Raw genomic sequence first — 144179 nt, 5'->3', positions numbered from 1 at the left:
GGGAATTCGGGAATGTATGTCCGGGCGGATTGCCTCTGCCAGGACGGCGGTGGCTACCGCCAGCCTGGCGGAGGCAATCCGCCCGACATCATAATGGGCCCCTATGTTTTCTCCCTTGTCTGCTTCTTTTATGACCAGTGTGAATTTTTAGATAGATTTCTGAGTGCCTGATGTTCTTGTGTAGTGAGATTGTATTTGTAACTTCTGTGAGTATCCCTAAGCTGATCCTCCAAGTTATGTAGATCCTGTGTAACTGCCCTATAGAAGGCATCAATCATGTTATCTGATTGAAAATTTGGGACATAGGTAGATTTAACCACAAGACCACTGTCGATACCCAAGTCTGTTTCCACCTTCAAATCTTTCAATGTAGCAAACATAGTCAAGGAGCTGTCATTTATCGACAAAAGTACATGCGTGTTATAGACCTCACCGATCGTTTCATTACTAGATGGTACAAGAGTATTCACAGGTACGTTAGGAGTCGGATTTTCTTCAAAATTATTTTTTAATTTTGCTTTTCTCACAAATTTAAATACATCCACATGTGTTCACAAAATCTGGTCTTGCAGTAGGGCAGAAACTAAGGCTCCTATAAGCACTCTCTTGTCATTTTCAGTATGATCAAAATACAATAGATTTACAATATTGACATTATTTGTACAAACAGTTTCAGAATCTACAGTATTCGATTTCATCTTAGATAGCTGGCTCAGTTCCTTGAATTGCGGGCCACTGACCTGGTATTTGTGGCTCCCTGTCTGACACCTGTTCCACTTCCACCCTCTTCTTGTTTTTTTGGGGCGTCCTGCTTGTTTGTGTTTCTGGAGCCCAAGCGGAAACGGTTCATTTCCTCTAAAAAAGAGGAAGAAGTGGCTGGGTCCTGGTTGCCAGCTAAAGTCAAAGATTCTGTTTCTGTTGTAATACGGCTCTCACTTTGAGCACTGGAGAGATCAGATACACTGGTGGATGCTATCATTGTAGGTGGATTGGTTGTCACATCTTTTACAGGTTGTTTGGGCCTGACTTCACCAAATTTCTTTGCAAAAGTAAACACTCTCCCATTTCTATAGTCAGTCTCATCGCATTTAAACTTCCTAATTTTTTTATCCTTAATATACAACGGATACCCACTGAGAATTTCCTTAAGTATTGCATAATTTTTCTCACTTGGTTCAGGCATATGCAAGTTTTTTATTTCTAGTTCCAGTGTCGCATTGTCACTCAACAACTTATCTCGTTTCCGTTTCGCATGACGGATTAATAAATACATAATTTTATAAGAGGAAGTTAAAATCAATTCCTCCCATTCTTGCGAAAGATCTCGGTCTAAATCCTCAAAAGAGGGAAATATTATAACCATTAATCCTCTGGGATTTTCTCGAATGTCAAGGTATCTTTTTAGGGTGGTGGCGTCCCACCATCTGGACAATTCTTGTTTCTTGAGTCATTCTAGTTTGTTACATTTCTGTTTTAGGCCTTACTGTTCACTGCTTTTTTATTGTACGATAGGTTTGTTAGTTATTCCAGTAAGTAGTTCAGAGAAGATTTTATCCCTCTCATCATCATAGCTGGCCATCTCAAGGTCAGACCAATGTAAACACTTAAAACATTTTTGGAACCAGATAGGGAAGGATCTGTAGTAAGTATTGAAATGTAAGAGAAGTTTGCTTGCAATGCAAGGAACTGAGTGCTGACTACCACATAAAATTTGCTATTTCATAGGATGGTAGTGATGGTTTAGACAAGTCGCACATCAAATTCTCCCAAAAGTACAGAAATAATATGTTCCCAAGTAAGGGATATGCAAATATTACGGTGCCACTCAAGGTAAAGGGGACATCCTACTACCACGGATGTCAAATCAACCGGCAAAAATACCTGTTGTTCATTATCTCACAAAGATAGGTTATACCTCGGCACTTTAGAATTTATGTTCATGCAATTTTGCACTTAAATCAATACATATATATCTGATGGCCAAAGTAGCCATATAGCAGAAGTTTTACTCAAACATTGAATAATCCGTTATACTCATTACTCCAAAGAGACAAAAAAAATCTTGTGATTCAGACACTTGTCTTGTTCTATTTAATTTTATGTTTCAATTTCAGAAGATTTTTTTGTTTGGGACATCGAATAACTCTGGGCATTTCGCTCCAAGAGATTCAACAAACAGTACATAGGGTGTTAGGAATGCAAATGGTACATCAGACACAAAATTCACATTTAAATGCACAATTTGCTAGCCATTGTAGCACTACAGAAAGACAAGAAATAACGGCCACATTGGGAATCCAAGTCCTAGGGCCTTCCAGGTCGTGACGTTCAAAGAACAGCCAATGACAACCGACACGTGTTTTGTTACTTGTAATGTAACTTTCTCAAGGCTGCAGAGACATACAAATAACATGTAGTGCGCATCATACATTAATTCCATTGAGTGCAGTACAAGAGATTTCTTTGGTGATGTTCCATCTATCAAGATATGAGACAAGGAAAAAATAACATGCAGTGATGTTCTCTTAGAGTACCAAGGAAGGGAGAACTGATATAAAGAGAAGGCATGAACTCATCAAAAAGTATCACCCATTGTGAAATTATTGCCAATCAAGAAGAGTGTTCACAAGAGGAGCAGAAAGAAATGTATTCAAAACCTGTGCGTAAGTGAGCATGCTGGCAAGGTAAAGCAAGTTATATGAGAGAAGGATATAAAATATCTACCTCGCTCTTGTGTGAAATGTCAAAATTAATACGATAAAGGACCACGTAAAAGATTTCCTGTCTGGGTAGAGGTTGCCATAAATTAGGATATGAGAGAGAGAAAATGATGAGAATAACATTTATCTATATGTTCGTATTGTGTGATTCTTCAGGTGATTTGTAAGTTCTAACAAAATAGTCATAGTCAGTACCTAATAATCTGTGACTTGTAAGTATAACCCCTTCAAAAATATTGGGTTTCATGGATTATGAGGTGTAGTTTGAGGCGGTCCGTCGCAAATACCTAAGAAAAATATTGCCAAGAAAGAGATTCTGGTCATAAACTGATGAAGCCACACATAATAAGTGGCCATATTTTTTGTTCTGAACCTATTTTATTATTATTAAAGTTATCAATAATCATGTCTAGAGTATATTGTTTATCTTAGTTCACCATATTGGTATATTTAAGGGATCACATCAAAGGTAAGTATAATATCTTCTACACATGGTTTTGAGCATCTGAAGACTCCCTAGGATTCTGAATGTAAAAGAAATATGAAAGGAAGTGTGTACCTGACAAGAATATTTCAGGTCTCGCTACGTTGGATTTTTAACCCCAGTATGGGTTATTTCTAGTGATCATTCATCTCTGTCAAAAGGAAAATATGTATGCAAGAATGAAAGGCAAAAATATTTCCGGATAAGGTGTGCTCATGGTTCAAACAGCATGGATTTAAAAAAGTGCGGCTGTTTCCGATTATAAAGGAGGTACCCCAGAGCATACACCAACTCCAAGTCAGCGGCACGTGTGGCAATTTTTCCTCTGCGCATTTCATCTGTGAGCCCCCCGCCAGGACCTAGGCACGCAGCATGGCGACCGTTCCCCCAGTTGAGCCTTTTGTACTTGACGGTCTGCCGTTGGTGCAGGGAGCCAAGTGGAAGGATTGGTTGGAGCGTCTCAAGACGTACTTCGCAGCGGTGGGCCTGAAGACGGAGTGCCAACAGCCCATGTTGCTGCACCTGGGTGGTCCAGCGATTCACAAGTTAGGTAATTCAGTAGTGGAGGCTGGTCTACCCCACACATATGCTACACTAAAAGCTGCACTGACCGAGCAATTCGAACCTCTGGTCAACCCAGATTATGAACGCTTTCTTCTACGCCAAGCAGTGCAGCTCCCCGAGGAGTTGGTGGATACATTCTACACCCGCCCAAAGGAACTGCTAAGCATGTGCATGTTGCCAGATGCAAACAACGAAATGAGGCCACAATTCATTCAGAGGTACTCGTCCATCAAGCTGCAAGAGAACATACTCCAAACCCCAGGAATTTCCATGACCAACATTTTGACGATGGGCCAGTCCAAAGACTGTCAAAGGTGCGCGCTGCGCACATGGAAGCAGCATTTCAACGACAGGTGAAGACTGAACCTGTGAATGCGGTGATGTCCGAGTCTTCTATGAAGCCTTCCACAAAGAAGCCAGAGTGCAGCAAGCTACCACCAACAACCAGGACTTGCTATATGTGTGGGGGAGTCTACTCTCATCAGGGTCCGTGCCCTGCTCAAGGGAAAAGATGCTCGGTGTGCCGCAGGCTAAATCACCTGGGAAAAGCATGCAGCTGGGCGAAGACAACAGTGAGGCCGACATGTCAAAGTCATGGATGCCCCGTAGATGGGAGAGGAAGAAGATGACATGGACGGCGATGATGTGCAGGGAGCGGTCCACTCCATTCACGCACTGCAACCAAACTGAGGCCCCAAGCGGCGAATCCCGAAACGCAGCATAAGGGTTGCCGGACATCCGATACAGGCGCTTATCAATACAGGAGCCTCTATAAACATCATGGCACAATCCATGCTAAGGACTCTCCCAATACAGTCGACCCTTCAGCCAACTTCCACACAAGTATTTGCTTATGGCTCCATGACGCCTTTTCCTTTGGCAGGCGTATTCACCACCAACATCTCCCATGAGTCAAGGTCCACCGAGCCAAGGTCTATGTCACCCAGGAAGGGTCTGGGATGTTGCTGAGCTGCCACATGGTGGAGCACCTACAGCTAGTAGCCTTTGCATCGCTGTGCACCAGGAAGATGTGGAATCCCTGGTGGAAGAATTCAAGTCCCTGTTCGAATGCATAGTATGCCTCAGGGATCACATGCTTCTGCTCCACGTGGATCAGTCGATCCAGACAGTTGCTCTCAAACACCAAAAAGTGGCTTTTCATCTATGGCCAAAAGTTGAGGAGGAGCTAAGGAAGCTAGAAGCAGCTGATCTCATCGAGCGTGTGGATGATCAGACTCCCTGAGTGTCTCTCATCATGACAGCCCAAAAGCCTAAGCAACCAGGCAAAGTCAGAATCTGCAGGGATATGCACCTGCCGAATCACGCGATAAAGAGGGAACGTCATCTAACCCCTACAGTGGATGACATAGTTGGGGAAGTAAGTGGCTTGCAGTGGTTTTCAAAGAGGGACTCATGGGCGGGCTATCACCAGCTTCTGCTAGACCCCTGAGTCGAGAGCCATAACAACAATCTCCATACATGTGGGCCTACGCAGATACAAGCGTCTCAGTTTTGGAGTCTCCAGTGCAGCAGAAGTCTTTCAAGGCACCAGTAGAGGAGTGCTCTCAGGCCCAAGAGGGGTCATAAATGCAAGTGACAACATTTTGGTACATTCACCCACCTTAGAGGAACACATGGACCACCTCTGGGACATCATACACAAGAACGGATGGCTGGGTGATAGTTGCGCTGAGCGGTGAAAAAAATCTATAGATACAATATGGCAAGCTCAAAGGATAAGGTGATGGCCATCCACCAACAACAAAACTGGTGATGATAATTCAATGCCATACATAATACAAAACCGAGATATGTCCTGAGCTAAGAACAACTCATAAAGTTTGTCAAATCAAGTCGAGTAGTCTTCATCTCTTCATTTATTGAAATAGAGATCTTCACAAACAGTCTAGCCGCCAACACGTGTTTCGTCTATTGTGGTATCGACCACAGACTTCTTCAGGGCTATAGCTAGGCTACCAATCAATTGTCCTCAAGAAGAAAGTATCGACAAGATAAGTCGTCTCAAGAAGAAAATATCGACAAGATAAGTACGTCTCATCAGGATTATAGAGTATGAGGGTTCCTGGTTGAGTGTATCAGGAATTTTCTTAAAAGGACTCCAGAGTCATGGAAGTACCCCAAAACACCCAAAAAACTAGGACCGAGTCAAGTCCGGAATGAAAGGCAGAGATCGGCCTTTCATTCCGGACTTGAGATGAAGACTACTCGACTTGATTTGACAAACTTTATGTGTTGTTCTTAGCTCAGGATATATCTCCGTTTTGCACCTCTGGGACATCTTCTACAGATTGCAAGATAGCAATATATATATATCCTTCATCGTGAGAAGTGTGCATTCCTCCAAAAGGAAGTAGCTTTCTGTAGATACCACTTCTCCCAGCATGGAGTGTTGCCTGATCCAGCATAAGTCTGTGACATCCAGACCGCACCAGCCCCCACCACTGTGACTGGTGTGAGGAGTTTACTGGATAAGGAGACATACTGTGGCCGTTTCATCCGAAACCTGACAGACCTAACTGCGCCATTGCAAGAACTCACGAAGAAAACCACACTTGGGAGTGGGGTCCTGTGCAGGAAAAAGCTTTTCTGGACACCAAACGTGCCCTCTTGGCAGAGACCACTTTAGTCTACTTCAACCCGGCACGCAAGTCAGAGCTGTCAGTCGATACGAGCCCCATTGAACTTTGGGCAGTACTGTCACAAAAGCAACCGGACAGGAGTGGGCCCCGGTAGCCTATGCAAGCTGTGCCCTGACCGACACTTAGCAGCGGTATTAACACATCAGAAAAGAGGCAATAGCGATCCACTGAGGCTACCGCCACTTCCATCTGTACCTGTATGGTCAACCATTTATCATCATTATGTGAAACAACAAGGACCCCCTGATACCTTTCAATTTCCTGGGTCAGGGCAAATTGCAAGTGTGAGTAAATTACCCAGGCAAATTTATAAACCAACTAACACATATAAAGTGGTTTAAACCACATACAGAAAAAATATTCCACTACTGCTTGTACATATATAGAATTCAAATTTAATATTCATTAGAATAGTATCACAATTGATAAAATCGGCATAATTATGCACACAAGATATAAAAAATTATTTTGCATTATAGCATATGCATGACTACAAAATATACAATGATTCATAGATATAAAAAACTGTTGGATGGTTCACTGTCTCCTGTCTATGCGTTTCGACACTTTAACGTGCCTTCTTCAGGACTGTACCATCGTGCTGTAAAACATATTTAAAAAAGGATTTTAACGATACTATAATTCTATGTACAACACAGCTAGTATTCTGCATGTTAATTCTTGTGTTAGATTTTGGTTTTCAACAAACATTTAGATAATACCGCTTATATACCTTATTTACTATCTATTCTATATTATGGTTGCCATATATATTATACTATGTGAGACATTGATAGCAGATATTAGTTGTATTGCATGATGAAAATGAGAACATATTCTTCAGTTACACATTGATATACATTAATAGCAAATACAGATCTTCAGATGTAAACTTATTATGATTGAATCTCATTTGTCTTAGTGGGCGGTTTTACTATATCACCTAATACCCTAGATAAATGCCTTGGATAAATGCAATATTATGAAAATATGAACTATCTTTATACCTCTTTCAGTTTGGTGCAAGGATCAATCAAACTATAGCTTAATATATAATTAAACCCCTCTACATATACTACTGTAAAATAAGGACCCTAATGTGGTCAAAGGCTATATGATAAAAATAAGAAAATGCTCTATACCTCTTATAAATGGGAGTAATGGCTAATCCAATCAGGTAAAATATAGTCAAGTATGTAATAAGATCCCCTCATAGAAATCTTATTAACATGAGCCCACCATAAATAACATCTTGATGGATTAAAGAGAAAACTGGTTAAGTAAAATAAAGCTCATTATGTAAGAAGATCCCTTCTCATAAATCCTACATAACAAAAGCCCACCCTAGACAACACAGCAGCAGATAAAACTAACCAAGCAGAATAAAGCTCACTATGTAATAAAATCCCTTCATATAAACCCCTATAAAGTAAGACCCTATATAAAATTAATGGTAAATAATTTCTTTTTAATAGAGGTATGCGTATTCACATTCTTAAGCATGCCCGTTCTATGAGTGTTAGCCACCTAGCTATCTTTCCCTCATTTTTTTGTCATGCTCATCGGTAATGTGACAATAAATGATGTCCAGACACTCTCGTACCGTTTTAATGCGGACGCGTGGTGAAATGGAACCATGTCACCTTTAAATGCACGGCATAGTCAGGTGAACCAATCAGCTGCCGGTATATATAAACGAATCAGAAAACGCCTATTAATCTTTATGCCGAAATACCGGAACCGCTGAAACGCCGCCTCAGGAGGTCCGTTCTGAAAAACAAAATTAAGGTAAATACCCAGGCCACTGCTCGTTTTTAAATAACTTTAAGCTTCCGCTAGCATACATGGGTTGATCACGTTAAAATGGGAACATTGTGCGTTTCTTGTCGTTTCAGCCGCGCTTATAACATATCCTCATATAGCGCAAAACGAGCTACCGAAAACAACGAATATTGAGCGGTGACAGCGTCCAAGTTCCCTCGTTGTTTGAATAATATTATCAGAGGTAAAAACACCAACTGCTATGTATAAAATGTGAGTAGCCGTTTTTAGTCTAAATGATAGCTACATGTGAATGCGACAATTTTCACTCAGTCGTGTCTATGCTAAATGGGAATTAACGTGAGTTGCACATATTTTGTTGTTTGGTTCAGAGAGCTGAATACAACGCTGGTAACAACTTTTGATGCACTTACCCGCATATTAGACTCTGGGTAAATAATTAAACTCCCCTTGAATAGTACAAACTTTTTAAACATGGAGTAAAGACAACTTATAATAAAAATGGTCTTTTCCCATAGATGATGTACCTCTAATATGGACTGAAAAACATTAATTATGGCACCTATGGACAATGAAAACTGAAGAATGTGTGTTTTAATGCGGTAAGCCAACATCAGGATGACCTTTAAGAAATACATAGGCAAAGAGCGATCAGGGAATCAGCACTGCATAGCTATATCGAGACAAAAACCAAATAACTAAATGCCTGAGCATAGTATGTTAACAAGCAGTCATTTTGAACACATAATTAGCTACAATGTTCTCATATTGCAGATTTTATTATCCTTGAAAACCAATCCCATACCATCCCTCTACGGCAACCCTTTACGGCTTTGAACATTGTTCGGTTTAAGCCAGAGATGATTATCCTGTTTTACCCTAATAATAGGTAAGCGTAACTAAAACTTGAGATATGAATAGATGGTACATAGGGTTCGTATCAGAATTGGATTAAATATGAAAAAAGCCCACCCAAAATGAGATAATATGTAAATTAGGAACTTAAGACACAGAAATATATGTTTAGGACAACTGATAAGATGATCTGAGAACAAGTAAAAAATCTTGGTTGAATGACTTTCTTTAGGAAGCCTATTAGTTAATATGTACATATTCGCTTTTCTGTGCTATTACCTTCGTTGCTAACCAGGCCTCTAATCCTGGGCTTGTAATCTTCAATTCTTTCTTTGACCTTTATCTTTTCTACAACCTGTTGGTACTAGGGTATTAGGTGATATAATAAAACCGCCCACTGAGACAAATGAGATTCAATCATAATAAGTTTACATCTGAAGATCTGTATTTGCTATTAATGTATATCAATGTGTAACTGAAGAATATGTTCTCATTTTCATCATGTAATACAACTAATATCTGCTATCAATGTATAAATGAATGTCATGTTTCTCATTTTTTCCGTCTCACATAGTATATTATATATGGCAACCATAATATAGAATAGATAGTAAATAAGGTATATAAGCGGTATTATCTAAATGTTTGTTGAAAACCAAAATCTAACACAAGAATTAACATGCAGAATACTAGCTGTGTTGTACATAGAATTATAGTATAGTTAAAATCCTTTTTTAAATATTTTTTACAGCACGATTGTACAGTCCTGAAGAAGGCACTTTAAAGTGTCGAAACGCATAGACAGGAGACAGTGAACCATCCAACAAATTTTTATATCTCTGAATCATTGTATATTTTGTAGTCATGCATATGCTATAATGCAAAATAATTTTTTATATCTTGTGTGCATAATTATGCCAATTTTATCAATTGTGATACTATTCTAATGAATATTAAATTTGAATTCTATATATGTACAAGCAGTAGTGGAATATTTTTTCTGTATGTGGTTTAAACCACTTTATATGTATTAGTTGGTTTATAAATTTGCCTGGGTAATTTACTCACACTTGCAACCATTTACCATCTACATGGACCACAAACCGCTGATCCCACTTTTCATGGAGTCTCGTCAAAACCTTCACAGAGGATTGAAAAATGGATCCTGCAGCTACAGGAATACCCGCTCAATGTGGTCTGTTGCCCAGGAACACACAATCCTGCCGATTTCCTGTTCAGGCATGCAAGGCCGGTGACCAAGGAGGAGGAAAATGAAGCGGACAAGGTTGAATTATACGTCAAGCTGGTGGTTGAACATTCTCTGACCCTTCCCATCTCGCTGGAAGATATCATGGAAGCAACCAAAGTGGATGAGTGCTCAAAGATAGCGACCTCGGTAGTCGTGTCAGGAAAATGGCACCTCCTACTTGAAAATTTGACATGCAGAACTGAGGAAGCACAAACAGCACTCAAGGCCCTGCATAATGTCCGCACAGAGTTGGCCATTTCCCTGCCTGATCATTCCCAGAACACTGCAGCAATGGGTGGTGGATTTGGCTCACATCGCCCACCAAGGAATAGTCGAAACCAAGTTACGATTGCGTTGTAAGGTGTGGTTTACCAATTTGGACAGCGCCGTAGAGCAGACAGTCCGGTCTTGCTCCCTATGTCAAGCTGTTGGCCCAGCTGAACCACCTGTACTGATTGTGACAGAAGATATACCCCCTCACCCCAGGCACAGAGCAAGTGCCAACTTCGGGAGTCTACCTGATGGGAGACACATGCTCGTTGACAGCGATGATTTTTCAAAGTATCCGTAGGTCGAGATTCTGGAATCTATCACAGCGAGCAACACAATACCACGGATCGAGAAGATAATAGCCACCCATGGACTTATTCGAGAGCTACGCACTGATAATGGCCCACCTTTCTCTAGTCACAAGTTCACTAACTACCTCCAATCCTGAGGTGTTCGGCACCACCAGAACACACCCCGGTAGCCCCAAGCGAATAGGTAAGCGGAACGCTTTATGCGCGCACTTAATAAGGTCCTAAGGATAGCTGTTGCCCGAGAACAGAACATGGAATGCAACCTGTACACTTTTCTGAAATAAAATCGTTTGACACCTCACTCCACAACCATGGTCAGCCTGGGGTCTCTGTGCATCCACTGGATGGTGGAGGATGTCATCCCTCATGTGACTCCATCATCTAGCCTACACGATCAAGTTGCCAAATGACTTCAGCAGTGACGGGCCAAGAATGATCAAATGTCCAGGCGATGGCATGCCAAGAGTCGGTCGTTGGCAGCAGGTGACCTGGTGTTGGTGAGAAAACGACATCCACGAGGGAAGTTCTCACTCCCATTTGAACTGGACCCCTGGGTCATCAAAGCAATAAAAGGTACAATGGGTACTGCCAGGAAAGGTGGTGAAACAATCAAAAGAAATATAAGAAGTATCAATATCCTGCATCATCCAGTGTGGGGGCGCCTGATTTGGGTGATGTCGAATCTACTGTCGATTTCGGTGTAGAAGACACCTGGCTGCCCAACCGACAGGACCTACCTCTACCTAGTGCCTCCAGTGACAGCTCCTCAAGAAGGCTCAGAGCAGAAGACCCCAGAGAGGGGAGTGAACGTCAAGGAGGATGGAGGTATCATCTCCGGGCCAATCCTGCGGTGTCATCTCAACTGAGAGGTTTCGTATTGGACTAAATGTTTGAAATGGGCAGCTTATCTCTATCTCTCTCTCTCTCTCTTGCGCTCTCTCTCTCAATCTCTCTCTCTCTCTCTTTTTTATTTTTTTTGCCCATCCAACCAGTTTGTTTTTCCACATTGCTGTCTGTAAATTTATGATAAAGGAGGAATGTTATGTTGAGTGACCACCCCACAAAGGGGTGTCCAACACACTAGCCCTGTGTTTCCATGCCAGATGGTACTTCCCCCAGCGGAAGTGTGTTAGCGAATAAAGTGGGTTGTGACCGGACATCCAAGTCATCCAAAGATTACCAGCAAAGTAACAGGTGTATGTGCCTCCTTACCTCCTGCTGCTCTCTCCACATACCCACACTTCTGTGCCCGCTAACTCCATTCAGAGCACACAACAGTCATTACAGACCTAATGTTACCAGCCAGAAGATTAAGCTCATACAATTGCACTGCTAATGTGTTGTAAGTGTGGACCACCAGTTCCATTTGCAAGGCAAAGAAGGTGGAAGGAAATGCTCCCCTCTGTCAGGCCACATCTGCTAATCCCACATCCCACTACCTACCTTTCACCAGCCCCACATTCTTATTTACCACTTGCTTGAAACAAGTGGTAAATGTAAGCATTGATGCCTGTGGAGCTGGGAATTCTGTGGTCAATTCTGCCTGGAAAAGCAATGGGGCATATTAGCAAGAAACTCCAAAAATTATTGCTGTTTTAGTGGCAGGAAACTTCCGCTAAAACGGCGATAATGGGCTTGCTAATATGCGTTGTAGAATTCCAATAGAAGCCCAGGTTAGATGTCCTGCACATCTAAACTGTGCATTTTTTTGTTTTCCCAATAATTTTGGCGTCGTTTGACGATTCTTCGCAAAATTATCAAAACTCGTGGGGCGATCCAGTCAGCTCCTGTCTTGAAAGTTTCGGGGTGATTTGCATTGTAGGGGCCAAGAAAAAAGGGGGGTCCCAAAACACGTTTTCCCCATGTTAATTTCCATAGGAAACTTTAGACAAAGCTATAGCCCGAGTTACACCAAATTTGGCAAAAAGGTAGGTCTTTGTCCAGAAAGCAACCTTTTTTTAAATGGTGTAAATCCGTTCAGTAGTTCCTGAGAAATTAGAAAAAGAATGGGTTCGATATCTGTCCTCCATAGAAAATGTTAGACAAAGCTACAGCCCCAACTGCTGAACTGAATTACCCCAAATTTAACAAAAAGGTAGCTCTTGGTTCAGAAACAGCCCTTTTTTTAAAGGGTGTAAATCCGTTCAGTAGTTCCTGAGAAAATAGAAAAATAAAGTTTTGATATCTATGGCCGCGGTGGGTTCACGAAGCCTCCCGGACGTGAGCTTCACTCTAATTGGCTGCCAACACTCCAAACCAGGAGAACCGAGTCCCAAGAAAATAGAAGAGAGGTTAAAAAACAATAAAAGTGGAAAGGGTGGAAACACCCGGACCCTCTAGGCCTGCTCAGAGTTCCCACAAGTCCCCCAGGGCAACAAAAAGCATTTTTTTAAATAATTTCGGTGGAAATCGCAATGGGGTAACAAATCCCACCGAAATTATTAGAAAAAAATGAAGTGCGGGCTCCTGCACTTTGTTTTCAAAACCCCCCGGGTGGGCCAGTCCCGGGGGCACTGCCAATTAATTAGCGGTGTCCCCAGGGGACCCTGCAGCCCCGGCGAACACCACCTCCCCGGGGCTGTGAAAAAATGCATGGGGGGTACCAATCACCCCACCGCCACCTCCCTGGGGCTTTCAAAATAAACCACATGGGGCATGCACCCACCCCGCAGCCCCGGGGACCGCCACCTCCCCTGGGCTCAGTTTTAAATATTTAAAAGATGTGTGGGGGCTCGAGCCCCCCACACACCCTGGAGACCACCATCTCCCCGGGGCACTCTATATTTAAATGTAGGGGTCCGTAGAAGACCCCCAGCCCCAGGGACCACCACCTCCCCAGGGCTATTTTGACAAAGGGAGTGCGGCCCCCCTCCTGGAGCCCTTGATGGCCCAGGTGACCGCCACCCTCAGGGCCTGCTTCTGCAGTGTCCCGGGGTGCCCACCCCTGGGTCACTGCTGTTTGTTATGGCAGGGCGGGGCCGTGGGGCTCCGGCCCTGTCATAGCAAACACTGGTTTGGATTTTGGAAGCGAGAGCAGGTTTCCTGCTCTCGCTTCCAAAATCCAAAGGAGATTACTTTTCCAAAAGGGGAGCTACATGTAAGCAGCTCCCAGTGTGGAAAAGCAATGCTGGGTCCCGCAGGAGGCAGAGAGCTGGCGGGACCGTGGGGGCATTGGAGCTCCCCTCTCGGTCCCCAACTGTCACGTTGTCAGTAGCGCAAAACCATATACAGCCACTAACCTCAGAAGTCTGCCAGCAGGAACAATGGAATGGAGAGGAGCCCCCCTCCTCCCCTAGGCGCAACCCCCCAGAGAGTGTACCAACATTGCTACGCGAGGAAGCACTCCAGGGAAAAGGGAAGTGGATAAAATAATAAACACTGCTGTCTAGATGGGAGTTTCTTGATTCTACACCTGGTCTTAGGATTCAGTACAGCGGCAGAACACACCCCTCATATAAAAGGCTGTATAGTGAAGAATGACAAGAAACCATGTGTTAAACTGAGGAATCTACGAGGAATGCTCATACGTGTATTGTACTCCCCAAGTAATAATCCCTTACACAACAGCCTAGTAGAGACCTCAGGATGGCGGACCTCTATCCAAGCATAAATACACACATGTTTGTTTGTGAATGAGACCTCTAAGCATGTAGGCTCTACAACAGAACAAGATACAAGAAAAGGTAATTAGGCAAACACTCAATGTCTCGTTTCCGGCGGTTTTCAATACTGCCACGGAACCTCTCTTACCAAATCGTGAGCCCAGTCGCTGTTACACTCACAGCGAGTCCTTGAACATGTACAATGCCCCAGAAACTCAATTTGGAAGTCACTGTGTTCATTCACTGGGGAGCGGAAGGAGCCCAGAAGCAGTTACTATCACAGCTTGAGGGCTCCCTTTTTGCCAAGCGTGAATCCGGCAGAAAACCAAAGTAAGTAGAAAAAGAAAAAAAGAGTCTCTGGCGTAAGGGAAGGGCTCCGGCCCTGCAGTCCCCTATGCATGCTCCTGAATACTTGGGGGAATCCTGACGGCAGTTTAACGGCTCCAGTCCATGGCTGCGGAAATCGACGTCAGGAAACAAGCGGGACCGCAAGGCAGGGAAAGTCGAGGAAACACAGGAAGTCCAGCGGGGAACACTATCTGCTACTCAGAAATCGCTGGAAATGCAGGCGAAATTGTGAAGCTCCAACCCTAGGAAGGGGAGGGGCTTTATAGAAGCAAACCGGACGGCATTTCCGGATCCGGTTTCCTGTCAAGCATCCCAAGGGCTTCTGGGAGTTGTAGTCTCTTGTGCGCTGTTTGCCCTCTGCTGGTGCCCCACTCCTACAGAGCAGAAAAGGGGATATAGGGGGAGTTATCCTGTAACCCCCATATGCCGGTTCCTGCATTGTGATCGCATCACCAACGGAAAGGGCTGGCCCCGGGGAATGGAGGCTCCAGATCCAAAAGTGGCTCAAGAGGGGGCCATGCGGCACCCCTCCTGTTTAATTAAAAAAAAAGAATGGCCGGGCCCCGGGGGATAGTGTCCTCGGGTCGAAATCGGCCTGGGGGGGCCACGTGGCCCTCCTCCCTCAAAGAAATAAATAATTGGGCATGCCCCAGAAATCGGGTCCCCGGTGCCCCCCTCCCCGATGAAAAATAAAATGTAATTAAAATAGTAAAATAAAGGGACAGCCCCGGGGGATGGGGTCCCCGGGGCCAATAATGGCCTCAGGAGGAGAGCCACGCAGCAATTAAATATGTAGCCATGGCCCGGGGATGGGGTCCCCGGGGCCGAAATTGGCCTTGGGAGGGCGGCCGCATGGTCCCCTTCCCGTTTTTTAAAATTAATATGTCTAAAAAAAGAGCTGGCCCTGGGGAATGGGGTACTCAAGGCCCCAAATAATCTAAAAGAAGGGGGACCACACAGCCCCCCTTGAAGAAAAAAAGCCGGCATTGTGTGGGAGGGCCTGCCCCCTCCCTGCTGCACTCAGCAAACACACCCCCTGCCACGTTGTAAGTTGGGGAATTCATTCTCCTAGAATACTGAGGGTCCCTCCATTATGAGTCACAGAGCTGTGTTGCACAGAGGTATTCTGAGGCCATGCCCCTTTTTACTCCTCTCTGCACGCAGCTCTGTGGGGCCTACTGGAGGTACCTAGTGGCTAGTTGTTCCTCAGGGACCCTCTCAGGACTCAAGGGGAATTCATCCCCCAATTTACAACGCACCAGGGGGCGTGTTTGCACAGTGGTGCAGAGAGGGGGCGGGGTCTGACATAGCAAGTGTGCAAACACGCCCCCTGGTAGATTGTAAATTGGTGGATTAATTCCCCTTTAATATTGGGGGTCCCTGGGGGCCAACTAGCCCGCCAGGTACCTCCAGTATGCACCACAATGCTGCGTTGCAGAGAGGTGATCTGAGGCCACAACCCTTTTTACACCTCTCTGCAACACAGCCCTGTGGTGCTTACTGGAGATACCACACACATCCACTCATTCACCCATACAGTCACTCCTACATGCAGTCACTCATAAATACTACACTATCCAAAGCACTCATACACCTATACAGACACTCACAGACCGCCACTCATCCATAGAGTTACTCACACAACTAGTCAGTCATGCAAAGAATCAATCACACTCCCATTTACTCACCTATACAGTTATACACACACCCCCTCACTTATTCATACAGATACTAACTCATACTTACTCTCTTATATAATCACTGATACAAGTACACACTCATCCATACAGCCCCTCTCACAATCACTGACTCTCACGTATAGTCATTTAAATACTCCAACTCTCACATATACAGCCTTTTACATATGTAGTTCCTTGGACATGTACCACTGAGACATCCATTCACTCACCAACACATCTATACCCACACTCACCCACCCATACTGCTGTTTCCACATGCACTCTTGAACCCATACATCCAGTGAATCAACCACTCACACATCTATGCACAGAATCACACACCTCCTACCCACCCACACACAGACACTAAGGGGCCGATTATGATGGCGGACGGACCTGAGTCCGTCCGCCACCATAGAGTAGGAGGGACCGTCCGCAGGGGTTGCGGAGGTCCCTCCGTGCAAATTAGGATGTGACCGCCACCCTGGCGGTCACATCCTGTATTTTTATCATTGCAGAGGGTGCTGCTTGAAGCAGCACCCGCCGCAATCATAAAAATGTAAGTTGTGCTTTTGCATGCACAAAGCAGCAGGCACTTCGCGGTGCCTGCCGCTTTGTGCAGGCAAATGCAGGGGGGTACCATAGGTACCCCCCATGTGCACCCCTCACCCCCCCTTCACCCCTGGGGGCCCGCAACGGGCCCCCAAACACAAATCCGTATGCCTTTACACGGCGGAAATGCCGCCGTGTAAAGGCATCTTTCCGCAGACATCCTAATATGGCTGGCGTTGTCTGATAGACACCGCCAGCCATGTTAAAGCTTTTCCGCCACGGTTGGAAGGCGACCGCGGCGGAAAAGCTGCGGACTGAAAAACGATCCCCCAGCCATCCTAATCTGGCGGGGGGTCTTTTTCAGTCCGCAGCGGTTTTCCCGCATCCTCCGGGTTGGCGGTGGCTTCCGCCGGCCCAGAGGATGCGGGAAAACCGCAATCGTAATCAGGCCCTAAATGTCCCATACAAATAATCATGCAACCAATCAATAACCCATATAGACACTCATGCAGCTACTGACCAACCCATGCAGCTGCTTACACAACAGACAGACTGATAAAGACATTCACACAGTTTAGTCACTAACCCATGCATTCAGTAAGACACATTTAGTCACTCACTTATACAGTCAGTATTGCACCTACTAAATCCTCCATCCTGACACTTTTACACCCACTCATTCTTCAATACACCTTGACATATATATAAAACATATTTAAACTTTACAGAAACACACAGTCACTGGATGATGTCATCAGTGATGTCATTTGAGATGTCATCAGTGATGTCATCAGTGATGTCACTGACCATTTCATGAATGATGTAATATGTGACGTCATCAGCAGTGCATTGCGGGAGCGCAAGTTATAGTTAGCTGAACTAACTATAACAGAAGAATTTTTCTGGTTTTGTACGTGTGAAATGTCCAACTAACTATAACGTGCCTGAAGCCTATGGTTTTTTATATGCTAATTTCTAACTATAATGTCCCTGAAACCTATGTTTTTTCAGTGGATATATATATTTATATATTCACACACACACAGACATGGGCTCACATCCAAACACTCAAATGGCAAATTTTCAATCTTGCTGCATCAAATTAATTCTTCCAACTTGATTCCCTGCTTCTCTGTACCACTACCAGACTACGAGATGGAGCTGGTGAGGGCATGCAACAGCTCTGACAAAAAGACCACAGCACTCACAAGCCTCCACCATTACAGGCCCATACAAATGCATCAGTAGAGTACCTGACCGTGCAGGGTCTGTAAAACATTGCCTGTAATCCCACGGTTTCAGTAAGCAAAATAGTGTTTGACCGAAAAGTGCAGTCCCTGTGCTTTCAGTCACACTGCATGGGTGATGATGAAATATGGCCTTAACAGAGCATTAAGTGCTCCCAACCCTAAAAAGAGTGCTGTACGTGTGGGCTGTTTTCCCACTACATGTGCACTGTTTATGTTGATCCCTGCTACCACTCCCAGGGATTAGGTCTTTGCTGTGCACAGAAGGCAGCAATTTACAGTTTCATTCCCTCTAACGGATGCCAATGGCTTCTTATGTCTGAAGGTATGACCCCATGCCCGGATAACTGAGCCACTATTGAAGTCTTTACCCATTCGGATGAGGTGGAAGGTGCAAACTGTGATTTCCTTTTTAAGCAAAGCCAGCATTTATTCTTGTTTCCTCACTTGCACCGACCTTCACCCCTTCTACGTGATCATTGTTTTTACTTCCTTTCTCTTATTCTCTGTCTACCATACCTTTGTCTCTCTTCTTTCCCTAATTCATACTCCATGCATCTTCATCCCAATCTATTTCTGTGTTTTATGTATCTCCTTTATCTCATTCTAGCAGCCCGCCCCAGCGTTGCCCGGGGCAGAAGGGGGCTGGGGGCATCATTTCAGGCTTGCGTGCAATCCCGCCCCGGCCCCCGCCCGCCACGACATTTCCACTCCACCCCGCGCTTCACTCAGCCGCACACGTTCCGCCTCCTCCCAGCCCTTCACTGAGCCGCACACGTTCCGCCTTCTCCCAGCGCTCCCGCGCTTCACCTACCTTAGCCCGACTTCACCGCTCCTCGTTCCGCCTCCTCCCATCAGCCCGACTTCACCGCTCCTCGTTCCGCCTCCTCCCATCAGCCCGACTTCACCACTCCTCGTTCCGCCTCCTCCCATCGCTTCTCTGAGCTGCACACGTTCCGCTCCTCCCCGCGCTTCATGTATCTCAGCCTGACTTTACCGCTGCTGTCCGCTGCTCCTCCCCGCGCTAGATGATGTCAGCACGCACGTCCACGTTGTTAGCGCACACGACCAGCGCTACTTCTTAGGGACTACTTTTTTTTTATTGTTTATTTTTAAATAACGTTTTTTTTTTTTTTTTATAGCCTATGTCCATCTACAGGACCCCCCCTTTCCAACGCTGTATTGGGTGTTGTGGTTGGTGGTGTACTTTTCGAGTTTACCTGGCTCAAAGGACACAGTTCTCTCTTTATAATAGTAGTATAGATGTTCTCTCATCTTAGTTTATCTCTCCTGCCTTCCTCTACTGACTATAAGGTTGCCACCTTTCCCAAAGAAAAATACAAGTCATCTACTAAAGTTTTAAAATTGTACTAACTCCCAAACCTTATTCTTAAGTAGAACTTTGTTTGAAGAAGTCTGCATTAATTTTTAACATGCACTTTCTCTCTTTGTTTACTTTAATTTTCAGTTAAAGGTCATTAGGCCAGCTTTAGAACATATTTTAAAGTGTTTCCTTCTATCAAACCTTTATTTGCTTAAAGTATAAGGGGGTAAAATACCGGCTTTAGATTACTTTTGCAAATGTTTGTACCATAGAGACATTGAAATACAGGTTATGCCAATATAATACCAACCAGGTGACAATCCCTACTGGCTACAGCTCCCCAATCTGATCCCACCCCCCCTCCTGCATTCCATCAGTTACTGGGCTCTCTGTACTGCCTATGACCTGACAGAGCAGAGGTTAAGACAAAAGAATGAGATGTGCAGAACCACAAGACCAGGAATAAAACAACCCGACCCCTAGTCCTTGTGCCCGCGTAGGAAACTCTCTTAGGAGGAGACAATTTAGGCTCATCCTTCATTCATGTGTATAATGTGGCTCTTATTTAGGGCTCAGCCACATTTTACTAACATTTCTTCCTAGAAAAATGGAATTTCCTTACACAGTATTCATGGAACAAGGCCAGTGTATTTAAAGGACAGTTTGAGATTGGTTAGCATTTCACAATAAAAGGACTCACACAGTTTGAGTAGGTGTCGACTGTACAGTGTCTATGGACCCAAATACAGGCATCACAAGTGTACCATTAAAAGTTGTTTCTTTATACAAAAGGCTGTTCTATTGGATTTATCAGTGCTTGTTTTGTAAGGACATAATGCAACTTAATTCGAAACACAGAAATAAGCATTGAAGATAAAGGAATTGGGGTCGTGGGCTGCCTAATATCTCTAAAATGATATATTTGATTTAGTGCAACCATATAGAGTTAAGCTTGATTTTTCATTGATAAGTTGAAACATATACGCTTCAAAAAATCAGGCTTTCATAGTTGCTTTACAGTTTTCCAAGGGAGGAATGTTCAAAATATTATTTAACTTTGTATTCATCAGCAATCTCTTAGGCAGCTGTCTGCAGATATGATGGTTTTGGCCATATAACTTTAAGTCATACAAGCAACCCTAGGCAGATGGCATGGCCAGATCAGCTGCCACATATGACGCACCAACATTTCATCTCATACAACACTGACACAGCACAGAAGCATAAGCATAAGGCACCTAATGCTGTAAATGCCATCATGCTTACCAAATATTTTAACTATCAGAGATCAGAAAATAACTGCGTGGCAGGCTACAGAAAGCTATGTTGGGCTCACTGTTCTTCAAATGAGATGTTGCTTTTATACACCATGCCATCATATACCAGTACATATCACGACATATAGTAACTCAATTATTTGTCAATAGTCTCCCCTGCTCCAAGTCAAACTTGTTTTCTTCATTGTTCTTACTTAATAAGGTGTGCCTGCACCATGGAGTCTCATTGTTTTTTAATAGATATTGAAAACAAAATTGATCCCACTAAATAGATTTTATAAATAGGGCTACAACTTCCCATCCTGATCCCCCACAACCCAACTCCTACCTTCCATCCATTACTGGGCTCCCTGTACTGCTGATGACCTGCCAGAGCAGTTGTTAAGCAAAATAATGAGGTGTGCAGGACCTCAAGACCTGGAATAAAACAATCTATGTACTGTTTTGTCTACAAATGTAGAGTTAAATCACAAATCACAAATCTTGATCAGATTAAAAGAAGCGAGACCGGGCTTTAAGGAAACAAATAAAGAATATTTGGACTTATGGCAATGAAGATTCCACTTCCCTGATGGTACTTGTCACTTTAAAGAAGCGAATGTTTATTGTCAGGGAAGAATTTGAGTAAAGGATGGCTTTTAATTTATTTTCTTAAGGTAAATAGAGATGGATCCAGGGTCAAGTGAGGTAGTAGATTGATTCTTTGCTCACACTTTCTGAAACAGAGTGTTTGGTTTCATGTTTCCTGCTTTTTAGGTCTTGCTGCAGAAGGCATTAGTTGTGTGTTTGCAAGACCTATTGTTTCTATTGGGCTTTGGGTCAGCCACATGCTCATGATTGGATGGCTTTGTTGTCTGTTTCAGTTGTCTGCTCCTGATTCAGAGGCTTTCCTCCTTAGTCTTGTATTTGTCCCGCATGGGCGCCTACTGGCCTCCAAGTGCCCTGACTGAAGTACTTATAGCCTGTCATGTCATATCTAAGAGGATACTTACTTTATTCAAGAATCAGGACTCAATGAGAGTATTTTGATTTCCTAGATCTCTGCCAACGCAATGCAAGTTTGCCAGATGTGTGTGAATGCATTTTGATGCACAGGTAAATGTATAATTGGGAAAAAAGCATTGACAAAGACAGTAACTCTACCTTTTTGAGCACAGGCCCATTGGCCATTTCAAGTATGAGTTAGATAATACTGCAGGTGTTTCTGGTGTTGCCAGTGAAGGCTGAGTTGTCAGATAAGTAAGCAGTTATAGTTCTGAGAGTGCACAAAACAATTGCGACGGACAAAGAAATGTATATTTTCAATTTATCTTCTCAGTCTCAAAAGGCCAACATGTGTTTTCACGTAAAAAATCACTTCATCAGGGCCCATATTTCATATTCGCATGATTTTTTTGGGAACAAAACACAAAATAATATGACTGAATGAATATACTGTCGGGGAATGGATGACGACCAACTGACTATGGTGCCTTACTCCCCTTGACACTACCACCCTGTGGCAACAATAAAGGGTGCCGCTAGGATATAAATTACATCACAATTGTGGACCCTAGTGTTGCAACCCCATTGAAACATCACACCACAGGCTCTTGTGGACAGGCAGGCTTGGTTTTTCGATCTCAAACCCGCTTGTCTCTTGGTTTTTTTAGTTCCTAGGACTGGTGCTTGTTCTTTGTTTATGTATTTATTTCACTATATATAATTGCAATTCAATTGGACCATTATATATTCTAATGTTTTTGTTGGTGTGTTCAATCAAATCTGCTTAATTCACTGTTGCAATTTTGTAAGTGTGTATGTTTGTAGATACTGTATATATGAACCTTTTGATCTGACAGTGGTTCTGTTTGTGCCTGTTTTTCTTAAATAGTGTGTGTAAATTATGTGAAAAAGAAAATAAATTTGTTTGGAATACAAATCCAGTGGTCACACGGTACATATAGGCTGTGTGATTGGGGAATGGTTTTGTGAATAATCCTGTCCAGCCACCTTGTTCTGTTTTTTCCTCCTTTTTACTCCCCTACTGACACATTGGCTGATGTACTGTCCCTCCGTACACAGGTGGAGGAGCCCATTAACCCCATGCATGCTATCCAGATTCCCCCCCTGTGCTAGCCCCCAATGCAAACCGGCGTGGTCATGACGGAATGGTTCCGTCATGAGCACAGCTCAACCGATGCTCATGACGGAACCGTTCCATCATAAGCATCGAAAGGGTTAAGAGAGACTACAGCAATCCACAGGAGGAGCCCCGAGGGGAGTGGCAGATGACACTTTCTTCAACGGGCCTATCACAGGAGGGCCCGGACCAAAGAAGGATCCCGGATGCAGTGACGGCCGCGGAAGTGAAGGCAAAGACAGCTGGAGAGATGCGGGAGATGCTGAAGCTGACAAGGTTTCCCTATTCCTGGGAGGAGAAGAGAGATGTGTCCGGAGGCGCAGTCCCCGATGAGGATGAGACACCAGGAGGCCTACAGGACCGCAAATCACCCTGCCACTTTCCAGGAGGAGGTTGGCTACACAAGGTACAAGCCAGGCTCCAGGGGCTTGCTAGGACCGGGCAAGGAATGGGATCGCTGTAGAGGGAGGACACGCTAAAAACTCACTTGGTATCTGTATCTGGGTGTTACTACCCTCACACTCCCTACACTGAACAAGGAAGCATTATCTTCCGTCAGAATGACCCTGGTTTTTCTTTTTTTCTTCTTTTGGTTCCAAACCCACCGGGCAATGCAGAGGGCCAGTACTTCACCCAATCGAGGGACCTTGGAAAAACAGGAGAACCTTAACCAAGCGGAGGACCATTTCAATATACTAAATAACATTTAAATGAACATTTGTAACATAATTTCTTTTCAGTTATTACTACAACAAGGTCAATCACAGCACTCAAATTTAGCCAAAGAAATCGGACAATGTCTTCCGTAATGAAAAAAACAAGATAAAATGAGTTTAAAAAAGCCCAAGGCACAAGCAAAAACAATCAATAATTGAAAATATAGACCACAACCAGTTCATTAACGCAAAAAGGGGCTAAACAGTCAGGAGCACTTTGTGCAGATGATTGATGCAGGAGAAATGATGTTCACAGAATACTCCCAGAAATAGGGCAGGGCAGAGTTCGCGGAGTTCCACTTCCGCAGAGTGAAAGGAAAACTCTCTGAACTTCCATCATGTTTGGTGGATGGAATACTCTGTGACAAACATGCCTAACAAAATCTATATATCCAGTTACTTTCCTTGTACTACCGTGCATTTTTTCCCACTGTCTACTTACTGCAGCCAGGATATCTATTAATCGCATGTTATACATGACATGTGTGACATATTATTAATTGTCAACTTCTTTGGTGTCAAGGTAGAATTGAAAGGCATTTAGAAAAGAGAAGGGCCATTGGAATCAAAGATACCTTTTAGTCCATTGTAGCTGCCCCAGCTGCAGACTGTAGAGAGCCACACTAAGGGGCATATTCTCAAGGACTTATCACCGATTTATCAGCACTTTAGCACCGCAAAAGTGGCGATAGATTTATCGCCCCATTCACAAGCTGATGCAAACTGCCGATATCAACAGTTTTCCAGCGATAGCTGCTGCAAAAAACATTGCCACAGATGAGAGCGACAACTAACGCTAATCATATGCAGAGTAGGCATTCCCATGCAAAAACACCCGAAAACACCACTTCACGATTTTCTCAACGACCAGCCAGATGTGCGATGAAATCCAAAAACTGGCGATAAGGCGTGTTAGCAGCAGGGATTTAACACCTGCCTTTTACTGGTGTTATGCAGGACGACAACCAGCAGTCTGAAAGTGAGCCCAGCCCAGAACCACATCTGAAGACCAACACTTGTCATGGAGCTACTGATCATGCAGCTCGGAGAGCCAAGAGGGCCACAACACCTACTGCTACCACCCCCAGGACCCCCCGGACCACCCCCCGGACTACCACCTAGGCAGCGCAGAACAAGAGAGCGGACATTCCTAAAATGCACCTGCCTCAGAGACTCAACGCCAGAGGATGCCAGTGCCCACTACAGGCTCAAAAGGACAACCTTCCTCCGCATCCTGACCCACATTGCCCACAGGCTGACGGAACCAACACAGCGGAGAACCAAAATCCCTCCGCACACAAAGCTGCTGGCTGTGCTGCACCTGTTGTCCTCTGGTACCTACCAACCAACAACTGCCAGAGTCAGAGGAGTCTCACAGCCAGCCCTAAAATACTTCCTCAGACATGTCTTGGATCCATGTCCACCAAAGAAACGGCGGGTCCCTGGATCCGCACCACACGCTAGTTCAAATTCGTAGCGTTCCTCAGCAACCAACCCCAATGATAGCTGTTTCTTGACGCCTCTATGCTCCAGATCCAAGATTGTAGTCCCTGAAATGGTGGGTGCACAAGGTCATGAAATCCACAAGTCAAAGTAGTGTAAAAACAGTTCTTTAATACAAATACATAAACCAACAATCCAAAAAGCTCTGCTAACTTGTTCCATTCCCAATGGGGAACTTCATCAGGGCAACGTGTGGATTCAATTACTTGCATATGCTGCGGGAACTCCACAATACAATTCCTTATTCCGAAAGTCAGTATTCAGAAACCTGTTGGATAAATGGTGACAATGGTCAAGCATCCGTATAGTCACAAACGTAATCTGGCACAGTGTATTGCACTTGGACAAACCGGAATGCTTACGGGTATGATTCATCCTGCATAAAAAGACCGTAATGGAAGTTTGTGTGGTCATAACCTTTGTAGGAAAGAAAAGGAAGGTTACGACTACACAAACTTCTGTTACGGTCTAATTATGCAGGATTTACCATACCTTTCATCATCAAGGTTTGTATCAGATACCCCTGCACCTTCACTTCCCCAACAGTGCGCAGGAACAGCTGAAGACCAAGCAAGAGAACTATGCAATAGCTGCCTTCCTGCACATGTTGGGGGCATGAAACAGCAGTTTCAATGCGGGCAATACAACGCGGGTAGGTTACAACGCAGACTTTACATCGTCCGCATTGTTACCACGCATGGCATTACTTCGCAAGTCGTTTTAACGACTTGCGCTAGATGGCGCGCAACACCAGGGAATGTGTTAGATTTAAATCCAACACATTCCTTGCTGTTGCGCTGACTGGAGTAGGAATAGTAATTTATACTATTTCTAAGTCCAGCGTGCCATCTAGTGCAAGTCCTAGAAACGACTTGCGATGTAAATCCATGTGTGGTAACAACGCGGTCGTTAAAAAGACTGCGTTTTTACCTACCGAGTGGTAACACCACGCTTTGTAAAGAGACATATTTGTTGGGGGCAAGTGACTGCACACATGGACTACTTGTGCCCCCTGCCGACACTGCACACAATCACTGCAACAGAAACTACACACATTTGCAGACAAAATTGGACCACGGGGGCCTGTTCACCAATGTCGTCGCAAACTTCCCAGGCAGTGTGCATGATTCCTACATCTTCCGCAAGTCCATCACCAACCAGCGCTTTGAGGATGGCACCTATGGAAATGTACTGCTCATCGGTAAGTACCAACTGAACACACCAAACACCTCAACTCCACAATCTTACAACTCACAACTGTGGGAATGCACACGTTGCAAAATCACATACAACATGCCAATGAACATGCACAACTACCAGACATGACAACACAAGTAACTGTGGTAACCTTGGCCAGCCATGTAGACAAACCATCCACGGCATTGCATCTCTGACACACAATTGCAGTATGTGAGGAGAGGTGGGAACCAAGTATATGCGAAGGAGGCAAGTGACCCGACAATGAGAATGTACATAATGCCAAGTGTAAGGGTGATGTGCTAGACAGCCTTTGGTATGCAGAGCACAGACATGTCAATGTGGACATATACTGCTGGTGTTTGTAGTGTGTAGACAGTGGATGCAAACAGGTCACCTCAGGCAGTGTGGAAGACCTTGGACATGTAGCTTTGTCGTCCCCCCTGTAAGCGTGAGTGGAGTGGCCTTGGCCGGCGTATGTCATGAATAAATAGCCCAGAGCTCTTGACGTGGTTCAGTTCTGGGATGGCCACCAAAGTAACTGCTGCTTGTATCTCTGTGTCGGCCTGATGTAAATAATTAATTTACTCTCTTAATTTCTATGCAGGTAAGTACTTAATCAATAATAACTCAATCGGAAAGAAGGAAAACAGAGTCCGTGGTGTAAGAGTTTCTAAGGGTTTTATTCCTCATAAAGGAATCAGGATATCATGTTCTGACCACCACACAGGATGTCAGAAGGGATAGATGAGCGCGCCGTCGTTTATTGACAATACATAGCTTATATACTTGATTTTCATCATAATGTTCAATGTAAGAGGCGTAACAGCTGAGAGAAGACAAGATAACAGTATACACGTGGTGCTAGTACATCATCAAGAGGCGTAAACTAGGCGTGTGTGCTAGAAACGTCACTGATAGGTGACGCAAGTGGGTGGCACCAAGGGGTGGTGCTAACAGAATGTTGCAATGTCAGCGGAAATCGGAAGCTTGGATGCGCGCGCAGCTGCATGACGTGTGATAGACGGGGTGCAGGGGACTTGACATTTACACTGACGGAAAGAGACAGAAGTCTGGCATGTCAGATCAACTTGTGCTTCTATCATATCTGATATCTGATGTTTAGGAACTAAGCTATCTGGGCAGAAAGGTCTCTAGAGCAGAAGCTATTCTATACTTGCTGTGAGTGCGTGTATAAGCGCCTGAGTGTCTGTATGAGAAGCGTGGGGGCATGGGGCCTTCCATGGAAGCATGGCAACAGAGGCTATGAATTACTTGCATAAAGACAGGTCGGCCCTTTAGCCCTGTAGCTGAGGAAGGATGTTTACTGAAGCTAGCAGGCCGGAATGTATCTTCGGGGAGGAAAACAGATAACTCGAAGGTTATAGTCAATCTTGGCAGGCAGCAGGCTGAGCTGAGCACGGAGGGCCGCGCTAGAAGTAAGTCAGAGTTCACGGGTACGGGGGCTGCTTGGGCAGAGGCCCTCGCAGTCAGAAGCCAGAAAAGAGGCTCGGTGGCAGAGATTCAGGGCCTACTTTCAGCCAGGCTGAAAAACGTAGGAGTACACTTCAAAAAGACGTTGGCATAGCATACTTAGGAACGGACCATCAAACCCATTCATGGTGGGTCTGAAAGAGGACAAGTTAACGTTGGACGCAAATGTATTTGCGTCTTCATAGCTGGTACAGGAGGGAAGTTACATGCACTTTTAACTCGTACATGGAGTCGGTGGGGTACTCGCTAGGGAACACAACATGACCATAAAATTTATATTACCTCATTCCCTCCTTGTTCCCTACGGACCCTTCATGATATGTCGATCCTCATAAATCGATCAGTTTGTTCTTGTAACATTATATGTTCGTCTTTCTTTCTTTGACTGTTTGAGAGGCAACTGGAATGCTCAATGCAGGATGTGGCACACAGTCCACATATCGCTGGCCCACACTGCAGGCACAGGCAACAACTGAATACTATAACAAGGCCAATGCCTAGGAACGATAAGATCTTCCATCCCCAAGCTGTCAACGTAGTCCAGAACCAACCGGACCAAGTCCAGGTGCCTGGATTCTGATGTATCTGATTTGCAATTTTATGTAAACGGGTGATAGCTTGATAGACAGATGGTGCGTTTTGTGGAATGAAAACACAGCAACTTGACCCGATGACCTTACAAGCTCCACCTCTATCTGCCAAGATGACGTCAATCACAAGACGATTTTGAAGGACAACAGTCCGTATAGCAGACTGCTCCTCTGTTAAGTTACCTAGAGCGGAGGCAGTTTCGTTCACTACTTCTTCGAGTGTTCTCGTTAATCTGCGTATTAATTTACTGTTTTGGACAGGTCCTAGGAAGAAAAAGAATCCTTTATTGAAATCAGTGTACTGTTCCCATGCTGTTTCTGTGTAGTCGACAAGGGGAATATCTCTTTTGGGTCTATTCGGTGCTAGATTCGTATTTCTATGGTAATCAGGAGGAGCTAGGAAAACAGGTGGCAGAAGGAAGGCAATGTAACAGGTACCATCCCAATCTGGAGGCAAACGTATGTATGCGGTATGACCACAAACAAAGTAGGAATGACTGATAGCTTTAAAGGACGATTTACCATGGTCACTGAACTCGACCACAGTAGTGCATTTACTATGACCTACGTGTACTGAACCTTTCTTGCTAACACATAATTCACCTGTGACTGGTAGTACTAACATATGGGGCAGAACTGGAGCAGTTTCAGATTCAACAGTGAGGATCATAAGGCTAATTGTGTAATTACCTAATCCATATACTTCATTTTCTAGATCAGTTCCTATTCGAGTGGGAAGTCCTTCTTGATCAGGATAACAGACGTTGAGCAGGACTAAGTTCAAGTTTCCCCAAACCCAGCCCCCATCGAAAACAGCAATATCAGGATCTAAAGAATTAATTATTTTAAACCATGCTCCACAGGAGCCATTGTGAGTGAATGGGTACGGAAAGAGAGGCAGAGCTCCCTTGTAATTCTGGTAGGGAGGGAGTCGGCCACATATCCAACAGTCTGTAGCATTATTTGTCTGATGGGAATGGTGTAACATACTAATGAATGTATTGTTGCGCAGCGCAAGTCTGTAAGAGAGTTCATGTGCAGGAAGTTCACTAAAAGTGTGTTCAGCAGAGACATTGTAAGCAGATTGTTCACGCCTGAAAATAGGCCAGTACATAGGAAGCAGAATGCTGGCAATAATAATTAGAATACTCAGAATAAACATGATTATTAGTGTCACTATGCAGTGACTACGAAGTGATTTGCAATATGTTCTTCTCTTTTCCTCTCTCTCTCTAACTCGATCTAGGGGATACATGTCAGAAACTATTTAACCGATTCACCTAAGGGAGGACTTAAACAATTAAACTGTCTGACTTGCTAGATCGAAGCTTCATTCGGTAAAGTTCTTGAGGAGTCTTTTCTCTTTTAGGCACAGTAACGTCTTGTGCTTCAACACAGTCTTTGGTGGGGGTGGACGAGTCAGAGTCCTGTTTCAGTCCGTTTTTTAGTTCATTGCATAGTTTGATGTGACTCGTGTGGACCCACCCCTTTCTCCCCTCGATTTTCACGGCGGTCCTAGTGGTAAGCAGAACGGTCTTTGGAGACTTCCAGCGGGGCTCCAGCGGACTTTTCCGGTCGAAATTCCGGACGACTACCAGGTCACCTGGGCGGACCTCATTCGCCTTTACATCGGTGTTGTCAGGGAAGGCTGCGGCAACCTGTGAACGACATGATTGGAGTGCAGACATCAAGGAGGCAAGGTAATCTGTCAACATGTTACAATCAATATCAGTGATCTTTTTCGGAACGGGCGTCCCCCACATATTCGGCGGTCTGCCAAAGACCACTTCGTACGGGGATAGCCCTGATCTCGAGTGGGCGACCATCCTCATATAGAATAGTGCCACGGGCAGGGCGACTATCCAGTCGACCCCTTTTTCCTGACAGATCTTGGCAAGACGGATTTTTAGTGTCTGATTATGCCTTTCTACAAGGCCAGCTGCTTCGGGATGTCGGACACAGTGGAACCTCCACTGATATCCTAGCAAGAGGGAAACTTGTTTCATCAGCTCGGACGAGAACGGCTGTCCGTTATCTGAATACACGACACGGGGCAAACCGTACCGTGGGAAGAATTCACGAACCAACTGTCTGGCAGTGGTCGGAGCAGTGTAGTCTGGGACTGGGTATGCTTCGGTCCAGCGGGACAGAGCACAAACGATTACAAGAACATACTTAAATCCTCTACAGCTATTCATCTGGATATAATCCATCTGGAGGACTTCAAAAGGGTGATCGGGAGGATGGAATCCACCTTGCTCAACAGGGACGCTTTTACCTGGATTGAACTGACAACAGATCATGCAAGTACGCACTTTCTGTTTTGCTGCTGCTCGTAAGTGTTTGTTGTACCAGAGATTCTGTAAACTGTCTAACATGGCTTTCTCTCCAAGATGGGCAGGACTATGTGCTGTATTTATCATGACTTGAACCATTGAGTCGGGGAGAAACCATATAGATTTTCCCTTCGTCACCCAACCTTGATCTGTCTGAATCCCTCCTAGTTCAGTCCATTTCTTTATCTCCTCTGGAGTAGCATGTGTCTGGATATCAATTACATCTAGGGCGGGATCTCTAACTGCCATACACTGGGTCTGGACTATTGTCTTTGTCACATCAGTAGTCTGGGTGTAAGTCAGTGCTGTATGTTTTGCTGTCTGGTCTGCCAGGTCGTTACCCTGGGAAACAGAATCTGTGACTTTAGTATGTGCCTTACACTTCATGACTGATATGCCCGAGGGCAAATGTATTGCTTCTAACAGTGCTTGAATGAGGGGGCCATGTTGTATCTTGGCCCCATGGGAAGTCAGAAAACCTCGTTCTTGCCAGAGGACTCCGAAGTCGTGTACAACTCCGAAGGCATAGCGGGAATCTGTGTATATGTTAACATTTCTGTTCTTGGCTAGAATACAGGCTCGGGTCAGAGCGATGAGCTCTGCTGCTTGAGCAGACAGGGTGTCAATACGATGTGTTTCTTTAATTTCAGTTTCAGTGGTTACGGCGTACGCGGCCACTAATTCTCCTGTACTTGTTCTCATGCATGAACCGTCCACATAAAGTGTCAGGTCTGGATTTGTCAATGGGACATCTGTTAAGTCTCGTCTAGGCTTAGTTACTGCATTAATTATTTCTATACAATCATGCGGAGCTGGATCTGTCATAACTGTAGGTAACAGTGTTGCGGGGTTCAGGATGCTGCAACGTCTGATTTCTATGTGTGGCTGGAATAGTGTTAATTCATAACCTGTCAGTCGTGCTATAGTTAAGTGTTGAGTCTGGGTTCTGTTTAACAAAACCTCTACAGAATGTGGTACTTGAACTGTTAACTGATGACCTAAAACAATTGAATCACTTTGTCTTATTGCTAACGCTGTTGCTGCTACTGACTTTAAGCACGCAGGGAGTGCTTGAGCTACTGAATCCAATGTACTAGAAAAATAAGCACAAGGCTTATGTGAACCTGCTTGGTCTTGAGTGAGGACAGACAACGCTGTGCCATCACGTTCTGTAACAAAAAGTGTAAACGGTTTGCTGTAACATGGTGTCGCTAAAACTGGTGCTTGGCATAAAACTTTCTTTAATTCTTCAAAAGCTTGTGTGTGTTCCTGAGTCCAAGGGAGGACAGTCGAAGTCGCTGCCTCCTGTGTCGTTAACTGGATGAGTGGTTTAGCTAGAAATGCATACTGGGGAATCCATTGTCTGCAGTACGAGGTGAGGCCTATGAAGGCCCGCACTTCCTTTTGTGTCTTGGGTTGCGGCATGTTCACAATTAACTGAATGCGATCGGGAGTGAGCTGTCTCCCCACTTTGGACAGCAAGTGACCCAAGTACACAACTTGCTGAACACAGAATTGTAGCTTCGAAGGAGACACCTTGTGTCCCTTGTCAGCCAGGAAATGTAAAACTGTCAGTGATGCTATTTCACATTCGGGCTCACTTCGTGCGGTGATCAGCAGATCATCGACGTATTGTAGTAAAGCGGTGTTAACTGGCATTTGAATACAATCTAGTTGTCTTTTCAGTGCTTGACTATAGATGCTGGGGCTTTCTGTGAATCCTTGAGGTGCGCGCGAAAATTTGAAACTGCGTCCATTTAAACAGAATCCGAAGAGATATTGGCTCTCTGGATCAATAGGCACGCTGAAGAAGGCGTTCTTGAGATCAATTACAGTAAAGAACGTTGCTTCTGAATCAATAGCAGTCAATAGAGATGATATATCGGGGACCACAGGATACTGTGGGATAATGCATTTATTCAATTCTCGAAGATCAATCACCAGCCGATATACTGGCGGTGCATTGGGATCAGTACGTTTAAGAATCGGAATGATGGGTGAGTTACAGATATTGGAGTCGGTCTCGACGACCACTCCTTGGGCAATGAGCTCTTCAATGATTTTCAGTAAAGCCGCTACAGCATCGGGTGGTAACTTGTATTGTCTGATTCTGGGTAATACAACACCTGCCTTGAGGGTAACGCGGTATGGTGTAATGTGCATACATCCTACATCAGTTGGGCCTTTTGCCCACAAGTAATCAGGTACATTTTTCAATCTGACGTCAAACTCACGAAGGACGTAATGACCCTTGAAATCCCGCAGAAAGAGTCTAACTCCCTCCGGGGAGCAGCATATTATAGCCCCTAGAGCCTTCAGTGTTTTAATTCCTAACAGATTTTCCGGACATGATTTTGTTAGTAACAGGTCTGTAACGCGTGATAATGGACCCACAGCCAGGGGAACTGGTTCTGAGACTTCATTTACAATAGGTTGTCCTGAAAAACCAAGGGAAACATTTTGTGAGCCTGAGAGGGGTGCCCCTGGAACTTCGTCATGACTTATTGTAGTGCGACTTGCCCCTGTGTCAATTAAAAACTTTCTATCTTTCCCCAATACTTGACTGTGTACATAAGGACCTTCTTGATCTACAGGAATCTCGATAAGAGGCAAGCCACCTTCCCTCTCTAGGCTGTTTCATGTATATCGGGAATATTCGGGGTAAGCAGACTGGGCATACTGGTACATCTGTTGTGAGACTTGCTGAGTTGCAGCAATGGGCTGTGGCTGTGGTACTGCTACGGTCTGTGCTGTCTGTGCGGATGCATGCATGGGCTGTGTATTCTGTGTAGACTGATGCTGGTTATGGTCTTGTCTAGGCGGATGCGGTCTCTCTTTAGTTTTACCTGTCGCTATGTTATGTTTCAGAACTGCACATTCGTGTACGTAGTGACCTGGCTGCTTGCAATAATTGCATGTCCCTTTAACAGGAGCTGCAGCGTGACTTGTCTGGGTCGTACCTTTCCTGTGACTGTCGGATGGGACCGTCTGGGCTACTAACATTTTCATTTTCGTGTCTTTCATGCGCTTCTGTTCCTGATCTTGTTCTTCCCTAATTCTATTCTGGTGATATTGTAACATTTGTAACATCTGGGATGGCGTATTTGCTTGCCATGTACTCTCGACTTTATACACTCTATTTTTAACTAACGGTAGGGAATTCTCGACTAACTTTGATACAAAAAGATGTGGGTACGACTCGCTACTTGGCTGGAGGCCACTATTGATAATAAAACATTTCTCGAATCTTGAATAAAAGTCGCTAGTATCTTCATCATGTTTCTGTTTACAGGACGAGATTGCGTCCCAATCCTCCTTTCTAGTTGTCAATAATCTGGGCAGGACCTGTACTATTAAACCTGGTAATGCTTTAGTTTTGTCCCCAAGGCCTAACCCTGGAACCCGTTTCTTTTCTTCATCCTCTATTTCTGCCCAGGCAATCTTTGCGTCTCCCACCTCCCAGTCCTTTTCCTTTAATTTCTCGAATATACCCGTAGGCAATAATACTTTCAACATTTTCATGATATCATCATATGTGTAGTCCCCCATCAGTAACATGTCTTTGAGCTCTCTATGAAAACCTGCAGGGTCTTTATCATGGCACGGTACTAATTTCTTCATTTCTAACAGTTCTAATTTAGTTAGAGGCGTGTGTACATACACGCGTTTCAAAATTTTATCCTCACCCATAACAGGGTGCACTTCTCGCAAGGGGTTCTGACTTTCAATACCACCCCCGCACTGCATATGGTACATTTTCCTTTCTGGAGGTGGGGCGGGAACATATTCAGGACTTACAAAGGTGTCATATCTGCGTCGTTGTTCTAGAATTATTTGAACTAATTTAGTGCTTAGGCCTCTCCATCTATCCATCAGTAGTGCTTCTAGTGTCTCATGTAAGGGACCTGGATCGGAATAATGTTTTCTGTACTTAATGAGAAGGTGCTGAATCATATATATACCTGCTAATTTCTGTTCGTCGGGGGAGAGGTTCAGAAATGTCTGTGCTACGGTGTCATCATTATATATGTCTGCATTTTCGGCCCATGATACCGCTGATCGGGCTAATTCTTGTTCATCCATAGAATTGAGTACATGGTACCCAACTCGATCTCGAAGCCGTTTATCAGTTTCCTGGAACTGATGTTCAGCAGAATTCGGATTCGTTAAGGCAGAGAAGAAAACTCTCTTGCTTTCTGGACGGATACCCTTCCTAAGATAAGTTCCCTTACCTACATATGCTATAGTGCTTGTAGTCGGTTCTAGTTCTTCAGATTCTTCTTCCTCCTCGGAGGGAGCCTTTTCTTTCTCTTTCTCGTGTACTGCTATCACTGCTTTCTTAATCTTTTTATACATGGCCTCTATGCAATTTTGTCTGTCATGTTTTCCATCGGCTATATTTTGACCCCACTTGTTCAATGCATCCAATTCACTCTGCTCTGTTCCGGGCCTGTCTCGTTCTCTTATTAGACAATTTATGAAAAATCGTAGTATCAGTGCTTGCATGGTAACTTTCTGTTTCTCCAGGGCATCCTTAATACTGTCGGGGTCCTTTCCCGTTTGAACGAACTCATATATTCTATCTAGGTGCTCCTTCATTCCTGCATAACATAACAAACTATCAGTAGCAGATCTTAACCGTAAAGACGCTAATACCATTAAGTCGTCCTGTCCAGGTTCTGGATCGTATCTACAAACTGACATATTTTCTTTTAGTGCATCAAGACGGGATGAATTAGAAGAACGGGGGGATCTGTACGTAAGAGGACTCTGCAGACCTCTGAGATTTAATCTGTGAGTCGGTGGCGGGGTCTGGAGACCCGCGGTCGCACCTCCTGAAGCGGAAACTTGGGCATTATCTCTGTGTGTAGTCAGTATCTGAATTTGTCTTTTAGTAGGATCTGATTGAAGTGGTTTCGGTAGATCAGTTTTAGGTGAGGGAAGTGGCGGAGCTGGCGGAACGGGACTAGTCTTTTTCGGTGTCGGCTGAGAGTGATCTTGGGGGGCAGTACCACCCCCGGCCCTGTCAGTAGGCAGGGCACGAACAGGCAGATTGGTGTAAGCTGGCGCTACATCTTCGAGATATGAATTTAGGAATATGTCTTTAGTAGTCTTATGCATTACTTTAGTTGGAACTAATGGTGACGGCAAATTTTTCGGTATTTCTGAAATGGCGTCAGGGGTACCATCGGCCAAAAGATACATGTTGTTCACTTTGCCATTTAGGATACGATCTATTTGTTCTACTTTTACTCGAATTCCCTCAGTAACTAATTCGTTTTCTTGGGCCTTTTCTGATTCTTTAAGCCTGTCTTCTCTACGGAGTGCTCTATCAGCACGCTTACGTGATTCCTTACGCCAAAATTCTATGGCGTCTTTCTGAGATTGTCTAGCTTTCTTTTTCCGTAATATTTCTTCTACCTTTATGATGCACTCGGCATCCCATGTTCCGTTAACTGGCCATCGGTATCTTTCCTCTAGGTGCTTGGTATAATCTGTCCATAACTCTAGATACAAGATGGCGTCTATGCCATGCTTATTATACATGAAATTACCTGGAGTGTCCCTAGGGGGGATTGGAATCTCTTCCTCTAACATCCCTTTCCTAGTTCCTATCTGCTTTAATTTGTTAAAAAACGGCATTGTGCCTACTTGATACTGAAATGCTTGATCCTTAATACTTAATTTCGCCTGTAACTATTTAAACAAAAAAACACTATAATACACAAGAACAATCACATTCATACCACGACATTAATCACATGAAACATTTAAAGACATAGCTAACTTCCCCCTACTCTGAATGTACCGCTCAACGATACAGATACACTGCTGTAACAGTGCAGAAATTCGGAATACTTTATATACTGCTAAACAGTACAGATACACTGCCTAAAAACAGTGCAGACCGGACTTGCGTACCCAAACCCGTCTAGATACGACCCAGCAATGGTACTCACCGGGAAGCACGGAAAACAGAAGGCCTCGGAAACTTGACTGGACTCGACTCGGAACTTCGGAAAACTTCGGAAAACTTCGGAAAACTTCGGAAAACTTCGGAAAACTGGTGGGCCTCTTCACACCTCGGACCTTGCTTCCTTCGGCTGGGCTCTGGTCGGGATCCTCCGCACTCCTCACCGCCTCGTCTGGGCACTGATCGCAGTCTTCGTCACCTCCGTGTGTCAGAGGGGGATGCAGGAAATCCTGCCAGTACACGTGTTGTCCGTCTAACTGATGGCAGGGGACACGGATTGCAACGCACCTTCCGGCGCGTGAGGTGGGGGAGGGGTCCCTATTCGGGCGCCAAAATGATGTAAATAATTAATTTACTCTCTTAATTTCTATGCAGGTAAGTACTTAATCAATAATAACTCAATCGGAAAGAAGGAAAACAGAGTCCGTGGTGTAAGAGTTTCTAAGGGTTTTATTCCTCATAAAGGAATCAGGATATCATGTTCTGACCACCACACAGGATGTCAGAAGGGATAGATGAGCGCGCCGTCGTTTATTGACAATACATAGCTTATATACTTGATTTTCATCATAATGTTCAATGTAAGAGGCGTAACAGCTGAGAGAAGACAAGATAACAGTATACACGTGGTGCTAGTACATCATCAAGAGGCGTAAACTAGGCGTGTGTGCTAGAAACGTCACTGATAGGTGACGCAAGTGGGTGGCACCAAGGGGTGGTGCTAACAGAATGTTGCAATGTCAGCGGAAATCGGAAGCTTGGATGCGCGCGCAGCTGCATGACGTGTGATAGACGGGGTGCAGGGGACTTGACATTTACACTGACGGAAAGAGACAGAAGTCTGGCATGTCAGATCAACTTGTGCTTCTATCATATCTGATATCTGATGTTTAGGAACTAAGCTATCTGGGCAGAAAGGTCTCTAGAGCAGAAGCTATTCTATACTTGCTGTGAGTGCGTGTATAAGCGCCTGAGTGTCTGTATGAGAAGCGTGGGGGCATGGGGCCTTCCATGGAAGCATGGCAACAGAGGCTATGAATTACTTGCATAAAGACAGGTCGGCCCTTTAGCCCTGTAGCTGAGGAAGGATGTTTACTGAAGCTAGCAGGCCGGAATGTATCTTCGGGGAGGAAAACAGATAACTCGAAGGTTATAGTCAATCTTGGCAGGCAGCAGGCTGAGCTGAGCACGGAGGGCCGCGCTAGAAGTAAGTCAGAGTTCACGGGTACGGGGGCTGCTTGGGCAGAGGCCCTCGCAGTCAGAAGCCAGAAAAGAGGCTCGGTGGCAGAGATTCAGGGCCTACTTTCAGCCAGGCTGAAAAACGTAGGAGTACACTTCAAAAAGACGTTGGCATAGCATACTTAGGAACGGACCATCAAACCCATTCATGGTGGGTCTGAAAGAGGACAAGTTAACGTTGGACGCAAATGTATTTGCGTCTTCATAGCTGGTACAGGAGGGAAGTTACATGCACTTTTAACTCGTACATGGAGTCGGTGGGGTACTCGCTAGGGAACACAACATGACCATAAAATTTATATTACCTCAGGCCATATCCTGTCTATAGACCAGCACACACTTGGCCAACCACCTTCAATGGCCAGATTTACTCTGGAGGCGTGGCTACATCCCCAGCCAACCTGCGCACATCTCGTCATCACATGCAGGGTCATGTCTGCCAGGGCGGCACCCCCACCCAGCCACGAGGCCGCCGCTGTGACCGGTGGTACCAGCATGATCCTGTGCACCTGCTGTACCCCAAGCCTGGTCCTCAGACCCGTCTGCCAACCAGCGATGACTTGCCCCCCCTGCGCACCCAGGCCTCAATGCTCACCTTCTGCCACCGGCGTGTCTCCAAGAGGGCCCACCATGTGCCGGTGCAACCTCCTCAGCTGATCGCTGGATTCAGCGCCACAGGCCCCCAGCGCACCCTGCGGCACTGCACCGTGGAGTCATGTGTGTGTTGACTGCTGCCTTTGGATTACACTGCGGTCCATCAGGGCACTCAATTCAAATCAAATATTGATTGGCATGATGGCGGATTGAGGCCTAAGCATCATCGCAGGCTGCACACCCGCTCAGCTCTTCAGGGGCCCCTACAGCAGTGCAACGCAAGTCATCATCTCGTGGCGGTAGGCCCGTGCCAGCCCCAGATCACCGGGTGCCACCAACTCTGTGCAATGCATGTCATCGTCCCGTGGCAGTAGGCCTGTGCCGGCCGCAGTGCATCAGGTGCCACCAACTCCGTGCAATGCAAGTCATCGTCCCATGGCGGTAGGCCCGTGCTGGCCGCAGTGCATCGGGTGCCACCAACTCTGTGCAACACAAGTCATCATCCCGTGGCGGTAGGCCCGTGCCAGTCACAACCCAGTGCGACACAGGTCAAGGACCCTTTATGATTGAGTCTCGTGGTGTGGATGCCATCATGTCACCTCCGGCAGTGGGGAATGTGATGTGGTAGGCCCCTTTTATTGGCAAGGGCACATGTCCTGTGAAGCCTGTGCTGGATGGGTGTGGTGTGGGTGTAACCCAGCCCTCAGGGAATGGCTGTGGCATGCTGACAACTAGACCAGCGACCAGCACATCACTACCGGGAAGACCTGGGACATTTAGCTTTGTCGTCCCCTCTGTAAGCATAAGCGGGGTGGGCTGGGCTTGCGTATGCCAGTCTAGCGTAGGGGTGTGAACAATGAGCCTGGGGCTCTGGGCGTGGTTCAGTTCTTTGCTGGACAAGTAAATAACTAATGCGTGTGTCTCTGTTGTGGTGTTGAGGCCACCAGTACCGCAATCGGCAATGTTGCACCCTGTGACTCAAGTCCCACAATATGAGCAACATGGACATAAGGGGGAATTACTGACCTTACATAAAGCCATACTTTCATACTTGAATGATCATAGACATGACCCATCTATATGAATTTGAATGTTTTATTCACATTCAGTGGAGTGTTGAAGCTGCAGAAATACAGGGCCATGTAAACCCCACTTCACATTCTTGGCCCGTGGAGGGCCAGCCAGAGTCCTTTAGGGAATGACAAGTTCATCGGAAGAGGAAGAGTTCAGCCTGCAGTCCGATTCCTGTGTCATTGGTAAGTCCATGTTGTTGTCCAAGGTGAGTGTCGCAGAGTGTATCGGTGGACAGTGGAAGACACAGAGGGCAGAACCAAGCTGAAACAGGCCATATGGCAGAGATTAATGCTACTGCGTCCTTCTTACGACTGAGTCAGAATCATTTCCATCTTCATTCGCTGATGTATCATGTGCCTCACATGTGGGTTGTGTTGTTTTGTCTGCATCACTGTGTGGCAGTGGCACATCAGGGGCCAGAGGTGGAATGTCTGCCGCACTGTGTGGCACTGACATTTCAGGGGGTGGAGATGTGGAGGGAGTGGTAGCAGTAGCATTCATCCGCGCCAGGCCTTGTGGCAGAAATGCCATGATGAGGGTCTACAGGGAATGGAAGAACCCAGCTACCTCTCGCTGGTGTGCAGCCGTGGCAGCCGTTCTTTCCGTCTGCATACGCTCCATGTTCTCCATGATCCTCCGCATGTGTCCCTACTCCCGGCTGACATCGCTGGATCCACTCTAACTAGATAGTTGTTCTTGTCTCAGGGTCAGGACTCCAGCGATGTCAGCCATGGATCATTGGAGAGCATGGAGCAGACTGTGGGTGTCCATTAGGGACTGCGAGTGGTCCCTGATATGACTAAGACACCAACGTATGGCATCTAGTTTGCCTGCCATGAGGTCGAACCCCACCCGCACCTTATCAGCTATCTTCTCCTGGCACCCCAACACACGGCGTTGAAAGGCCATGTGTTGTTCGTGGGGGTCCTCAGAGACAGCCATGGTGGTGGGTGCTTCCTGCTGTGTGATCTGTGCAGGGGGTGAGGTCTCCTCGATGCAGCTAGGCTGCCCTTCTCCTGTAGGTGGGGTGCCGAAGCTGTCCATGAGCTCTTGGAGGGCGTCGTTGTCAAAGGTTGTGTCCTCTGTTCTGTTGTGAATGTATTGCAGTTTGTACCACATTGTTGTCAATGTTGATGTACTCTGAATGTTATGTGTGTGTGTTGCATTTTGGGAGAGTCACCCCTGCAGCTTGGATTTTGCTGCCCTTTATCCCTTTCAGGCGGTGTGCCTTTGACTTCTGTGCTTATACAGTGCTGAGATGTTGCATACTTGGGTACATTGGGCTCTTGGTGGGAGTTGGGAGTCTGGGGCATGGTTTGTCCGCAGATGTGTTGTTTTAGGATGTGGTCCACACTCTTCCACCTCAGTGTCGTGGCGTGTAACATGTCATGATATATTGACTGCAGCCTTGCTATTCGTCATGCAGTGTCACTTGCATTGTCAGTGTAGCTCACAGACACGCCGCTTTGCTGTGTTTGGCACATATGCATGGGTTGATTGTGAAATTGGTGATATGTGGGAAGGGCCCCATCTGGGCACATTGTCGACGGGGGCCTACTTGCTGTTTCTAGGTGTGCTGCAGTGTGCCAGAGTCATTATGGGTGTACACTGTGCTATACTTAATTATGCATGTGTGCCATTCTGCCCATCTTCCCCCGTCCCCCCAGTCCCTGGTTGTTACTCACCCTGTTGCTGTTGTGTCACATCATGTTGAGCAGTGTCCGGTCCCCTCACTCCTGCCACTGTCTCCACACTGATGACTGTGGACACCATTTCCTATATCTCATCCAGCATCTCCTGCGGCGCTGGACTCCCACCTCCAGTCTGCATTGCTGCCTTCTGGTTGTTGCTGAGTTTCTGCTTGGTTTTGTGCTTCACATCATTCCAGCACCTCTTGACTTCTCCCATTGTCCTCCTCAGCACTCCAACTGCATTCACCATGTCCACAATGGACAGCCATATTCCTTTTTTTGTTGCCAATGGCACATTGGCGGTGACGAACAGTAGTTGATGGTGTTCTATCACCTCCCTAATCAGGATCCTGTTTTCCCGCGGACTAAACCGCGTCTTCCTCTTCTTCTTCTCCTTGCCCTTCCTTGACCCTGAGGTCCCAGGCTGGTCCTCCGTTGGGCTTGTGGGGTTCTGGTTGTCCTCTGTACTTGCTCCGGCTACCTCACTGTGCTCTGCATTTGTTTTGGTTTTGTTTGTTTGTTTTTTCCTGCTTTTATAGTGATTTTTCCTGCCTAACGTTTGTGAATTGCAGGCCTGGCGCAGCTTATCGCTGATTTTTTTATCGTGGTTGGGCACATCACAACTTTTTTCATGTTCAGGTTTAAATTTTTATAACCATCCTGGTGATTTTATGGTGGACATTTGACGCGTTATCGGGAGACTATCGCATGTTACCGGAGTGTTGTGAATAAGACGTTAACACGGAGTTATTTTCCCGCGATAGACGGCGATATGCAAATTTGTGTTAACCTATTTTGGCGATGATTATTGCATGTTCTTGAGAGTATCCCCCATCGTATACCCGATGCGCTAGCTGGCACATTTCCAGTCATTTAGCACAAAAAGATTAGAATACTTGTACTCCATAGTGGATGATGCCTTACTCATTAAACAGAGTTTTTTATTTTCTTTTTTCCAGACAAAGTGTCTGTGTGGTTTACTTTTTTAGGAAATCCTTAACAATGAAAAATAAATCACTCTCTTTTTGTAATCTTATGCTGCCTTCTTTCAGCCAGTCAGTGCTTTTATGTGAGGCATGTGTTGTTACAATCATGTCCCAGTGACTAACTTTCCTAATCACATCAAAAATTCTAATGTGTTTGCAAGGAGCATTCTTTACAATTTCTCTTTTTTATTTGTTTTCATGCTATAGCTACTCCTGCTGGTCCACCCCTAACATCATCAAACCAGCGGGAGATCGTGGGCCAGCATCAGAGACTGGAGGCTACCAGAGAACACTAGGAGGGCATGGAACATGCCCCTGCTCCTGGGCCCAGTTCTACCAGCCAACTGCCTGCGCTTCTAGTCTCCAGACCACACCAGTGTCACAGGCAGCTTGGAGCTGCCCATGGCTGTCCCTGTGCAGTCCCCCTTTCAGAGCGGCTCCACCATTGCCACTTGTTGCCCGAGCTGTCATATTTGGGCCGCAGAATAGCATGCCTCAAGGCCCACATCCAAAATCTGGAGACCTTCTTAGAGAATGCCAGCTTATAGCTCTTTTTAAAATGTATGGATTTGGTGGGAGAGAGTTGTGGGTGGAGAGGGTGGGAATTTGGGCAGGGCATTTTTGGACAATTTGGACATGATTTATATTTATTATGTACATTCGTTGGGGATGGGGAAAGAATGTGGGAGAGGGGTGGGCCTGTTGTGGGTGGTGAGGGTGGGGTTTGTTTTATATATATGTTAGAAAAGGGGAAATCTTTTATAATCCACTTTATTTCTGAAGTTTTTCTGAGTATTTTACTTCAACTTTGCACTGATGCCTTTAAGCGCAGCCTGTCTTTACCATTCTTAAAATTGATGCCAGTTAGGAGAGTATGCTGCCATTCCCTATGTTGGCTACAGAACCATAGATAAACAATAAAGTTATCTTATTTGCAGTACAAGTTAGTTACATACTGAGTAAAGTAGTTCACTGCACCTCATGGATCTCTATGGCTGGCGGCCATCTGTCAATGTTCCAGCGCCTTTTCAGAGGATTTCTCAAGGTGCCTTCTTTATGATAGTAGTAGTGCAATAACAGTACAGGCATCATGGCGAGGTCCCACTCCCACCTAGGTGATCTCCAACTGCAGAATTATTCAAAAGGATCACAGGCAGCTAAAGTGAAAGAAAGAAAAACAGAGAGTTATTAGGTTATGCATATACATTTATATTACAGCTTTGGAAAGACTGAGGGCAGACTTCTACCACCATGACACTTCCAAAGAAAGAATAGCACATATTATAACAAAAAACTAGCAATTGTAAATTATTCTGACCAATAGTGAGCATGGAATTTGAGAACCAAAGTTATGAAATCCTCAAGTCAGGGAAAATGTACTCAAAGTCTTTAATCTGAGGTCAACAAGGTTCAGCATTTTATCTACGAATAACAAAGGCCTGAAATGTTGATGTTAAGGAATGATGTTCATCGTAGTTAAGTAAGTGAGGCTGGTGTGGGCTCTCAGGTATTAGACGATCCCACAGTGAGTTGGTGTCGGTTTTAAGTACATCTGCATCACCAAGTGTGTGATATAGTTGGTGTATATTAAGACATGCCTCCAAAAAATTCACACAGCCTAGGGGAAAAGGGTAAGGGGTTTGGTGAATGGATGAGAAAGGGAATTTAGGGAAAGGAGTGTCAAAGACAAACACAACACAAGAACTATATTTATGAGGGCAATGAGCAGCACATCATCATCCTCACTCTGTTGTGAAAGGAAACAATGGAATGAGTATAATACAGTGCAGTTAAATTGCCCCAGATACCCAAGTTTTCAGATATCTAACTATTCTGTCTTCTAGTTTTGAAAAAATCCAATTATGAAGGAGTGAATTGAACCCACCAGTACTAAATATATGATTGCTAAAGGAAAAAAGATAGTATATTGTCAAATTATATGGTGCATCTGCATTCTCCTCTGGAATGTCTGTCATTCTTGGGTACCTGTCTGTACCGGTCCGGTAGGTAAGCAGGAGTGCTGAGCTCAGCTTTCACCTTTTGTTTATGCAGGAGAGGAGCAGGCTTGCGGATTTTAAAACCGAAAATGTACTGTAGAGTCAATGAGAAGGACAAGAGGAAGCTAAGCTTCATGAGAAGTGTACCAAGAAGATTCAGAGACAGAGCAAACAACAACATGGCGCATAGTTTAACTTTTGCCACCAGTGAAACATACACACTTATCAGCATTTTTCAAATCAATACACCTCTCCCCATTCAACATAGCTGATTACTAGGTCTCAGAGCCATGGTTTTCCTTTGAAGTTGATAACTTCCTTCTTCTAGCGGTTGATGAGGTAGTCCTGCCCTGAGTCCTTCCATCCTCCTCCTGACTCAGAGTAAATGCATCCCAGTTCAGACCCGAGCAACTGCTGTTGAAGAACAAGTAAAGAAACAGAATTGCAGTATTTTGAATAGGTTTGTATTTATTAACTACAGTGACAGGTTTGGTCTCAGAAGAACCAGCAAAAAGGAGTGGACCCTGCAAGTAAATATCACTATGCGTGACAGGCCCTACCACTTTCAGGAAAAATGATCAGGCCCCAAACATTGTACGTCATCTAAATCAAGTTTACAAATTAGTTGAACACCATTCTTCACTGTCCGCCATCATATGAATCATCAATCTTCACTCACAATCACTCAATAATATATCACTCATTGGTGCAATAGTTCTCTGTTCCAATCCAAGCACGGTGGTAGGTACACAATTGTATCTCCTCTTTGATGCAAGTAACACATTAGAATTTAGCAGACTTGCAAATCAAATGATCTTCTTGGACAGCCCTTCTAGGTGATGAAGAAAAAATGAATAGGAACGGACCATATAGGTACATTTTCCCTAAGTAAGTTTGGGCCAGTCACATTCAGGAAAAAGGATCATCCATCATGCATCAAACATTGCAATTCATCAAAATCAAGTTTAGTATTAATTGAACACCTTCCCTCACTGTCTGCCACCATATAGATGATCATTCACCATCACTCACTCATTTTTGCAACAGTTGTGGTTACCTCTTTCAATCCAAAAACAGGTAGGTCAGGTAGTAGGCACATAATTATTCCTTTGACACGAGAAACACATTGGCATTTAGTGTTGGCACTCTTGTAAATCAACAATCTTCTGGGGTAGCCTTGCTAAGTGATGCAATAAAAGGATAGGCATGCGAGGGAGGCAGGCATTGTTGCTAATGTTATGAAGGAATTGTAGAGGCTTCTTCAATGCACACTGGTAAAACTGCAGCTCTCTAATGAAGGGTTTTTAGTGGCCAGGGAGAGATAGGCGCTCTGCTAATTAACACTTGTGTTTGGATGAAAAAATGTATAAGTATGGTGCAGCCAGGTGAGGGGATAAGACCTATAACCCCTCAGTTTTTGTGTGGGAAAATCCCTCACAATTACAAACTAAAGCAAAATCCTAGGCACACATAAAAGTAGTCAAACAGTATGTAAGTTATTACAGGAATTACAACACAATTGCCACAATTTCGAAACAAATCTTCTGATGAGTCGGATATTGCTCAGTCTTTAATTTTCTTGTTCATAGAGCCAACGACAAGAGGGAAACCAACCCACTCGTGTTTCGTCGCATATGGAAAATATTTCCACAAATCACTCAGGGCTGGGAAGGATACAAGGGGTATGGATGATACATGTGTCATGGCAAACACGTAAAACAAAAGACCGCTGCTTTCGGTCTCAAAAAGAACAGCTTAAATGAGTGCAGATTCTTCTGCAGGTGATTAGTATGTTGCTGACTGTGTCTTCTTTTTTGATGAAGTCTTGCACCACTAGATTGGTGCAATGCACCAAAGACAGGATTATGAAATGGCCACAGACTTTACTATGTTACTGTCATTATGCGTCGTAACAAATTAAAAAATTCGGATACCTCTGGGTCACAGCCTTTCAGATTCCTGTCTGTTAAATGTGTCCAATATGTTTGCAGCTGAATGTGATTTCTTTATGGAGAACATGACTAATGTTTCATGCTACTGAATGCTCTTAAAACTTTCTTCAGGGCCAGACCAGTAGATAGCCTTTGCTTTACCCCCATGAAAGAGAGTGATGCACAAGTAATCAGTCACCTGACAGCAGGCCCACATGCATGTCGTCAGGTGGATAATCTGAACAACACTTTGCTTCAAATCTTGTCCAACCAATTTCAGCACATCGTGTTGCAGTGCTGGAACAACAACTCTGGCAAAATAGGTCTGACTTGGAACGTTCCATTTAGGACAGATGGCTGCCACAAATTCTAAGAATACCACTCTTTCCACAGAAGAAAAAGGGAGGAGGTCCAGCACTAACATTTTTGCCAGCTTACCATTGTACAAATGTGCCGTTGTGTGGCTGCGATCGTAGGGCCCCTCCTGCCTAAACATGCCCATAATAGTAGCCTGTATGTTCTTCTTTTCTGAGGCCATTGACAAAGGTGACATTCAAGACGTAGGTCGTGGTAGACTCTGTATGCATCATGGTGGGGCAGTCACTGTATGCTGTGGTGTCTCTATCGGACTCTGTGTCTGTTTGTGCTATTGTGAAGTCGCTAAGGCAGGTGATTCTGCTGGTGCAGTGCTGGGGACAGGGCTGCTTTGTGTGACAGATGGAACCCTCTTCTACCTCATCACCTCCCACCTTGATTGGAATTAATGTTCCCTGGTTTTCCTTACCTTCACTACCACAACCACTTTCAGCATTTTTTTAAGGAGCTCCTCCCATCGATTGCATGATGTTTTTTCATACGTATCATTTGGCCTCCAGTACCATAATGTTAACCAGTCTTATCTTGATGAAAATGTGGGTGGTATATGGCGAAGATTGCAATGTGCTCCCACTGTGTGCTAACCATAAAAAAAGTCCCAAACTGGGGAGAAATACTGTTTTACTGGGCCACTGCCAATGCCTGAAGAAGAACTGGAGGTAGGTGAGTGTGTCGTTGATTGCCTCTCTGCAGTGCATAATTCTAATCAGGTAGGAGTTGGTGCCGGTTTAACCCCTTTGCAGCGGGGGTAATTCCCCCACGGTGCATGGGGGCTGGGGCGCGCACAGCGCCCCGTGCTCATGACAAGCTCAGCTCGTCATGAGGCACAGTGCTCGTGTGCTCATGACGAGCTGAGCTTGTCATGACCACATCCATTCCTGTGAAACGCTCAGCACAGCAGGGGAATTATCCACGCGTGTGAGCGTTCCACGGCTCATGACGAGCTGAGCTCGTCATGAGCATGGATGAAGTTAAGCTGGGGCTTTACAATAATGGGAGCTGGCAATCTATCTGTGCCACATCCATTGGAAGAGGTTGAATAGCAATGTGGAATACTCTGTGTCACCTTCCACAATGACTAGCTCGTTGTCATCCTTCTCATCATCCCCTCCCATAATTCTAAGGATTTCAGAAACTTTTTTTACCCTTGCCTCTCGTGGCATCTCCCTGACTCTGCCAGGGTCAACTCCATGTCCCTTTCATTATCATCGGAAGTGGTGCTTGGAGAAGATGGTGGAGTAGTATAGTACCCTTCCATTTCCTCACTGGAGATCTGTTAACAGTGATTCTAAAAGAGGAGGCTCCTGCTCAAGAGGAAGCTCGACTTCCTGTTCTGCTCCAAAAAGATGTACTATTGCTGGGTGTGCCTGCTGTCCTCTTTGCTCTGTTGTCTGAAACAACTGGGTACTACTTTGCAAAAAGGACAAATCCAATTCAACGCCAATGCTCATCGGCTTCGTCATGATTGCAGAGTCTACCTCACTAATAGACATGGTCTTAGGATTAGTTGGGGAGGTGCTGTTGATGCAGAAGCGGTGCTCCCAGGCTGGTCCTTGGAGACTGGTCTGGCAGGCACACAGCTCCTGAAAAAGGTTGCAGTCAGCACACCACTGGAGGAAATCTGATCCTTCTCACTGCCCATGTTCTTGGGAGCAACTTTCTTTGAGGCCATATTAAAACTCTCAGTGGCACAAATCTGCACAAGCAGTAGAGATTGGAGGAGTGATGTCACTGTTAAGCATGGGCGAATTTTGCAAATCTGGCATTCGCGTATTTTGCGAATTTGCAAACTCGCAATCCGCAAAATCCGCAAATTCTCGCGAATTTGCAGATTTTTTTTTTGATCGCAAGGGTTTTTAACAGTTCGCGAGGATTTGGTACCAGTTCGCAATTGCGAACTTACTTGTCGGCTCGCAACAGTCGCGACTATGTTGTTTCTACGTCTGGTTCATCATCACAGGTTCCCAGCACCCTCTGTTTCACCCATGCCACCCTCTGTTACATCAATGCCACCCTCTGGTTCATCATCACTGTAGATTATGGGGGGAAAAGCAAGCACACCTGCCCTGCTTCAACTGACATGAATTAATTTGGGGTTAGTTTATTAATGTGTCACTGTTTTAAAATTCCAGGTCTGGCACCTGCTTCCTTATCAGTAATTTGCTTTCTGTTGCAGTGCAATTTTTTTTTCCAGGACCTTTGTGGCCTACTTGTAGCTATTCTATGAGCCTGCTGTGAGGGTCAGAGCAGGGTCATACAATTGTTGCAACTAGCAACTGAACTCTGGAGGGGCCCCAGTCAGGAAGCACTACAGGGAATGGTTACTAATGATGAGTTTTAACTCTTGCACCTGCTGAGTGCTTTCAGTTTTGCAAAACTCGTTTTTTTGCAATTTTGCGGGATTCGCGGGGCGCGAACTTGCGCGAGATCGGATTCGGAAGCCGCGAATTTGTGCGAATATGTGATTTGTTTTTTGCGGCGTGTTAGTTCGCGAGGTTTTGTGCGTTTTAGCGAGCCGCTTGTAGCGCAAGGCGTGAAGTTACCCTCGCGGTTGTTCAACGGCGCAGCCATCTTGTTTGCCTGACGTATTTCCGTTTCCGGGCGCGAAGTGTAATCTCGCGAAGTGTGCGGCTCGCTAGTACAATTTTGCGTGTGTTCGCAAGGAAAATCTCGCGCGAACTTACCCGCGCGGTCCTGAACGGGCGCGGCCATCTTGTTTCTCATTCATTGCTATGGTTCTGGGCATGCTTTTTCTATCCTCTCTAAATCTCTGCCATCCTTTGCTTGTTTGAAGTTTTTTTTGATCTATTTTACTTGTTATCTATCCCTCTATTTTTCTAGCCCTATATTTTTGTGTTTTCTGCTACTTTTGGTTAATTTTAAACTACTTTTTTAAACTCTTTTCTTTTCTTCTCTTCCCTATTCTATTTTCTTTATTATTTAGCTTCCTTTCCGCCCAGACCATGGTGAAGGGAGCCGGGAAGCATCCCGAGAAGGGGAAGGGTCCCGCACCCCGTGCCCGGCTCCCGTGCGGGCGTTTGAGGGGGGAGACAGTCGAACCCCAGGAGATCTTCAGCCCGGAGGAGGTGGCCGCACTCATTTTTTATGTTCAGCGCCGCCTCCCCAGGACCATCACGGCAGGCGGCAGGATCGGTACCGGGTACCGGATCCGGGAGCGCCGGAAGCGGTGGGAGAAGGTGTGCCGGGCCATGTACCACCACTCTCGGGTCCGGCACACCTACAACCAGGCCACCCACCGCTGGACGGATATCCTGGACCGTGAACGCGACCTGCTCGACCTGCTTGGCCTTGAGATCCCCGGGCTTGGTGAGTAGTAGTAGCTATTTCTTTACTACTCTGTTTTCTCCTGCTTTGTGTGTTATTATCTTGCAAATTTTTGTTTTTTACCAAGAGCAATAATGCAGCTGATTACATTGTAGGTAAATTATATTTCAAAATCTTCTGTGCATTTCAGGTCCACTGCTCTCCTCAGTTGTGTTGCTACTATGCTTATTTGTTTTCGATTTTGTGATCATTTAATTGGCCTGTGAAATTATGTATGAGTGTACTTTAAAGAACTGCGTAATGCTAGACACTAAGGAGCAGATTTATGAGGCTGTTGCGCCTCTTTGCGCCTCAATTGCGTCACTTTATTTGACGCAACTGCGGTGCAAACAATGCACCCTTATTACAACGTGACGCATCTAGGAGATGCGTCACGTTGTAAAGCACTGCGCCATAAGGAGGTGTTCCTGCGCAGGGAGGTGGGGCATTTCTGCGCAGGAACACCTCCTGAAAGTGGCTGAGTGAAATCTATGAGATTTCACTCAGTCACATTCAGGGCAATGCTGCGTCAAAACCCTGCGCCTGCTTGAAGCAGGGGTAGGTCTTGACGCAGCCTTGTGTAGATGGGGCACCCCCGAACCTTGGTGGAGCTGCGTCGCGCTTGCGACGCAACTCCAGCAATGCACCACATTTCCGGCACAGATGCGTCACGCATCTGTGCCGTTTTTGCACCATGGTGCGCCGCATTATAAATGTGGCGCACCATGGGTGGCGGTGCTGTGGTGCACTGTGGCGCACGTTAACCGGCGCATCCCTGGGGATGCGCCAGTTAATATAAATCTGCCCCTAAGGTTCAGATTTTTAATTACTGGTGCATCCCTGCAAAGTAGCAGGGATGCGCCAGTAATTGTGCGCCATGCCACCACCACCCATGGTGCGCCGTATATACAATGCGGCGCACCATGGGCCCAAAACGTCACCAAAGTGTTACGCATCTGTGCCGTAAAGGTGGCGCATTGCTGGAGTTGCGTCGCAACGATGGCGCAGCTCCATCAATGCTCTGGGGTGCCCTATCTCCCCAATGCTGCGTCAAGCCGTACGTCTGCTTCAAGCAGGCGCAGGGTTTGAGTCACGCATCATTGTCGTTAAACTGAGTGATTGAAATCTTGTAGATTTCCCTCAGCCACTTTTAGGATGCATTCCTGCGCAGGAACGCCCTCCCTTGCGCCGGAACGCCCCCTGATGGCGCAGGGCTTTACAACGTGATGCATCTCCCATATGCGTCACGTTGTTCATATACGCCGCACCATTGCGCCTCTTTTGTTCTGCCGCTGCATCACAAAAGTCACGCAACAATGGAGCAAAAGAGCCGCAAGGGGCTTCTAAATCAGCCCCTAAAGACTCAAGTCCAGTCCTTCCTTTGTACACATGGCGATAAGAAGAAATAGTGGTGGTGGATTGATAGTTTGAGTATTTTAATGACTGGTTAATGTAGTAGGAAACTTTAGTGTTGTCGCTGATCTGCAATCACGATGGACTTTGTCTGTCACTTTGCGTGCTGCGGACTGCTGCCTGCCAATCCTAGGCAAACCTTTTTAGTACTTTGTTTAGTGAGTTACATAAGAAGTTTCCAATTTGACGGTCCGCAAATCAAGCAATACTAATAACGTAGTAGACCACATGAGATCGGTCAATATATCCAGTGGAATAGTTGTCTATTTGCTATTTCGCCAAAATATTTTGTTATTGTTCTTCTGAAATGTTTGATTTGGTTGACAAATATCATCCATGATTTCTGGTCTTTCTTTCTTTCATGTTGTACATCAGCTCCCCCCAGGGGCAAGAGGAGGACACAGGAGGAGGAGGAGGGTACTGTTCAGGATGCAGGCCAGGATCGGGCAGGCAAGGGCTCCTTTGCTGGCCCCAGTAAGTTTTAATTTTAATATAGAGTACTTATTTTTTCCTAGCGTTCCTCAATTGATTTTTTCTAAATTGTCTTTGATCTTCTTGTAGACTGGATCAAAATTCTTATCCTGCCTCGACTATGACTCCCTGTTGTATTACTAGATTATTCTTATTAGTCTGTCTGTGTAGCTAACTAAGATTGCACATTTGGCAATTCCATTGGACTCCATTCTAGTCAGCAATAGCTCTATGCACTGAGTGCAGTCCTCTGGGATTGTCCATAATGTCTTTTCAAGTCTTCTAAATGTTTATGCTTTGACAATTGCCAACAATAAAAAGGTGAATGACCACCAAGAAAGAATAAGATACTAGTTTACTTTTGGTTTGGATAGTAGGACAATCCATTCTACTACTGTTGCAGGGACAAATCTGCACAAACAGAACTATGGACACTAAATAATGCATTGCTTAGCTTATCAATTATAATAGGTGCTGTTAGACTTTCCACATACCTCAGTGATATCAGACTTTGAAGAACCCCCGTTCTCCTTACTCACTAGATAGTGTGGCAGAGTCATTTAGCTCCCAAAGTCACCGATGATTGATCCCCAATGATGTCAGAGGCACGGACTCATGCTTGCAAAAATTCCAAAATCTTTAGCTCATCCACTCTAGTCTGGAGGACCAAAAACCACAGAGTCTATTTAAGTTTAAAAGCTTTATTAAAAGTAAACACATTTATTAAAATCAAGTTTGTCATAAAAGTAAACGTTTAACTGAAAATGGAAAAGTGCTTAGCGCTGACGATTAATTGGACACATTTCTTGTGGTCGAGCCGAGCTCTCACCTGGTTTGAACTTGATCCTGCTCGTGTTCTTAGAAGTCAAGCTTCTGTCTGTTAGGAGAAAAAGTGGTGGGTGTTAAAAATAAAAAGCAAGCATTCATCAGTTGTGCCAAAAAAGTGCAGCAAGACAACAGCCTCCCCTGGAAAAAGGGACATTTTTACTTTAGAGTACACCGTCACAAATTATTACATTGTATGTATTCTGGTTTTTTCACATTTCTTTCTTCCTCCTAGACCAAATATTATATAGTAGTGAGTGGTGTATTCTAACATTCTTCAATGTACTTTGTAGGTGGAACATCTGGAGGCGGGGCCAGCGCGGAGGTGGTGGTGGTATTGGACGAGGGGACCAACTCTGGGGAGGATGCGGTGCAAGTGCCGGACAATCCTGTGAGGGATAACACGGTGGTGGCGGTCAGAGGTAAGCTATATATTCATTACTTATTGAGATTGAAGACTGCAGAGTTTGCTTTCTGCACGGGTGTATTATAAATCAACCAGGTAGTAGCCTCCTCTAAATGTACTTCGACTTAGCTGTGAAGTTTTTGGCGAGAAGAATCCCAATCCGATCTGAGATGAACTTGATGGATGGGATGAACAAAAAGCAAAAGAAGGGTGTAAGTAAGTGTGGAAGGACAAGAAATGTAATGATGACTGGCAAAGAAGAATGATATGTGTTTGCTTGGTCCCCGAGGTGGCTGGGAAGGAAAGAATATGGTATGGTGCATGGCTGGGTGAATGATGAAGCAAGGATGGGTGGAAGGAGAACAGCCTGGGTGGGTGAAACAGAAACTGTATGTGTGCATATACTTTGAATGGATGGATGCCTGGATCATGGTACTATCTGACTCTTAGATAGCATATGTGTATCTAGAGAGAGTAGACGGTCACTGGATAAACTAAGTGTTACTTTGAAGAGCATGTAACACCGCACCCGCACGTCCGTTCCAGTGTAGGAAAGGCAAGGAAAAGAAGTTGTAATTTTGTCTAAATACTACCATGAATAGTAGCAGTAGTTTGTATTGCAACTGCAAGCACAGCATATATCCGTTTATTACGGTGGACACTCCCTACCTCTCTTAATAACTTTAGTTTAGTAGTAGTACGTCATTCATGTGTGGGTGTATCACTGTTCACTCAATAATAAGCAAAGCACCTAAAGTCATCCCATATGTCATCAAATACATCCCATGTGAAGTGATAGATAATCAGATTATTTAGCTTCTTCATTTTCCTTTTCTAGTACTCATTTGCACTGTAGGGTGAAAGCTAAATTAATTAAGCAGTAGCCCTTTTAACAGAGTATTCTCAGTGCCACCCGTAATAGAGAAGTAAGAGCTTCACCACCTGCATGTACTGGACCGGTACAGTAACGCAAGTCTGTCTCACTCATCATGGTGTGCGTCTGTTTTTCTCGGGTGCAAGTTCACTGCGCTGGCATTAGGCCGCCTTGCATAAGATAACGTACCAATTTTCCTAAACAAGAGATAAGAAGAAGAATAAGACTGGTGTACTGTCATAGTCGACTGTAATGGAAGTCCATAGTGCTCGTAGAATTTGTTCCTTAAACTCCCACTAATGTTAGAGCAAGGATGAAGAAGTCGGAGGTTACATAGATACTGTCCTCAATAGTTATGTACTGTGCTTTCAATTTGCTACTTGTACTGTGACACAACTTTCTGCTCAATCATTTTGTGTTAATCTTAAGGCGCATTGGTTACATACTATGTCTTTCTTTCTTCATATAGTTGCTCCTTCCAAATCCAACAGACCATCAAGGAGGAAGGAGCTGGCTCGAATGGCCCGGCAACGGAGGCTGGATGCCACTGTCGCCGAATATCGGCGGCTGGTGGCCCTGGAGGAGGAGGACACGCAGTCAACCGGCACAACATCCACAGGTACAGCTGCATCCTCCTCCGTGCCCCCACGGGCTGCCAGCCAGCGCAGTGCTCCAGCGGTACGGAGCCGGGCTACCAAAGCCAACCGCCACCGCCAAACAGCAAAGACAGCAGCTGCCCCCACAGGATTTGCAAGGCACGCCAGCTCCGCTTATGCCTCAGAGTGTCCTATCTGGAGCAGGAGGTCCTAAGCTATAAGAACTTGGTGGAGGGCCTCCGCTTCGACCATGCCACCCTCCGCAAGGAGCATGATGCCCTGGCCGCTAAAGTCCACAGCACCCTGCCGTAGTGTCCCTTGCCCCTTTCTTAGAGACTTTTGGGGGGTGGGAATTGGGAGTTGGTTTTTTTTGGGACTTTTGAAGGACAATCGTTGGGGTTAGGGAGGGTCTTGCGGGAGATTATTTTGTTAGGGCTATAAAAATATACTTTTTTAAACTTTATCTGACCATACCTGTTTTTTACTGCTTTTGAGTCTGGTGGGTGGGGGTTTAACAGTAAGTTTGTTTTCCTGAATAGTCCTAGGACTTTAGTAGTACTACCGTCAATCTCTCGTCTCTCCTAATACTCCATTATACTACCTCCAACCAAACGCTTATCTTACCTGTAATTTGTGTTTGAAAGTAGGGCTAGGTCCAGGGCTGGCTCCACGGGAAATGGCGATTAAGGTTGGCAATCCAGGGTGGATAAAATTTCCTCCTCATTGTGGTGGTACTAGTGGTGTGACACAGTGGCAGTTGCATGCCTATGGAAAAAAAGAAAATGAAACCTGGTTTGTCCTTACTGTAGCATTACAACGGTACAATAGATAATATAGCAGGTGACAGTACACTAGAACAGTGCCACAATGTAGCCTAACAAATTTCTTTGACATTGGCTACTACTACAAGAAATAGTACTGAAGCTGAGTAAGTCTAGAATATATCCTCGGATTCCTTCACCAGCCTGTTGCTATGACCGTATCCTCCCCAGCAAGTGTGTGGAATTATTGATGTCATTTAGTCACACATCAAGCAAAACCACACATCCCGGGGGAAGAGGGTTAGGGTTTGTAAAATGGATGGGAATGGGGGTTTCTTTTTGGGTAGTTTTTGTTGAGAGAAAAAAAAAAGCACAGCATGAACAAACAATAATTGAAGATAAAGAAATTTTTGGGTACAAAGCTAACCATAAATCGTTTACGTGACATAAAGGAAGTGCATGCACTACTGAATGCATTGTTACTGAAAAGTAAGTAGTACTTTCGACAACCGTGAATGACAGAATGCGACAATACAGGGCTACATTAAATTAGGTTTAAAAAATAGCCGAAGTAAAACCTATAGAATGGCTGTAGGGATCAATTTAGAAGCAGAGAGAGATCCAAGAAATGCAGTCACACACACTCATAGAAGAAAGGAATGGATACTGTATCTGTATTGTTGTAGTTGTCCTGTTGAATTTGGTAAGTAAGTTGCATGCAGCAAACAATTCCTCTTATTAGCGGCACTCCTCCATTCCAGCTGACGCTTCGTCCATCAATGTTGGTGACCAGAAGACACCATGTCCACTGCCTGCCTGGCGGATGCTGAATTGCGGCTCGCTAATGTGAAGCCTGACTCCATCCTTTTTTCCCCATTGCACAGACTGAAACCCGGCCTGTAATTATTGAACGAAAAACAGGAAGTGATATAATATTACAACACCACTGATAAATAAATATAAGGTATGCACGCTGTGTAGTGCAAAAAGTCACACTTTGATTTTTCTAATAGACAGTACAATATTTTTGAAAGTGCGTACTCTGTCTGAGTCACCTTTTGAAGGATAAATAAGTATGGGCAAATTAATTTAGCGGATCTTTCCCCTCAAGCTAGGTGTACTGCAAACTGTGTTTTAGAACAAAATTAGACCTTCCCAGCAGTGCTCCCACCCAGACCCTTACTAAAGCCAGTCGCAAAAATGTAGAAGACCCCCAATCAGATCTCAAAAAACGAGGCCTAGCAGAAAACTGGTGATAAAACATACTTTGAAAGTAAAAGTAGGCCCAAATACCCCCTTACCCACCGTGGATTATATTCAAACCATTTGCAAGCAAGCAAAAGTATCCATAGCCAGCATCGATCCAAGACTCGAAAACCCCCCCACCCAAACACATGCAATAGAAATACTGCTAACCCTAACAAGCCCTAAGTTAAGAATTGTGGCAAAGGCTTTCTTTAACTATGTGAAATCCCCCCTTTCCCACCATGGATTTTCTTCAAATGACTTGCAACCAAAATTACACATTCTCATGAGTGCTCTAAGACCCCAGAACTCAGTTGCAAAAATCTAGAACACCCCGAAACACATGCAATCCTGCTGCTAGGGCTAACCCTAACGAACCCTAAGTTACAAAAAGTGCCAAAAGGCTTTTCCTTATGGATTTTGTCCCAACCACTTCTATCCGGTATTAGACCTTCCCAGGAATGCCCCAAGACCCGCCAACCCACCCGCCAAAAAGCACAACACCCCCAAACAGCCAAAAAGGAAAATCTCATACTAACAATATTTCTCGGCCTTCGGTCCAAACGCGCTGTGCAGCTAGGCTATAACTCCAGTTTTCCACCACGGATTTCCTGAAAAGCAAATGCAATCAAAATTATACTGTCCCAGCAGTGCTCCCAGACCCCAAAACTCACCCACAAACACCCGGAACCACCCCAAAGAGCACCTCAAAGCCAAGCAAGTCAGCAAAAACACAAAAAAAATACCGCCTCCGATTTGGTCCAAACCACTTTTATCCGGTATTAGAGCTTCCCAGCAATGGCCCCAGAGCCGTCAACCCAGGAGAAAACGAGTAGAGGACCCCCAAACAGCCAAAAAGCAAATGTACAAAAATGGGGACTTCGTCATTTTTTTGCCAATTTCCCAAATCAATCCGCGCGCGCTCTGCAGCTAGGCCCTAACTCCCCTCTGCCAATGTGGATTTGCTTCAAACCTCTTGCAAACTAAAGTATCCATAGCCAGCAGTGCTCCTAGACCCCGAAACCCACCCACAAACACCAGGAAGCCCCCCGAACAGGCCCCCGAAAACGCTACATTGAGCAAAATGTCAGAAATAGCACAAAAAAAATCAGCGTGGATTTTGTCCCAACCACTTCTATCCGGTATTAGACCTTCCGAGGAATGCCCCAAGACCCGCCAACCCACCCGCCAAAAAGCCCAACACCCCCAAACAGTCCAAAAGGAAAATCTCATACTTAAAATATTTCTCGGCCTTCGGTCCAAATGCGCTGTGCAGCTAGGCCATAACTCCAGTTTTCCAACACGGATTTCCTGAAAAGCAAATGCAATCAAGATTAGAGTGTCCCAGCAGTGCTCCCAGACCCCAAAATTCACCCACAAACACCCGGAACCCCCCCAAAGAGCACCTCAAAGGCAAGCAAGTCAGCAAAAACACAAAAATATTTCCGCCTCCGATTTGGTCTAAACCACTTTGATCCGGTATTAGAGCTTCCCAGCAATGGCCCCAGAGCGTCAACCCAGGAGAAAACGAGTAGAAGACCCCCAAACAGCCAAAAAGCAAAAGTACAAAAATGGGGACTTAGTCATTTTTTTGCCAATTTCCCAAATCACTCCGCGGGCGCTCTGGAGCTAGGCCCTAACTCCCCTCTGCCACCATGGATTTGCTTCAAACCTCTTGCAAACTAAAGTATCCATAGCCAGCAGTGCTCCCAGACTGCGAAACCCACCCACAAACACCAGGAAGCCCCCCAAACAGGCCCCCGAAAACGCTACATTGAGCAAAATGTCAGAAATAGCAAGAAAAAAATCAGCGTGGATTTTGTCCCAACCACTTCTATCCGGTATTAGACCTTCCCAGGAATGCCCCAAGACCCGCCAACCCACCCGCCAAAAAGCACAACACCCCCAAACAGCCCAAATGGAAAATCTCATACTTACAATATTTCTCGGCCTTCGGTCCAAACGCGCTGTGCAGCTAGGCCATAACTCCAGTTTTCCACCACGGATTTCCTGAAAAGCAAATGCAATCAAGATTAGAGTGTCCCAGCAGTGCTCCCAGACCCCAAAACTCACCCACAAACACCCGGAATCCCCCCAAAGAGCACCTCAAAGGCAAGCAAGTCAGCAAAAACACAAAAAAAATTCCGCCTCAGATTTGGTCCAAACCACTTTAATCCGGTATTAGAGCTTCCGAGCAATGGCCCCAGAGCCGTCAACTCACCCGCAAAGAAGTAGAACACCCCCACAAGTGCTGAGCCTTTCTTCATTGGGCGTAAACCAGCCCTCTGCTTTGATGGAAATAGGAGTCTGGAGGAGGAGGATAGAGGAGCATGTTTTTCTGAACTTGTGAGCATGAGGAATGCAGACTGCGGCACCTTCAAATCAATAAGCAAACAAGTGAAGACAGTTCTGCTGATGGGCTTGTTTTTGTGATTAGGTGATTAAAGTTTGAATTATATTACCTGTGCACAACAAAGAAAGAAAGACACACAGGAATAAAAGTGAATAAGGACAAAAAGAAAGTTATTGATTCATTGTCTCATTTTCAGGGCTCTGTGTCAGGGTCCAGGAATAAGAATAAGGCTTCGTCATCATACTCTGCGAATTCAGGCAGGGTGAGCTCAGTGTCACCTGACAGAGAAGAAATTCCCTCATCTACGTTGCTGTCCACCTCGTCTTCATCCGGCGTGCTTTCTCGTACTCTGTAATCTGGTGGTATGAGGTTCTGATTCATCTTGGTCATTGTTAACCTCTCCACATTTTTGGGCGAGAGGCGGCTCCGTTTGGAAGTTACAATGCCACCAGCAGCACTGAAAACACGTTCAGAAGACACGCTTGCGAGTGGGCAAGACAAGTAGTTTAAAGCCAGGTTGGAGAGCTGTGGCCACAATTCTTTTTTCCCATGCCAACACGCCAATGGGTCAGCATTAACATAGACCTCTGTTGAGTCATTCAGATAGTCCTTCACCATCGACTAAAGGTCCTCCTCCAAGGTTCCTCCACTTTGCTTGGCTGTTGCTGTGACCTTTTGAGAACCAAACCCAAGCAGAGCTAGCCAATCCTCTTCAGCCTCCAATGTTACTGTTGTGTCTGGTGCAGATGATCCGGTTGCCGGTGTCTTTAACGGCTGAGAGGTCACTTGTGCCACAGCCACAGGTTCAGAAGTGGATTGTTTTGACTGGGGATGGCCTGCTGATGCTGATGTACAGCCTTTTCCTTCAATTTTCTGCCATTCTCTTTCAAACCTCTTGGCTGACAAGGCTAGCCAATGTTTGTACTTTGTAACATCTTCATCAGCAAAAGGAAAGAATGCTCGGCCTGCCAGCGCCTTTTTGTAGCGTGGATCCAGAATAGTAGCACAAATGTAATGCTGGTTTGAGTGGATCATTTTAAGACGTTCATCACCTTGTAGGCGGTCTAATAATTTCTCCGCCAAAACAAAAGGGTCTTGTTTTTTTTCATCTTTTTGAAACACAGAACACACCTCCTTCAGTTGGTGCTCCAGCATGTACAACAATGGGATAGCTTTTCCCAAATTACAGTCCTCCTTGCTGACTGCACGCGTGAAGACCTCAAAAGGACGAAGCATGAGTGTCAGGCTTTTAACTATGTCCCATTGCGCCGCACCCATCCTCAGGTCCTTCTGAGCTGTACCCTGTTTTAAGAAATAGTGATCGAGTACCGTATACTGCTCATACAGACGCTCAAGCATATAGAAGGTTGAGTTCCAACGTGTTGCCACCTCCTGGATGAGTGCTTTCACTGGCATTCGACGTTCATGTAGCAGGCTCCTCAGATGCTTCCGGGCCTTAAAAGAATGGCTGAAATGGTTGCACATTTTTCGGCAGGTGTCCACTACCTCGTACGCTGGACTGTCTTTATCACTCAAGAATTTTTTGACAACCAGGTTCATACAGTGCGCCAAACACGGCACTCTGAAATAGTCACCCAGCTCCATGGCCTTAACTACATTGGCGCCATTATCCTTGGAAACATAACCAATCTGGCGTTTTTTGGGGGACAGCCAGTCAAGGACCTTTGTGTTAAACTCATCCAAAATGTTTTCTGCTGTGTGACGTTTCTCCAAACCAAACATGGCTAGTGTTGCATATTTCCGAGCAGCTTTAAAAACTAGGTCCGGGTCAACACCTGCGTTTAGCTTTGCCTTAACCCCTGAAAAAGAGACCCAGTGTGCAGTGATGCACATGTAATCAGCGCCTGCGCCACTGGTCCACATGTCTGTTGTCAGATGTATAGTGTGAACAGCACTCTTCTGCAAAGCTGCCCCAATCACCTCCAGCACATCTTCATGTAGTGCTGGAACCGCAACTCTGGCAAAATAGAACCAGCTAGGAACCTTCCATTTAGGGCAGAGCACTGCCACTAATTCTAGAAAACCAACCCCTTCTACAAAAGAAAAAGGGAGAAGGTCCAGAGCTAGCATTTTAGCCAGCTTAGTGTTATACAGACGCGTCAGTGGGTAGTTGCGTTCATATTGCGCTTCTGTAAACAACATCTTTTTAATGTTGCCCTGGACCAAGCATTTACGGGATGATGATGATGATATCTTCGACCCAGTTACGCTCGCTGATGAACTTTTTCGCATTGGTGTCTCACTCTCTCCCACACTCTTAGTGTGGCTCACATGGGGTGTGCTGCTGACAGGGGTACTGGGTGTAAGTGAAGTGTTTGACACGTTTTCTTCCTCCTCGTCATCATCAGATGAAACAGCATTACGTGCAATTCGGGCTTCCTTGATCGCCTGTAGGTACGCAAACCATTTGACAGCGTGCTTTCTTTCAAGATGACCTCTCTGGCCTCCGGTACCATAGTTGGAACCAAACTTACCACGACTAACTGCCAACTTACAAATGCTACAAATGGCGAGGTTTTCCTTTTTTGGGCAAACACTAAAGAAGTCCCAAACTACGGACTTGAAATGTCTTTGGGGGCCGAAGGAGGCGGCGATACTGGTGCTGGTGGTCCTGCTGCTAATGCCAGATGAAGTGGAGGATGTGGATTGCCGAACTTCAGTATGTTTTGCACTTTCACCACCACTAATTGAGGTCGAGGTGGATGGAGGTCCCTTCTGGCGAGTAAGAAATATGGAAGCGGTAGGTGTTGGTGTACTAGTTAACTCCAATGATTGTGGTGTTTCTTCCATTGCCTCCTCGTCTACAACATCATCACGCTCAGCAGCTTCTCGGGCTAGGGTCAAAATGTCTTTTTGCTGCATGCCCGCTGGGGCTGCAGTGACCTTTATGATGACTGCGTCGTCGTTGTGAGAGTCTTCATCAGCAGGAGTATCCGCCACTTCTTGTTAAGCCTCATCACACTCCATAACTATGAGTCTTTCGACAACCTTCCTTTTACGCTTAACTACCTTTGTCAGATCATGGTGTGCCTCACTCTCAGACGGCAGTGATGGTGATTCCCAATTTAGATCCGTATCATCAGAAGGAGGTGGGCTTGAAGAAGATGTAGACCTCACCCTTGATCTCTTCCTTGCTAGGGGTGTGGAAGACAATGAATGATCATCAGGAGGAGTGGCTTCCTCAAATGATACCTCGCCTTGATTATCGATTTCCTGATGTGCCCCTACTTCGGGAGGAACTATTGTGGGCACTTGTGACCCTCCATGCACCTCTGCTTGCGCAACTCCTTGCGCTGCCTCTCCTTCCACATGTACTTGGGCTTGTACTTGCACATGTGGCTGTTATTGCGGCTGTGGTTGTTCAACACTCGTCAGATGAGTTACAACAACCTGTGTTGATTGAGGGACATTGCTGCTACTTTCTTGCGATGAGCCAACATCACTGGTCGATGGTGATTGAACAACTACACTAAGTGCCACTGCAGCACTAAAGGGCTTGGACTTAAGTTGGCGTGGTGGTGGTGGTGGCACTGAGCCCAATGGAGCGGGGGTGCTGCTCCCAGCTTGGTCCCCAGCAGTTCCCGCTGCTGCTGCAGGCGTACTTTTTTTTTTACTCCCAAAAAACGTGGCGGGCGACACACCAGTCTCCTTGGTAACTTGCTTCTTCTGCTCCTTACAGGCAACTTTCTTGCTAGAGGAGCTACGGGGAACTTTTTTTTCTGGCCATCTTCTTCAGAGCAAGTCAGAACAGTAGGCCGCAGTTGCACGAGTTGCAGAGTTGTCTGTGGCCAGACGTGACGTCGCGTGACGTTATGCTGCACACACACACCGCTGCAGGACTTCTTCCTGGCACTGGTGGTTCTCTTGAGTCTTGTGAACCTAAAAGCAATGGAAGACAGAGGAACATCAGTTCAGTTATACACCCCAAAAAAATCAAAAAATCACAGAAAAATCTGCACAATGCCATCCAGGCCCTCCATGATGTTTAAATTCAAGACACCCCACAGAAAGACTAGGCACATGCACCACTCACTACCCCTGCTGACAAAGGCCACAACAACAGGCCAAAAAAACGAAAATCACAGAAAAATCAGCACAATCCCAAGCCCTCCATGATGTTTAAATTCAAGACACCCCACAGAAAGACTAGGCCTATGCACCACTCAGTACCCCTGGGCATAAAGGTTGAAAGCTAGGCAAAATGGTTGCAGACCGAAGAACACTGCCTGTATTCAAAATGGCCCCCTCCCTCCCAGCACATGGCCAGGGCCTGTAGCAGCACTCAAAATGGCCCCCGACCACATGGCCTGTCCCCATGAACACCCCAAAAAATCGAAAAACACAGAAAAATCAGCACAATCCAATGCCATTGAAGCCCTCCATGATGTTTAAATTCAAGACACCCCACAGAAAGACTAGGCACATGCACCACTCACTACCCCTGCTGACAAAGGCCACAACAACAGGCCAAAAAAACGAAAATCACAGAAAAATCAGCACAATCCCAAGCCCTCCATGATGTTTAAATTCAATCACCCCACAGAAAGACTAGGCCTATGCACCACTCAGTACCCCTGGGCATAAAGGTTGAAAGCTAGGCAAAATGGTTGCAGACCGAAGAACACTGCCTGTATTCAAAATGGCCCCCTCCCTCCCAGCACATGGCCAGGGCCTGTAGCAGCACTCAAAATGGCCCCCACCCACATGGCCTGTCCCCATGAACACCCCAAAAAATCGCAAAAACACAGAAAAATCAGCACAATCCAATGCCATCCAGGCCCTCCATGATGTTTAAATTCAAGACATCCCACAGAAAGACTAGGCACATGCACCACTCACTACCCCTGCTGACAAAGGCCACAACAACAGGCCAAAAAAACTAAAATCATAGAAAAATCAGCACAATCTCAAGCCCTCCATGATGTTTAAATTCAAGACACCCCACAGAAAGACTAGGCCTATGCACCACTCAGTACCCCTGGGCATAAAGGTTGAAAGCTAGGCAAAATGGTTGCAGACCGAAGAACATTGCCTGTATTCAAAATGGCCCCCTCCCTCCCAGCACATGGACAGGGCCTGTAGCAGCACTCAAAATGGCCCCCACCCACATGGCCTGTCCCCATGAACACCCTAAAAAATCGCAAAAACACAGAAAAATCAGCACAATCCAATGCCATCCAGGCCTTCCATGATGTTTAAATTCAAGACACCCCACAGAAAGACTAGGCACATGCACCACTCACTACCCCTGCTGACAAAGGCCGAAACTACAGGCCAAAAAACGAAAATCACAGAAAAATCAGCACAATCCTAAGCCCTCCATGATGTTTAAATTCAAGACACCCCACAGAAAGACTAGGCCTATGCACCACTCAGTACCCCTGGGCATAAAGGTTGAAAGCTAGGCAAAATGGTTGCAGACCGAAGAACACTGCCTGTATTCAAAATGGCCCCCTCCCTCCCAGCACATGGCCAGGGCCTGTAGCAGCACTCAAAATGGCCCCCGCTCACATGGCCTGTCCCCATTAACACCCCAAAAAATCAAAAAACACAGAAAAATCAGCACAATCCAATGCCATCCAGGCCCTCCATGATGTTTAAATTCAAGACACCCCACAGAAAGACTAGGCACATGCACCAATCACTACCCCTGCTGACAAAGGCCACAACAACCGGCCAAAAAAACAAAAATCACAGAAAAATCAGCACAATCCCAAGCCCTCCATGATGTTTAAATTCAAGACACCCCACAGAAAGACTAGGCCTATGCACCACTCAGTACCCCTGGGCATAAAGGTTGAAAGCTAAGCAAAATGGCTGCAGACCGAAGAACACTGCCTGTATTCAAAATGGCCCCCTCCCTTCCAGCACATGGCCAGGGCCTGTAGCAGCACTCAAAATGGCCCCCACCCACATGGCCTGTCCCCATGAACACCCCAAAAAATCGAAAAACACAGAAAAATCAGCACAATCCAATGCCATCCAGGCCCTCCATGATGTTTAAATTCAAGACACCCCACAGAAAGACTAGGCACATGCACCACTCACTACCCCTGCTGACGAAGGCCACTACAACAGGCCAAAAAAACGAAAATCACAGAAAAATCAGCACAATCCCAAGCCCTCCATGATGTTTAAATTCAAGACACCCCACAGAAAGACTAGGCACATGCACCACTCACTACCCCTGCTGACAAAGGCCACAACAACAGGCCAAAAAAACGAAAATCACAGAAAAATCAGCACAATCCCAAGCCCTCCATGATGTTTAAATTCAAGACACCCCACAGAAAGACTAGGCCTATGCACCACTCAGTACCCCTGGGCATAAGGGTTGAAAGCTAGGCAAAATGGCTGCAGACCGAAGAACACTGCCTGTATTCAAAATGGCCCCCTCCCTCCCAGCACATGGCCAGGGCCTGTAGCAGCACTCAAAATGGCCCCCACCCACATGGCCTGTCCCCATGAACACCCCAAAAAATCGAAAAACACAGAAAAATCAGCACAATCCAATGCCATCCAGGCCCTCCATGATGTTTAAATTCAAGACAGCCCACAGAAAGACTAGGCACATGCACCACTCACTACCCCTGCTGACAAAGGCCACAACAACAGGCCAAAAAAACGAAAATCACAGAAAAATCAGCACAATCCCAAGCCCTCCATGATGTTTAAATTCAAGACACCCCACAGAAAGACTAGGCCTATGCACCACTCAGTACCCCTGGGCATAAAGGTTGAAAGCTAGGCAAAATGGTTGCAGACCGAAGAACACTGCCTGTATTCAAAATGGCCCCCTCCCTCCCAGCACATGGCCAGGGCCTGTAGCAGCACTCAAAATGGCCCCCACCCACATGGCCTGTCCCCATGAACACCCCAAAAAATCGAAAAACACAGAAAAATCAGCACAATCCAATGCCATCCAGGCCCTCCATGATGTTTAAATTCAAGACACCCCACAGAAAGACTAGGCACATGCACCACTCACTACCCCTGCTGACAAAGGCCACAACAGGCCAAAAAAACGAAAATCACAGAAAAATCAGCACAATCCCAAGCCCTCCATGATGTTTAAATTCAAGACACCCCACAGAAAGACGAGGCACATGCACCACTCACTACCCCTGCTGACAAAGGCCACAACAACAGGCCAAAAAACGAAAATCACAGAAAAATCAGCACAATCCCAAGCCCTCCTTGATGTTTAAATTCAAGACACCCCAAAGAAAGACTAGGCCTATGCACCACTCAGTACCCCTGGGCATAAAGGTTGAAAGCTTGGCAAAATGGTTGCAGACCGAAGAACACTGCCTGTATTCAAAATGGCCCCCTCCCTCCCAGCACATGGCCAGGGCCTGTAGCAGCACTCAAAATGGCCCCCACCCACATGGCCTGTCCCCATGAACACCCCAAAAAATCGAAAAACACAGAAAAATCAGCACAATCCAATGCCATCCAGGCCCTCCATGATGTTTAAATTCAAGACACCCCACAGAAAGACTAGGCACATGCACCACTCACTACCCCTGCTGACGAAGGCCACTACAACAGGCCAAAAAAACGAAAATCACAGAAAAATCAGCACAATCCCAAGACCTCCATGATGTTTAAATTCAAGACACCCCACAGAAAGACTAGGCACATGCACCACTCACTACCCCTGCTGACAAAGGCCACAAAAACAGGCCAAAAAAACGAAAATCACAGAAAAATCAGCACAATCCCAAGCCCTCCATGATGTTTAAATTCAAGACACCCCACAGAAAGACTAGGCCTATGCACCACTCAGTACCCCTGGGCATAAGGGTTGAAAGCTAGGCAAAATGGCTGCAGACCGAAGAACACTGCCTGTATTCAAAATGGCCCCCTCTCTCCCAGCACATGGCCAGGGCCTGGAGCAGCACTCAAAATGGCCCCCACCCACATGGCCTGTCCCCATGAACACCCCAAAAAATCGAAAAAAACACAGAAAAATCAGCACAATCCAATGCCATCCAGGCCCTCCATGATGTTTAAATTCAAGACAGCCCACAGAAAGACTAGGCCTATGCACCACTCAGTACCCCTGGGCATAAAGGTTGAAAGCTAGGCAAAATGGTTGCAGACCGAAGAACACTGCCTGTATTCAAAATGGCCCCCTCCCTCCCAGCACATGGCCAGGGCCTGTAGCAGCACTCAAAATGGCCCCCACCCACATGGCCTGTCCCCATGAACACCCCAAAAAATCGAAAAACACAGAAAAATCAGCACAATCCAATGCCATCCAGGCCCTCCATGATGTTTAAATTCAAGACACCCCACAGAAAGACTAGGCACATGCACCACTCACTACCCCTGCTGACAAAGGCCACAACAGGCCAAAAAAACGAAAATCACCGAAAAATCAGCACAATCCCAAGCCCTCCATGATGTTTAAATTCAAGACACCCCACAGAAAGACGAGGCACATGCACCACTCACTACCCCTGCTGACAAAGGCCACAACTACAGGCCAAAAAACGAAAATCACAGAAAAATCAGCACAATCCCAAGCCCTCCTTGATGTTTAAATTCAAGACACCCCAAAGAAAGACTAGGCCTATGCACCACTCAGTACCCCTGGGCATAAAGGTTGAAAGCTTGGCAAAATGGTTGCAGACCGAAGAACACTGCCTGTATTCAAAATGGCCCCCTCCCTCCCAGCACATGGCCAGGGCCTGTAGCAGCACTCAAAATGGCCCCCACCCACATGGCCTGTCCCCATGAACACCCCAAAAAATCGAAAAAAACAGAAAAGTCAGCACAATCCAATGCCATCCAGGCCCTCCATGATGTTTAAATTCAAGACAGCCCACAGAAAGACTAGGCACATGCACCACTCACTACCCCTGCTGACAAAGGCCACAACAACAGGCCAAAAAAACGAAAATCACAGAAAAATCAGCACAATCCCAAGACCTCCATGATGTTTAAATTCAAGACACCCCACAGCAAGACTAGGCCTATGCACCACTCAGTACCCCTGGGCATAAAGGTTGAAAGCTAGGCAAAATGGTTGCAGACCGAAGAACACTGCCTGTATTCAAAATAGCCCCCTCCCTCCCAGCACATGGCCAGGGCCTGTAGCAGCACTCAAAATGGCCCCCACCCACATGGCCTGTCCCCATGAACACCCCAAAAAATCGAAAAACACAGAAAAATCAGCACAATCCAATGCCATCCAGGCCCTCCATGATGTTTAAATTCAAGACACCCCACAGAAAGACTACGCACATGCACCAATCACTACCCCTGCTGACAAAGGCCACAACAACAGGCCAAAAAAACGAAAATCACAGAAAAATCAGCACAATCCTAAGCCCTCCATGATGTTTAAATTCAAGACACCCCACAGAAAGACTAGGCCTATGCACCACTCAGTACCCCTGGGCATAAAGGTTGAAAGCTAGGCAAAATGGTTGCAGACCGAAGAACACTGCCTCTATTCAAAATGGCCCCCTCTCTCCCAGCACATGGCCAGGGCCTGGAGCAGCACTCAAAATGGCCCCCACCCACATGGCCTGTCCCCATGAACACCCCAAAAAATCGAAAAAAACACAGAAAAATCAGCACAATCCAATGCCATCCAGGCCCTCCATGATGTTTAAATTCAAGACAGCCCACAGAAAGACTAGGCCTATGCACCACTCAGTACCCCTGGGCATAAAGGTTGAAAGCTAGGCAAAATGGTTGCAGACCGAAGAACACTGCCTCTATTCAAAATGGCCCCCTCCCTCCCAGCACATGGCCAGGGCCTGTAGCAGCACTCAAAATGGCCCCCACCCACATGGCCTGTCCCCATAAACACCCCCAAAAATCGAAAAACACGGAAAAATCAGCACAATCCAATGCCATCCAGGCCCTCCATGATGTTTAAATTCAAGACACCCCACAGAAAGACTAGGCACATGCACCACTCACTACCCCTGCTGACAAAGGCCACAACAACAGGCCAAAAAAACGAAAATCACAGAAAAATCAGCACAATCCCAAGCCCTCCATGATGTTTAAATTCAAGACACCCCACAGAAAGACTAGGCCTATGCACCACTCAGTACCCCTGGGCATAAAGGTTGAAAGCTAGGCAAAATGGTTGCAGACCGAAGAACACTGTCTGTATTCAAAATGGCCCCCTCCCTCCCAGCACATGGCCGGGGACTGTAGCAGCACTCAAAATGGCCCCCACCCACATGGCCTGTCCCCATGAACACCCCAAAAAATCGCAAAAACACAGAAAAATCAGCACAATCCAATGCCATCCAGGCCCTCCATGATGTTTAAATTCAAGACACCCCACAGAAAGACTATGCACATGCACCACTCACTACCCCTGCTGACAAAGGCCACAACAACAGGCCAAAAAAACGAAAATCACAGAAAAATCAGCACAATCCCAAGCCCTCCATGATGTTTAAATTCAAGACACCCCACAGAAAGACTAGGCCTATGCACCACTCAGTACCCCTGGGCATAAAGGTTGAAAGCTAGGCAAAATGGCTGCAGACCGAAGAACACTGCCTGTATTCAAAATGCCCCCCTCCCTCCCAGCACATGGCCAGGGCCTGTAGCAGCACTCAAAATGGCCCCCACCCACATGGCCTGTCCCCATGAACACCCCAAAAAATCGAAAAACACAGAAAAATCAGCACAATCCAATGCCATCCAGGCCCTCCATGATGTTTAAATTCAAGACACCCCACAGAAAGACTAGGCACATGCACCACTCACTACCCCTGCTGACAAAGGCCACAACAACAGGCCAAAAAAATGAAAATCACAGAAAAATCAGCACAATCCCAAGCCCTCCATGATGTTTAAATTCAAGACACCCCACAGAAAGACTAGGCCTATGCACCACTCAGTACCCCTGGGCATAAAGGTTGAAAGCTAGGCAAAAGGGTTGCAGACCGAAGAACACTGCCTGTATTCAAAATGACCCCCTCCCTCCCAGCACATGGCCAGGGCCTGTAGCAGCACTCAAAATGTCCCCCACCCACATGGCCTGTCCCCATGAACACCCCAAAAAATCGAAAAACACAGAAAAATCAGCACAATCCAATGCCATCCAGACCCTCCATGATATTTAAATTCAAGATACCCCACAGAAAGACTAGGCACATGCACCACTCACCACCCCTGCTGACAAAGGCCACAACAACAGGCCAAAAAAACGAAAATCACAGAAAAATCAGCACAATCCCAAACCATCCAGGCCCTCCATGATGTTTAAATTCAAGACACCCCACAGAAAGACTCAGTCCACCCACCACTGTGTACCCCTGGGCAAAAGGCCCCAAAACAGCCAAAAAATCGAAAATCCCAAAATTGTAGTTGCAGCAACTGTAATGCCCCAAACTAACTTGTGAAATTTCTAATCCAAAAGTGATCCAAAGAAAGTTAAAAAAATTCCTCAAATCCAAATATCCAGCAGCATCCACAAAAAGTAATCCTTCCAGCTCCAGATCCAAATGAAAAGTGACCAGGACATGGACAAAGCACTGGGAGGAGCCTGCTGGACAGGAACAGGAAGTTGGAGACTGTGGGGCACTTCCTCCCCCTCCCCCCAAGATGGACTCCTTGCAAAAAAAAGTGCAGGCAAATGTCAACTTGAGGAGTTGTTCTGATAAAAATCATCATTTTCAGAAGGTTTATGCTGCTTGCTGGTTGATTTCTTGTGCAGAATTGCAAATTTTGTATTTTCGTGAGTGCGAGATTGTTGCTGCCCGCCGCATTTACGGGTACGCGATTGCGAACTCTCGCGATACGTGATCACGGCGTACTCACGTTGACAAACTCTCGCTGTGCAAAGTGGCGAGCGCGATGACGTAATCGCGGTCGCCAAACTCCCGCGGGAGCTCGCAGCAAGATCCAAAATGGCGCAGCACTCGCAAAATATCGAGAAAAACAACTCGGCAAACGCTGAATGACTTCAAGTGAACGCCGCGCGCCGCAAAATTGTATCACCAAGAAAAAAAAATCAGCCGCGTGCAAATTTGCGGATTTTCGGTAAATTAGCGAGCGTTTGCGGATTGCTTATTTACCGAAAATCCGCAAAATCCGCGAGCGGAACGGATTTTCCGCCCATGCTTAGTCACTGTACAGGCCTTCAGTTTTGCAGTACTATGGGTGATGCCTCTTCTTTTCTTGCACACCTAAAAGCAATCAAGCAAAAAAAAAGTAAGTGAAACGTGGCATTGTTGCAGTTTGAATTAGTACAGACAATGGTAATATTAGTGTGGTTTGTTACTTTGGTAATAATAAATCATCCACTTTAAAGTCAAACACTAACACCATTCCATACCATTTACTTTCAAAACAGGATAGCACAGCATACAGACAGAGCTCTCTCTTTTTTGTCCCCATATTCTGAAGGAGATGCCTGTTGCACTCAGGGAGCTGCATGGGTAAATGGAATAATAACCTTTAATAAAATGAAGGTTAGAATGCGCCTATGGCATGCAATGTGATCCAGGTGGAAATGAAATAATCCTTTACAAAAAATAATGATGCTGATTTATCTGCAGTGCAATGCAGCCAGAATGCTCAGGAGAAAATGCAATTATACTCAAAAAAACAGAATGCTGTTGTGCAGCAGTGCGCCTATGGTAGATGAATGGATGGACCAACTGAGGCAAAATGCAAAAAAAAAAAAATTAAATACATTTTACAAACATTTTAAAAAAATAAGAAATCGAAGTAAAAAATGAAAATGAAAAATAGATCAATAATTGTTGATGTTTGTATGGGGGGATGAAAAGAAACCTATTGTGAGGCAAAGAGGTGCAAAATAAAAATAATGCAAAAAATGCATGTTTTATATAAGCACTGTTCATTAAAATCATATTCTTAATATATATATACTACAATGATCCTCAATCATATAGCAAAGACACACTAGGTGGATGCACAAAATGACTGCCACCTACTTGGTTAAACAACAGCAGCAAGCAAAGAGGCATGGGAAACAAAGAACAGATTAAAGCCTATGGCAAAGGCACACTGAGTGAATGCACAACAGTACTGCCAGTCACATGGTCAATTAACAACTAGTGAGTAAGGAGACACGGGGAACAAAGGACACATGCAAGCCTATTGTAAATACTCACAGGCTGGGTGCACAAAATGGCTGCCAGTCATATGGCCAAACAACGACATTGAGCAAGGAGGCATGAGGAACAAAGAGAAGACATTCAGGCTTGTAGACACATAACGCACACAATGTCCCCTGGCCACATGGCATGTAGAACAAAGACAAATGGCGGCCAATGGCAAGCATACTCACCGTCCAGACAAGGGAGTCATGGTAAAACTGAAGAAAATACTTGCAATAATTCAGCAATACCAAAAATTAAAAATAACTGAGCTATAAAAACTTTACAACAACACACATTCTTCCAATACATCAAATATTAAAAGTGAAATACATAAAAAACACCACATTTTTAATTTAGTTCAATGCCATCCCAGCCCTAAATGATGTTTTTAAAACAACAATACCACAGAAACAGTTGTTTCATGCACCATGACTAGTATTGGCCTCGGCCTACTGACTGGATGGCCCCTTGGCAGATTAGGTCACATAGTAAAATAAATAAATATTGCAAATTTAACAAACATGGAGAAAATGTTCTGAACTGCTCAACATTGTTCCTTTACAAAAGTAGAAAAATTAAGAGCACATCTATAAAAAGACCCCAACTGAAACTGCAGGCCAACCAACACAATAAATTTGAAGATTTTGCAAACGTACAAATAAATACTGGTGCATGCCCTCTATCAAACAAACAACACTTGTACATTATAGTTTTTTTTAACTTACTTGTGAAATCTCCAGTGACAAGTTCTTAAATCCAATGGTATATATGCAGCAGACAAAGAGAGTAATCCTTCCAGCTCCAAATTCAATTAAAAAGTGACCAGGAGATGGACAAAGCACTGGGAGAAGCTTACTGGACCAGAAGAAGAAGTTGAAGTCTCTATGCAGACAATACATGGCTCATGAATGTCCAGGAAAGGCTATATTGAATCCTTCTCTTAGCCATTTCTTTAAAGATTATTTTTATTAACACCAGGTTTCAAATAGGGCTCAATTCCTGATATTATTGTTGTCTGTTGTTGCTTGTGGTCTCCACAAAGAACCCCATTTTTGTTTGGGTACTATGAGCAAACATAGTCCTTTGTAGACTTTGGGCAATATTTATACATTTTTCATGCAACGCAGTAAGACACCTCACTGTGCTACATGAAAGGAAGAGGGCAGGAATGCACCAAATCTTTTAAAATATGGTACATTCTTTTCCTCTCCTTGCACTGGTGCAGTCGTGGCTGCCTAGCACTAACGTAGGCACCCTTGCACCAGAGAGTGAAGTGGGCGGGATCAGAGGGACATGACATGCCTATATTTTTTTGATTTATTAGAAATCATTCTCCTACTTTTTGAAAAAAAAGACAACAGTCCTAGGACAGTTAATTCTAATAGTTTAAATGCTTCAGCTTAAGTGTCATTCAGTGAGTCATCTGTACTGTGAAACCAAAGCCGGGCAGACAGCTAAACAAACCTTCCTGCCAGGCTGCCTGCTTGCCTGAAAGAAATGCATTTGTGAGTAATGAGTTAATCCAAAAATATAAAGGGTAATATGAAAATGTAAAGGATGCTTGGGAGCCGGCATTGATTAAATCACTTGAAGCTTTGTGATGACAAAGATTCATTCATTTGAGTGGCCATGCAAAGCGTTCACAACTGTGCTGTGAAGTGCTTGCATTTAATTGTAATTATATTTATATAGCGTGAACTAACTCTGATGAGGTGTTGAAGGGGCATTTATGTAAAAGAATTGCATTACGTACAGCATGGGTATTACTAAAATCTATATTTTGGAAGCACCATTTTAACTGCAGCAGTCTATTTTATACTGTGTGTAATGCAAGTTTAAAATAATGACTTACATATTCACAGTGATGTCTGTCACAGGCTGTGACCTTGTAGCACTAAAAATACACAAGTCACTATTCTGTGGCTCTCTGGTTACACACAGACCTTTGTAGTACATTAACTAATAAAGGTTTCATGGTGTACTATAGTGCATTTCCCACTGAGGGAAAACGTTTTAAAACCTATATTTAATGTAAAGTACGCATTATTTTATATGTAGCTACCTGAAGGTGAAAGATCAAAAAAACTTACAGAATATTTAGTATTTTTAGCGACACCTTTGATGCCCCCACTGACCCCGCCCCATTGCATGCAGCATCACAGTTTATCATACCCTTTTTATTGCTTTGTAAGCGCTGGTTTGAACCACGTGTAAGGGTGCCACCATTGCAGGCAAGATTGTTTTTGTGCAGAAAGGGAAAAAATCCTGCACAAAACATTGAAGCTTTTTCTACACTCTACGTTGCTGCAGAATGCTTGATTTGTCGGCGGCTTTTGACACCGTCCCCCATGAGGGTCTCCTCGACAGACTTTATGAGATCGGTCTGAGGGGGACAGAGCTCAGCTGGTTTAGATCTTTTTTGGCTGGCCGCCGACAAACGGTCTGCGCCCCCCTTGCTCTGCCGTGGTGCCGCCACTGGCGGTCGGAGTCCCGCAGGGCTCGGTGTTGAGCCCGACTCTCTTCAACATCTTTATGACCCCTTTGGCGGCACTGGCAGAGTCTTTTGGGGCCCAGATCATATCCTATGCCGATGATATCCAGCTCCTCTTTACGTGTGGGAAGGGAGCAGATTTTGACGGAGAGAGTATCCGTGGGTGCCTTGGGGCTGTTTTTAATTGGTTCCAGCTAAACAGCCTCAAGTGCAACTCAAATAAATCTGAGGTACTCTTCTTCGGTTGTCGGTCTGATCCAGATTGGCAGGAATGGTGGCCTGTCAGCATGTTCCCTCTAGCAGGTTCTTCCCAGCTAGCCAAGAATCTGGGGGTGAAGATAGATAACGGCCTGACGTTGAGATCCCAGATTCTGGGCCTTATGGGAACATGCTTTGGCCTCCTCAGTATGCTCCACAAGTTTCTTCCTCTGCTCCCGGCAGATCACAGGAAGATCACGGTTCAGGCCTTAATTGGCTCGAGATTGGACTATGCCAATGTCCTTTATCTCGGCCTGCCGGAGTATCTTTTGCATCGGCTTCAGGTGGTCCAGAACTCGGCGGCTCTGGCCATTTTTGGCCTCCACGGGCGAACTAGAACATCTGGCCTCCTGCAGTCACTCCACTGGCTACCTATCCGGAAGCGGATAGTTTTTAATGCCTTGACGTTGGCTCATACGGCTCTCTACGCATCTGGAGCAAAATATCTTCAAAAGAGGCTAGCTTTCTACCATCCGGCCCGATCCCTGAGATCCGAGTCTTTGTTCCTGGCCGTGGTTCCTCGGGTAAAAAAGGCCCACATTGGGGTCCGGTCTTTTAATCTGTTGGCTCCACAGCTGTGGAACACTCTGCCCGTGTCACTGCGCAGCACTTCCAACCTGCTAGCTTTTAGGAAGGGCCTTAAAACTTGGCTTTTTGCTCTCTAGATTTGCTCTTTTTTTGATATCTGGTTTCTTTTTCTTTTGCCCCGTTGTGTTCTCTGTTACAGGTTAAAAATAAAAGCACCGGGACACTCCTTGGAGTAGCCGAGCGCTATAAAAGACACAAAAAAAAAAATGCAGCATACTTGTTAAGAGGAAAAAATTATAAATATATTTCTCCTCGTTATGTCTTTCCTGGGAAGGTCAAGCATTTTGATGCATTCCCAGGTGTACTACTCATGGTAAATCTGGGAATGTGCCAAAATCCATGAGTGAATGCGCCAGATCACTCACACTCCACCCATTTAACGCCTCCCAGGAGTAACACAATGCAGAGGCTTGCACTGCCTTGCATTACTTGAGATTTACCGAGACACGCAAGGTGGCCAAGCGTTGTTTGGTAAATTGCATTCTGTGTTTTGCATCACCCTGCGTTTCCTTGATTGGTGCAAGGGCGACACAAGCCTTTGATAAATTTGTTGCAATGTTTGTGACCCACATATTTAGATCTCACTTTTGTATGAGTTTATGATTGCTTGCTATTCACAAAGCTATTTCACGAGTAGTATTTTTATGAGTGAGGAATATCCGCAAGTAAAAAGATAGCACAGTCTATCTTTTTATGTGCAAAGACTCCACACTTGTCCCCCCAAGAATAATAAGGGACAGATGGGGTGGTTAAAGCTTTACAAATACAACAACCACAATTTGGAACTCATTACCAACCTCTCTCAAAAAGGAAACAGAGTTGCTAAAATTCACAAAGGGTCTAAAAACATGGCCATTTGGGCACAACACCTAATCCATCTAGCTGCATTCACCTGCCTTCATGGTTTAGGACCTAGACACCCTAGGGTATTGTGTGCTTTATAAATACTTAATCATCATCAAATATACTGCTCATAACATACCTTTGTGAATAGCAGACTATCATAAACTTACCCAAAAAGTGAATGTTTACCTTTGTGATTCAGGCTCATAGTGTAAATTCTTATTTCTCCTGAGGCTGACCTTCACAAGTGACTAACCGTGTCGAAAAATTATCTCAGCCCTGAACACGCTATTTGGTCCAGTTGAACTCCTTTTTAATATTCTCCTTCCAGATGTGGAGGCTAAAGTAAGAAAATCAAAAACATCACTAAATCAAAATCGCAACTTTAACCAATATCATTTGTTCGTAATCCATATTCTACAAACACAAAATCCCCAACAATATTCCTCTTGCATAAACCTTTAACATGATGCTTTTTCATGAAGAAGGTTTGGGTGGCTTGTTTTCTGACAATTTCTTCTCTTTGGTTCAGGCAGATAAATCTTGGATTCTCACTTTACTACTTGCTGAGTCTTTAATAATATTATTGTACCTGAGGTAATAAAAATAATAAAGGCATGCATGAACATAGAACTGTGAATGGACAATATCTTATACTCGTGATCCTATTGCCTGTGAGACATATCCAATGAATGGAGTGCATTTTGAAGGCTATTGCTGCAACACTGCAGTTAAGTCATCTCAAACCTAAGCAGCAGTTCTACACTTATCATCCCATAGTGAGGTCTTTCATTTATGCCCCTACTGTCTTGAAATCTCAAAGATGTTTTGCAATAGATTCTCCTCTCACGCTATTTACTGATATGATGAATGAAATAGGATTTAGATGTTACATGGATACATAAAGTATTGGAGAATCCATCCAAATTAATGTTGGAAGTGCTAAAGACTAACATGTCCTAGCAAACATCCAATAATCAATATATTAAAAATGTAACACATTTCCAGGGCCAAATCACAAGAGGATAAGCTAAATGTGTATTGCCTGATAGAGAACCAACTTGATTGAGTTCAAAGAACATGTTTTGGTTGATCGCATTACTGTCACATAATCCCAACTACCTTATTCTAAAATAGTATTTGACTAAGTCGTTTCTGGACACTATAAAACATTTTCCTGCCTCATATCATAGTGGGGAAAGTCATGGTAGAGTAAATGATGAAAAGCACCAAATTATTGATTTCAAAGACGTTTCTGTCACAGTTTTACAAGCTATACAAATATTTTTTATTTGCTTTATACAGCTATTCACACAGTCTCAATTGATTAAACTACAGAAAGAAGAAAACTGAAATACATGGGTGCACTCAGCTATGCTTGAATATGACGCTGCTTTAGCAAATACCATCCACCCTGAGGCTGCGGTGACCCATACCTCATCATCTTGTATGGCATTCAGTCTAAACAAAAACAATTTGGGGACCCACACTACACAGACTAGCATTTTATACTAGCATGTATTCTCAAATTGGCAACATCTTTTCACAAAGCAATCTATACATATTTGCGTGGAAGCGGCAGACACCAAATGTTACTTTTTCACAGAGTGATATAAGTCAATAATACGTCACTAAGAATCTTCGGACTGTGAAAATATTGAAAAGCAAGGATAAATACCTACATTTTCGCCTGCTGGTAAAAATCCTACAGATTAGAAACCCAATTAGTTGTTAAATCATTTCGCATACTAGTAGTTTGAGCACCTAATGTAGTATTTATTAAAATCCAGTTAATTATTAAACGTTTGAAATGTATCATTTAAATATAGTGTTGTGATGCAAAATGTGCGTAGCCAAATCACATCTATTTGTGCTTTATCACAAGCAAAATCTTTATTAATATTACAAACTGTATTGCATGTTCAGATAACAATGTAGTTAATATAATTTAGCAGTATAAAATTAAATATTAAAAATGTTCTTAACATGGCCTACTACGATGTACAGTGTATTGCACCACAGGACAGCCATCACGTTTCATGACAACTGCTTCATTATGAAGGCTGTAACACAAATAATACAGAAAAAAAATCAAACAGCATAAACGACAATACAATATACATATAAACTAGGATACGGAGAGATGTATATAAATTGCATGTCATTGAAATGCATGATGTCCACTCTGTTTCAAAAATTGTTTTTTTCATGAGATAGTATTACGCATAGTGCTGCTATTTACTAAATCAAAGTTGTCAATGAAATTATAAAAATTGGGAATAGCGAAGTTCTTGAAAGAGTAGCGAAGTGGACTAATTTGAGAAAGGCAATTATTACCAAATAGGTTCTAGTTATAGAATTTTTTCCTTCCTGTTCAAAATGTGAGAGTATATCAATATAATATCATTTATCACTTTTTATAAATATCCAGTCAAATTGATGTAAAATAAATCTTGATTTATTGACAGCACGAATAACATCCATCAGATAACTCAGTTCAGCCTGTACTGAACTACAACAGCAACAGTCCTAGCTTGCAGTCATTAATATTTAGAACATACTTGAAAACAAACATGTCTCATGCACTGGCATGCGACCACAGCATTACATTTAAAGAGATATGCAATGGATGAGAATGTAACACATCTCTCTTATTACAGATAAAAATTAAAAAAAACAAATAAATCAATTAACATATCTTTTAGGCATATTGATGACACATTTGGTATCTTTAACTCTATGAGCAATGGAATCATATTCAATCAAATCACTTTGCTTATTAGATAGATTTCTCTCACTATGTATAGCAGTACACTTTGCTACTTTCTTAATGTTCCAAAATTTGCCATCTTGTGTCATAACACAATTGGAAAATACTTTCCTTATCTGGATAGGATCACTAAATTTATTAGACCCTTTGGTTAATAAACCTGGTCTAAGAATTCTCACCCACTCTCCTACATGAATTTCTTGAGATTTTGTTTTCCATTTCCTGTCATACCACACCTTAGTTTTAAACTGCTTATTTTCCACACGTCTGGCCACATCATCCATATCATCTTTATAGACTAAGAACTGATTGCATTTCTCCTTTAACCACCATGGTAACATCCTTGATGCTGGATTACGACCTTTGAACAACTTAAAAGGACTCACCTCAGTAGTAGTGTGGGGTGTTATACGGTAAGTCCATAACCGTTCCCTCAAAGCACTTATCCAATTTACTCCAAACTTAACTGATTCAACCACAAAATTCTTCAAAACTCGACTAAACCTTTCAACCTGGCTATTTTCATGTGGTTCGTATAACGAAGTCATCCTGTGAACAATGTTACACTCCTTGAGAAATTTGGCCATTTCAATAGAGGTCAATTGAACACCATTGTTAGAAACCATTACGGATGAACATCCTTCTCTAGTAAAAATTTCTTTAAAAAAATAATGGCAGCTTCAGTGGTGGCCTTAGGGACAAGTTTTATTTCAGGCCACTTGGAATGTTAATCTACTAATACTAAAGCATACTGTGAGGACTCTGGTAGCATATTGAAAGGACCCGATATATCAAACACAATTTTTTGCCACGGCTCTGAAGGCCATTTAACTATTTTTAGTGGTGGAGTATGTACCTTTAACATTCTTTCCTTACACACACACTCTTGACACTCTCTAACTGTCCTATCAATGAATCTGTCAATACCTGGCCACCCCAAAAAAATCTAACTAACCGTTTCATAGACAAAATACCAGGATGTGTGTCATGTGCAACCTGTAAAATGATCTCCTGCATGCTCTCTGGAGGTATGCATTTGCCTGACTTGAAAATGAAACTACTGTCAAATTCCAATTCATCTGAGACTTTGTAAAATGGCATTGATTCCGATTTGATATTGTTTTTATTTTGCCAACCATTCTGAATATAATTTACCAATTCTTCCCACTTGAAATCTTTTTTTACACATTCTTGCCAATTTGATTCAGTAATGCTTTTAAATTTTTCCTGTAACACATCCTGGGTAGCTAACACAAAATCACATTCATTAACTACACTGACATCATCCACTTTGCACGGTAAACGTGACAAACAATCAGCTGTGACATTCTTTTTGCCAGGTACATATACCGTGACAAAATTATACTCCTGTAACCTAGATGTTAGTCTCGCGATTCTGGCCGTGGAGTTCCAACCACCTCCAACCGATAAAATATTTACTAAGGGTTTGTGATCCGTCCTTAATGTAAACTTAGATCCCCACACATAAAGTCTAAATTGCTCAATCGCCCAAACGCACTCTAATAATTCTTTTTCTATTACAGAATATTTACGCTCACATTCATTTAATGTTCTCGAAGCAAATGCCACATTCCATTCTTCACTGCCTTCTCTTTGTGACAAAACTCCACCCAAACCATACAGGCTTGCATCAACTGTGATGATACATTCTTTGTTAAATCTAAAAGGTTTTAGAGTGGGAGCTTTAACTATATCTCTTTTAATTTCATCAAATGCTTGTTGTTGTATATCAGACCATGTATATTCCACACCCTGCCTTAACAACATTCTTAACGGTTCCATCTTATTAGCAAAATTCACTACAAACTTGTTGTAGTACTCGCACATACCAGCGAAAGATAATAAATGATCCTTGGTTTTTGGAACTGGAGCTTGGGCAATAGCTTCCACATTGGATTTTTTGGGGAAAACACCCTCACCCGATAGTGTATGTCCCAAATATTCAACTGACTCTTGAAAAAGTTTGCACTTAAGTGCTTTCACTGTTAACCCATTACTCTGTAGTCTTTAACATACTTCCTGCAAATGGTGTTCATGTTCGTTCGGATCTTTTGAAAAAACAAGGATAATGTCCTGAAAACATTTTACATATGCATCTATATCTCTAAATATATGGAACATGACTCTTTGAAAAACCGATGCAGCGGACGCTAGTCCAAATGGCATACGTACATATTGAAAAAGACCCTGAGGCGTTATAAATGCCGTACGCTTTCTAGATTCTTCCGTTAATTCGATCTGATGGCAATCAATAACTATGTTGGAATTCAACGCTGTCAGGTCTACACACAATCTTAACTTTTGATCCGATTTTCTTACTAAAACTATGGGAGATACCCACTCTGAGGACTCTATCGGTTCAATAATGCCTTCCTTCAATAAATCTTCTAACATGGCCTTGAGTCCTTCTCTTATGTTGATAGGAACCCCTCTGAGTTTTTGAATAACAGGTGTATGATATTTTTTTAATATAATTTTATGTGAACATTTTTTAAGTCTTCCTAACTTTTCAGAGAAAACTGAATCAAAATGTTTGATAAGCTCACATCCTTTTTCACTTCCTATGGAGTTATTGGAAAATTCAACTACTGAAATTGTGTTCATCAGGCTATCATCACACAAAGATACTGGTTCTTTTGCCCTGGGGTTTAATATAATACCTAACTTCCATTGGTCCAACCACCCCAACACATTGATGCCTTTAATAGAAATGTATAACTTAATATTGGCTTTCCTATTCTTAAACTGAATTTCAACTTGGAAGAAGCCAATCATTTCAATCTTTGTACCAGAAACATTTACAGCAACAATATCAGACTCATTGATCTTTCCTAATTTTTTTGAATGAGCAAAAGTATTTTGAAAATAATCTTGAGTAATTATTGTCCATGGGGATCCTGAGTCTACCATAAGGTATAAATCAATTTCACAAATTGTAAACATACATTTCGGCGAATTGCGTTGTAAATCAAATTGGTTATCCACAATAGATACTACAAAACCAGATTCATTACTAGACTCACTATTCCTAATGTTGCCTACATTTTCTTCAGAAATAATGGATACGGCACCTTTATTTTGCAATAGAGGACGTCTATCCCTGCACATGTTACTAAAATGTCCAATCCTTTTGCAAAAGTTGCATTCTCTTTTCAAAGCTGGACAACCTGGAAAAGAAGCCACATGAAATGTATTACCACATCTGAAACACATGCCCTGAAAGTTCTGGTTGAAAGACTCATTTCTCCTTGGTGATGAAAATTGTTTTGGTCTATTGAAAGAGGATTCTTGTTTAGTTCCTTGTTTGTGTTTTACTACACAAACTTCCTCCTCAATCTGTTTCTTTTCTGTATTATTTCTTACAGTGTTCATACATAAATCTGATTGTTCTTGTGCCTTAGCTACAGCAATGGTTTCGGTTAGGTTTGGATCCCCCATGACCCATAGTTTATCTTGAGTTTTTTTTACATTTGGTATGGACAATAATTTGATCTCGTATCATTTCATCTGTGATGGTACCAAAATGACAGTGCAGACTTAATGATCTTAGAGAAGTTCAAAAGTCATCAAAAGACTCGTCTTCTTTCTGTTTTCTGGTATAAAAGTCTTGCTAGAGCTTCAGTGTAAGGATTTATATTATCTCCACCACCTTCATTAAGAGAAATAATTTGGGGCAAAGATCTAAAAATTTCCTGACCCTCTGAGCCAAGACAATGGAGAAGAATACTGTTTTTTTCTTTTTGAACCCATCCTCTCACCATCAATAGCTTTCATGTAGTTCATAAACTCCTCTTTCCATCTTGTCCATGGCATGGGTGGATCACCTTTTACTTGAACAAATTTGGTGGGAGGATCAAATTGCATTGTATAATAAAGGTAATGTAAAATAATAATAAATATATATATATACCAATAAAGTGTAACTAAAATGTGTCTTATTCAATGAATAAAATGGTTAAAATGTCTTTTTTTGAGTCATTTTGTACACAATAAAGTAGCTGATGAAGTATGAATACCATAAATGGTTAAATTGTCTTCCTTGAATTATAATTAATATATAATAAACAACTGAATGTTGACTTACATCCGCATTGACACTTAAAGTAATATGCTGAGTTAAACAACACTTAAATGTAGAAATCGTTGAAACAAAATATAGATAGATAAATCCGCTTACATCCTCTTCAAAAATTTGAGAGATCTGCCGAATTAAACAGCACTTAGATGCAGCATCAATGTTTCCGTGACAAATTCACTCTGTAACTATGGTAACTGAAAAGCTTTGCGAGCAAAATGGCTGCTAGACGTTTTACGCTGTGCGTGAAAAGCGTCTCCACGCATGCACTTACCAGCGTACACTGATTGATGTCATAGAGAGCTGCAGAGCGAGGATTCCAGTCCAAAGTAAGACGTAAGCCTTTTTTTTTAAATTAAACAAATGTCGCACTTTAATATATATTCTTCCAGCTGCGCTCCCCAAACATTTCTTACATCGTGGGCTTTGATAAAATTCAAAAATATATTGAAAACCAAAGCGGAAAGTTGCCGAAAGTCCCAAAATATAGCCGCTTTGTTGTAGCTGATTTATGATCAAGGAAACCAACGAAATGTAATTAAAGATATCCAAAGTAATTATTATATTAAAAATTACTGCCGCAGGTGCAATCCAAGCACAAAGTTACACTACAGCCGCTGGCACAATCAAAATGCTTAAATATATAAACTTGGTATATACCAGTAGAAAGTCACAAAAGGAAGAAAACGCTTTAAATGGGTTCAAAGCACCACTTGAATTCGTGCTGTGAAGTGGTGGTTTCCCTCGTCGCCAAAATTGTTATAAATATCCAGTCAAATTGATGTAAAATAAATCTTGATTTATTGACAGCACGAATAACATCCATCAGATAACTCAGTTCAGCCTGTACTGAACTACAACAGCAAAAGTCCTAGCTTGCAGTCATTAGAATTTAGAACATACTTGAAAACAAACATGTCTCATGCACTAGCATGCGACCACAGCATTACATTTAAAGAGATATGCAATGGATAAGAATGTAACATCACTCCAGATTGTGGATATGCTAATGTAGATATAAAGAAATTAGTTTGCACCTTTTCATTGTAAAGCATAGCGGGTTCAAAACCATACTGATTATATTAAAAAGCGTACAGTATACATTCATGAGCTCAAATGTAAGTTTTTGTAGATTACTTTTTTTCAATAAGATGAGCTTCAAATATCAGGAGCTCTCACACTTTAAGAGCTTGATAAGGAAAAGTGTCAGTCATGTTGCAGGACAGTCCCTAATAGGTAGAGATTTCCTTCCTTAATATGTCAACAATAAAGGCCTACTGAATGAAGCATAGATTCTTCAATAAAGAAGACCATCAGGCATTACCAAGATGGAATAAATCCAAAGGTCATTGCAAAGTCTAAATCAGGCTAGGATCCCAAAAAGTTAAAGGGGCCTAGAATCATTACAAAAATGGATCTACTATTATCTCCAAGTGGTGCGGTCAAGCAGGAAGGCATGTTCACATATGTGGCATCACAGAAAACCCATAAGATCAGTAAAATAACATAGAGTAGCTTAGATTTGATATCCTAACATCTATGAAAACAAAATTATACGGCTGACCTTACCAAGGGCTTCGTATGATGTGGTCTATGCTTCTTGCATGACCCTACCATGGCTGTTTAGAAGCTTTTCCTAGTAGACAGCTATTGCTAAGCTTATCAAGATGTTTTGGAAGCAATATTGGATGGCAAGACTGTACATAATAATGCCACGGAAAAGCTAAGGATTGCCTATCAACTCTAACTAGTAACAAAGAAAAGTACTTTTTCAGATTGAGATACTTTGCATGCCTCTTCGATAGATTGTGGTACTACAAAAGTTTGAAAGATTACAATCAGAGGTTTTGATAGCAGCAATTGATATCTGGACACTGTTTTTACTGGTCAGCTCTGCAAAGAATATTGGTTGTATTGAATCCTGTTTCTCAGATGGCAGATATTGAAATAACAATTTTAAATATAATATAATAACCCTCGGACAATAAATGGAATCCGAAACATCTTTTTATCTCAACTACATCTGACTAGAGTTAACTATTTAGTTGTACTGGAATCTGTGGTCCCCATAGAAAAAGGTAATTATATCTTAATGTAACCTTGTACAATTTTATCTTGTTTTAACAAGACATGTGATGATTTGAGTCATTTTAGGCCCACTTAAAACTTTTCAATTGGAATGGCATTTGTGAAAGTGGTAAAGGCCAGAGATATGTCAAAGGAGGACACATAACAGTTACCCTCACCCTTTCTATCAACCATCCCCTCCAACACCCCTATGATGCAGGTAGTCCAATATATATGGAAAAAACGTAGCTTCTAGATTCCTTCCTTAACTAACATATACTACTTTTTTAGGAAGAGGACAGGGACAACATGGGTAAGAAAGAAAAATAGAAAAGAGTTTTCAGAGAGAAAGTAACACTCAGAGAGTACACACCAGAAGGGAGACAGCCTTTACAACAAAACTGTTACTACGCATGACTTTACATCGCATGTCGTTACAGCACAAAGGTGTGCAACAGTGGGTAGAAGGTGTTGGATTCAACTCCAACACCTTCCCTACTGTTGAACACACTGGAGTTGGAATAGAAATTAGATTTATTCCAACTTCCAGCGCCCCCTGACAGAAAGCTGGAGCAAAAGTTTGTGTTGCAACTCCATGCGATGTAATAGTGTAGCAGGGTTTCCGTTCTCCCACAGAACTGTGCATAGAGATCTAGAACCTCAGTGAGTTAGGATGATCCAAAACTCATCTCAGTGTCAGAAATCTCCTTACCTAGCTAGCTACAGTGTCTCATGGATCATTATGGAATGAACCATGTCTTAGACAAACCAGAACATGATCTTTAGAATACCTCAGGAATCGTGGAACACATGAACACTCTTTCATTATATAATCATTTCAAACCAAAACTGGGAGTCAAAGAACACAAATGCAAGTTTGAAATATTTATTATTCAATGCAAAGTTCTCAAACGCAGTATCTTGTATAATACCAAAATGCAGATTATAAAAATCAGAGTTAGCAGCATAGTCACTAATCCATAGTAAGCAAAAGGTGCTAGCATGTTATAATGCAAAACCTATAGAATCGATATCACCTATATTTCGCGCACCCTATCTAGTATATTATTTTATATCTAAGAAGGTCTCATTCGGGCTTTAGCAGGGCGGCCCCATACCTCTCAATGTCAGTAGGAGCAGTTCACATCAACAGCTACCAGCTCTCTCCATGCGCAGCACCAAGTGTCTACGTTCATTCCGTGTAACTCTATCTTAAACCCGCGTAGAGCCCAAAATGTTGGCATCAACATTATTTGTGTTATGTCTAATGTGGTGCGAGGATCAGGCCTCTCAGCAACCTTGTGTTAGGTTAATCTTGGAGTGTGCAGCTCTCAGTGTGCAGACAGTTGTACCAAGTGTACCAGGCAAAGCTGATAGCATAGAAATAACATATTATTCTCAAATAAACCACCTCACCGCTTCTAGGGTGAAAGCTACAACAACAAGTATGTGTCGTGTGCAAAACTGAAGCCGAAGGCAAACCGGCTGTTTAAACATGTAATACACTCATGCTAACTTAACGCCATATATGTAATGAAGTATCCATATGACACCCCCCCATTGGTCCGAGCACCGTCAAACATAAGGGAAAAGGCAATACTAAATCAGACACAACAATTGAAAGCAAAGTTCAATGATCTTGAGCTAAAATAAGCTAAAATCATGTATGAATGAATATGTATGAATGCCTACAGTGGCCTCAAATCTAAAAATAAAAAACAAAACTTTTGAACCAAAAGTCATCCACCAGGTCTCAAAAATATGAAACGTAGGACCAGGTTTCATCAATTCAAATGTTTGTAAGAGAAAAAACAGGGCACGTATCCGATTTCCAAAGTCATGTGCCACATTGACGTTATCCCCAGCGACATCACATGATTGTACTCTCCATCAGCTGAACATAGTCCATCACTCCAATCCAGCGAGGGGAAAGTCATATTTCACAACAAAGCATTCCTCCCAGGCATCTCACGATTGGAAAGTATATGCAAAGAAAGTTGCCACAGCCTCCAGCATGAAATCACTGCCATCATCCGAAAATAGTTCAGCAATCCAATTTAGCAATGGGAAAGAACATACGTGCTCCTCCAGCATCGGATCCTCCTGTAACGTCAGAGGACAACTCGGTGGGTTCACCAGATCGCTGTGTGTCAGAAAGGCATCCGCCGCGGCAGAGATCTCCCATTGGCCCAGAACTCCATTTATCGCTGCCAAGGCCATAACTCTCTCGCCAGAACAGATCAGCTCGTGAGCCACCACGGGACGCATTAGCTGATCAAAATCGACGTCAGGAGCAGTCCTCAAGCATAGGCACAAATCAATGGCCCAATCGAACTCGCAGCTCAGGCAGTGAAACACAGGTTGGACACACGTGAAGTCGGTGAACCGAAATGACAATCTATAGGCCGTGCTTAATGCTGCAAGCGGCAATGTTCCATAGTAATTGAGCATCCGATTACGACACAGGGTCAGGAGGCGTTGAATGGCGTCTTGCGCAGGATGGGCATCCATGTTTTATGAAGAAAAACACCAACAGAAAGCCCGCGGCCACAGCCAGCAAAACAGGTATTCCACCAAACAAACTCGAAAAAATAGTGTGGAAAAACGTGGGAATGATACCAAAAACTTTTTCAAACGTAGTCACGAGGCCACTGCTTACCAGTTTAAAAAAATGTGCAAGGCCAGTCGTTGAAGAAGCATTCAAAATCTGGTGTACCAGCTCGCAGAAATGAAATGGCAAATCAGTGTTTAAGAGCGCCTGCACCTCTGTGCGGGTGTTGGCTATGTGAAGGACATAAGTTTCCCGGGCCGAACTCAGGGTCACTTGTTTTTGAGACAAAAGGGCCCTTATTCTGCTTAAACCATTGAATTTCGCTTCCAAGGTTGGGATTCGTGGCCAGATGGATACATCTGAAGAGCCATGCGTGGGTGGGTATAGAACGTTCTTGCAGCACACTACACGCTCTGATACAGTAACTATATAAGCCACACCAATTAATAAACCACAACATAATTCGTTGTTTAAAAGCAAATAACTACCATTAGCTAATAATGTAAATGTGGGAACTACTGCTGGAACCGGCGTGCCTTTTAAAACACAAGCTAAATTTGGGCGGTCCTGATTACAAGACCCGTGTAACTGAATGTGTCTACATATTAATGAATGGTCAGGTGACTGTGTGCATTCCTCACCATTAAGATTCACTTCTTGTCCATCTTTCAGACATCTGTATGTGTATGGTAATGACCATGCCTCATGTAGGAATGCATTGCCTAGCGGTTCATATCGTCCTATAGCAATATAACGCATACAGTTAGTAAATTTATATAAAGGGAATGGTAATGTAATTAATCCATGAATAAGCCATGTGGCAGTAGTGGTTTCAGCAACAGAGAAAGGCAAGGACTCTAGCTTTTCAATATGTAGCATAGAAAATGAAGCATCACGCATTGAAAGCATGCGTTGTTTCTCAGTAAGATTAAAAGGAGCAAAGAGGGATGAAACGTTCAATGAGGTCCAGGGAACTCGACCAGCCTTAAGAGTCTGTAGCGTCCATGCAAACTGCATTACAGAACGCAATTGATTTTGTCCATGGTATAACGTGGACACTTCATCATGTACAATGTCAACAACAGAAGAAACAATATTATCCAATGTGTAAATTCTGGAAGAAAGCATGTTAATACTGTTATCGACCACTGCAAGCACTTTTTCCAAATTTGCTTGATCAATAGCTCTCAGGCGTTTTGCTGCCTCAACTTGTGAAAATTTCCAAATCTCATTGTATATAGCATAAAGAAAGCGTTTAGATCTACCCCTAGCTGGGCCTTTTATAAAATCATTTAGATCTATATCTTCATTCAACTGGGACAGATGCAGTTTAACTGCAGCCAAAGTGGAATGTTGTAACCATGTCTGACACAATTTGCCTACTGAATAAGTAGTAACAGTGTGATCTGTTTCAAACCTGGGATCTGGCCTGATGTGTGTAAAACCTTCAGACAAACCCAAAAATCTACGTTGGCAAGCATCAGTGCTTCTTTGCCACAAAAGCCACCCCTCCGGATCAAAATGGGAAATATTAAAGGAGGAATTCTGCAAAAGTGCTTGTATCCCATTGATGGATATTGTAGTGAAATTACTCCAACCTGAATATTCTTCTAAGTCAGGGATAGTAGGGGTATTTAATTTTTTAGATGTAGCCAATCCAAAACACGTTGTTTGAGAAACAGTAGAATTTAAAAACAACATGTGATTCGGGATGAGACATGCACGATGCAAAGCCTCAGTGCCTTGTACCTGCCAATCTTTGGTACCCCAAACCGATTTAAGGTCAATAGCATCCTTCCATAACTCATAGCCATCCACAGATAACCTATCTAAAAAGGACTTTGAATACAGCAATTTTGTATCTGTAAGTCTAACTTTGGGTATGAATTTCTGGTTCACTTTAAAATAAAACGATTCAGGATTTGATTGATTAAAATCTGTAAAATAAGAGTATTTTCCCAGAAATGTACTTGAGCTCCCCTGTAAGGGAGTAGGGCAATGTTCCCACTGAGTGTAATTCACAGGAACCCTCCTGGAACTTGTCTTGTGTAAGAAATGATTCCCATAATGTTGATAACAAAACAAATCACCATAATTGACAGAATCTAAGTACAAATCCTCAGCATCAAAGGCCGCATAATATTTCAAATCAGAGAACAATGCTTCTACAGCCTGAAGATCCCAGTCATCAGAACGGACATTTTGCTTAATCACATCTCCCATGTTTACTCTAAGCACATTAGGAACATTAATAACTTCTGTGGGGCCATGTATCTGAAACCTAACCGCATCCCACACAATCCCATCAAGGACTGGCCAAGCAGTAATCTGTACTGAATGTAAGTCTCTCTTTAGTCTGTGTACTGAATGTGAGGAGGACAGAGGGGCCAATGTTCCATTAAGGTACCGAATTCCTGTTCTTTCTATCACATAATGGCCATCGATGAAGCGGAAAAAATAAAACACAAAACCAATTGACATAAAAAGATAAAATAAAAATAGTATCAGCCAAACATATGTCCAAGGTGGAATTAGAAAATGTTTTTTAAACAACGTGGCATATTTTGCAATAGTCGATGGTTTCTTTGAAAGTTCCGAATCAGAGTCAAAAGAGAATCTGGATTGGTTAGCCAAACGAGCTTGTAAATCGGACATGGATAAATCAGCAGGATCTGCATAGGTCAGCTCATCAATGTTAGCAAGAGGAATAGTATTTAATAAAGGACTGGATAAAGCAGGCATCTCGAGGGACACCTCCTGATCTGTACCAGATGTAATAGCCAGCACAGAGTTCCTCACCATGGAAGGACAGGATGCAGCCGGTGTCATGCTATGAAGAATCGGCCACCCTGTGTGTCTTGACATTGTCAATAGAAATAAATCTGTTTTCTTTACGACCTGGAAGTGGTGGTAAAATGACTGTTCTTGTGCCCTTCACTCCAAGGACTCGAACCGGCGGTCGATATGAGGGACCAAACTCTTTCTTGTTATCGATCTTCTCTCGAACCAGTTCTCCAACTTGGGGTAGCCAGCCAACTACCGGGATCTGCAACGCATCATCCGATGTGGAGGGCAAGTGTTCCTTTGCAAGACTGTCTCTGGTCTTTTGTAGATCCTGTAAAACATTGCAATGTTCATCTACGTCAAAGGCCGCGGCCTGGGCCTGGCAGTCTGCACCATCAAGGTCAGGGACGTACATCTTGATACCAAAGAGCATTTCGTATGGGGTCCGCCCACCCAGAGACCTTCTAGGGAGATTATTAAGCGCACGCTGCACGCCATAGAGGTGGGTCAGCCAGTTTCTACCAGTGCCTATAACACGGGCTGTCAAAGATTGCTTTAAGTCGCGGTTCATTCTTTCTACTACAGAATTGCCCTCAGGCCTGTAGGGGCTTGAAAACTTCACCTGTACTCCCAACGAAACCATAGCATCCTTATACGCCTTAGAGGCGAAAGCCGGACCCTGGTCCGAATGGAAAGTACCACAAGCAAAGATTCCCACAAAGACACGCAAATCCTTAATGACAGTTCGCGAATCAGCGCTTCGATGCGGCCATACCCATACAAAGCGTGTGCATGAGTCAACTGCTACTAAGATGTATTTATAAGCAGTATCAGAAGAAAAAGGACCGCAGTGATCCAAATAAACGCAACCAAGCGGTTTATTAGAGATGCACAACTGTGTCTGAGGCGGACGCGCAGCAGTAGAAGGCTTAATCTGCTGACAAATGTCACACATAAGGACATAATCGCGCGTCTGTTTGTACAGTCCCCGCCACCAGAACCTCTGTTGTAGCTGAGATACAGTGGCTGAGACGCCCGCATGCGCAGACGCCACACCTTCATGAGCCGCTGTAATCAGAGAAGCTCTGCGATCCGAGTTGGGAACTAAACGCTCTCCAACTTCAGGAATTTTCACATAAGGAACCTTATCGGGACTTAAGTGGTATGTGTACTTCGAAGGGAACCCCGCAGGATATTTACCTCCCTTCGCCGTGGCAGCAACAGCCGCCAAGATGTCATCATCTATTTTGCTTTTGGACCTCGTGACCGCTGCAACTAAGTATTTTGATACCGCTGACTTCGCTGCTTCATCAGCAAGCGAGTTGCCAACAGCGTGGACTCCCACGCGCTGGTGGCCGAGAGTATGAATCACAAACACGAGCGGCAGTTTCTCTTTAAGTTCCGCCACTCGGACCCAGATCATTTTATGTTTTATTGTGCTACCCTTGGAATCACGAAAATCATTCTGAATCCAAAAGAACAAGTTCTCATTGTAAGACTGGACACAGTAGTAAGAATCACTTACGATTAAAGTCGTCACACAAGGATCAGCGTACTCCAATGCAAGCATAAGAGCACGAAGCTCTGCCAACTGTGCGGTGCAGTCCCCTAGCGTTTGCGTGTGCACAACACTGGACTTGAACTCATCGTTCACCATGGCACCGACCACAATGGCGCAAGCGGAAACGTAGGCGTGTTTAGAGCCATGCGCAACCTGCGCCGAACCATCCGTGTATATGATACAATGGAAATCCTCCAACGGCCGCATTGCTAAAGGAGCAGGATGAACAAATTCATACTGTAAATACTCCTGCGACCGTAAAGCGGCGTCAAAAATAAACGTGACATCCTGAGATGTCAAGGATGTAGCCCACTGAATCCACCGAGGGTGCAAAGCTTTAGAATTCGGTACACTGGCTTTCGTGACCGCCTCCAAGGCTGGACACGGGGTGACAACCAACATGCGCTTTCCCTGCGACAGGGCACGTTCCTTAAGAATTGCCATCTGCACAGCCGTTAAAACTTTCTCCACAGTGGAAAAACGCAGTTCAGCTGAAGTGTACAAGTGTGACTTGTAAGCAATAGGTACAGTATCCCCTTCATTAAAAGTCAGGTACGTGAAACCCACCGTCCCAGGGATAATTCTTATCACCAGGTTGGTCTGGTTATCACGAGTCTGTAAGTAGTCAGAAGCTAGCATATCAGCCTGCAAGGACTGCAGAATGGCTGAATGCTCAGGCAGCCAGCATGATTTGGAAAAAGATGGTTGTACCAAGGCATATAAAGGCTTGATACGCTGGGCATATTCCGGAATGTATGTCCTCCCGAAATTTAAAAAACCCAGCAAAGACTGTAATTTTTTCAGCGTTGTCGGAGAGCGCAACTGCGCGCACTTCTCCAGGAACTGAGGAGCCAATCCCTTTCCTTCATGGTTAAGTTCATAACCTAGAAACAACACTGTGTACTCCGCAATGTGCGATTTTGCAAAGTTAAACTTGTAACCCATGTCTGCAAAGTTACAAATTATGCTGTTTACTCGACACAGATGCACCCAAAGCTCGTCGTCTGTGAGATAAATATCATCCACATATGAACATGCAACTGGATCGAAACTCTCTAAAAGAGAGACTATGCGGGCGGAAAACACTCCAGGACTATTTTTATACCCCATTGGGAGTCGATTAAACTTTTTTTGTACGCCGCCGCACGTAAAACTGGTCCATTGGGAACTTAGACCATCTAATCTATGTGCATAAAAACCATTGGAAATGTCAAGCGTGGTTTTGAACCGTTTACGCTCAAGACTATTCACTAGGGCAGAGCCGTGAGTATTCTGTACTGCACAGTTACGGCAATGCGAGTTCAAATGCCGGTAATCCAAAACCAGACGATATGATCCGTCCGGCTTGTTAACAGTAAAAAGGGGATTATTCATCGGTGACACACACGTTTCAATTACACCTTGATATTCCAATTGTTCAAGGATAGCCGCGACCGAAGCTTTAGCTTCACGCCGTATGGGATATTGGGGTTGTGGCTGCGGCTGTGACCGTAACGGAATCTCATGGCTAGGGGACAATTTATCCCAGCCACACTGATTCCGGTACACAGCCGGCGCAAGCGCCAGAGCCCACTCCTCTGCAAAATGCAGCGCTTCCACTCTCGGCACAGTGTGCGCGAAACTAGGGAGGATTACCTCCTCCCCTCTCGGAGCTGCGAGAACAAAAGGTGGGGGCCAGTCAGCCTCCGAAAGCAAAATGTCATACGTATCCGAAAGATTTTCCCAAAATACCCCTTTTACAGTTCGCTGCATGTCACCTTCAATTAACAGGACAATTTCAAAAAGTCTTTCAGGGGGAGCAACATGTGTATCAGCTGTTTCAATCACAATAAAAGTCTCAGTCGCTGTCACCTTCAACAGTGGACGGAGGGCCTCTCTCACTATGGTAATCTCCGCCGCGCTGTCCAGCAAGGTCAGAGCCCACGTCAGATTCCGAAGCCGCGTTCTCACTATCTGGGGCATATCGATGCGCCGTTAAGGCAGCGACTTTCTTCTTGGCAAACTGCGGTCTCTTTGGCGTAGAGTCGTCCCGCTGATCCCCTTCACTTCGTGTGCGGGGCTGGCCACGTCCTTGCTGGCCACCCCTGCCCCTGCCGCCCCCTCCACCACCGGTTGACGGAGCCGATGAGTCCTGAAAGGAACGAGGAGAGCGTTGGTCAGATGCCTGATATCTTTCAGGCGATTTAATCGTAGCGCGATCGCGCAATTCATAAACTCGCTCTGACTGCGCAGGTTGTGAAGGCGCCGGACTCGAAACCTGTGTCTGTTGTTGTTGTTGCTTACCCTGATTCTGCTTTTTAGGCCAATTTTGTTTTTTTGACTTGGGCTGTCCACCTGTTTCCGAAGACTGTCCCTGGGGCTGCTTCTTTTATTTTTCAAGAAAAACCTTTGCACCCTTAGAATTGCGGCCAACCGTTTTATAAGCCGCCACAATAATTTTTGCCAGCTGACGGGGTTTCTCGGCATCGGGAATTAACGCCAGACCATTGGCCACCTGAAAGTTCACAGCATCCCCTTTTACATTGGCAAGGATAATACCGCAAACTGTCTCAAATGAACCGTTCAGGCGCATACCCAACTCAACCGCCGACTCAGGTCCGTGATCATCTTGAACACGTTTGAGGATCGCAGACAGGTTCGACACTGTCAGTGTGCCAAAGCACCTCGAGTAAACCGCTGCAAAAGTCTTACCCCATGTTTCACAGTCAGCAAGTTCAGGGGCTAAATCCTTCGGTAAACTAAGCGTAAGAATCCGGTGTTTTTCACCCGGAGTCGTATTAGGAAACACAGCCTCCAGCTGGTCGAATTTCTCGGCAAGCCAGTAAGGAAAATCATCCTTATTTTCTGGCTTTCTGCCCATAACGGAATTCACCATGACAGGACTGATTTTCAAACCAGCCTGTTCCGCTCGAAGCTGCGCACCTGCGGGGGCAGCGCCATGTATATTACGACCAATGTAATGAACAAGCGCTCTAATCACGTCAACCGCGACATCATGCAGACGTCGCAAATCACCCACATTACAAGTGGCGCGATTAGGATGAGGAGTAAATCCGCCCAAGGCGGGCCAGGCTGTGCCCGGAATGGACAACGGACCTAACCTCGGAGCCGTTAAAGAGTGGGGTAGGACGCCACCAAACCAAACTCCGTGCTGCCAAGCATCGATAGGTACTTCCAGTGCTCTGTACGGAGCATAAGCCGCCGGAACAGCCGAGGCAGTGTACGAGTGGTAGACGCCCGAATTAGCGTTTACTTCCGGAAACGTCACCCAGGAAAAAAACAATTCGTACGGGTACGCATGTTCCGCACTCACCACTAGAACCACAGCCAAACCTTCCGCAGGGACATTATATGCCCTCAAGTGGTCACGAACCGCGACGCGGCTATGCTGCGCTATTTCCACGGCCATGGTAGCACCGGAAGTGAAAAAAGGACAAAGAACACTTTGTAGCACAACTGGGTAGTAATTCAAAGAAACCGTTTAAAGTAGAATTCAAGCTTGAAAAGACCTATTTCAAAAATAGGTAGGTTTTTCCGACACCACCGTTTACCGGAAACGGGAATGAAGGTGTTAAGGTTTGAATGATATACTACTCGAGTGTCATGAAATACGGCCAACCAATCCGTTGGGCGCCATGTAGCAGGGTTTCCGTTCTCCCACAGAACTGTGCATAGAGATCTAGAACCTCAGTGAGTTAGGATGATCCAAAACTCATCTCAGTGTCAGAAATCTCCTTACCTAGCTAGCTACAGTGTCTCATGGATCATTATGGAATGAACCATGTCTTAGACAAACCAGAACATGATCTTTAGAATACCTCAGGAATCGTGGAACACATGAACACTCTTTCATTATATAATCATTTCAAACCAAAACTGGTAGTCAAAGAACACAAATGCAAGTTTGAAATATTTATTATTCAATGCAAAGTTCTCAAACGCAGTATCTTGTATAATACCAAAATGCAGATTATAAAAATCAGAGTTAGCAGCATAGTCACTAATCCATAGTAAGCAAAAGGTGCTAGCATGTTATAATGCAAAACCTATAGAATCGATATCACCTATATTTCGCGCACCCTATCTAGTATATTATTTTATATCTAAGAAGGTCTCATTCGGGCTTTAGCAGGGCGGCCCCATACCTCTCAATGTCAGTAGGAGCAGTTCACATCAACAGCTACCAGCTCTCTCCATGCGCAGCACCAAGTGTCTACGTTCATTCCGTGTAACTCTATCTTAAACCCGCGTAGAGCCCAAAATGTTGGCATCAACATTATTTGTGTTATGTCTAATGTGGTGCGAGGATCAGGCCTCTCAGCAACCTTGTGTTAGGTTAATCTTGGAGTGTGCAGCTCTCAGTGTGCAGACAGTTGTACCAAGTGTACCAGGCAAAGCTGATAGCATAGAAATAACATATTATTCTCAAATAAACCACCTCACCGCTTCTAGGGTGAAAGCTACAACAACAAGTATGTGTCGTGTGCAAAACTGAAGCCGAAGGCAAACCGGCTGTTTAAACATGTAATACACTCATGCTAACTTAACGCCATATATGTAATGAAGTATCCATATGACAATAGCATGCGTTGTAACGTCACCTATTCTCACCAGAAGTATGACAAAGGAAGCAACACCAGGGACAAGCTTCACAACAGCCTAGTGATGAATCAAAACACTCTTACTGAGACAGAATTGAATGTTTTGAACAAAGGCCTTGGGTATGTACCAATCCCAGATACATATAAGTTGTGAACTAGCTGAGTTCCTATAGCGAATAACATTGAGAGTTGATTTCACTGACTCAAAAAGGGACAATAACAGTAATGAAAATTCTGGCCTCCAGAAAAATATCAAATGTTACCTCTCCCGTAAGTACCATTCCAATTGAGATATAAGTGGTTGAACAGGCACTGGTGATTACATAGAAAACATAGACACCTTACACTTGAAAACTTTTCACAGCATGACAAGGGGAGAGAAGAGAGAATTAGAAGAGCTATGTTAATACAGAGAATTGGTCATAAAAACTTCTGAGAAGGCAAGCGCCATAGTTCTACAGACATTTCTTATTGACTTATTCTAGAAGACAAAAAGAACTATTGGACCTTAAACATGGGCCCCGCTAAAGCCATTGCCACTGAGATAGATAACATAATAGAAGAAGATGGGCACTGGATAGCCAAACATGAAGAAGAATTTCTAAGTACAAGCAGACCACTTACCCTGTACATATACTCCTCACCTAAAATACACCAAAATAAAACACCTCCACCAGTTTGCCCAATAGTGATGGGCACAGGCTCTATTCTAGAACCTCTGTCTAGGTTCTGCCACCACTTTCTCAGACCTATGTGGCAAAAAAACGACAACATACCTGAAATAAATTAAGGCCCAGATTTAGAAACAGGCAATGGAACACAAAGCAGCACCAACATTTGCTGTGCTGGGTTGTATGAGAGGAAAAGAGCAGGAAAGCTGCATATCTTCTAAGATATGGCACTGTCCTGCTCTTTCCCTAGCACTGGCGCGCAATTATGCGACCTAGCTCCACACACTTGCACTGTTTTGTACCACATTGTGACGTCAGGCATGGGATTTTTACTAAAAAGGGATCCTTCCAGAACAAAATACTATGCATAGACAGAGTAGTACCTTTTCCTGTTCAGGAATGTGCTATATAGTGCAGCACACATGCAAAGTCGGAAAAATAAAGGCATTTTTGTTCAAAAAACACGCTTCAAAATGGCATTATTTTTGGGCGCAAAACCCTGTCTACTATTATTAGTAGACAGGGTTTTGCATCAAAACCATTTGTGGTTGCATGGGAATACCCATGCACTACTCATAGAAACCCAACTGACGTAGAGTTACACAAAGCAGCTCTTTGCGCTGCGTTCCTTTATTGTGAGACAACTTTCCAGCATAAAGCAAGTTTTACGCTGGAAAGTAAATCCAAAAAACATCATTTTCTCTTGTTTGAATCATGTTTGTGATGCAAACCCAGGAATCTTTTTTGTAAATCAACCCCTAAAGATCTTCTGAACATTCTGAAGGAATTAGAGTTTAATCCAGAAAAAAATTATAGGACTTTATTTAGAAAGTCTTGACACTAGTTTACCTCATGGTGAAACTCTGCAAGTGATGAACCTTTATACAAAGAATAATGAGATCATATGACTCCTAGACATTTGCTCTGGAATGCTCAAGATTGGCTTCAACAAAAAACTGTTTTGAATTTGAGGGCTTCCTTTTGGGATCAGGTACATGGGACTTCTCTGGGCAGTACCTTTGCCCCCACCTAAGCAGGTATTTATGTACATAATTTTAAGAAAAAGTGCATCCGGTCACCTGACAAATTCCACAGAGATCAATGCAACATGTCCAAAGTTATATTCAATGGCGTGCTCATCATACGGGAAGGTAAGCAAGAGTCCGCCCTACAATTCATCTCCTGTGAAAACTCATGCAACCAGTACTTATGTTTGACACACATTGTTAGTAATCAAGAACTCTTTCTTAAACGGTAAGATCTTTCCAGCAAATGGGGGCCACGTCATGCCACTTATAAAAAACTACAGGTGGGAATCTTTTCCTAAAATGGGATAGCTTCCATCCCATATCCTATGAGACAATCTCCTTTACAGTCAATTAATGAGGTAATGTAAATGACTTCACTAGACAAGCTCAGGCCCTCGGCATACAATGACAAGAACAATACTTTTCAGAGTCTATTACACAAAAACCTAGAAATATGTCAAAAAATACAAACAGAGAAGCTCTCTTAGAGACTTTAAAAAAAACTCCAAACAAAAGTCAGATATGCACTACTACATATAATACCATATCTGACCAAGTGAAGAAAATAGCTATCAAATATTGGAGGATATTAAATACAGTAAACCTCTCTTTTGGAAAACCAATGTTCTTTGGCAGTTAACATTGCGATTCCTTACACAACCTTTCAACACTGACTACCCTTTCCAATGGACCCAATCAGATATTTGGGAATATGGCTCAGCAGGGATATGGAGTAGCTTTGACGTATAAATTATGGTTGACTTGCTGGAAGATCAAATCACAAGATGGTCCAAATTGCTGCTGTCCATAGCGGGCTGAATTACATAGTGAAAATGATCCTACACCCCAAATTCTTCTACCTCTTCATACATTTTCCCCTCCCACTCATTGCAAAATTCTTCAAGCGACTGAGATAAAACTTGGTGCGCTGATACAGGTGGGTAAATAACCACAGGCCTCCTATGAGCTCCTCATGTTGCCAAATTCACAAGGCAGTCTGGGGGCACTTGACATGTCACTCTATGCAATGTGGGCTTATGCCCAGTTTCTCTACCACTGGCTCCTCCCTACACTGTTTCAGCTTCACCTGGCCATTGAGAGAGATCATGCTTCCCCTTGGCCATTCTCGACTGCGTTGTTTCAGCCATAAAAGGCACCCAGTGCAGAGACTGACACAGTTGAATGTGTGTGCTGGCCATAAGAGGGTTTGAGAAAGCAGGCTGGACTATCGTCTTTATATGCCCCCTCCATCCCGTTTTCTTACAATCCCATATTAGCAGCACTACAAGACAAAGAGCCCGTCATGCATGCAAATAAGAGGGATATCAGAGTGTTTGCAGACTTGTACCCTGACAATCAGTTTATCCCACCATTTGATGGTGCATCACTGCGGGCCCTTGCCTTATTGGATACTATCAATTACGTGCTACATGCACCAAATTACATGACACCTTCCCTGCCTCCCCTACGAGCCTCCTGGCATTAGAACACATGCTCACCTGTCCATCACCATTTAAACTAATCAGCTGCCTACATAATCACATGCAAAGTGACTCACCAATCACCTTCCGGAAGGCACGAGAGAATGGAATGCAGACCTGGTCTCCCCCCTGTCAGAGACGCAATGGTCCTTTTGCTGCAGCCATTTAGAACAGCTATCACCAAGCTATCTGCTGTGTCTCATACACGTTAAATTTCTACACCGATTATATCGCTCGCCTCTGCAACTTTTCAAAATAGGGGTGATCCCTGACTCACGATGACAACGTTCCCACTCGCCACAAGCCATATTTCTCCATATGGTATGGTATTGCCTGCAAGTGGCAGATTTTTGGGGGGCGGCCTGCACTATCATCCTCACGGCCACTGATTTCCCCCCTACATAGGGTGACCAGAATTTTATAGCCAAAAACCGGGACATTTCACAGAAATAGAAGGACTACAATTTTACTTCAAGTGATGAGAGTGCTCCTCAGCAGAGAATTACAGAACAGGCAGTAAGAACATACATAAAATGCAATTTTTAAGCCCAGTAGCTTGCCTGTTAATTAAATTGTTTTCTTGAAACAACTGTTCAGTATCCCTGCTTTGTAAAACATAAATAAACCCTCCCACCATTTTCAGTCGACCCTCTCCAAAACCTGGGACATGAGCTACATTTCTTGAAATTTGTTGGGACAGCTGGTTAAAAACAGGGACCGTCCTGGCAAAATGGGGACGCCTGGTCACCCTACCCCTACAGCCCCACGATTGGATTACTTGGATACGTGAAAGACACACATAACATCCATTGCTGACTCACGGCCATGTCGCTCCTGTTGGCTAAATGCAGTGCGGCCATGCACTGGGGAAGAAAGCTGACACCAACCATTACTAGCTCTGTCGGTTTAGGGGACTCTCGGAGTTGCACTGAGACATGAGGCCGTAGGCTATTCTGGGCAATACTCCAACTGAGTGGCGGCTACTTCTGCTTTTTGTGTTAATCTGCTACCCTAATGGGTTCCTACTGCTGTTGCTATGTTACTTTAGGGTCTGCTTTTGGTCTTACCTTTGAAGTGACGATGTTGGGGTTACCACATGCATAATGTATATGGTTCAAACGTGTGCAACGTATCACTACTTTTAAATTCAGCATGACTGTTGCTGATATGTTGTTTACTTTTGATGAATGTGAATAATACAAAAATTAAAACGAATTTTATTTTTCCTATCACTGATCAAGATCAGAACGTTTTTGGGAGCAAACAATTAATGCCAATTAGAAGATTGGAAATTATAGGCATACAAGTCTCCCAGGTTTTTCATATACACCAAAGTTTAAAACGACAAGTGCTCAATTTGAAAAGCGACGGGTTGGACATTTTCATGTACCTCTTCATAGGAAGACGTCCCCCAGGGAACTACATAAGCCTATTCTACAACGTTGCAGGCAGTCAACCCGTATGTAAATTTTTAATGAAAACATTTTCTCATGAATTCCATGCAAGAAGTACATAGAAAAATTACACGGTCATGTAAGGAACTGTCTGCTTTTAGGAAAATCTATTGGGACATATGTATGGGGTGAAATGCAGCACTATAAAAAAGTGGCTGCATACAGTACTGGAGTCCCAAAGGTACACTATTTAACCAAACAATGATCAGGCTAGGCTAAAATAACAGCAACACATATGCCTCAGAGGCTGGGGCACATGTTAAGGCCTCTTGTCATCACAAAAGTGGCTTCTGATCACTTGATGTGGATGACGCCTGTGCCAGAATCAGAGCCAGGAGGTTGCCACTGTTGACTAAAAAGCAGGGGCTAGCAGAGGGTCTAGGTGAGTAGCTAATGGTTACTTTTGACAATGTGAGTAGGATAACTCTACACAATATGGAATGCCTTTAAATTTTAACTAAATACTTGAGACTGGCTCACTGTCACTCCTTACACCCCAACAGTGAGTGACTGTAAGGTTCGTCCATCTCTAGACCTCCATGGGGACTGTAGGAAAAAGCCTCTTTTTGCATAGTAACCACCATTTGCTGTTTGTTTTACTTTACTTTACAAAACTGGGACTCTGATTACCAGGCATCAGTGCATGTGCTCTGGTCCCTAAAACATGTCAAATTTGTACCATTTACTAGGGGCTTATAGGTAAGTTAAATATGCCAAATAGGTGTGTATCCAGTGCCTGTAAGCTAAATGTCACCAGTGGACTGCAGCCCCCCTTGTGCCACCCACTACAGCGACAGTGCAAACATGTCTGCCGGCCTACCAATTTAGCCTGTCTGTGCAATTTTAAATCAGCAAATTCAACCTGTCAGAATAACCCATTTGACAAGCCTACACCCTCCTTTAAATAGTAATAAGTGTTCCCTAAGAAGTCCTTAATTCCCCTAAGGCAGGGTGCATTGTGTTTATCATGAAACTTCTACATGCGTTACTTTTTAAACATGCCCTTATGGTGAAAAAGCTCCCCAAAGCTATTTCACTGCAGCAGTGTTAGCTATTCCATAGGAAAATATTGAGATAATATATTAACTTTAATACTGTTATCTCCTCCTAAGAAAGGTGCATTGCAACTGATCCAAAGATTATGTTTGCTCCACCTCATTTTAGCTGGACGTAGCGGAGAGTGTCACGATCAGCTCCTCCTCGGGATCAGGGTGATGCTGAAAGAGGTCCACCTCCTGATTTCCCCACACTCTGACTATAACATAAACACAGAGCGTAGAGGTAATCAAGCGAGGGATAAGTCAGGGAAGGGTAAGGGAAGGAACAGCAACGGATGGGATAGCTGAAACGACGAAAGGCAAGAATTAAAACATCAATTCGGACTACTCTCATTCAATTCTCACTAAGGAACCTATACGTACCCCAATAATCAGGAGGTGACCTCTGCCTCTCTATCTCATAGATACTTCTCTATACAAATGTTTGTTCGAATGATACCACAGAGTCAATGCCTGGACATGTATTCATCCACACGTACCCTTATCTCTCTTCCCCTAAAGTTATAACAACTCTCTCCAGTAACCCAGCGCTGGGAATCTTCATCAAAGAATAATTTTCAATCCAAGGCAATAGGTTGTACTGATTTGGAGTAGACAAAACAAAAGATATCAGTTCATCCAAAGATAGAACAAAAATGAATCCTCTTAGTATTCCTAGCTGGGCCCAACTAATAAGGAACACTTACAAAAAACGTTTAGAAGTAATCCAACCTCCTTGAGGCTTACCAGTCTGGGGAGTACTTTACTCAGCACTGTAGCATCCAGTAACAAATAGGCATGAGTCAATTATGTACAAATCCACAATCTGTAAGCTCCGAGCATACGCTTATTTTTGGTCCCTTGTTGAGTCTGTTTTCTTCTTCGCGGCCGCCGCACGCGAGAAGAACTGCAATTACCAAAACAAACAGGAACGGAATCCTTTTGCCTCCCAGTTCGAACCAAATGATTTTGCCGGAGCACTTGACCCTTCCTCGCGGCAGCCGCAGGCGAGAAGGGCAAAGGAATGAAATGCTGAACGGGCTTTCCGTTGTTAACGAGTCCAAAACAAACGTGTCTCCGCCGAGACACGACAAACCTTCCTCGCGGCAGCCGCACACGAGAAGGAACGGATACAAGCTCGTTCTTCAGCTTCTAATCCCCAGAGTTGATCTGCAACAGGAACGCCTTCGAGGTCACAAGGCTTCTATTTTCCCGAAAACCGAACCCTCAACCAAGCAAACTAAATTCAGGAAAGTGAACTCTTACAACGCGCCCCGAAGGACCCTGGGAATATAAAGGTTTAACTCCACCTTCATTTTGGCATTCTGGGAATCGTAGTTCCATAGGCGCAATTAGGCAATTCATGACAGAGAGAGTATCTGGTCTCATTGAGCTATGTTCAGCTGATTTAGAGCCTGATTTTGAGTTCGGCGGGTGGGTTACTCTATCATAAACGTGAAGGGTATCCCATCTGCCATATTACAAATGTCATTGCATAAAATGCATTTGTAACTTAGCGGACAGTATATCCATCATGTTTGTGACAGAGTAATCTATCCACTGAACTCTAAATCAGGTCCCAATTCTAAACATAGAAATTTTCACCAAGCAAAGTCCCCAGTACAAATTTAAAATGTATCCTTGTCTGTGCTTTCTCGTCAAAAGTCAACTGCTTGACTGGGACCTCAACAGAGTGCTATTCCCACATGTGTTGCTCTTCTCAGCCACAGCCTGCTGCCTTGCCAAGCTGAGGATTTTTGACTTCCAATTCGGAAACTAAGGCCGAAGGTAAAACCTTTGACTGGGGTGGAACTGGTTTCTGTAGCACAGCCAGTGCCCCATTGGGGTTGGCCTTAAATCTCCCCTAGTTTCGTGTAAACATTTTTGGCTTTAAATTTCATATCTCTGGTTCTTCGAACTGTATGTTTGTTGTTTTTATGTCATTTTGCTCTTTAACTTATTTTCTATTTTCATAAATTTAAATGGGATTTTTTTGTATTGTGTTTTCAACTTTTTAATTTTTTTGATGATTTTGAAATTTACTAAAGCCTGCCTGCTCTGTGCTATAACTACCACAAAATGTACAGGTGTTAGCCCTAGTAATCCCACATAACCTGTGCGAAAACACATGCAAACAAAAAATGGTATAATGCTGGAAAGGAATCCGATCCCGGATTACGCCATTTTTTGTTTGCCTGTGCCATAACTACCAGCAGTTGAACTCAGGTTTAAATTACTGAAACATGTAAGACATAAAATAATAATTACATTATTACTAAGGTTCGGTGTAACTTGTAATTCAGTGTAGTGCAATCACATGGAATTATCCAAAAACTGCGTGAAAATATGCGAGAAGAGTCATTCTGCATTTAGTGCAATTTTTTAGTGCCAAAATGCCACCACACGTCGAAAATGGAACCAAAGATGCATTATTTGCTAAGAAATAGTGGTAAATTCAACAGGACACAAATTGTGAGCATGAGAGACTGTTTGCACTTGCCAAATGTTCTCTTGGGGTAGGGTTGTATCCCAACTTACTCCCAGCAATTAGCAATATTTCTTAGTGCAAAATTCAAAAAGGCTGCGAAGATGCATTTTGTGCTCTGAAACAAATCTAAATGCAGCATAACACAAATAGCAGTAGCGGCCACTCACGCTAGCTAAATGTGAGCTCTCATTAGAAATCTGAGGGAAAAATCCTCTTAATTATGCAAGGAGGAGCAATCAATTAATTATCTGTAATTTTCTGTCAAAAAGTAATGCAGAATTACCAAAACTGAAATTCCGCCCAGGCCTAACTATCACTTGTGGTGGACTAATATCCACCCAACTATTTGTTAACTTTCCCACTGGTCCAGTGTTATACCTTGGAATAGTAGGTTGATTGATGTGTGCTTGACATTGCTGTATATTGTTTGGTCAATAAGACATGGATTTATGAACAGTTCATACAATACAGTGCAGCAAGGCAAGTTGTTGAGCTGCATTACGTGATAGGAATAGAGCTGAACTGAGCCATATTTACATGGATATGGCACTATTCAAATTGCTTCCTGTGATTTTGCACTTATGGCTTCTTAGGGCAAACACAGGCACCCTTGCTCCATGGTGCAAGGTTGCCTGCATTGTGGGTGGGATTGTTTTTGTTCAGGAAGGGATACCTTCCTACACAAAAACAATCAATCCTTTGCGGCATATTCATCTTTGTAGATGTGCTACATAAAGAGGAAGTAACAAGGAGAAATAACAATGTTTTTCCTTGAGAATACAAGATTAGGTAAGCCCACAATTTTAGTGCAGGCCCAGGTTTACTGGTTTTAGTAAATGTGGGTAAATGTCAAAACACGTGGATGGATGCAGAGAACACCCCTGCTCCACCAATGTAATGCTTTCCTGAGGCCGGGTAATGCAAGTCAGCGCAAGACGCTTGTTAGAACCCCTTTCAGATGGCCACACAGCACACAGGGTTTACTGGACCCAACCTTGGTGGTTGAGGCCTTTTACTCCTGATGTCCAAGGCCCCGAATTACTATGGATCCTACTAAACTGGGCCAAGTACCCCTTCTGCACTTGACTTTCAGTGGTAGTGGTAGTCGAGCCGTCAAGGCTTCCTGGGGGGATGTAGATACAGGTCAGTTGAAACGACTCATAATTCAAAATGTAAACAGTACAAACAAGAAATCAGTGCACAGTCATACACTTGCTTTTATAATATAAAGTAGTATTTTATTTCTAACTCATTGATATTCAAATGCAACAACACAATCTCCCTTGAGGTCAAAGGTCTAGTAGTTGTGAGGCAAACCCTGCCTCACTCTCCAAAGTGTAACATGTTCAGGGTTATTCTCCGTTCAATGATGGCTGCATCACACAATTAGGCTGTACTCAAAAGTTCTCCCTTTTGACCCTTTCTAACTTAGCACCGTTAGCAGCGAGTTTACCTGGGGCACCTTCAAACTTGCTCCCGTGAGTTTTATTCAGTTCAGAGAGGTCAGGCTACTTTCAGCCCATGCAGAAGCACCCAGCGGCACAGCCTCTCCCTCCTGAGTGGTGCTGCCAGAAGTCTCCCAGATGTTGGAGCAGCTCCCTGCCTGCGAAGGCACAATAAGGTTGCTTTGCTCAACAGGAAGAAAAGAATCCTTTCTTTAGTACCCGACTGGAGCCAGGGAGGGTGGGACCTCGTCAACAATGTCTCCGGCAGTCCTCAGTGTTGAGACAGGGCAGTGCCCTTGCAGAGTGGGTCCGACTAGCTGATCATAGCCGCAGTCTCTCCTTAGGGCAGGTGCCCAAATTCGGATACAGGATGAAGCCCTGGATACCCTCTTTTTAACCGAGACATGGCTGTTTGATGATAGCATGGCTGACCCTCGGGAATCAGTATTAAGACGCTCAACAGAAAGTTTAGAGGGGGCAGTATTGCAGTGATTTTCAAGTCATCTTACCCCTGCAACTTCGTGAGGGAATCCTTGGTTGGGTACAAATCAGCACGCTTTGGGATTTCTTTTAATGCCAATGACACGTTGTCAGGCTTACTGATCTACCGCCCGCCAGGGTTGTCCAAAGAGTTTAGAGCTGCACTCGTCGATGCTGTGGGACCCTTTTCCATGAGAGCGGCCAATTTCAGTATCTTTGGGGATTTGAATTTGCATTTGGACAATCCTCAAGATGCTGACATGGGTAACTTTTTGGCTGACTTGGCCGCATGTCAGCTATCTCAATTGGCGCAAGGTCCTATACACTCTGCAGGCCATTTATTGGACCAAGTTTTCTCTAATCTTGCCTCCCTGACTGTCCATTGCCCCTCCCTGTAGTACTGGTCTTATCACTATCTTACAACAATGACACCTCTGGGGCTGTGCCCATGTGTAGGATGTCTCAGAAGTGCTTACTCAGGCGCCCCTGGCATAAACTTGACATCTCTCAATTCCAAAGCCACCACTCCACTACTTTGCCCTGATTATCAGCTGACTCAGAATCTGCGGATAAATCCTTGTCGGACTGGATTCTTGGCGTTCTGGATTCTCTCATCCAAGTGAAGTGGTCTAAAAGACGCAGTATCAAGGCAAGTCCTTGGTACAATGCTAAGCTGACCTCCATGCGCAAAGAGTGCAAAAGGCTGGAGTTTGCATGGAGAAGGGACTATGACCCTAACCTGAAGAAGCTCTATCAGACAGCGATAAAGCAATATCATAAGTCTATCCAGCCGGAACGGGCTACCTACTATGTGGAGGAGATCGAGAGCAGTGCTAATCCATCTAAAAGCATCTATTCGATACTGAATGAGCTGAAATCATTGACGGCTCTGGATGCTACCCTGATATCACCAGACGAGCAATGTGACGCTCTTGCCTCCTCTTTTGTAGAGAAAGTGGAGAAAATCTATGAATCCTTCCCCCAGGATGCGTCAGGTTCTGACCCCGTGCCTTGACCTCCAACTCTAATCACTCTGACCACTTTCCCTCCAATCTCCCAAGAGAAGCTGTCCGTGCAAAGCAGCAAAGTCAAGTCTGGCTCCCCGAGAGACCCTCTCAAGCTGGCCTATTCTTTGACAGTTCTAACTGTGCTTGTTCCACTGTTGAGCCAGGTGATTAATCTATCTTTCTCTACGGCTGTTGTCCCGAGCCCCTGGAAACATGCTGGGATGGTTCTCCTGCTAAAAAAAAAACAACCTGAACACTGCCAAACCAGAAAGTTTCTGCCCTATCTCCCTCCTTCCTAGTTTCTCCAAAATCTCTGAGGCCTATGTCAAAACCATCTTGACTGGGTATCAGGAGGAAAATAATATACTAGACCCCTCTCAGAATGGCCTTCGTCCTGGTCACAGCCCAGAATCTACTCTTCTTGCTGTGACCGAACATCTGAGATGGGCCCTGGATGAGGGTTGTACATCGGCACTGATTTTATTAGATCTCAGTGCAACGTTCGATGCGGTCTCTCAACAAATCCTGCTGAGGCGGCTGGAAGAGGTGGGCATAGTTGGCTCTGCTCTGGATTGGTTTTCTTCCTTTCTTTATGAGAGGACCGTCCAGGTAGCCGTCCCCCTTTGTTTCCAAAGTTTATGCCATCAAACAGGGGGTGCCGCAGGGCTCTGCTCTGAGCCCTACCCTCTTCAATTTGTATATTCAACCACTGGTGACGGTGGCTAAGAACAGAGGGCGCACGATAGTATCATATTCAGATGATACTCAGTTGGCAGTCACACTCTCCGATGATATCACTCGGGACGCTTGTAAGTTTTGGAGCGATCTCGAGGCCCTTGTGGAGTGGATGACTGCCAACTGTCTCCAGCTCATAGCCAGTAAATTGGAAGTACTGCTGGTAGGTAGAGACTCTGAGCTGTGGAGTGAGCACTGGTGGCCTGCCATGATGGGGTTGTCACCTGCCCCTAAACAGGTGGTAAAAAACGTAGGTGTTTGGATCAATACCACCCTTAGCTTTCAGACCCAAACCAAGAAGGTGGTAGGGAACTGTGTTGGGATAATGAGGGGGCTCAAACCACTGTTAGGTTTTTTTGATACCCCTATTAGGCAGGTCATTGTCCAGGCTTTGATTCTGTCAAGACTGGACTATGCCAGTTCTCTTTATCTGGGGTCTAACAAGTCTGAAATTGTCAGACTGCAAAGGGTTAAGAATGCAGTGCTTGGACTCTCTTTGGCCTTCCGAGGAGAAGTACCACATCTAGTTCCATTTTTCACCTTCATTGGCTGCCTGTGGCTAAACGCTTAGAGTTCAAGGCCCTATGCATTACATTTAAAATCATGAACTTATCCCCAGGTATTCTGGCCAATCTGCATACATTCTACATACCTTCCCGCCAGCTTTGTTCTATTGGACAGCATCTAGTGGTTGTCCCTCGGGTGAAGAGGGTCCGTGCTGGAGGGTGCCCCATCCTATTTTTGGCTTCAAAACTTTGGAATGCACTCTCTACTCTCATCCGCAGCCTAAATGACCTATGTGACATTCCGTAAAGCTGTCAAAACATTCCTCTTTTCTCCGCTGTAGGTTGTCTCCCCGCTACAAGCTGTGCAGTTTTCTGCCTTCAGCGTCCGGACTCCCCTTTGCCGGGGCAGCCGTGCGCTCTACAGGTACATATAACATACCATAACATAACATAACATAGCAGCTGTCTCTCCTTAGGGCAGGTGCCCAAATCCTTTGGGAACGTTGGAGCCGGCAGCCCCTGCTGGCATACGGGTCTGCCACAATCAGTGGCGGCTGGCACAAGTAAGCATGGTGAGGCGACGGGGTATGGCAGGGCACAGCAGGTGGGAAGGCGACAGATGACGGAATAGGTATTATTTATTTATTTAATTATACCTATTCCATTGTCTGTCAACTTACCCCCCTCCCACCCGCCCTGGCCCCGCCCTACTGCATTTACCTTTGCTGGCCACCCCTGGACACAGTATGGGGTTAAGAAAGCGCAGGCTCTCCCAGCATATACACCTTGGCCCAGACAGTCACAAGTGTTGGCCCTTCTTAAAGCACTATCTTTACCGGTAAACCACTCCAGCATACAGGGTCACCACAGCATGGCAGTACTGGTGTAGCATGCCCTTATACTGCTAAACTTGGCTCAGTCTACAGCAGCTGTTTCCCAGCATATGGGGATCACCAAAAGAATCTTTCACACAGGCTACAGCTCACCGGCGCTCAGCCGCATCCTCACACCTCACACAGGGAGTACTCATGGTTGGACTCCATACTTGACCTTGCTCCCTCCAACTCTCTCCGCTCCCTCACAGGGCGCACTGGTCTTGGCAAGCAAGCAGGCGCATGTACTCAAGGGCAGGTAGTCTTGGTTTCCAGAGTGAAACTAGCCTGCTTTGGCCCCCAATCCTGGTCACATGCATAAGTCTTGCAAGCTTCCCCATTCCACACAGCCCGCATGACTGCATGGCAGATGATAAATGTTGGGACCTCAACTTCCATTTCTTATAGTCTTTTTCCTGGTACCATATGTAAATTAGGGCCTGGGTCTCTGAACTTTTATGTAGGAGGTTCTGTTTCTTTTGAAGTTAGCAATTTTCCTTTTCATCTTCCTTCATGAAAGAGGTCAAAAAAATTACTAAGAACCCCTACCATAATTATTTCTAATTTTGTAGGACTTAGATTTTTAGATTAGCGTATTAGAGTCCGGACGAATTGCTGTACATCATTTGAATAAAGAAAGGTCAAGAAACATGTTGACCAGTTAGAGTGGAATATAAAGGAAGGTAATGTTCCTTTTTATTCTGTATAACTGGTCAACATGTTTCTTTCCCTTTATTTAGTCACATTATCTACGGCAATTTGTCAGTACCCTAATCTAGAGATAAAGGATCTCCAAAATAGGAAATAATTATGGTAGGATTCCTTAGTTAATGTTATTTCCTCGTTCCTCACATATCTGAATGTTCATAAAATGCCTTTTACATTCAAGTAAACTTTATAAATGGCCAGCCCAGCAAGAACTCCGGCAAAGAGCCGCTTTCAGGAACCATATAGGCATTGCAGTGCTGTTTCAGTGAGGAGCGGCCCTATGATTAATTTTTATAGCCCTATCAGCAATAGCACCCGTTTTTTTTTGCCGCTTTGCATGTCAGCGATATTTATTGCTAATGACATGCAAAGTAGGCGTTCCCCACTAAAATGTAATGAATAATGTCGCTAACACACCATCGCTCTATTATCTATGTGGAGCCATATCCGCGAAGCGATAAATAAAAGTGCGCGGGGAGGTGGATTGTTATGTTAATTCCACGCTTGCCTATTAGCGAGCTTTTCAGTATCGCACTGGCATTATCACAGGATTTCACATTGCATCTTAGCAAAGCATTGAGAATACGCCGCTAAGAGTGAGGTTTGATCCAGCGATAGACGTCGATAAAATAAAACGCGCTAAGAGCGTTTTGCAATATTTATCTCATTTGCTTGATAATATGTGCTAACCCAGAATATCATTTTTCATTGATCGATTAAAACAGGATATTAGGGCAGGCGCCATCTCTTAATTTAAAGGTAGAATGGCATGCAAATCATGGTAGCCTGAAACAAACTTTCATGAACTGTTAATGCTGCAAAGGTGAATCAGTCACCTGGTAGAAAGGCTCAAATTGGTCACCCTAAAGGCTTAATAAAAATACCAATCAGATAAAAGAAAAGCATGTTTAGCTGTGTCCACAAATTATGGAGCTGTATTTGGAGTGCAGTAATTCCTTACTCTCTAGACAAGAGGCTGGAAAGTATGACTTGCTTCCTAGAGCAGGGGGAGCCATCTTCCTCATGAACTCTAGGCATAGTGATATCCCTTACCTACCTTGTTATGTGGTGCTCCAAGTGCCAAAAGATTTTGTACATGTTGAGTAGAGAGGGATTTTAAGTAATAACTCCTAGAAACTGAAATAGATTGCCCAAACCGATGTCCTACCTGACCCATTCACAGGCTGGTATAGCATAACTAAGTTGGCACTGCCACATTTCTTTATGCCGAGGATATAGTTATACGGCCATCAGTCTAAACCGAAATCAGAATTTGTTTGCCACTTCTCTTTTGATATTAGATTGTGTGATATGCAATCCCTCCAGTACCAAGTGTTGGGGCCAACTCCCTGAGAAAATCTGGCAAATAGTGCAATTTCCCCACACTCTGATTATCGCAGTCTACTTTGCATGTTTTGCAGTGGTACAAGTCCTGACCTTTAATTGACCGTAAGATCATTTACCTGGACCACAGAACCATCTTAAACCTTTCCCCATGACCATAACTTGTTGAAGAGGTTTGGACTCAATAAACTCCACATCAAAAGCCTTCAAGATTAGTCAAAGACAGTTTTTTCTTGTATAAGTGTTTTTTACCAGCTCAAACTTGTTTCCTGCCTGCACTGATTTTATAATGGTTCTCCCAACATATGCGACCTTTGTAAGGCCATGTCTTTTAGTTACAGATAAACATCTAACAGTGAAGGTAGCTTTTTATAATGGGCCCTATCCACAATGGCAAGCAATCCTCTACAAGCCATTACTTTCCTCATTCTAGCACTAAAACACTCAGTGACCATTAGATGTGGTTTTGATGTGGCCGACCAGGTGACTATCAAACCAAACCTACTTTGGCTTAGGCTGTGAAGTCCTATAATGTGTGGTGAGAGAGTTGTCAAATGGAAAATACTTTCTGGATTCCTAGATTGAGCTGTATTTGGGGATGGCTGTTTATGCTGGATGATCTTTATCAATATGAAGCCTCTAAAATGGAAAACTAAGGGCTTGGTTCAGCGGTCTGAACCTATAGGGCTTTATCCAATTCTTTAAGTAATTATAAGAATGTAGACTGCTAAGATATAGAGTCTAGAGATCTTGTTGTGGGCTGTGGCTCAACTTTTACAAAGACAAAATATTCCAGATTCTGTCACGTAATCTGGGGGCATATTTATGAGAGGCTTGCACCTGCATTGTGCCACGAATTGTTATGCAATTTCAAAAAGAGTGGGAACCCAATATACCCTTGGAGGCTTGGGCGATAAAGATTTGAAAAAAGAGAGTTTGCCGACAAGGGATTTTGTTAATCTAATGCTTCTAGAGATATTATTTCAAAGGTATCTCTCAAGGTTACACCATAAAATAGTTGTGCACAACAGATTTAATCAAAACAGTAAATGTGACATTTCAGAAAAAAAATCAAATCTTGAAGAACAATTGTTTAGTGACACACAGGGCGAAAATCTTCTTCAAAGTATAAATATATTTAATATATAATCAATAAATCAGGGAATAGAGGATCAAAAGCAACCAAACATAGGGTGCTCTTAGGATGGCGGACAGACCTGCGTCCGTCCGTCACCCCAGAGGAGGAGGGACCGTCCGCAGGGGCAGCGGCGGTCCCTCTGTGCAAATTAGGATGTGACCACCACCCTGGTGGTCACATCCTGTATGTTTAACATTGCGGCGGGTGCTGCTTGAAGCAGCACCCGCCGCAATGTTAAAAAAGCAAGCAGTGCATTTACATGCACAAAGCGGCAGGCACCGCGCGGTGCCTGCCCTTCATGCATGCACATGCAGGGGGGTACCATTGGTACCCCCCATGTGCACCCCCACCGCCCCTTCACCCTGGGGGCCCGCAACGGGCCCCCAAAAAAAAGACCGTATGCCTTTTCGTGGCAGCATATCAGAAGGCAAATCCTAATATGGCTGGCGGTGTCTAATAGACAACGCCACCATATGAGAGCTTTTCCACCGCGGTCTCGCGGCGGAAAAGCGGCGGACGGTTTCCACGTCCGCAGATGACCCCCCTGCCATCCTAATCTGGCGGGGGGTCATTTCTCACAACAAAGCGGTGAATCGGCATCCTCCGGGCCGGTGGTGACTTCCGCCGGCCCGGAGGATACGGATTAACCGCAATCGTAATCGGGCCCTAAGTTTGTAAGGTGACGTAAATGAACCTATACAACAGCTGGATCACTGCAAGAATATCGACAGACAGAATATTGACCTACAGAAATATCAACCCTGGAATATCGAAGGCAAGTATATCGACACCCTATCTACAACATTGTAAGTACAAAAATATCGAAAAGAAAAAATATCGATGTTAAAAATATCGTAATTAAAAATATTGTTTTTTTTTCTGTAAAATAAAGTAAATAACACTTATAAATAAAACATATTCAAACATATTTAGTAATGTTTAAAATTAATAAATAATACATATTTAATAATAAAACTTGATTAAAAATATACATAAAATATATAATATATACTTACTTAATATTAATGTTTAATAATTATTTTAATTACTTATAAATTATTAAAAATACTATACATTACAAATACATCTACACACATAAAATAAAACAAAAATAATTATATTTAATGTATTAAAAAATATATCTATACTTTCAATATTTTTAAAGTTAATTAATTACAACATTATCTAAAAAAATTAAAAAATATTAAATACATAAATAAATAAAACTACTATTTAAAGTCCAAAAAAAACTACAGCAATGAAAACATTGGATAGCATAGAACATAAAATTACTATTCCCACTCCAGAAAATTCAACAGTAGGGAAAGCGTTAAATAGCGTAGGGGTAAAAATTACTATTCCAACTCCAGAGAGTGCAACAGTGGGGAAAGCGTTGGATATGGTAAGGTTAAAAAATACTATTCCCACTCCGGAGACTGCAACAGTAGGGAAAACGTTGGATAGCGTAGGGGTAAAAATTACTATTTCCACTCCAGAGAGTGCAACAGTATGGAAAGCGTTGGATAGCGGGTGGGGAAAAATTACTATTCCCACTCCAGTGAGTGCAACAGCAGAGAAAGCATTGGATAGCGTAGGGGTAAAAATTACTACTATTCCCACTCCAGTAGGGAAAGCGTTGGATAGCGGGTAGGTAAAAATTTCTATTCCAACTCCAGAGAGTGAAACAGTAGGGAAAACGTTGGAAAGCCTAGGGGTATAAATTACTATTCCCACTCCAGACAGTGCAACAGTAGAGAAAGCGTTGGATAGCGAAGAGTACAAATTACTATTTCCACTCCAGAGAGTGCAACAGTAGGGAAAGCATTGGATAGCGGGTGGGTAAAATTACTATTCCAACTCCAGAGAGTGAACCAGTAGGGAAAGCGTTGGATAGCGGGTGGGTAAAAATAACTATTCCCACTCCAGTGAGTGCAACAGTAGGGAAAAAGTTGGATAGCGTAGGGGTAAAAATTACTATTCCCACACCAGTGAGTGCAACAGTAGGGAAAACGTTGGATAGCATAGAAATTAAATATTACATACTTGGAAATAATTTTTGTTTTTAAAATAAATCATTTAAATTTTAAACAACTCAACATCATTTACAAATACAGATTAAGTATTATAAAAATATAATTACAATTGAATAATTAATTAATAATAAATTAACAATAAATACCAATAAATATTAATTATTAAATATTAGTTACCAAATAATACATATTAAAAAATAATTTTTTGCTCTAAAAAACATTTTAATGAATACAAATTATTTAGCAATTTAAAAAAATTTAATAATAACATTATTTTTTATACCAAAATATACTTTTTATAAAACATTCATTACCAATTAATAAAACATAATTTCCAAATAAAAAATAATAATTACAAATTAAAAAAGAATTACCAATTAGGAAAAAATCAATTACCAATTACAAACATTAATTACCAATTACAAACATTAATTACCAATAACAACATTATTTACCAATTACAAACATTAATTACCAATTAAAAAAGTTAATTAACAATTAACAAATGTAATTGCCAATTATTAATTATTTGAAAATAATTTATTTATGAATACCAAAAAATAAAAATAAATCATTACTTAATTACAATTAAAATACTTCCCACCCAATTCCCCTATAAACCCACTACCCGCTACCGAACTTACATCCAAAAAATAATTAAAATTAATTATTAACTCCTAAAAATTAATAATTAATTTACTATTATTAAAATACTTCCCACACTATTCTCCTATAAACCCACAATCCGCTCCAGTACTAAAACATAAAGCTTACTCAAAAATAACATAATTAATACATAAAAATAGTACACATATAATTTAAAACAAGTAAAATACTTAACAAAAAACATATAACACATACATATTAAATACATAATAAAATACATAACAAAAGTACAAAAATCGATATTAGCAACATCGAGATTAGTAACATCGATATATTTGATATCGATATTACTGACTTCCATATTACTTACATCGATATTAAAAAAAAACGATATTAATTACCATAGGGTCGATATTCTGTCCAACGATATTCTTGACCTCGATATTCTGTACCTTCCATATTAAAAACTCAATATTTCTGTAGGTCGATATAAAAAACTCAATATTTAGACTGTGCACCACAACAGCTATGTTGACATCTTTTAATAAATTCCAACAATCAATGTACAAAAAAAAAGATGCTGTAGCCGACGTTTCGGTCTGTGATGGCATTCAGACAGTCAGACCATCTTCAGGACAGAAGGTTGATGGTAATCCCTGTATAATACAACGTACATAACGATATTTCAACATTGTATATCAAATTAAATTATGATAAAAGAAGAGAATAGATGCACCAGTGTGTAACAGAAAAAAAGGAACAGAAAAATTGAAAACGTGGGCTTGTTAGAGTCTTCACCCAAGAGTATGTTTTAAAAAGGGATGTAAATCGCTAATTGATATCTCATTTAAAAAAGTAGGACAGATGATTGGTAATGCTTACTCACAGAATGCTCTCTTAATGAATTAATTCCAAGGGGCTTAAGTTAACCAATATTTTTTCTTCGCATTCAGGAAAAACTATAGAGTTAAAATAGAGATGCATTATTTAGGCGTAATGTTCTTACGCGTGGGTTAAATTCATGCTTCTCAGTTATTTTAATATTTAGAAAAAGTTGTTATTGTTTAAGAAACTCTCAATAGGCCATCAAGGTCGATGTATATATGGACCTTTAGGGCGGGTCTATTTTCGTAAGTTTAAATGCTTGGTTTGAGAACATCATATGCTCGAATACTTTAAAACATAATTTGCACTGCAAACCGGCTTGGTTATCAGCTCTGTTGTCGGCCACCAATATCTGACAATATAAATATATATGGACTTTTAGTGCAGCTTTTAATTTCATAAGTTAAAATACTTGGTTTGGGAACATCATATGCTCGAATACTTTGAAAAATAATGAGCGTGACATAGACACTGCAATCTAACTTGGTTATCAGCTCTGTTATCGGCCAACAATCTCTGTTAATGTGTGGCTCGCTATATTATTGGTTAAAAGCACAAAACACTACAGTAATCATTGTTCAACGGAAGTCACCTATAGTGAGTAGAGACATTACTCCATATAGAAATAAATATGAAAGTTATATGACATTGTGGTTTGGGAATATAAATCATTCAACCATTCCTCACAGATAAATCAAAACGTTCATAAGATAAAGTCGAAAGATAATTGCATGATGAAAATAAATCATGGTCATTGACTAGAAATAAACAAGATTCTGTCATTATGCGGCCTAAGGTACAGACTGACATATGGATTGTTAATAGAAGGTTGGAATTATTCACTGGGTATGTTCTGTGTTTAAAGGCAAGCAAGGCTGTGCCATTCTGTGGCCAAATGAAGACCCTTATTGATGCTATCTGTTCTACAAATCCATTGATTTTTCTTTCAGCAGGCGGTCAACATTGGATTGTCTAATGGATGGTTTAACTACTGTGATAACCCACCATAGCATATCTTTATCCGAATGTTTGGATTGGATGTAATGTCCAACCAAGGGAGCAGTGTCAACTTAGCAGCAAATTCTCGACTGGTGTTGTAGTATTCTTTTTTTAATCATCTGAGTTGTTTTTCCAATATAGTGAAAGCCACATGGGCATTGAATACAATACACCACGTTCCTGGTGGTGCAAGTCAAAAAGCTCCTCATCAACATTGTTTTACCATTCAGTTCAAATGATTTCATGTTCTTGGTGGTGTCACACGCTGCACACTTGGTGCATCAATAGTGTCCTAGTATTGGTGCCAGCTGCCTCATGTTATCAACTGTGTGTCTGTCTTGGATTTCATATGCGTGGACAAGCGGGTCTCTGATGTTTGGACCACATTTAAAAGCAAAAAGAAGAAGCTCTTTTAATTCAGGGAGACCAGTGAGTAATGTCCAATTCTTCTTGACTATTTTTTAATGTCATTGGTTGCTGTGCCAAAAGTTGTGACACAAACAAGTTGTGGTTGGGAACATTTTTCTTTCACTTCCAGCAGCGCTGATCGATCATTATACCATGCGCGCTTTAAATATCTTTTAAGCAACTTGTTCGGGGACCCACATGCTTTTACTTTATCTTTGAGCTTCTTCGATTCCAGAAAATAGTCCTCCCTCTTCGTGCAGTTCCTCCGGAGCCGCAGAAACTGTTCGAAAGGGAGGCCATCCCATAATGCCTGTGGGTGATGACTTGTATATTTAAGCAGACATTGAAAGAGGAAGTAAGAGAGATCAACAGTGTTTAGCACTCTTTGTTATGCCTCTCCTGGGAAGGTGTATCTTTCTGGGTCAATACTAGGCTTACCAGATTGGTAAGCCTGGAAATGCATCTAAAAGCACGGGAGTTGCATGGGAATACCCAAGCAACAGCAATGGAATGCCTCCCAAGTGTAGATTAAGGCAATACAGCAATATGGATTGCCACCATGCTTCACTTGAGATGTAAGAAGCAACTCTGGGCTATGCAAAGTTGGCTTGCTCGGGTTTACAAATATATTATTTGATTTGTGTATCACATGTAGCATGTTGCGTGGTGCAAGTGCCTTGCAACTAGGGTCATACATATACCCCTGAGTGCAGCAGGGGCTAAGCTGTTACATTACATGGAGGAACCTGCCTGTCTTTGTGCGTAACACATGGCTGCCTGATAAAAATATGAGGATTATTGCAATCACACCAGATGGAGTTTAATAATTCAGCAGTCCTGTAAGTTGGGTGGGACACACCCTGGAGTGTGATAGAGCCAGCCTGCCCTAGTTCTTCTTTAATTGTCTGTTGCATCAGTGACACATCACAAGGAAGGGGTTTTCACACATCACAGTTAGAGAGAGATTGTACTGATTATGGAATCCAGATGAGTGGTGTATAGGTCCCAGGATCAATTTTTATATGCACATATGACTATGGGAGACATCCAGGTGTGTACCCTGGAAATGTATGTGAAAAATGATGTGTGAGTATTCTGCTCTGGATTGCTGCCTTGCTGTCCCGTCATGCTGCCTGCTGGTCCCCTGACTGCATAATAAGGACTGCACATGCATTCCTTTAACCTAGACTGACACCTAGGGCATTCTGCCTGGCCTCCTGGCATTAAGTCTCAGGGACACGAACGACCTCCTTCCACCCTGCTTCAGCACCTGGACAATGACATCTGTCACTCTGATCTACCAAGTGGTGCCACCCCAGTCCTGGACCAATGAAATTGGTCCTAAGGTGTTTGGACCAACAGACGCCATGCTTCTACTGCAGATACTGCGAATGACCTCTGTTGCGCCAGTCAGAACCTGTGCATTGGTCCTGTAGTATGGCTCTGAACCTGCGTATCGCACCAGTTGCATTGGTCGTAACCCACGCATCCCTGCCATTGGGTGGTACTGACTGTACTGCAGAAGTGCTACTGCACAGTGCATTCACCAAGCAATGTCCATTTGCATAGCAATGCATCAGAAAAATTGACGCAAATGTCAGAAAAGTGCTGGCAACACACATGAAATGATGCAATGGGTGTGGCAGGTTGCATGCTGGGAAGTGTGAAAGTTTGTTTCATTCTCACTTATAGTCTGTCGGCTTTTGTTAGGTGTGGGAGGTGATTTGGAGAGTGTCTGAGGCTTTGGAGCGATTGTTTGTCTTGGTGTCTGGTCTTTCCCTGTCTTGGGTCAATTGTGTACCTTTTGTGTCTTTTTGTAGTATTTTGTCTTAGTAATTGTCATTGTACTGATGGGTGTCCATCTATTTAGGGGTTTAATATATATGGGGTAGGCATACGGTTATGGGGTGTTTGTTTGCGGTGTAATGGGTTTAGTAGGATTTTGGTCATGTCGGGACAGATGAAAAATTATAGTGAGGGAGAGATTGAGGGCCTTCTATGGCTCCTGGTGCATTACCTGCCCAACATGCTGGCCTCAGGGGTAGGGCCAACCTGCACTGCCTCCCCCCCAAGGACAGGAAGGAGTGCTGGTAGGGGGTGTGATGGCACATGTGTCAGCTATTTGAGGTTGAGCGCACCATCTCCCAGCTTAAACAGATAGCACAGGAGGTGGATCTGGTGGACATCCTGAGATTGGAGATCAGAGGCCAGGTAGGTATATATATATGAGTACCATCTGCATGTAGAAGTAATGTTACAGTCTCATTTATACAAAAGTTATAACATGAAAGGGGCAGATTATTTAATGTGGCGGTTTGATTTTACACAATGCAAATTGCTTCAAAGGCAATGCAAACATTAAAGTGCTATTATGTAAGCAACACACGTCCATTTTGTCCACTTCGGAGGGCATACATAAATCGTGTGTAATACAATGCAGGAGCAATAGCTGTGTTGCTATACCCTTCACCATGGGGCTCTTCAATGGGCTGTGGGTGCTTGTTTGAATTTAACACACGTGGATTTAAAAGCATTACCTGATTTCACATACAGGATTGAGCAAGGTTTGATCAAACATTTTATAAAATCTTCACAGGTGATGGGTAAGGAGGAAATATATGTTGTAACTCCTATTATTTTAAGCTTTTTATGTGAGCTGCATTATGCGGCACACGTCGACAGATTAGAATGGCTCTAGCACCATGTTGCAGAGTAGCATGCATTGCGATAATCAGCACTTTGTGCACCTGTGCCATGAAAAGTCTGATATGGTCTTTACAATGTTGCATAGGGTGTATACCTGTCCTTTCCCATCACAGCACTACTTTGGTCTGCCTAGGGTCAATGGTTTCCCCCTAGTGTCATGGTGAAGGAGGCCTGAGATGACTCTCCCCAGAAGCACATACAACATCACATACCTGAGGCATGCTTCAGGCATGTGTTATTAGATATCTCTGAGGTTCAAAATCCAGCAAACTCCGCCCTCCAAGGTGACTTGCTGCATCCCATATTAATGCAACATTTAAATTTGTGTGTCAAACATGTTGAATGTTTAAAATCACTGGAACTTCATATTACTTATAATGGAATTTAGACCACATGTAACTGCACTATTTAAAATGCAATGTTCAAATCTTTGTCTTGTCGGCGGACAGGTCCTATACACTTGGGGAGATTTTGACACCTTCCAGGATTCCAATGCAGCCAATTAATGTGATGTGTGCATATTTGTACTTCGGTATAGTTAATGTGTGTGATCCATGATAGTTGTAACATTATGATATGTGTGGGAACGTATCAATCGCCTGCAACCAAATTATAGTCAGTGTCCCAACACAACTGAACTTGCCCACAGAATAATGTTGAATTGACAAGGATGCACGTTAATGTGCATGTAGGTGCAATGTATGCAGGCCCACAGGTTTAATGCTTCTTTTGCAGCTGTGGTGATGTTGGGTTATCCAAAGTTTTGATGCATTTGGCACATGAGCCATCATCTGGTGCTAAATCTGCAGATATTTAGCACAATCAACATTTGTTTTACAACACATGGCACAAACATTACAAACAACATTTTAACAGATGTAGCAGCAAAGTAGAATGAGCTAGGCTAAGCGTGTCTGGGCATGGTTTAGTTACCTATGTCAATATTTGAGTATGAAACTGGTGCTGATGAGGTGGAAACATTTACCGAGACAGTGTTATTAACTGTAAACATGACAGTATCATGAAATCTGATTTTCCAAAAATGTGTGTCAATATGCCACATATGTTGCTTCATCTTGCAGCATAAATGACAACAAACAGGTTTCAACCATTTTTTCCATGGATTAGTATAAGCAATGCATGCGAACACAAGGTGCGGGACGCTTTCAACCACTCCATCGCAGTGTAGGCAAGATGAGTGTGTCTGGTAGGGAGGCTTCCAGCTGCTAGTGTGTTCACAGACAGGAAGTGTGCCCAATCTGAACTGGATGTAAAGAGCCCTATCTCTGGGTTTCTGATTAAAATCTAGGTAAGGTTCTAGGCTTAGAACCTGTTTATGTAAGCGAAAATCATCGGTCAGCCTACCTAGGCTGTGGTTTCTAGTCTCCTGACTGTCAACCCAAGCCCAGTAGGCACTTTTGATGACTGTCTTGTTCAGCGGGGTCCCTGATTCCCAGGCTGCTCTGAATCCCAATGGTATGAGGAACTTTTTTATATTGGATAGCCAACTGATCTTAAAGGATCCCTCAAGATGCATCACTTCTCTTAGGCCGTCGGCGTATTTAGATAACTCGGGCGTACGCCACAGGCGAGCCCAATAGAGAAGAGGACGTAAAGTGGTGAGATCTTTCAATGAGCGACGTCACAAATCGCTCAATAGTGGCTTCACAATCACACAGTCAAATCTCACCTGTGTTTCTGCAGGAGCGATATGAAAAATGTGATGTGAGGTCCCAACTTCTCCGTATAATCAAGACTGCCCAACAATGTCAAACCACGTGGTAGTGAGAGGGGGGAGAGGGGAAAAGGAGGAAGAGAAAAAACCTATCCCTGGAAGCCAAGGTCCAAGATATCTCTATCTGTTCCCTGTGGATAAAGAAGAAAGACATCAGTAGGTGTAGAACCTACCTTAATGTTGTGCAAGATCAGTATACTCTAATCATGTATTCTGTTTCTTCATACATTACCTACCTGGATAATTCCCCTGTCCGAAAGCAAGTGAACATCTATACTTGGAATACACCAAAATGATAATAGTTCTTATGTGAAATAAAATAATAACTATCAATTCACACCCAAAAGCATACTCTGTCATGCATTCATCAAAAGTCCCAAAAAAAAAACAATCTCCGAGACTGGAAGCAAGGATATGAGAACAATTAGTGTTCTTTTAACATATAACAAAAAAATGTAACTATAGCACAAAATGTAGTGCAGGGCTACAGAAACTTTAAACTCTTAAATGTCATGAGTTTAAGAAAATCTCTAATGTGTATTCTTTTTATTTCGTATAGATTACAAAAAAGGCTGGTACAAGCAAAAGGGAGTCTTCACCTTGCAAAGAACAGTATTCAGATAAGTGTTTAAATGACAAAGTGAAGCTGGCGCAAAAGGCATTACCACCTATCTTTGAAGACAATACTTTAAGCGTCTTCCTCTTTGTTTTACCACCTATCTTTGAAGACAATAATTTAAGCGTCTTCCTCTTTGTTTTGCAGGAAGATATCAAGGAGAAGATGACAGGAGAATGAAGAACCAAATCCAAGAACTCCAGGAAGAGCAACCTACAGCCCCCCGAGGACGACGAATGCAGAGCAACGTGGCCCGCAAAGGTAAGTGTAACAGGGCTGAAGAAACACAATTGGCAACTAGTAAACACCAGAATATGGATAAACGGAGGTAGGTAAACATTTAAATAAATAAAACACATTTTGTGGCAGGCACTGCATCACAATATGTGATGCAGCGCGTGCAATGAAATTCATTGGTATACCATGTATGTGATCTACTAGCTCTTGAGCAGCTGGGATGTAAGAAATACCAGGAGGGGGAAAAGCAAAAGATGTGAATAAAACCCATAATCCCAGAAAAAGGGAGAAACACCAATGCATGTCATTTTTAAAAGCAAATTATGCCGTCCATAAAAATGTATCCAAATCTGAAGAAGAGTGCAGCAACTGACACCTAAAGTATTGTTCAAGGCACTGGTTCACTCTCAGTCTAACCATCTGTTTAAGAGTGATTGCCAGACGAGATGCGAATGTCCATTTATAACAGAGTGGCCAGCCCTTTCCAAAATTTAGACACAAACTGGGGACCCCTAACAGAAACCCAATGGAAGGAATGCCATGCAAACACACTTTATGTTGTAGAAATACTGAGGATAACTCTTGAGATGTGGGCATCTCTTTCATAGGGATGAAATGGGACATCTTAGCATGTCAATCACCACTAGGATTACTATGAATCCTTGTTTATTCTTGGGTAGTTCCACAATAAAGTCCATGGAAATAGAATGCCACAGACTAAGATGAGTAGGCATTGGGGTCAATAAACCAGAAGGCCCCTGATGAATATTTTTGCTCTGAGAACATACATGACATTTCACCAGAAATACTTCCTAAGAAGATCAATATATTTTGTGTACCCTGAATGTACTGTGAGTATAGGTGTATGGCACAATTCCAAAACTTGCTGCTGTAAGGGTACTGTGGGACTAAGTAAGCACCCCTGTATGTAAAGGAGGTTCTGCACTCTCAATTCCTTATGCTTCTGTTTAGGAACATCTACATTTTTCTTCAGAACATATGGCCCCCAAAATGCGTTCTCTTGCTATAATAGGGGGATGGTCAAAAGTGTATCTTGGGCCTTATAGCCTAACCGGGATAAGGCACCTGCTTTCCCATGTTTTTTCCTGCTTGAAATTGAATAACAAAATCAAATTCACTGAAATGCTGGGTTCAGCGCAGTCTCATAGACAGTGCATGTGCTGACTTTAAATCTTCAAAATACTGTGATCTGCAAAAACAGTGACTTCATTTAAGGCACCGAACAAATACTGTTGCCATTCTTCAAATGCCCTCTTTATGGAAAGAAGTTCTCTATTGCCTAATGAATAGTTTTCTCTGAGGGGCTGAGTTTAATGGAATAAAAAGCAATGGGATAATAAACACCGGGACAATGTGTCTCTTTGTGACAGTACTCCCCCAAATACCACCAGTTTGAAGAGTAGGGATGGATCTGGATGTCTCAATATGGATGCACTGATAAATCCCTGTTTTAACTTTTGAAAGGCTTCTTCTGCCGAGGAGATCCACTGAACTATAAACCCTTTTCATAGTAGCTTTGTGAATGAGGCACTAAGGCTGAAAAGTTGTCAACAAAGCGTTTGTAAAAGTTGGCAAAAGCTAAAATGCTTTCCACTTCCTTTACAGAATGAGGTGACTGGGAGCGTGTTATGGCTGATACTTTGTTGTCTCTCATTTGTGGACCTCACATTTGTATGCTTCAAAAACAGGTTATTGTCTCTCACTTTCTTTAGCACTGACCTGACATATTTTGTATATTCCCCCACTGATGATGAGTAGATCAGGATATTGTCTATGTAGGCGATAGTGCATACATCCATCAGTTCTCTCAAGATCTCGTTAATATAAAATTGAAAGGCAACAGGGCATTACAAAGTCCAAAAAGCATAACCAAATATTCATAAAGCGCGAATTTTGTTCAAAATGCTGTCTTAAATTCATAGTCTCCTTATACCCTCACCAAATTATATGCTCCTCTAAGATCAAGATTAGTGAAGATATTGGCCTCTCTGACCTGCTCAAGCAGTGATTGGATAACAGTGAAGAGTTTCTGTTTTTTATGGTGATATCATTGAGTGATTTACAGTCTATGCAACAGTTTAACCAACCCTCTCATTCAAGGATAAAAAAAAGAGGTGAGGAAACGCGTGAACGAGAAGGTTGGATAAACCCAATTCGCAACATTTCATCCAAATATTCCTGTGAATACATATTTTCCTTCTCTGTCAATGCATAGATTCTGCTGCAAATGATTTGTGCTCCAGTGATCAAAACAATGTTACAATCATAAGGCCTATGAGGTGGAAGAGAAAACGCCTTCTTTTGATCCAAGACTTCTGCCAAATCTTGATGGCAATAAGGCAATACAAATACCATGTTTTCTGTAAATGCTGCTACTTCTTTCTGGTTTTCTATTCACTTAATACAATGGGTGTTACACAAAACAGAATGGAAAGACAGAGAGTGACTACCTCAATCGATATCAGGATTGTGTTTCACTAGCCTGGGGATAACCAAAATGCATGCAATTGGGGTGATTAAATCAGATCAAAATGCAGTTTCTCTGTAAGATTCCTGTATGACGAGGATCAAGTCTCCAGTGTCATGTGTTATGGGTCCAGATTTTATATTACTGCCATCAATGGTTTTTACCTCATCTGCACAGTTCTTAGTCAAGAAAGGAATTTTCATTTACTTTGCCCATAGAATGTCCATGAACCTTCCCGTAGCTCCTGAATATATCATAATCTGGACATCAGTTTACAATTCACCCCACATGAGGTGAGAAGCCACAAAAAAGTGATGTTTTAAAAGCAAGGGACTATCCTGTGCTACAATTTGTGAGACAATTACACCCAAAATACCAGAAGCACTTGTCCCTACAGTCTTTGGGCTTAGTCATTTCTAACTTCTTTCATCTTTTGGGTTTCACAGAACAATCATACAAAAATGATCCTGCTTCCCACAGTACAGGCTTAAGCTCTTATTTCCACTCCTCTGCGGCTCTTCTTCTCTTATAGGGCCCCTTATGCTGCCTATTTGCATAGGTTCTGGTTCTTCAGAAGGTTTCTCAGGATCTGCTTTTTTCTCTTTATATAGCAGTTTTCTGTTGTCTGAGCATCCTCTTTCCCTATGTCTTTCACTTAACTGATGATCTAATTTTGACAATTAGGTCAATGAGGGCACTACATGCCTCTGGAGTATCTACCACTTGAGCTAACGAATCCTGTAATTCACCCCTGAGTCCTCTGTATAAAAGGGTGCGACATTTGCCCTCAGGCCACCCTGCTTCTGCAACTAGTATTTTGAAACTAGCTATATATGTCATAAGGTCGTTAGTGCCTTGTGTAGGATTCAGTAACTTTGTATCAACAGATTGCATAAAAGAATGTCTGTCAAATAGTCTTCTCAACTCACCCTTGAAAGCTGTGTAATCATAAAGAATCGGGTCATTATGTTCTACCAAAAGAATTGGATTTATACACACCTACATTGAGGAGCCCCCCTGTGCCCCTACATTGCAGTCATCATAAAGGAGCATATCAGATTGACTGCCCTCCGTTGCACCATATCTGTAGGAAACGCTACGGCAGAATATCGTCTGTTGTGTGTCTATTGCATATGGTGAAAACTAGACACCTGGGGAGTACAGGGAGATATGGCTTCCGTGGACCCCCCAACGTTTTCCTACCCAGACTGCCCTTCAAACCTCTAATCTAGCAAAACAAAAATCACAATTTCCTTACATTTCTGTGTGGGATCACCACACCAGCACAAATGTCCTACCACACAGTGTTCCCCTTGATGTCCAGATAAAAAAAGATACCTCACTTGTGCGGGTGTCCAATGCAGAGTCAGCCTAAAAATGCATATATAAAAAGCGATTAGAGCTCCCTGTGACATCTCCTCAATCCCTATGATTTTAGTTCCTCCCAGTCGCAGGCCCTTGGCTCACCCACACAAGGGAAGTATTATATTACACAGGAAACTGATGGGAACGATGGGTGGTAGGAAAGTAATGCTGGTGCAGTCATCCCACAAAAACATTTGAGAAAAATTTGACTTTTTAGCTAAATTTGAGGTTTGGAGGGGATTCTGGGTTAGAAAATGTTGGGGGATGCACACAAGCCATACCAACGTGGACTGCCCTGGGTGTCTATTTTTCAGAACTGTCTGAGTTTGATAGGTTTCCCTAGATGGCCGCTGAGCCCGGGGCCACAAATGCAGGTGACTCCCTTGGAAAATCAGGCAGTTTTGTGATCGATAATTTTGAAATCTCCACAGTACCTTTTGGGCCATTTCCTGTTGCAGGAACTAAGCCTACCCAAACAAGTGAGTTACCATTTTCTTCGGGAGTCCAGAGGGAATGCTGAGTGGTAGGAAAGTTGTGAGGGCCCGCTGACCCCACAACTTTCCCACACAGACAAGTGAGGAACACCTAACATTTGTTTAGCTAAATTTGAGGCTTGTAGGGGATTTTGGGTAGGAAAATGTTGGGAGATACATGCAAGCCATACCTGCCTGAACTGCCTTGGGTGTCTAGTTTTCAGAAATGTCTGGGTTTGGTAGGCTTCCCTAGATGGCCACGAGCCCGGGACCAAAACACAGATGGCTCCCTCGGAAAACCAGTTAGTTTTGTGATCGATAATTTTGAAGTCTCCACAGTACGTTTTGGGGCATTTCCTATCACGGGCACTTTGCCTACCCACACAAGGGAGACACAATTTTCATCAGGAGACCTGAGGGAACACTGGGTGATAGGAAAGTTGAGTCGGCCAGTTGATCCCACTACTTTCCCAGTCAAAAAAGTGAGAAAAATTTGATTTTTTTAGCTAAATTTGAGATTTGCTAGAATTCAGGGATAAGAAACGTTGGAGGATCCATGCATGGCACACCTCTGTAGACTCCCTGGGTGTCTAGTTTTAAGAACTGTCTGGTTTGGTAAGTTTCCTTAGATGGCAGCCAAGCCCGGGACCAAAAACCCAGGTGACATCCTTGCAAAACCAGGTAGTTTTGTGCTAGATAGCGGGGCACCTGTGTTTTTTGTCCTGGACTTGGCAACCATATACAGAAACCTACCAAACCCAGACATTTATGAAAACTAGACACCTGGGGGAGCCCAGGGAGGTCTGGCTTTCATGGATCTCCCCAACATTTTCTTACCCAGAACCCCCTTCAACCTTAATTTTAGCTAAAAAGACACATTTTCCTCACATTTTTATGTGGAAAAGTTGTGGGATTACCGCAATGGCACACATTTCCTACCACTTTTGTTACCCTTGGTCTCACAATAAAAACAACACCTTACTTGTATGGGTGGGCCAAGTGCCGGCTACAGCAAAGGGCCAAAGACCTGTAGAGATTGAGAGGGAACCAAAGTGGGTCTATAAGGGCAGAATATTTATACGTTTTTAGGCTGACTCTGCTTTGGGCACCCACACTAGTGAGGTATCATTTTTATCAGGAGACTGAGGGGAATGCTGGGTGTTAGGCAATTGTGTGCCAGCACAGTGATTCTACACCTGTCCCACACAGAAATGTTAGGAAAATATTACTTTTCAGCTAAATTTGAGGTTTGTAGGGGAATCTGAGTAAAAAAAAGTAGGTGGATCCATGCAAGCCACACCACCAGTTCACGCACACCACCAGCCAAGTGCCAGTACACTCATTCTGCCATCCAAGTGCCATCCACACACACGGCCAGCCAAGTGCCATGCATGCACACCACCAGCCAAGCGCCATCCATGCACACCATCAGCCAAGCACCAGTCCATGTACACTAGCCATCAAGCGCCATCCACAAACACGGCTAGCCAAGCAGCAGTCCACGCACACCTTATTCCCTTTCACGTATGTTAATGAACACATTTCACCCCACTTGCGTGCTGCAATACCAATACCAAAAGGGTCCAATTTCTTATCGACATATCATTTGGCTTGTGCGTGAAATTCCGCTCTGCTCGGGGAGTTTGCTGAGTTTTTCCCTCTTCGCGCTCCGCATAGCGTGCAGAATTACAAAAAACTCCACAGTGTCAGAATCCCAGTTTCTAAAGGAGTTGCAGAAGAACACAGGGGGATGCATGTCATCAAACAGGAGCAGGCTATCCTCAAGGAAATTATGTTAACATTAAAGGAGGCCATGGAGTGTATTTTTGCACAAATGTGAGACTCTCCTTTAGACATTCCCTTTCCCTGTTTTAATATGTTGCTTTATTGTTTGTTGTTATTAGGCATAGTGGTAGTTAGGGTTTAGTATAGGTATGGTGTAGTTAAGAGCTAGTTTTTAGATATTATATAAGCTAGTAGTTTTTAAGATTGTTTTATTACTGTTAGGTTTTTAAGTGAGTGGGGGGGTTGATATTTAGTGTGTTAAAAACAATTAAAAACCAAAAATGCCCCCAAAAGATATCTTTGTTTAGGTTTACATGTATAGTTAGTATATGTTTAGGTGTAGTTGCTGTTTGTATTGTACCGATCAATGTGTATTAAAAGGGGTGGGTTCTTGATATTTAACTTGCTGTGTGCATAGTTGTTAAGATAGTTTAAGAAAAGTTAAGTTAGGTTAAGACAAGTTAGGATAGTTTAGGCAAGAGGTAGGTTAGTTAGTGTAGGCTAGGGAGGTGTAGGTAGTTATAATAATTTTGATAAATTAAATTTGTTCTACTTTCTCTAGTTCGTCATCAATTCATATGTAAGAGTTTGTACCATTGTGTACATTGAGTTGAGTACATGATGTTGCAATTGACCTGCCCTCTATGAAGGTATGTGTCGCTTTGTCAAAGACCTATGGACATCTGTTAGTCTACTCAAATTTCAGTAATATATGGACCCTTCTTCATACATTACACATTGTAAGTGGGGCTCACTTGGTGATTTTACACACAGCACAACACAGGTAGTCTCCTTCTGTTGCACCCTGTGTGAAAGTGAAAGGGCAGATATGGGTAGGATAGTTTTGTCTAACCCTGGGCATAGTTTGCGTAGTAGCCCTACGTGTAGCTACGCGAAGTGCACTTCGCACTACGCACGCTACGGGTAGCTACGCGAACTGCGTAGTGTGGTAGGGAAATGCTGTTTGCAATCATTGCACAGTGCCAGATGCTTGTCCGCACAGTGCAATCATTGCGAACGGCATCATGCACAGTGCAAGTGGTTGTTTACTGCCACTCGAGTAGATTTGTACTCGAGCAGCAGCTTTCTCAATGCGGACTGGTAGTTTCCCATTGCGAGCGGTAACCAGCATACGCGACCACTCGCAATGAGAAACCTGTCCTCCCCACATTGAGAATCTTGTCTGGAAGTTTATTTTCCAAGCTCGCGATCGGCAACTTGATGTTGCTGATCGTGATGAGGAAAAAGTCTCGCCGGGATGTTGATTTTGTTTGCTCATAAGCGAGCAAAAAAGGCCTGCTCGCGTTTTTGCCCTGTGCTATGTGCGATTCGCGTAGCGCATAGTTGTGCAAACTATGCACACTCCGCGAGTGTAGCGTAATTTTCCGCCCAGGGTTAGTTTTGTCACGACAGTGTGCTTATCCCTGGCTGAGCTTTAGCACACACTGGTGCTTGCACTATCTCACACACCAGCGCACCATTGTGTGAGGGGGTCATTGTGGTTGACAGGTTACTAATTGTGAATGTAGTCACACCTGCCTGGAGAATGCCCATCATTATTCCCATTTACTACTTGCTAAGTGTTACACATCATGTAGCTCACTTTGGTCAATTCCTTTCAAAGGTTCATGACCATATATCTACCATTTGCTCTTCCCTTGGGGAGGTGTTGTGTTGTTTCTGGCAAATGTATATAGAATGTTCAAGAGATGTAATTTGTATAATTTGTAGTTGCACTCACTCTCAACACATATTTGGCCTCTCAGGGCAGTGGAACATATTTTTTTATCCCAGTGGAGCATTTGTGTCCAGTTATCAGTTGACATAGGTCCCTGACATGGAGCTCTTGCATTTCTTGGTTACTGACAATCAAGATATTAAATAGGCCTTGCGCATCCTTGTGTTGCACAGGTATGATTCTAATTCATGAGGAATATGGACATGAGTATCTGCTTATTATTGGTACAACCATGGAGATTTATGTACTGTAGAATCTCGTCAGTGTGAGCAGTGAGGATATCATTTTAGGATGATAAAGTTGTCATGTTCAGAAAGCTACATTTATATGGATAAGTGGAACAGTGTTATGTTCTCACATTTCCCATGTATAGGTGGTAAGTATTATTATTATTTGAAGGAGGTTCTCACTGTGTGTCAGCCAAGTGACTGTAGCTTGTTGTTGCACACTGACATTCCATTGGGAGAGAACACATGGCTCATGATACCATTGCAGTGGTTGTACTTGGTGTAGGTGCTTATCAAAAGACAGCATGTGCAATTGACTTTAGCTCACTCTTCCTGCGATGCAAACAAGTAGGTTATGTGTGTATACTTCCACCACAGTATGTATAATCCTTTCAGCAGAAAACATACAACATTCTTTGTGGTTTAGTACAAATTGGTGTAAAAGAGTGATTTTTATTAAAGATTGTAGGTTCCTCGCAATATTGTTTAGCAGCCCTATTGTAGAATTGTGGCCAACATTTATTGAAAGCGTAGATGTCCAGAGTCCATTTTGGAGACATGTCATGTGGAGGTGGAGGGTATTTCAGTGAGGAGGCACAAATTACCAATGGGGAAGGTAGGGTTGTTTTAAAGTCCACAAGTGTATAAGATCAACAGGTGCACAAACAGTACAGAACTGGGTAACAAAGGAGGTGGTAGGATGTCAAACACAGGACCACTACGAACTTGACCAGGAGGCACTAACAAATTTATCTGTAGGATCACCGACTGTTGGAAATGGGATTTCTGGTTGGCTATGGCTTGCGCTAAAGCCCGGAAGAAACCACCACTCTAGTCAGGGCAAGGGAGTTACACGCCAAAGATAACCCCTGCTCACCCCCTTGGTAGCTTGGCACAAGCAGTCAGGCTTATCCCGGAGGCAATGTGCAAAGCATTTCCGCACGCACACAGCAACAACATCACATGCACACTACAAAAGGAACTCTACACAAGGTTATAAAAAATAGCCTTTGTATTCTCCTAACACATTAGAATAGTAAACACATAACATACACTGTGCTAACTGGCACGGGCAATATTCACAAGGGATTATTTACACAGGACAGGGCCACTTGGGCCACTGTCAGGATCAGCCCTTAGCAGAAATTGGTAAAAGTAACATAGGTCATAAACATCCAACCAGTAACCACTGGAAATCACTCGACTCTACCTCAACCTTTAACATAACTTTACATTATGCACAGTCACATCAGGCGCAAATTACATCCTGCGCCAACCTCACCAGCATAAACACATTATGCAATTTCCTCACTAGTCTAAACACATTAGACCCTACCTCCTAAATCTAACTCACATTAGGGGCGTAAAGCACAGAGTGAAGTATAACCTCACTAACACAAACCTAAATAGGTAAAACAACCTCATAAGCCTAAACCATATCTAGAGGTATCAAAAGAGGGCACGTAAAACATACTAAATGCATAACATTTCCTAGCACCACATTGCATGAGCACATCATTCACATAGGGCCTTGCACCCTATACATCTACCAGTCCCGCTGGCCAACCGGCCATCTCCAAAGGAGGGCTAAAATGCCCTGTGTCCAGAATGTCAGGGCACGCTGCCAGGGCAGCGCCAGTCAGGGGTGCGCCATCTGAGCAAACCTAAACGTTGCAGCTGCTCACTACTTGCTGGGCAGCTGAGAACAAGAACAGGGCTTAAACGCTGCAGCTGGCACTAAGTGCCTCGCAGTTGTGGAGGCCAAAGTGGGGGGAAAGGAGCGCGTCTCACTCCTAGAGTCAAAAGTATATGTCCCCTGGAAGAAATGCCTAAACGGTGCAGCTGCCCACTACTTGCTGGGCAGCTGTAAAAGCAATAATTATGGCAGGGGCTCTCAGTAACCCTTACAACCAGTGTGCCAAAGGTTTGGAGCCGTCTAGGCTCTGCAGGACAAACATGGGGAGCATTGGAGCCCTCTGGCTCTGAGATCAACGATGCTCCAGGAGCCCACTGGCTCCTTAAATACTCACAGATGCCCCCAAGATAGGAGAAGCGTACCCCACACACTATGGGGCACACTTGCGCTGTCGCCATGAACATGCCCATGATGTTGGAGCCATCACACGTGGAAAAGTGTGTGCCCCTCTGGGCCCTCCAAACAATCGTGCCCATCGTTGGAGCCTGCAGGCTCTGAACTAGGAAACATGCCCCCATCATAATGGGCATCACACTGGCACTGACCCCCACAGAGCCCCCACTCACTGGGACTCACTTTGGGGCAGGACTTCTCCATCTGCGCTTCGCCGGAGCTCCCAACCATTCACGGGAGCCGCTCTCCTGCCTCGGGTGCTCCGATGATGGAACAGGCGGGGCTCTCTCTCACTCTTGAGAGCCTCACTGCTGCGGCTGCACTTCTCCTGCGGGGCTCCCTGGGACTCCTGGGCACCCCGCACTGCCGTTGGCGGCCTCGACCTTCATGCCTGATTCCCCCGGGCCCCCTCCATCCGGGACCTGGGACTCTCTCGCATCGGGCACCATCGCGGGGCTCTCCCCTCTGCCTGGGAGCCCCCCAGTACAGCTCACGCCAGCCTCTTCACCCGGTCCCTCATCTCAGGACCAGGGCTAGTCACCAGCACTCGAGGAGGCGGGGTAGGCTCCCGACCTCCTATCTCCTGCACAACTTCCTGCACAACTTCCTCTTCCGTCCGGCAGCCCTGCTCACAACCAGGCGGTCCGCGGACACGGCGGCAATCTCTGTGGTTTGGCGGCAATACGGGGTAGGCTCCCGTCATTTTAAAAATAAACAGCGGGGTGGGCACCCGCTTAAGGTAAAAGGGCAGAGAATCCCCACGAAGAGAAGTGGCACCCCAGCGCTGCGAGCAAAAGGGCAGGAGCGCTTCCCTCCAGGAAAACAACAGCGCTCTGCCAACAAGTAAAAATAAAGCACTCACGAGGCGCTGGGGGGCAAAGAAACCAACAAGACCCCTAAGAAGACCCCTAAAGCAAAAAGGGTCCCAGCAACAAGGTCCTCCCAGGTGAAGAGGGCAGAAGGGTCCCAAAAGAGTCCTCCAGAATCCGGTGCAGGGCAGGGCATCCATGGGCTGGGCAGGGCCCAGGGAGGCAAGCCTTCCCCTGGGCCCCAGCAGCAGCATGCCACTGGCAGAATCAAGTTAGGAACAAGAACAAAATCATGGAGTCACATCCCCTCTTTTATACACATATTTCCTTTGTCCCCAAAGGTGCAGGCAAAGGACGAACCAGATGCAACTGGTTCTTGAGCACTTTGTTTTGCTCAGCCCCTCTCCCTATTCACAGGACAATCCAGGGACATCAGACACACCACAGGGGGCGGAGCCAGCATTGTGGAGGGAAGGCCCAGCCCTATTCAGGTCCCAGGTGCAACTCCTCCCTGCCATCAACATGCAGATCTCCCCATTCACCACGGGGCAGACCCATCCTGACTCCTGTATCCAGGCACACCAGTCAGTTCCAGCCAATCACAAGCCAGACAGTCAATTCACATTCTCTGCACAGACATGCCAACATCTAAAAGTGGCACTTCTCCACTAGACACAATAAATCTGCGCACATCATCGGCCAGCATTTAATCTCATGAGTTTGCACATACCAAACTCGACCATGCACACCCCACATATCAGGAACTACCATAGACACACATATGCCCATGCATTCCTATGGGAGGGCAGGCCACTCCCACCACACATACACAGAGAGCGCACGCACTTTACACTGGACCACAGTGAAAAAGTGCGCAGAGGCCTAAAATCACCAACACCAGGTTACAGAATCAGGCTAGGAAAATGCAAAAAGTTTGGGGATGAACCTGCCAAAAGGGCCAAGTTCAACACCGACTGAAACAGGGATACTCCGCATTGTCCTACTCTGATTGGTGTTATGCCTCCACTGCAGTTGGTGACATTGATGGGAGACATCTGTGGTACACAGACATTAGGAATCGAAGGTTTGTGAGTGTTTGAGTGCAATATGAATGTTAAAAATTGTCCTCGTTAGACTAAAAAAATAAATGTTATTCATAAGTAACTGGACAATGCTAAACATTGTCCAGTTACTGAATAATAAAATTCATTCTTTTTGCACTCAAACACTCACAAACCAGCTCCACTGTATTTCAGGTGTTGTAGCACACCCTGATGGCATTCGGTCTTCAGGGTGGACCCCAATGATGAAGCATGTCACCACTAGGCTGGTGAATGAGGGTTTTTTTTTATAAAAGGAAGAATTCTTTCTTTTTTCAAACACACATCCCATTAAGAGTCTACGATTCTCTATGGCGATACTCCTTCTTTGTTAACTACATACCTACCCTGGGGAACAGGAGTAATCTTCATTCACACTTGGTGAAAAAATCCCTTACTCTCCTCTTTGTTGTTACACACACATACATTAGGACCAGAAGATGTGGTTCCACTGTCCCTACCAGCATTTGTCCGTGCCAGTAAGGCAGGTAGCAAATTAATGACAAAGGTCTGGTGGCTTGCCTAAAAAGCAACAAAGTTGCTATTGATGGCACCAATTGTTGTCATGTAGGAGTCCAACTTGTGCTCCAGGGATTCCATGATGTTACAGATGGCCTCCAAGTACATGGCAACTTCACTGGTGTCTAAAGTAGAGGGCTGTTGTTGGGCTTCCTGCTTCATGGCACCAGTTATGTCAGCTAAGGACTCATCAATCCCATGGAGCCAACAATAGGTGTCTGTAGTGGCATTGTCTACACCTTATTAGGGCTCACCCACCTACAGACTCCTTCTACGGAGCCCGCTGGGGTCTCATTCCCCACCCACAGCTCATTAGCCATTCACTGATGAACTCCTACCACTCACTGTTGAAATTCAACATGGCTCCTCGGAGCTGGGATTGTACAGCTAGATGGGGCATGTCCTGTGGGTGACAGTTCCTCTGGAGACCCTGCAATGTCATCTATCTTTGCCACTACCAGAGAAGAATATTCAAAAGAGTCCAGAGTTGCTGTAAGGTATCATCATCCATTGGGCCAGGCTGCTCTACAGGAGGTGTTGTTTGTCGCAATGGAAAGTGATAGAAATATGTCCATATGGTCCATGATAGATGTATGCATAGATGATTTGGTGACAATCAAATAGATGATTTGGTGACAATCAAACTGATTTTGTATTCCGTTTCAAGTACACAGGGATATGTATAAGGTATGTTATTACAAGTAAATGAGGCCATGTATACTATCGTTGCCTTTCACATGGTAATACCTTTACATTGTTCACACAATCTCTGTATACACAAAGGGGCCTGTTTGTGTAATGACACAATGCAATGCAGCTTGCTGACCTGCCCTGCATTGAAGATCAAACATTGACTCTCAGGAGAAATAAACACCACCATTAGTTACAGTATGCCATTGAAAACATGCCTACCTGTATGTGAGAATAATGGCTTATACTGAATCTCATAGAACAAAAAGGGGAGAATACCGGTCAACCCGTATAGAGACAGAGAACCTAGAGGAAATACATACGTGAAGTCTGAGAGCAATGCAGATTCAGCCTCACCATACTGAGATGAATCCCATCAGCCCACCACACTGGCGGCGCATCGTCATCTGGGAATCGTTAAGTGAATATGGTGCAGTCCACCCCTAGCTCGGGGGAACTCGCCTGCACCATATTCAAACCTGGACGGCCGGCCCAAGTGTGATCTCAATCAGTGGTGCTGAAAAATTGCAATGCAAAAGAAAACTAGTGAAAGTTAAAAATGGCTCCTGGGACACACAGCAGTATTATAATAAGTGTTATCCAAGTGCCAAGATTAAAAAGTGAAAAGCTGATAGTTTGAAAAAATAACTATTTTATAGCAATAGGAGAAGGGTCAACATGTTTCAGCCTAATAGGTAACAATAACCTGGCTTTCGTCAGGACCATGAGTGGTATACGCTACTGCAAAAAATATTAGAAATATACAGTGAAAAACAAATATTTAAATCGTTGTCACGATACACCCTACCAGAACCTGGTGGGCACTGATGTGCCAAAATATCCAATTTACTGGGGGTGCAATTTAATTCCTGCAACAACAGTAAATGTATGTCAATTAGTGTTGTGCTCTATTACACTCTGATCAACTAGATCTTGGTCTCAATGCATAGCTACTGTGCAAAGAATTACAGAAGTGGTAAGTGCCCATATAATGGCTAGGCATATAGTATGCTAAATAGATACTGTATTCAAATTCTTAATGTACTCACCCATCTTTATGTGGGAGTAAGCCTCACCTCATCCGGCAACTGCTCGGTAACTGAGGCCCCGCTCTATTGTAGGGTAAAAGGAACAAACAGGCATCAAGTATTTGTGTATCCACCTCCCTAAAAAAAACCTTGGTGTTGACACAACTAAAAACAGACCATAGACCTCAAAGACAGGCTAATATATCAATGTGGGAAAAAAGGACTCAATAAACGACATAGTCAAAAGGTTGAGACCTAAGACCTACATATATGCAAACTAAAACACAGTCAATAATTTTTTCACTGTTATAGAATGCCTTACATCACAAAAGGAAATGGTTCATGTGTGTGGTTAAATTGCAGACAAACTCCTCACTATTTAGAATGTGAAAGACTCCAAAATACTTAATAATATAGAGAATAGTCAAAAGTACTGCTCAGGGACTATAGAGACTCACCTGTCCGTTGGTACCCGACACTTAGACCAAGCCGAAGGGGAGGTACTCGTTTGGCAAGAGCAAGTTCTCCATATAGTCCCTGTAATTAGATAACACCTAACACCTGACTTTTTCAGAAGTTCACGTTCGTGAGATGAGCATGCGTTTGTGAGCCAAACCGGAAATACTAGCTCTTGTTAGCGCATGGTCAGAAGTATATGTTTTTCCTTACGGGAGATAGGAAATGTAGTAAGGAAAGCAAAGTCTTGCCTGTGTAACTCACATTATTGTACACAAGGAGCAACCATGCGCGCAACAGTAGTACCTGATTTCCTCAGCTGCGCATGCTCTATGCTAAGACACAGAGCCTGCTGCAAGAGGAATACAGCTCACCAGATAGCGAATACATTAGCGATCAACCATGTCTTTGTGACCACAATGAGACTATTAACTAGTCCTAAACGTTTGTTTGCAAATCCCATATAGTTGGAAAATAACATGATCTAGTCATAACACGTGTGCAAACAGACGAGCATGAATAAATTGCAAGATAAATCGAGAATGCTTTTTGTCGCCTCATTTTATTAATAAATAGAATAATAGTTAATATTGGTGTCAGGAGTTATATCAATACAAACAACATGTACTTGATAGAGTCAAGCTTTGATAGAAACCATGCCATTACAATATTAAATGCACAGTTTAGCCCTATTCATTCACTGTCCGAAATCATAGAGCCAAAATTGGTTCATTAGTACAGGCTCTGGAGAGGATAAAATGGTGAATCTCTCCAGATAGTAATGAGGATATTCAGCAACATTTACCTCCCCTGGTTGCCCACATGACTAGGCCCAAACATCTCACCCTCCACCCATCCAAGACACCTGTCCCTCATCCTGGACACCTATCCACTCTGAGATTTTACAATTCCCCGTTTCACCTCCACCTGCCTTAATATATTTTGCATAGTGAGAGTTTTTTTCTTATGGCTTCCTCCAGACACCTGTGAGGCCATCGCCCAGGACCCCATAACATGTAGACTGCAGTACACCAATGCCCTCTGCCCAGCTGCTACACAATCTGCAAACCTTTGAACACAGCAGTGCCAGACTATAACTCAGCCTACCATGTGGCACACACATCACACCTGCCCTCCTTTAGATTCAGTGGCTTTCCATTCAGACACACTGCCAGTTCAATAAGCTCAGCGACATCTACAAGGAGCTACACTATCAGGGGCCCACCTACCTCACACACCATCTATGCTTTCAACAAACAATTATGGACCTCTACAGTGCATCACATAAATTCACCCCCACCTCAAATATCCATTTGACAAAACAGGAGGTAGGATGGTCTCGTACATAGTTGTCAACACCTGTAAAAACTCACCCAGCACATCACACAGCTGTGTGCAATACGGTTTCCTGCTTCTGACTGTACACCTGGTTCTTCATGTGAACCTACTTGAACAGCCTGCACATATTCAGCACCTGGAAACCCTCTTGGGTGAGAAGTTAATCCTCTGGGAAACCACATTACTTTACATTACATTACATTAGACTTTTGGCTGCTTAGTCCTAAGACAAACACACTTGTTTCATGGTGCAAGGGGACCTGTATTGGCACTGACATATCTGCAAAGATTTCAAGGTCTATGAATGATGTTCTGCCCCAGTCCAGTTCTCAACTGCAGCACCGTCCTTTCTGGAAACTCCTGCCACCAACTCTTTTTGGATGAATGATGCCACCTGCTCCTCCAATGTGTCTAACTCTTTGGGGAAAAGCGGTACAAAAGGGGGTGATGATGGACAGAGCATCTGAACCAATCAAACACTCACACCCAGTCAACAGATCTGGGTTTAATCCATTACTGTTCTTTAGCCCACTCTGCCACCCCAGTTCAGACATGGCAATATGCAAATCAGTCTGACCCTGTGCCTCATGGGAACAGTCCAGCCCGAACTGCCAAGCCATGCCTTCCCTGAACCGGAAACAAGCTTCCTAGGACCAATTTCTGGCCTTCCAGCCGTCTTCAGCCAGGCTTGCTTGAATCCTGTGGCAAAGTGAGCAAGGGACTCACATCTGAGCATACCCTGCCAACTTATGGTGGACAAAGCAGTACACAAGGGGGTGGTGATGGACAGAGCATCTGAACCAAAAACACACTCACACCCAGTCAACAGATCTGGGTTTAATTAATCACCGTTCTTTAGCCCACTCTGCCACCCCAGTTCAGACATGGCCATAGGCAAATTATTCTGACCCTGTGCTTCATGGGAACAGTCCAGCCCGAGCGCCAAGCCATGCCTTCCCTGGTTCGGAAACAAGCTTCCTAGGACCAGTTTCTGGCATTCCAGCCATCTTCAGCCAGGCTTGCTTGAATTTTTGTTTGCCCTACACTGTTGATCTAATCAACTATGGAGTGCCAATTGGCTTCCTTCTTCCCTGATGGCAATTTGATGGTGACATAGGTGGCCATTCTTTGCCACCTCCTATATTCATATTTGGTTCTCCTCTTCACTGAAATTACTTTTCCTCTGCCCCTGGTCTGCTGTCTGGTCATCTTGGATGGGTTTGGGGCTGTTGCCCTCACTGCTGGTTGTTGGTACTCATTCAATTTCTTGCTCCTCTTCAATTAAGAAAGTATTTTACTTTGAAATGTGTTGCTTTATGAAGGTTTCCACCACACAACACAGTCCTACATAATGCAATACTGATTTAGAGCATGTAAAGGTGCTTTACAACACGCAAATCAGCTTTGCATCATGTAGGTAGCAGTTACGTTTTGAAACATTTCGCCACCTTTCCCGCCGATGCATCAGAATTTTTGACGCAGCTTCAGGCATTACAACATGGTGTGCCATACCATAAATATTACGTATCCATGTCACAAGAAATTGTAGCAATACAGGACAAGTTTTAATGCAATGCAGCATTATATCAGTTCTCATAAATATGCCCCTTAGTTTCCAAGAGGAATATCTAGCTCATCTTTAGTAGCTAAAAAAATGAATGAACACAGAGAAAAGTACATGTAATTCAGGTGCAACAACACCAAAACAAAATTACAGCTAGGGGAAATATGACTCACAATTTCCAAACCAACTTAGTGACAACCAGAAATAAATAACCTTAAGGATGACAGAGAAATGGTGCTGGTGTGGGAGGTTATTGTAAAAACAAAGACCAGAAGCACTGGGAAAGTCAAACGATGGTAGACCATGGGGTGGAAAAATGACCTAGGCACACTCAAATACTGACTCATAACATTTAACTGTGATGAAAAATCAATCCTGTGCTCTGGTCTTCGTCGTCAGTACCTGCACAGAGTCTGTGGCCAATCTGTGCAGGAGTACATCAAGGGAAGAGGAGGTAGTTTGTCTCAGTCAAATGTGTAACGCTCAGACTCAATTTCTGGAGGTTGAAGGTCTGTGGAGAAGCAGAGCTCCACAAGGCTGGATATGGCTTGGTAGGTACCTCAAACGTTATGGTGAAACTGCTAAAATGTATCCAGGAGGTGGGTGGGTGTCTTTTTTTGGGGCAAATTTAGCACTTAGAACATTTTGTAAGAGTTAGCACTCTGAAACTCCAAGACTTATTTTCTGGTGCTCCAAAAGTCTCTTCCATTTAGGGAAAGGATTGTTGTTCGCTGGGCTGTCCATTCGAGCCACACAAAGGCTCACCACAACCCAAGTTTAGGCCCACAGCAAAACACATGGAGTCAAAACATAACAGCAACTGGGAAGATTTATGGTATTCAGCAATTGAGCAAATACTGCCATCAGAAAGAGGAGGCAACAGGGAGAATCTTCTTTGCAAAAGGAAACCACACCGAAGGCCTGAATCAAGATGGTGAGCTCTATGTACACATATGAACACTATTAGACCTGACATCATTGGCTTGAGTCTCTCCTCCATTTTTTCTGTCTGCCTCCTCTGTTTACGATGTTTTTGCTGGTATATCTCTCTGGGCACTGTGCCACTGCTGATCAGTGCCGCAGTGCAAGTGCTCCCTATGTTAAATTACTGTATTGATTGAATTCCATATTTGGCTTATTTGGTTTACTGTCAGTCCCTAGTCTCGTGCACGCGGAGTGCCGGGGCTTGTAAATACAAATGCCGCTAGTGGGCTTGCAGCACGTGTTGTGCCACCCATTCGAGCGGCCTAGTAAAAGTATATCTACAGGTCTGTCATTGCGAGACCTACGTGCAGTCTCGTACTGTCACGCGGACTGCGCGAGTACGCCTACTTGCCAGTCCTCCAAACCTTCCCTTAACTTCATGTTAGCCACCCCTATGGTAGGCCCGAGGGCAGGGTGCATTGTAAGTATAAGGTAGGATAAGCCTGACGAAGTTGGCATGTCCTAATAGTGAACTACCGCCATCTTCGTACTTCACTATCGTAAGGTCGCCTGCTCTCCATTAGTTAGAATGAGCTGCCGGGATTATTAATGGTATGATCCTAGCTGGCTCGGGGAGCATGGTGCAATGTCGAGTTTGGTATCCCTGAACTCGGGGTTTGATAACGCATCCGTTTAGGTGGATGGTTTCTGGACTCTGGGTTTGAAAATAGCACTTTTAGAAAGTGACTATTTTCTTGTCTATTTCTGGTTTCTGCTGGTCTGGTGTGTGTGTGACCGGAGCTGGGTGGCTCCAGAGTTCTGACTGAGTCAGTGTGGAGTGAGTGGTGCATTTGCATTGAGAGTAGGGGGAGAGTAGTTCTTGATAGCCGGCACTGCCCGATACAATACTGGCTCCACCTCCTGCTGGGCGTCTGAGGACCCAGCCTTGTACCGTGAATTGGCCAGGTGTCACCACCTTGCTACACCCACCACAGACCCGGAATGAGGGGGAGTTCCCCTGCATGGACAAAGGGATCAAAGCCGAAAAGGGGTATAAGAGAAGGACCCCAGAGCCAAGACTGTAGATCAATTCTGCCAAGGAACCCTAAACCAAGGACAAGAAGCCTGCTGATCCAAGGGCTTGCCTACCCCTTCTGCCAGAGTGCTGTTTGCTGGGGGGAATCCTGCAGTTGCTTCTTTATTTTTGCCAAGGAACCAGGAGAGAGGAACTGAGTGTGTACTCTCGAATTTGCCAAGGAAATCTCCAAGGGCTGGAAGAGTGCCACCCTCTTGTTGAAGTCACAGGGCTAAAGGACTTCACCGTTGCTGAAAGTGCTTGTCGCTGCAATCTGAGAATCCAGCACCTCTGAAAGAATCCAGCAATCTCGACGCCGACGGACGACGCTGAATCCAGCCCGACATCGTGAGTAACGGCTCCAGTGTCCCGCTTCTTCGACGCCGGCCGCCGGGCCCGATCGACGCCAGTGAGTAGTGAGTTCGGCTCCAGCTCCAAATGACCTCGTGTCTGCACCGCCGCTGATCGCATCGACTTCGAGCCCTCTCGACGCCGTGAGCGCTGCTCACTCTTGCAACATCATCATCGACATCGACGACTGCTGAGGCCTGATCAACACCGAAGACGCGACGCCGGATTGCTCGACGCCGCTGATCGTTGTGTGCTTCATTTTCCTAAGGTACTGTGTTGTTGGGGGTCCGTGTGACTCCGGGCTCGACGTAGCGCTCCTCGCGGTCGACGCCGAGCCTTTGGATTAACTTTGCCTCGACGTCGTGTGACTCCAGTGTGGGTTACATGGTTGCTAAGAACTGTGCTTTAACGAAGAAGAGTTGCTTTTGTTACTAAAGACTTTGTGCTAAGAAGAAACTACACTTGAACTATTATTTTTCCTGCCAAGAGTATTTATTTAGATTGTGGTATATTTTTGTCATTATTTGGTCTTGTGCTAAGCCTTATATAAACATCCGTATTTTTATAATACTACGGTGTCTTGTCCATTTGTAGTGTCTTCACTTTATTACTGTATGTGGTCGTAAATGCTTAACGCACTGCCTCTGAGATAAGCCTATCTGCTTTGCCAAGCTACCGAGGGGGTGAGCAGGGGTTATCTAAGTGTGTGATCCCCTTGCCCTGACTAGAGGAGGTGAGTCCCTATTTGTCAGAAGTGTATACCTCTGCCAACTAGAGACCGCCGAGT

The sequence above is a fragment of the Lissotriton vulgaris genome, chromosome 4_1 (genome assembly GCF_964263255.1).
Source record: "Lissotriton vulgaris chromosome 4_1, aLisVul1.2, whole genome shotgun sequence".
NCBI lineage: Eukaryota > Metazoa > Chordata > Amphibia > Caudata > Salamandridae > Lissotriton > Lissotriton vulgaris.
Note: the sequence above shows the minus strand (reverse complement) of the source record.